This window comes from Mytilus californianus, unplaced genomic scaffold (assembly GCF_021869535.1).
Source record: "Mytilus californianus isolate M0D057914Y unplaced genomic scaffold, xbMytCali1.0.p SCAF_8, whole genome shotgun sequence".
Lineage (NCBI taxonomy): Eukaryota > Metazoa > Mollusca > Bivalvia > Mytilida > Mytilidae > Mytilus > Mytilus californianus.
In genome coordinates, this window is record NW_026262734.1 from 75,187,207 (window position 1) to 75,309,102 (window position 121,896).

At 32.1% G+C, this 121,896-nt stretch overlaps 1 protein-coding gene across 1 annotated transcript; it reads right to left on the reverse strand.

Annotated features, from left to right (window-relative positions):
- Positions 1-12,110: 12,110 nt before the first annotated feature.
- On the reverse strand, positions 12,111-120,690 carry LOC127712483 (uncharacterized). The gene is made up of 7 exons (XM_052218946.1): positions 120,506-120,690; positions 104,213-104,400; positions 82,869-83,052; positions 69,605-69,696; positions 60,173-60,293; positions 38,088-38,213; positions 12,111-22,106 (listed from the first exon to the last, which is right to left on the reverse strand). The coding sequence occupies exons 1-7, from the start codon at positions 120,561-120,563 to the stop codon at positions 22,072-22,074; spliced, it is 804 nt and encodes a 267-aa protein (XP_052074906.1). The 5' UTR covers positions 120,564-120,690; the 3' UTR covers positions 12,111-22,071.
- Positions 120,691-121,896: the final 1,206 nt, after the last annotated feature.

Sequence of the window (121,896 nt, forward strand, 5' to 3'; positions counted from 1 at the left end):
ACAATCCATGAACAATAGTCACTAAAATTAATATATCTGAACCAGCAAAATTCTTAGTAACATTTAAGAAATAAAATGACAGCTTCTCATTTGCACATCACCTCAAAGATAAGACATAAATTATAAGCTAAAACATTGTAAGGGAGATAACTCTAAATGTGAAAAAAAAACCAAACAATGAAATCGATCAAATATAAGCAATTAATCATAGCAAAAACCCCTACCATTCCTTTTTTGTTGAAATCAAACAAAGTTTAATTTTGGACCCTTTGGACCCTGATGTGAACCATTTTGAATCAAAGCACTGTAAGCGCTATAGGCAGTTAATCAAAAACATGATGAAAACTGTGGCAGTGTTGCTTAAATTGATTATCACAGCCTGTTATATCTCATGTTTCAGATTTTTTTTGGTCATGTGATGTACTGATTTCCACTATCCTACACACTTTTCTCTAACTGGCAATATACCATTTTTTTCAAACGTTTATTATTCATTTTTAAATTACTTTAAAATATGTATCCTTTCGATGATTGAATATTTGAGAAGATGTATGTACACTGTCCCAGGTAAGGGGAAGGTCGGGTGCCAGTAAACATGTTTAACCCTGCCAGATTACGTGTGTGTCTGTCCAAAGTCATTCAGTGGTTGTCATTTGTTGCTGTATATCATATTTATTTTTCATTATTGATTTGTACATAAATCAGGACGCTGGTTTTCTTATTGGAATTGTTTTATATTTTTCATTTCAAGGCCATTTACAGCTTTATACAATGCAGTATGTGTTTTGCACATTGTTATAGTCCGTATGTGACATACAGATGCTTACTTCTATCAATTTCTCAAAACACTGATGAATGAATTTTTCTTATGCAGGAATAATATCATCAGAATTAAGGTTTTCCACAGTGGTGTATAGTTTAATTCCACTATGTTCTAAGAGTTTTCATATGCCACATTAGCATTTTTAGTTAGATCAGCAGGTGTCACTGCGTACAAAAACTGATTTAATAATACTGGGAACAATCTGAGGTGTGGTAATTTTATTGTTTATCATGCATGGATCATATTACACAAAAAGATTATGTTGTTGGGCTAGAAATGCTTTTAATTTTCTTTTTTACATTATTGTACTTCTAAGTGTCCAATCTATTACATTTACATCAAATTTCATACATATATTTTGTCTGTCTTTTTTTCAATATGTTTATATTCTTCATTTCTTACCTACTTTATAAAACATATTTCATGTATCTGCACATTGTATCATCATTATGTATTCAAACTATCTTTATATAACTGATACCTGGGTTACTACTTGTATATGTATAGATAGTGTGCAATAATACGATGTACATGTATCTCCCACATTTTATAGTAACAGTTGCGCAGACATATCATAGTTCTGATATTATCATTAGACAGCCTCTAAAAATAGCTGGACCGTTACAGTAAACTCCATGACAAATTATATTCATATGTTTTAATCCCTGGCAATTTTGTAAAAATTCCTGTCAGAATTCTGAACCAAAATTTGTCTGACTAGTCGTCATATGATAAGACCTGGTAAAAATTTTCATATATACATGTACTTTGATCATATCTGTAGATATACATGTATAACTATATTCAAAACATCAAAAAGTTCTAAAGTTTCATAGCGGTCATTGAATTATTATGATGACTATTCAATGCAGCTACTAGATAGTATCATATATTGTACATGTATGTCTTGTCACTTCTAGGATATTAAAGCCAAGAATTGGAATCTAGCTGAAATAAAAAAAAAATACAAAAATTTATATTGTTTATTTAGACATACAATCATGATAAAATATATTTACACAAGTTTTGTCCATGAAATTGAAAAGAAATCATTATGGGATCATGGGATATTCTTTTTTTAAGGTCAGATCAAAGTTTGATTTTCGACAAATTAAAAAGATGAGCAGATTGAGAGTCAGAGAGATAAAATTATGTTAAATTTTATTTCTTTCATTCAATTTTATACATACAATGTACATGTCATTTAATATAGTATACTCTAGTCTGCCTCTGTTGTAAGTTGACTCATGGTCTCTGATAGGTCTATCAGACAGAATTATATTGTGAATACCAAAATTTAGTAGTTAATGTTTATTTGAGTTGACTTTTAGTGGTATCAATTGGTTGGCGTGGTACGACTTTGCAATAGTGTGAGTTGACTTGCTTCCCTGTGGAGAACACTGAGTTTGTTCAATTTAAGTTCTATGGTACGATGGCACAAATCAGATAATGCCTTACTATTACAGCAATTAAAGGTGATGTCTGATTGACCCGCCCCCTCCAAGTCCATGATGTTACTTGAGATCTATACCAAGATTGGAATAAATAAACGGTTGGTCAAACATTCTTGGACTTTACACTTATTGAAAGATATAACTTCTTTAAAATTAGCCATAAATGAAGATTTTCTTTAGGCCCAGAAATAAAAAAAGTTCTGGTTTAGAAAAAAATTTCATTAACATTGTAATGTCAAAGTCGGACCACAGGCACTTGTTTTTATGCATGGGAAGATCCACTATCAACGTATATTATGAGCTCCTAAATCTTCTCATGGATATAAACAAGTGCCTGAGAGTCGGATACTGGCTTCATGTCATGATCAAGATAATGTAGATCAAATTCTTCTATCCGCATATATTTCCCAATTCACATTTGCTCTTTATTGATTTTCGCTGATTTTATACATTTTTCAGACATCCGTACCTGTATAGTAATATATGAATGGGTTTTCTACATTTTCGTGTGACTTACTATGATCACACGATCTTTCTAGGTCTAATATCCATATCACATTCTACGGTCATTCTCTGCAAAATTGACATATTTACAAGGTATCACTAATGGAGGTTTGAATGCCCATATCAATGTTAGTGAGTCTGACTATATTACAAATGAAATTGATGACAGCCTAGATGATTTTCTCCCTATTAATTACATAGCAGATGCTGTGCTTAAATCAAGAAGTACTGAAATTTCACAAAACACCAACAGTTATGGTAAACAATTAATAGAGTTATGCATTTCTGCTCAATTAAGAATTTTAAATGGAAGAACTTTAGGAGATTCTAAGGGAAAAGTTACATTTTTTAATCATAATGGAATTTCTATTGATGACTACTGTATTTGCAGCTCTGGGTTCTTGCCAAGTATCATAAATTTTTCAGTTAATAAATTTGAGCCAACAGTATCAGATCATTGTCCAATAACAGTAAATATCATGTCTCAAATAAATAAGCAACCACCAGAAAACTTAAAAACTCCTTTAAAGTGCATAAAATGGAATAATGAATATGAAAATACATTTAAATTAAACTTATTAAAAACTGACTTCCAACCAATTATTTCTGAAATAGAAAGCTTAGCAGAAATCCCAGTTCAAAATAACTTGGTATCCAGTATGGAAGAAAAAATTAATGAAAATGTTTCTAATATGTCATCTTTATTGTATAATGCTGCTTTTCTTGGCCCAAAACGAACCACTTTCAGGGATAACAAAAGTAAATTCCGAAAAGTTAAAAAACCCTACTATAATAATGAATGTGAAGCCCAGTTTAGAGCTTTAAAACACCATACTAGGAAATTGTGTAAAGAACCATGGAACAAGCAACTAAGGTTAGAAGTTATATCCAAAAAAAAAGGTACTAAATAGATTGATAAGGATAAATTATAGACAATTTAGAAATAAAATGCTGACTAAAATCTTGGAATCAAATAATTCTTCAGATGAGTTTTGGAAAACTGTTAAAACTTTAAAGAAAAAAGAACTGAATGATCCTAGTTCAAACATTCAAGCTAAAGAATGGTTTGAATACTTCAAAAATCTTATGAATACTACCCATAACAAAAATTCTGATATCAAATCATGTACTGATGGTAATTTTTTGAATAATTGTAACAAAAATTTAAATGTTAGGATAACTGCAGAGGAAGTGCTGCTTGCTATGAAAGCCTTGAAAAATAAGAAATCATGTGGTTCTGATGGGTTAACAAATGAAATTTTGAAAATATCTTGCACTATGAACGTCAACATGTATGTAAAATTATTTAACTTAATTCTTTTTACTGGTATATATCCTTCTAAATGGAGAGAAAATTAAATTAAACCAGTTTTTAAAGGAGGGTGTTTTAATAACCCCTCAAACTACAGAGGTATAGCACTTTCTAGCTGCTTAGGAAAATTTTTCTCAAGAGTTTTATATAATCGTTTAAAAAAGTATTCTGAAACTAATAAAATTATTTGTCGTGAACAGATTGGATTCAAAAAAGGATGCAGAACTAGTGATCACATTCTAACTTTAAAAACTATTATTGATAAAGCTTTTAAATCAAACAAAAGAATATATGCATGTTTTATTGATTTTAAAAAAGCTTTTGACACTATAAATAGAGAGGCCCTGTTACACAAACTTGCTGAATATAACATAAATGGACCATTCCTCAATATTCTAAAAGATATGTACAAAGAAGTTTTATTTGCAGTTAAAGTCACTGAAGGCATTACTAAGATGTTTCCTTCCACAGTTGGAGTAAAACAAGGCTGCATTCTAAGCCCTACCTTATTTTCTTTTTATATAAATGATTTAACCTCCATATTTGATAACTCATGTGATCCTGTAACATTACATGACATAAAATTGTCTAGTCTTTTATATGCTGATGACTTAGTATTAATATCAGAATCTTCAGAAGGTTTACAAAATTGTCTAAACAAGTTAAACACTTATTGTGAAAAATGGAACTTGACTGTCAATCTTGACAAGACGAAAACAATGATATTTAATAAAAGTGGTAAAAAACTTACTAAAGACAAGCTTGTATTGAATAATGAAGTAATCGAATGCTGCACAGAATACAAATATTTAGGTATACTATTCAAGCCATCAGGAATTTTCACTAATGCTGTAAATCTCCTCTGTCAAAAAGCTTCAAAGGCATTGTTTTGTATTAAAAAAATCCTTTACTCAGATAAGATGGATGTTTTTTCCCATATGAAACTTTTCAATTCTTGTGTTAGTTCAATATTACTGTATTGTAGTGAGATATGGTCAGTAAATATTGTGAAGAACAACAAAACTCTTGAATCTCAATACTTATCAATGGAATCAGTAAAACTCCAGATCAAATTTGCGAAAAGTCTTCTTAATGTTAATTCAAAGGCAGTAAATACAGCTGTATTAGCTGAATTGGGAATGTACCCTATTGGTATACAGGCCCTTAAGTCTTCTGTAGGATTTTGGTTACATATTTTAAATTCAAATGAAAATGAGTCTTTATTATATAATGTTTATAAAGTTAACAAGCAGTTAAATGATGGATTTGCTTCAAAAATTAAAATGCTACTATCAAAATTGAATTTCACTCATGTTTGGGAAAATCAATGTACCTTTTCTAAAAAACGATTACTTTTAGCCCTCGTGAAGAAGCTCAATGAAAATTACATAATATTTTGGAAAAATTGTCTCTTTAATGATGATAATTCAATAAATGGAAATAAACTAAGAACCTACAGAAAATTTAAAGTAAAGTATGAACTAGAAAAGTACCTTTTATTGAATTTAGATAAAAATGTTACAAAATATTATGCCAAAATAAGAATAAGTAATAGTATGCTGGCTGTTGAACGCGGTAGATGCAACAAAACAGCCTTGGAAAATAGAATATGTCCTTTATGCCATAAAGAGGTGGAAGAGGAATACCATTTTATCATAACATGTACAGAAATTAATAAAACTAGGATCAAAATGTTTAATGAAATTTCTAGTATTGTCCCCAGTTTTAATTCAATGAGTAAAGAAAACAAATTTGATTTTATATTTTCTTGTGAAGAATGTGATATTTTACTTATCATTGTTAACAATATAAGTGAAATGAATAATGAGAGAAACAATTATAATGTCAATATATGAACTGTGTGTGATTGGTGGCTTAACTTATAATGTTATATATAATCATAATATTTGAATTGATAATTTTATAGAGGAGGCATGCTGTCAAAAATAGTATAATACTTAATATTAATAATCTTTATTTTTTTTCCCAATGCTACATGTTTGTATTGTTTAATGTCTATTGTTTTGTCATTAATATACCTGTCTGTCTGTCTGTCTGTTTGTTTGTTTTGTTTTGGTTTTGTATTGGTTTGTTTATTTAGTAACAATCCTATTGTTTGGATTTTAAACTAATAAAATTCTTATTATTCTAATTAGAGACAAGAAGCGACATGAAGCATCATGAAGTACGTAGGGCTACTAAATGCAACAGAATTTAAAACTTTACAAAACAGAAAAAAATCAACTGTAATTAATTGACTTTTCTTTAAATTTATTATTTTAATAGTATATAAACTTTCTTGTCTCTAAATTTATCCTCTTGTCGCAAATTCATTCTTCCTGTCAATTCTTCCTGTCACTAACTTTTTTCTACTTGTTGCTTATTGTCTCTGCAAGTGAAACCTTCTTGATTTCCGGTTTTATTTCATTCATAAATAACAAGTGTAAAGACCACCCGTTGGTGCATTAATACTTGACAAGGTCATTTATGTGAAAAACGAAATAATATAAAAGGAAGAAATTCAAATGTGAATACACAATTTATTAACACTCATCTCAAACAAAAAGAATAATTATCATGATTAACAATAATTACCTTTCTATCATCAGAATCCTCCAAATTTAAAAGGTACGTAAATTTCGTTTTCTAAATTTAAATTGCCGCCAACTTAGACTACTGTAATACGTATTGCCGACAAACAATATTCCTACGACTTTTGCCATTTGGGAAATGTAAACGACTTGTCTTTAGAGATTTTCGGCGATTAAATATTTCATACAATTATTCTTTGACATCTTAGCCAAAAGTACAGGGGAAAATAAACTTCATAAGGACTTCTATTGAGCACTACTTCCTATGTGCAACTTCAAAACTTTTGGGTTATTCGACGATCATTTAAGGTTTTTCTGGTCATATTTTTTGTATTCCAGAATTGATAGTATGAAAAAAGTGCCCAATTAGTTATTAATAACATATTAGCCAGCTAGACAATAACAACAGCATTTGTTTCACCATTTAGTGGGAAGAACACAAATCTAGGGTGGTAGCATAAGGCAGCTTAACTGCCTAAAAATGGGCCCAAAATCCAAAATCTAAATACACATATTTAGATTCAGCATATTGAAATCAATCAATGTTGAATTTTGCACCCTAATTTGGACACACATGAAAACACGGCCCAAAAATCTAAATTCTAAATACACAGTAAGATTATGCATATTAAAGAACTCCAATACATTGTATTTCAAGATTGTTTAAACCCCATTGAAATTGATCACGGCCGACACTCGGATAACCGAGAGATTGGTCGGTTAATCTATATTGAGTATGCGGCTGTATGGGCGGTTGGTCTGTTAATCGGGTCGGTTATACGTCTGTTAAGAGTAAAACGCACAATTTAAATGTTCAACTCTGTTAAATATACAGATTTTTGGCATATTATAAGAACCAAATAAAAAAATTCGTAAGGGTTCCGCGGAACCCAGTGTCTCGCCTACTTTTGCTGTTAATCGCAGGCTCAACAAAAATGAGATGAGGAATAAATTTAATAAAAATATTCCTCTCGATAAAATTTTTTTATTGTAAGAAGCTTCTGTCCAAGTTTGGTAAAAATCCAGGATAGTTTATGAATCTAATAAATGTTTTAAAAAATTTAACTGCAGACTGTATGTAATGTTAACTGGAAGAAAAACTAAGTCCATTTATAAGTAAAATATGGATAAACAAGTACAAAATTTTAATAAAAATTTCCTTCTAGATACTAGCTTTTGATCATAAACAAGCTTCTGTCCAAGTTTGGTACAAATCCAAGATAGTTTAAGAAAGTTATTAAAATTTCAAAAACTTCAACCACAGAGTGAATATTTGTGGACGCCGCCGACGACGCCGACGGAATGTAGGATCGCTATGTCTCGCTTTTTCGACTAAAGTCGAAGGCTCGACAAAAAAGAAAAGTGTCTGACAAAATGATATCTATCATAGAACATTTTCCACCTGTAAAAACATTTCATAGTCTGCGCAAACTTCAGTAAAACTAAAAGGCGTCGCGCAAGTATGTGGTATTTATGCTTATACGCATAGCAATTGTTTTAATAAAAGGCGAAACAAACAATTTTAGATATCATTTAAAGGACACAAAATAGTACTTTGGTTCTAAAACATAAATTGACATTAGTAAATATTTCATAATTGTAATATAACGTGAGTAATACCACGTTTTAGTGACTATTAGGGGAATAAAGTCTGTTAATGGGTTGGACAATTAAAATTGTGTCAGTTAAGAGTTATTTAGCCACGACAATAGTTTTGCTACCTTTATAATATCCCATTAAAAAAGTTAAGAATGAGATATACTTGAGTAAAAAAAAAATGACAATACGATGCAACAGTATCCTTGTAGTAAGAGCATTTTTATTTTGACTTTCTTTGCATTTTATTGAAAGGTGTATCACTGCAATATAGCGTGATATGGATTGGCCGCTGGAATATGCATGAATTTATTATTAACGTTTTCAATCAGCCTTGATTTTTGTGTCTGTTCAAAGAAGCACGTTCAAAAATCCGACTGAAAGTGTCTGTCTTGTACAACACCGGGTACATATAACGTGTTGTCGTTCTCATATGAACATGATATTTGCCACTGGACGTTAAACCCTAATTCGTCAGCATCATCCAATTGGTTCTTTTGTTCTATTACTTAATCATATGTTGTTTACAAAACATTCTAAAGAAGTAAATGGAAAGAAACGAATGCAGCTACATTTGATTATCTTAAGTTTTAATTCATTTTATTCCGTTTAGTTCCTTTCTACATAAGTGCAGAGGAGAACTCTAGCATTTGTCACCAATTTGAGTACATTGCAATCCGTTACTGTTTCAACCACCCCCTCCCCCTGAAATTTTGTTTTGTTTGCACTTTACAATATTTACTGAGCTATCAGATTCAGCGGTTGACAGGAGGCCAATGTTTATCGGACTCCAGTCTCAAATAACATAAAGTGATATACAGTAAAAAAATTGCAAAGCATCTATATAGATATCGTTGTCTATACTGTTAATTTAAAAATAAGGAGATGTGGAATAAATGCAAAAATTGTTTTAACAGTCATCTTGGAGGGTCTAAATAGTAAAAAGGGGTGTTTTATGTCTGTATTCTTAAACAATTGTTATTTTTCTCTCTTTTTTAGCAATGCATCACTCTCTACTGTCCTTATCTATTATTCTATATTCTGCGTCTCCATCCAGATTCTCGTGTATACCATGAGAGTCCGGATTGGGGTGTTGTTTATTTCTGTATTTTTTAAATTGTTATGTCACTGTTCTCTACATTTTATTTATTTTTCTCATTATTCTTTCTCTATTCTTTATATATATTTTAGCATCCCAATATATTTTACTTACTGATGTTTAGTTACATTTCGACGTTTATCTCTGATATAAAAAAGCAGATGTGGTATGATTGCCAATGAGACAACTCTCCACAAGAGACCAAAATGACACAGAAATTAACAACTATAGGTCACCGTACGGCCTTCAACAACGAGCAAAGCCCATACCACATAGTCAGCTATAAAAGGCCCCGAAATGACAATGTAAAAAATTCAAACGAGAAAACTAACGGACTTATTTATATATATAAAAAAATGAACGAAAAACAAATATGTAACACATAAACAAACGACAACCACTGATTTACAGGCTTCTCACTTGGGACAGGCACATACATACATAATGTGGCGGGGTTAATCATGTTAGCGGGATCCCAACCCTCCCCTAACCTGGGACAGTGGTATAACAGTACAACATAAGAACGAACTATAAAAATGATGTATATACTGGTTACCAATGTACATGTAGATGACAAATTGGTGTCATTCATAACAACGAAACAGAATTCACATGATATATGGGACCATTATTGAATGAAATTAATATTACTTTAATATTACACTTTTTGAAACCATTTTTATTAATTTTCAATTTCCATTGTCTAAATTTATGTTTCATTGTTCATGTGTTGTTTCCGTATATTTTAGCCACTCGTCTTGAGCCTACCCATTTGATCCGATAACTCCCCATAAGGCAATCAAATTATATTTTCATTGCCATTCATAACTCTTAACAGACCAAATAACAGACCGGGTTTTATACATCCGACCCATTAACAGACCAGGTTTTTAATAAAAATTGATTAATATCACCAAAATACAGATTTTCGTGTAGATTTTTCACACAATGATATTAATATGGTTAACAAACATAATGCCTGTCTTTTTTCGATGTTCAAAATATTGCATGCAAGTAAATTCAGCCAAGTTGTCATTTTGTGTACATTTTGTGTGTGTAAAATGTGTATAAATTTATTAATGAGTAACCCGCCTTTTCATTTTATTGATTGTTTATCGAAACTAGAAAAGAAAATAATTACACCACTGGATTCAGTACATTGAATTGTTTTGTCAGACATGAATAATTTTTATGATAAAAAATATATTTAAAAAGTTATACAATGAAACATACTGAACTTGCAAGTATTTTCTCGATAACACCTGATTAACAGACTTTAGCCAACCCAATTAACAGACCAACCGCCGATATAGCCGCATACTCAATATAGATTAACCGACCAATCTCTCGGTTAGCCGAGTGACGGCCGTGTTGATCAGAAATAAGCAATACAGTTTTAAAAATTGATTGTTTTTTCTCTCCTTTTTGGCCCCTAATTCCTAAGCGGATAAGGCCATAACACCAAAAATCAATCCAACCTTCCTTTTGCGGTATGGAACCTTGTGGAACGATTTCATACAAATCAATACACCTATACTCAAGTTATTTTCAGGAAACTAGAAAGATGTAAACGATTTAACTCAATATTCTTCTTGTGGTAAAATTTCATAGAGATCCATACACTTGTACTTAAGTTCTTGTCTGGAAACCAAATGTCTTCAGGCGACGACGACATCGCCATTGGCATACCATTATACGGCTGCAAATTTTTGCGGTCATTTAAAAATTATTGAACACAACAACTTTAAAAAGGGTGCTAACGGACCAGGATTTGGAAAGACCCTTGCTCTAAATGTCATGATAAATGCATTTCCATGGACAAATCATCACTTAAAACGCAGATTATTATTATGTTCCTATGTAAATGATATTATTTACACCTATATTTCATTGAATTGGATATCCTGGTTTTCTATAATAAAATAAATTGCTTCGCCGAGCGCAGCTGGATACGACCGCAGAGGTCCAACCCTGAACAGGGTAAAAATCAAACGGACAGCTCATTTAGCCATTACTTAAACCTCATTAAAATTGGTCAAAAATAAGCAATTCAAGCAAAGTTATAAAAATTGCGTTTTTTTCCCCCTTTATGGCCCCTTATTTAGTTTGTACTTCCAGTTGATCGATTGTACTATCTTGTTACTTTGTCATTCTGTGTTGTGGCATACAAATAAAAGCATGTACAAGGTAAAAATCAAACGGACTGCTCTCTAGATTCCTTCTTGAAATATTTCAACTTTGTTAAAAATTACAAAACTTAAATCTGCAGAAAAAACAAATGCAGAATTTTGCCCCGATATCGCAAAAATGTTGTTCTGAAAAGATTCTTAACTGTCAACCAACTCATGATGGTATCTTCAACATTTTCATAGGAACGGCTCCAACTTTACTACTTGGAAACCTTGGTTTAATATGGTCCTTGTAAGCAGCAACCCTCTATTTAGGAGATCATGAGAGGAATCAAGTGAATATCGTTTAAACTAGGAGATATATACTCAATATGCGGGTGCTGCTGGAATATTGCGTTTGGAAATGGAATGTTCAGTCAGCAATGTTGAAATCTTGAAAAAAGTTTCAAGTGTATTTTGAAGTCTCCTCAGAGACAAAACATATAAAGATAGATGATGTTCAAATATCAAGTCATGTATATTCAAATTGATATTTTTTTAACGACATCCAAATCAGTTTTTCTTATTACCAAATACAATGCCATTCAACTTTTAACAACAGGTATTATGTGATTTTTATTCTTAAAGCAGACAAAAAACATAAGCATAAAGAGTAAAAGAGAGAATTTACACAGTATCCTCCACTCTTCAAAAATTATCCAATCAAATAGTCTACTTCTTAATACAAACATGAAAAATATTCTTTTCTTGTAAAATGCAATTCCTAGTTTTATATTATTTTTCTTTGTTTAACATTAATTCAAACATCTTGCAATAATTTTATAATTGAGCAACATTTCTTTTGTAATAACAAGAGTGCACAATCTAAAATGTCTCGCCTGCTTAACATATGAATTTATGTTGATAGTCTGTAATATGAAGGTTTTACTACAAGTATTGTATAAACTTATTATTATCAATGTTCTTTGAAAATGAGGTCACAGTCAGATGAATAATGCCAGACAGACATGTACACCTGACAATCATTCCATACACCAAATATATAGGTCATATCGCTTATAGTACCCGAGAAACGGTTTAAACCACAAAATCTTAACATTGACCAATGAACCATGAAAATGAGCAAAGGTAATATGAACCCTGACAGACAGACATGTACACCTAACAATCATGCCATACACCAAATATAGTTTAAGTATTGCTGGTAGTATCTGATTAACTGACAAATTCACGAAAACTTATCACTGACCAATTAACCCTGAATAAAGACAATGTCATATGACACCTGCCATACAGACATGTACACCTTTCAATCATTCCAGACACCAAATATAGTTGACCATGTAACTTTAACAGTAATCACTGATCCATGAAATGATGTCGATGTCAGGTGAACCCTTACTGACTGATATGAAGCCATTGCAAGGAACCCATATATAAAAATATTTATCCTATTACTCACAATAAGTTAGTATTTCACTCGACAAATAAAAACTGTAATTTTTGTTCCAGCATTCACTAAATCATGAAAATAAGGTAAAGGACAATGGATATATGACAGAAGGAAACTTTTTTAGATAAATGTATCTGCACACAAAGTATGAATCATCCAGGTCTTCTACTTTCTGAAAAGTAAAGCTTTATACAAATATTTTATGCCATCACCATCGCTGGATTGTAATCCCTGTGTCTTGCATTTTGTGACTTTTGTAGTAGACAAGACAATAGAAAAATCCAATTTTTAAATTTTGATATCATTATTTGCATATACTGTATAGCATTTCCGAATATGGTGATAATAAATCTAGTTTTTTTCCAGTTTTCAACAATCACATTAATAAATTCACACAAAAATGTTTGACAATACTGGTTTTGTAGACTGTTGTTTGTCTTTTAGTATTTTTTTGACATTGAATTGTCAGTTTTTCTGTGACTTATGAATGTCACTTTGGTATCTACCATCTGATTTAAATAGTACTTTAATTAAACAATTCCTGCACATAAATTCCAAATTAAAGGTTATTTATACAAAAACCTTCCAAGAAATTTTCTTAACATGATTTTTACCTGTTTGATTGTTTGTTGGGTACTTTTAAATAATAGATTGATCAATATTATATCTAAGTCATGACTGATTTGTGTTAAGATTCTTAACAGTGATTCATAATGAATCACTGAAATACATATAATAGTAAAAAAATAACTTAAAGGGGCATTAGCTGTCAAAATCATGTTTACCGATTTGACTCAAATTCTTATATTTGATTTATAACATACTTAAATGTATTCAAAATTTAAAAAAGTCCAAACACAAACAGTTAACAATGCATGGCCTCAATATGTGTATCAACATTTTGTGTGTATTTTTGTATAGACGTCATCTAATTAACCGTCAAGATGATCGAGATGTCCTCCGAAGACTGCTGACGGTCATATAACCCAATATAAACATAAAAATAAATAGATAGTGACCACATGCAATTCTATGTTTCTAAGTCTGTTTGATTCAATATTGTAGGTTTAAAAGTATGTTTATCATTGTTTTTACCTGTATAAGAATGATTTTTTGTGGATCGAATCAGTCAACCATGTGATTCATCCTTGTTTCACTTTCAATGTTGACATTCTTTTCCTTTTCATAGCTAAATACATGCGTAACCCATGTCCAGCTAAGGGGTTAAATTGAAGGTCACATGAATATGTATTCAATGAGGTCAAATTATTAACTTGCAAGTGAATAATTCATCAGCGATGTTTCTTTGCATATTTGACAAATTTGCACAAAATTGCCTGCTAAAAGCGAATTAATATTTCACTATTTCACTTTCATTAATGAATGAAAAAAAATTTCATATTTTAATTTTTTTTATATCTCGTAGCTAATGCCCCTTTTATAGACTCCATAATAACAATTCATGTGAAACACTATGCTTTACTTAATTATTTGAATATCTGTCTAAAGAAAATAAATCATCTGCAAATTCAAATAAAAGGTGTTTAATTAAAAATTTTACATTAATATATTTTTTAATATTATATCTGATAAAACTAGTCTAAAAACAACATTGCATTTATATGCTAAGCACTGGTTTATAATAACATGTTTTATACATCTATGAGTACCAAAAAATGATTACTGAATATAAACAGGTATAATCTAAAAAACACCTGTAACGATTTAAAAAGTAAAATAACAAAAATACCGAAATTCCAAGGAAAATTCAAAACAGAAAGTCTTTTATAAAATGGCAAAATCAAAAGCTTAATGACTGATAAAAATCTTCCTGATTAAGGTAATGTCCTTGTTTCTTTGAAATAATTAATAGCTAAATATTTGGTAATGATACGATCCCAAAATATCTTACATATGTTAGTACTTTCAAAAAGGAAGTGTTGTAGATGACTAGAGTAATCTAGAGTAATAGTGATGTATTTCAATAACTAAATACCAGAAGGTCAGGTCCAGGGATTTTACTATAATTTGGATTGAATATTAAGGGGGAATATGGAGAAAAAAAATGTAAAATCTAAATACTTGTGCAATTATACAAAGAATACATATAGTTCAATCAAAACTATTCATTCTCACAGAACCTTAATTTTGATCTCTATGAAAAGTACACTCATTGCTTTTGCCATTTTGACTATCCTAAAAAATTACCAATGTATGCAAGAACTTCCAAAAAAAGTTATATGTTATTATTTTAACACTGACTTTTTAACCAAATCTTAGGTTTTAAATTGATGTAAGTATAATGTGTACGTATAAAACTACCTAATTGTTACATGGATTAAATATTTTTTCTAAAAAAATTTACATCTAATATTATGACATTTTATTTACATATTCTATTTCATTTCTTATTAACTATATTCCTGATCATAAAATGTTAATTCAGAACTTTTTTCATGCATTTATTTTGTTTATTGTAGTAAATCATTGAAGATTATCCAAAATACAGTATTTATTACATTTGAAAATGATTTAGAATAATGTTATCATACAAAATCAAATTTAACAAGTTACTAATCCTTTTTTTTTGCTTGATGAAAAACATTGCAATACAAAATCCTCTTAAAGTATAGATATCCAATCTGATATACTGATACACTTGAATCATAAAACTGTTAACAAAAACTTCAAAAATCAAATCCATAAAAATATTAAATTCTTTAAAACTATGAAATGAAATATATGACCGATGTATAAAATGAATGGTAAATGGTAAAATTTATTTACATTTGTTATGGCTGCTTTACAAAAATAAGGTGAAGACTAGGAGTGATCAACAGAAACTTCAAAACAATGAATTTGCCAATTTTATTGGTGTAGAACTAAAAACATGGATAATGAACAAATTTAAACATAACTGAATCTGTATTACAAATGTTTTGTAAATTAAATTACTATAAACACAAGAAAACAGCAAACAATTCCTTTAATAAATACAGAAGTGGCAAAATTTTGGTATTGATTTAATGTCAAATTTCAAAAAATGTATTCAAATAAACTTTTTTATAATTCAATATCATTCTGACCAAGTCAATTAATTTTTTTTAGAATTTAAAATGCTAAGAGAAGTTACTTATCTGTGTGATCAGCACAGATAATCCCAGATGATTTATTGGTAAAAAATGTTCCCATAGTACAAATATAGATAGTTTCCAAGCAGAGATATTTTCTAGCTTTTCAATTTCTTACTCAATTTTAGATAAAGTAAATAAAATATAATAAAAGATGGATACCCCTCATCCATATTGCTGCTAAGCGTTTGCCTTTAACTCACAATCTTTTAAACTCCAAAAAAAATCTACAAACTTGAACATAGAGTCAAGTCCATATCTTCATTATATACTCATACATTCTAAAAAAGTTTGAATAATCTGAGTTAAATTGATAACACAAAAAAGATATATTTTCCATGAACATCCAACTTTCACAATACTTTAAGAAAGATTTTTATTTCAGGCAAACCCCTTCCCAAAATTATTCTTTCAGTATGTAATAAAAATTTATTAAAGTAGATAGGGGGTCTATATGAAAAATAATAGAATTTTTTAATACTTTGCCAAAATATAATTTATATCATGCTTTTTTTCAAAACTATAATAAAAGGTATGAGTCATAGAACTTTTTTCAACTTACAGGTTGTGCAAAATTGTCAGATGTGTTTAGATTATTCATGGAAAATTCAATTTTGTGTAAATAGAAGGAAAACTGAATGATAGAATTTCAAAATAAAATATGATAAGTAAGCTCTTATAAGGAAATAAAAAAAAATTGTGTAACAGAATTCTTTTTCTTGCTTCAAAACAAAATAGGTAAATTAACTATACATTCCTTTATAAAAATAAGTTATCTCCCCTTATATGGCTGAGTTGAAAAAATTTAATCAAACAAGAACAAAATCGAAAATAGAATTGAAAGTTCTTATAATAAGATAAACATTAGAATATTCTGAAATATAACTATTAAAAAAATACTGATAAAAATTTACAGGTATTGAAAAAAATACAAAATATCCTTACCATTTTACATTTTATAAAAAAACATCATCCAATTGCTTAAATTTCGAGATTCGTGGGTGTTTTGACCACTGTTTCTAATTTTTAACTTCAGATAAATAGAAATTACAATCCTCTCATTGTCAAATACTTTTTTCTGTTATTGTGGATGATGGCTAGATGAATGGCTGTAACATCCAGTGGCAAATGAATTGTATATTCAGGACAAGAATATGATAATGTGATATGAATCTTGCTTTGTACTATCCTATGTCATAGGATAACATTTAATGTGCATGGCCTTTATTTTCTTATAAAAAAAGACTATCATTTCTTAAAAGGTTGACGATTTAAGGTAGATTGGGGGTCTAAATTAATATCCATAGAATTTTTTAATAATTTGTCAAGTAGTTTATAACATGCTTTTTTTCAAAAATATAAAAAGTATGGTCACCAGACTTTTTTCACGCAACAGGTTGTGCAAATTTGTCAGATTTTGTATAGATTATGCATGGAAAACCCAATTTTGTGTGATTAAAATGAAAACTACACCATAGAATTTAAAGATAAACTATGAGAAGATAGCTCTAATAATATGCTTTCAGATAAGAAAAAGAAACTAAAGAGCCTGTGTCGCACACCTTGGTTTATGTGGCACACACAGTGCATATTTAATAAAGGACACTCTCCAATATTGTAGACAAGAATAGAATTCATGACAAAAATCTCTGTTTTGTTGATCTTGTTTTACTGATCATTTAGTCTGTTTAATTTCTCTCTATCTTTTTTAGTTTTTGCTCAAAACACACAAGAGGGTAAAAAAGAATCCTCATTTAAGGGCAATCAATCCTATAAAGAGTGACAGTCTACTAACTATATCAGCAAAATTTGATTTTATAGTAGATCTTGCCTTGCTGTTTATTTTTGTAATTTAAAGTGTCTATTTATCTATTATATTTTTTATCATAGATGGCAAAACGCAAAAAAAATGGTAAAAATCGTCATTAAAGGGCAATAACTCCAATAAGGAGCCGTCAGACCATTTACTCCATATTGTCAATATTGTAGATCGAGTCTTGCTTATTGAAGATTCTATCTATCTATTATAATTTTCAAGATATAAGGCAAAAACGCAGAAAATTGGTAAATATCGTCATTAAAGGGCAATAACTTTAGTAAGGAGTCGACTGACAATTTCGATTATGAGACTTATTTGTAGAACTTGTCTTCCTGATCATTTTTGCAATCAAAGTTTCTCTCTATCTATCATAATTTTCAAGATAATAGGCAAAAATGAAAAAAAAAAAAGGTTAAATTTATCATTTAAGGGCAATAACTCATATAAGAAGTCGTATGAACAATTGGTAGAGCTTAACATTCTGAACATTTTTGCCCTGTCAGATTTTCTCTATTTATAACGGTTTTCAAAATAATAGACAGAACTAGCATTTTACCCCTATGTTCTATTTTAAGCCATGTCTGCCATCTTGGTTGGCAAGCGGGATCATCGGACACATTTTTTTAACTAGATACCCAAATAATGATTGTGGCCAAGTTTTGTTAAATTTGGCCCAGTAGTTTCAGAGGAGAAGATTTTGGACGACGACGAAAATAGACAACAGACGCCAAGTGATGAGAAAAGCTCACTTGGCCCATTGGGTTCCCAGACTCATTTTCTTCCTACATAATAAGATAGGTAAATTCACATCACATTTTATTATAAAAGTTACTTTACCTGAGTTATCTCCACTTATGTGGCAAAGTTGAAAAAAAAGAATCAAATAAAAATATTTCTTTTTTTAAATACAGCCGTAACATATGAATCAACACATATTTTACTATATTAACATGAAAGGTATTCCACATGAATTACACACTACTCGTGAAATTTGCACATTTCATTACAGATCTAGACTGATTGTTATCTGCTATTTCAAAATCCAAGATGGAAGAAGACACCCCAGCTACCTTAATGTGGAGATTTACTTGTTTCTTGTAAGGCAGTGCTTTATGAAATTATGTACAGTTCATGATATACGTTTATTTAGCCCTAGATATCTAAATAATGAACTTATAAACATAATGTTTAATATATAAAAACAAAAATAAATTGGCACATCAAGTATTTGTCAAAGCCATACAAAAATAATACTAATCATAATGAACTGAAGGTGAAAAAACACAGTAAAGGCCTACTTATATTTTTGTTCTCTTCTTTCTCTACTTTCACTTGTATAAAAACTATTACACACTTGACAGGGTACCATTAATAAACACGGAAGGCCAGAAGAAAAAAAAAATCAGACAGTTCACATCTTTTATTCCGGCTGAACAAATACATTATTCTGAAATATAAATAAATATATCTGGGTAGTAGCATTTTCCTGGAATTAAATGGCCCTTTAGGCTAGGTGAGCTTAAAAATGAATTAAGAGAGAATTTCATTTCCTATTTCTAATCTCCCCAAATTTTGATCAAACATGAAAAGCATAAGTTTAAATACATATTGTTTCAGTTTCTTTTTATAAATATCTGAAGAATGTCAAAAGAATAAACAATTTATGACCTAGAAAATGTTGTAAGTGAACAAAAATAACCAGAGGAAGATTGATTGGTGATTGCTTTATGGTGCATCAGCACAGAAAAGGGCTATATTGCTGTGATACCAGAGGAAGAAGAAATCATACTAAAACAATATGTCTTCCTTTCTTAAAGGGGAGAAAAGGCTATTTTTTGTCCCCTTGTAAAATAAAAACAATAGACATAAATTTTCAGAGAAAGTCAGACATTTTGTGTAAATTATTTGGGCCCTTTCAAACTTATTTCTGTGAATGCATCATCAATCTATTGTCAAACAACTGCTTTTGTATGAGGCTAGTAACATTGTATCAAAATTGTTTCATCATTGCTTAACAAGTCAAACGCTGAACATCAATGATGTCTACCCATTCAAACATATATTCTAAAATATCAATTAATTAAAATAATAGTGTCACAGTTAGATATAAAACCCTGTCAGCAAGTATAAAGTCTTATTCACTTAATCTATGCTAACTTTTTACATTATTATGCTCTCTTAAATTATAAAACAGCATATCTTTAAATCACACACACACATTTATGTAAACATTGTTAATATTACTACACTATAAAAACAACAACAAACACCTTATATGAACATTTGAAATTTAAACAGTTTCATGTTTAAGGCCACAAGATCAACTACAATTGCACATCAAATATGCCAAGCACTTTAAAAGCAAGTTTTTTTTCACACTTAATAGATAGCCTGGTTAACACAATTTACAAAATTGCTCTCCCTACACAAGAATAACTGCAGCATGTATATATCTTCTTCAAACTTTAAAATCTTTGTAGGGAAAAATAATATTGAATCTTCCATTTTTAAAACCAGGAATATTTTTTTTTTCTGGATTAAAATTGTTCCAATTAATGTTTTACATTCTAATAATCATAAAACTTGAAAATTTGAATTTATTTAGAAGTGTTTAAAACTTGGCCGTGTATATTCCAAATAGTTCATTTAGTAAATAAAATTGAAGGAAACCTGAATGTTACAAAGTTACTGAGAGATTATAATGTTGTATAAGGCTTTACAACTGTCTTTCTTGAAGAAGCCTACAAACAGATACTTTTTGATCATCTCAGTTAAATTTATTAACCAATTTATTTTTAGATTTTGGTAATTAAGAACTTAATATTTTTACTTGTCTATTATTTTAGACCATATACCTCTACATGACTTTTGCTTTTTTCTGTCATGAGGTTGATGTCTCTTTTAATCATATAAAAGATGCAGTATAACTTTCCCACTCTTGTCTTTTTTAAGACGGAAGCTGCAATTGTACCCTTTCTAAAACAGTCTCAATTTCATCTTTCTACAAACATAACAAATTAAACTAAAAAGGCCAAATATAAGATACTATATCTTACACTGTTACAGTTCTGTACAGAATAACTACTCATAACTATTGAGCTGCGGATCAAATATGAAGTCATTATGTTTAGTAGTATTGGAGAAACGTTTCCCAACTTTTTTAAATTCATTCAATATATAGAAATATTTTGAGTATTTGCAAACAGGTAGTAGGTATCTTAAATCCTTCTTTACAACTCATCACGGTTAAGCTTCTAAACAGTTATGGAAACATTCTGTATAGTAGTTTTAAGTGCGATGAAAAGATTTGATGGACAAACAGACTGATTGCAATATAGCCCCCACTACTATAGTGGTGGTATAATAAAATGAAGAACAATTAATTTACAAGTTTTCATAACAATGATCTGGCCAATACATTTAATTGTAAATGTTCTCAGTGTTCTCCCAAGAAATTGCAAATAGAATCCAGACATAGTGCCAAATAACAAAATAGTAATTTTTGCAGTAAACATCAGGGTAAGCCAAATTTTAAAATAAATCTAAGATAAAAATGTTTCTCAAAGAATCTTTAAAAATGCTCTTTGGAGAACACTGATACGACACATATTTCACCTTTGTTTCTTGGGTATCATTAACATCTAGTTCAAATGTCTAACTATAGATCATATAGATAATATTACTGAGATTATTTTTTAGGCAATTTATTTTAGCACATTAATTGTAAAATTAAGACAGAATGGGATGTAGAATATTTCAAATAATACCAAATATACCGTAACACCTCTAATTTGTTATTTTACAACTTTCAAAATCTGTTTTCGATACTTTAGGAGAATTTTGATAATTATATTAAAAAAGCTGGGCTATAATAAATATAAAGTTGTCTATCTGTTGTGAATGCAGTCAATGTCCATATCATCATTTCAGGTCCGATATTTTCAATATTTTCTTTACTTCTGCCTCTTCAACATATTTATCATATAATCCATACCCAAATAGGCATGGGTCTATTTAGTTTTACATTATATCCCAGCTTCTTTGTTTCATTGTGAAGATATATCATCTTTTATTTCTAAATACACCATAGATGGAACTAGAAGTATGACTGCCTCTTGTAAAGATGTTTTCCGAAAACTTGTTCTTTCATTTCTAGGTTTTTAATTTGTTGCTGTTGCAGAGTACCCTTTTTTACCTGAAAATAGCAAATAATATTTTATGCATACAAGTACAGATGTATTCACATGTGTTTAAAATCATTAATGTTTCCTACTTACATTTAATTCATGCATACTGGATATACAAACTTTTCAAGGATACCAGGCTTATAATTTGTTACGGCAGACACACAAGGATACCAGGCATATAGTTTGTTACGGCAGACACACATTTCTTCTTTATTAGACTATGTAGTAATCAATGACATTAAATTCTAACAATTAAAAGTTAGTATGTTGGATATTTGAAATAGTTTTTGTTGTAATCCAATTGGCAGTAACTGTTGTAACCAGGTCAGATTTTCTATGTCAATTTCCTAAATAAACAACACTTTATGAGCAATGAATGATGACATAACTTTACAATCCTAGATGATTCTCTACAGCATTCTTTCAGCATCAGAATTGTTCTGGAATACTTTTCAGGGTGTGTTCATTCTTTGAATTTCGTTCACCTTAAGATTTGTATTGAATTATTTTTTTTAATATTTACAGCGAACTTGGGACACTATGAATATTTAAAATAAATATCATATTACGGTCATTTATTTTGTTTACTCTGGATATTGAATAAGCAATCATAATTTTGTTTTATCATGCACCTTGCAAGACTTTTACTGTCATTGATTTACTGCCCATTTCCTGCTTAAATAAGTTTTATCCCCACAAAATGTCTTTAATATACACAATGTCGCCAAAGGAGTATGGCCACGAAGTGCCGATATTGGCCCTGTGAGGTGACAAAAAATAAAAGAGAAATAAGGTGGATCCTTTATAGCTAAAACATATCTACGTATATCGTTATTTGTTATTATAGTAAAAAATCATATTTTTGTGACGTCATTAATGTGACGTAATACCCGGAAACAAACCGGAACGCTCAAAATGTCCAAATTCTTAAAGAATTTCACACTTCCTGGTTAAATTTCGCATTGGCCACAGGCCTCGACCAAAGTAATTTTACTCTTATTTTGATTGTTTGACACCTTGACTCAGTTTGCAACAATATTTAGCGTGGTCGAGGCCTGTGGCCACATCGAAAATTTAACTTTTGCCGACGAGCAAATCCTGATTCAATGCCGCCATTTCCGAGGTACACTGGATTCTGTGACAAAATAACTGTACCAAGAACTTGTACAGTTGCTATAAATAGAATAAATTCTATAATTTATTATTTCTTATTTAAAAAAAAAACGAAAAAAAAAGCAAATGGAATAACACGTCTTTGTTTTTAGCGAAGCTTCGTCAACCGCCGATCCGGCGAGGTTTTTAAACACGGATAGATACGTCCTCATAACTGTTTTTATTAGAAAACAAGACAAATTGGTGGAAATAAAAATTATGAATTTGCAAATTATTTTAACGTTCATTTCCACGTTATTTTGTAATTATTAGCCCAGTCTGTGCCGCTATGCAAACAAAAATATGACAGTTATAAATTAGAGCCGTAGTTTTTTTTTCTCGTAAAATTCTAGATCCAGCAGATCGATATGGGTGTCAACATAAAAATTTAATACAAATTTCCTTTTAGATACACGTATTTTGTTTTTTAAAGACGAAATCGTCGAAATGTAACCTCCGCAAAATGTAATCTCATGTTGACGCTTTGATGAAGTGCTTTCTTTCACGTTCGCATTTTCTATCATGTATGGCATGCCAAGTTAAATTTTTTTAAAATAATTACTACGGATGGTGTAAATAAATTACAGAACTATGAACAATAATATACATAGAAAATTGTAGGACATAAGAATAAACCACGTGAGAATTTTGATATCATATTGCACAGTGGTTAAATAAGCTTTTCAATATTTCTTTAATTAAAATAAAAATTCCGACGCCATGAGAGGGCATGGTGTATACTGTCCGTGACATTCAACCAGAACAAATATTTGTTTTCAATGAAAACTGAAATAAAGATGAAACAAAACTATCCGACACAATCATAAAGCTTGGGTAACTTCAAATAAATATCTGATATTCACGCGGGAAAGCATGCATAATTGCTCAGAATGCATAAAATGAGCAATTGTTTATTTGGTCCCTTTGTGGTGGTCCCTTTTAAATTTGAGTGAGACTATGTTACAAGCGACCAACAAAAATGGCTGCTTACTATGAATAAATTATCTATGAGATAGAATCATGTGCAAAACAGTGTAGCCGAGACCATTGATTGGCGCGCTAAAATATCCCATTGACTGGGTCAGATTAGGTGAACGCCCACAACTCACGACGTATTTATTATAGACATTTAAACTGTGGGGTCACCAAAGGGTCTCAACGCCTAAATAAAATAATTCGAAATACTAATCAGGAATAACCTTTGTGTTTTGATTTATATTGAATACTTAAACGTTCTTTACTTGTGTTTTTGTTATGTTTTGATAATGAATTTTTATGATATCGGACGTTCTTTCAGCAAAAAGGATTTAACTGGCTTTAAAAGTTACAATGGATGTGTTGATTATTATCTTTTTTTCGGACGTCAAAGCGATTTAACAATTGCGGTTGTCCAATTGTGTCATCTTTTAACTTTTATCTGGTCAAAATTTTATTTTAGAACGAATGCATGATCAACTTTAAAAAGTGTGCAAACACAAAACATATAGACAAAATATACTTCTTTCCTGTCTTTTTCGTACTTGCAAGTTATTAGACAGTAAAAAGGCTATTTGGATCAAGCCTTGTGAAATTTGCATTTACGTTTTTGAATAGGTACAGTCAAGTTTAGCGATTGATAATTCATTGATAACATTCTGGCGTATCACAACCAAACAACTTGTAACGTCTCATTTCATTGGCCGAAAGATTTAAAAACAACAACAATTGTAGTGTGCACGTGAATTGACACAGGTGACCGACAATGGAATGTACTACGTTACTACGAACGTAAAAAACAATGATTTTTGGTCGAAATAATTAAATAAGTATTTTGTGAATTTCAAATAGTGGGGTCGAAATATTATACTAATAATTTGTGTTAAGTAATATTCTTTATGCATGCAGCACTTGTACCGCACTATGAAAAATATAAGGATAAAATAAAATACATGTGCCGCTTTTATACGGATGAATGTATGAACCACTTTAATTTCTTTCATATTGACGCTAGGATATTATTCTGACAATGTCGTAGTTACTTATAATAAGGATCTCATAATACTGATCCATTTCAAATTGATGATGGGTTGCACATTCCTCTTTTATTGTTTCATGCTATAAAACGAAAATAAAGTAGCTAAGCGTTTGGTCATTCAGAAATGACGTGTCATAAACGAGCAAATTGTCCCCGAAAGATCGTATCATGTGTGCACGTGAATATAGATGTACTATGCAATGTACTATCATGGTCACCACGAAATTCAAATGAATTCAGTGAAGGCATGTTGGTGTAAAAAGGTTTGAAATGTTTCATCGGCGAAGATTTTATTTTTGCATGTGTGGAACTAAAAAAAAATAAATACTTGTAAGAAATGTCGTAGTTTATAAGGAACTATATAAATGTACTGTTTTCGATTTTAATTGGTTGAAAATTTATCCTTTAATTCCATACCGTAAGAATAGAGCTTTGCATAACATTGTTGAACTATCCGCCAAAGTAACGTGTGGCATGCGTGCGTATTAAAATGAAATACAAAATCATACATGTATGATAAACTTATAAACGAAATATTAAGAAATTAAGGATGACTACTGTAAAAGTATGTACAAAAATGGAGTCACCTTTTATCAATACATTTAGTGAATAACCACACTGTCTAAAACTGATTGTTTTCTATGCAACTATTTAAATATTTACAATATATAATTTTCAACCGAGGATAGCAAAACAGTTAATTATAAATTAAGAAAGTATATCGCTGGAGTTTATAAAGTACATTTCCTTCCACTGTGCCATGGTTTGCCATCTCCATTTTTTCTCTAAACAAAGCATGGCTGGTTACATCTTCTGAATTTACTTAGAATTTCGGGATTTTTTTTTCAAAATCAAGTTAACTAAATCAGAAAAAAAATCACACTATCCTAAAACTTATGAAAGAATATGAATAATGAACATAACAGTTTATAACACAAACCCATTTACTATAAAAATCGAGCAATATCTTTAGTATGTAATTTGGTTATTTTTGTAGTTAAGTACGGTTTCACTTCAAGTACAACGTTAATTCATCAAGTCCATTGAATAAAAGATAAGGCAGGGTGAGCAACTTGACAAAAAAAAAGGCAGGATGACGATTTATGTAAAAAAATCAGGATAAACTAATAAATATAGTCAGGACCTAACAGACTGAAAAATAGAAAGACAGGACAGAGATAACAACTAAAAAAATCAGGACAAAATGTTTCATCCAAGTCCCCCACCCCCAATCAAAATAAAATGGTAGCTCCCTTAATCCAGAACCAATTGAGAGGAGACAGTTGAATTAAATATTTCGACGTGACTGTTAAGATTAAAGTTTAAAATTTTACATGCACATGTATAAAAGCTAGAATTGCCATGGGATAATCAAGAACACAATCATGTACGTGAATACGACGATGGAAGTTTTTAACGACCTTGACCTGCTACGTGAATACTGATCAGTCCATTCAGCTTTATAGTTCGCGTGTTCTATTTTCACAGGTGTGAGGTCGAAGGTTTGAATTGACAAATGAAAATGATCGTTCCTTAACGAGTTAATCTAATAAAGTTTGTTTGACTGATTATGTTGCACGACCTTTCGCTAAGCTTGACCGCAGTTCAGTATACAATGTATAGTTTGATGATCTTTTCTGCTTACTACTATACTTGTGAAAAACCCTTGGCAACAGAAACATATTCAGCTTTTTTTTTAATCGACCCAATTTACATAGTAATGGACGACTTCGTACATTTTATGATCGCAAATAAAATATGTATATAATATACCGTGCACTGTAGTTCGTATATATATACTGAGACCCTTTGGCAACCCCACAGTTTAAATGTTTATAATAAATACGTCGTGAGTTGTGGGCGTTACAGACGAACGTTCACCTAATCTGACCCAGTCAATGGGATATTTTAGCGCGCCAATCAATGGTCTCGGCTACACTGTTTTGCACATGATTCTATCTTTATATTTCTGATTTTTTTCGTTTCTTGTGGTGGCCCGAGGTTCGTGTTCAATCTGTAGTTACCTGTTTTTATATTTTTTTACTGCTGATTTTTTTTTTTCGCCTCTAAATATTCATGGTGTTGTATGATTTTATTGGTCTTATGATTCTTTATTGCCTCCCCACCCCCCTTTGGATAATCTTCTGAGAAGATGTTTACGCGTCTATTGATTTTAAAATCTTTTGAGAAGATATTTACGCGTCTATTATTTCAATTTTTTGGAAAAAAGAAAAAAAAAAGAATATTGAATATCAAAGAAACACACCATTTTACTACATGAGTTGTTTGTCTCGTGATGATGGATGACTGTATAACGTCCAGCGGCAAGTTAGATGCATATTCCGGACGAGAACATGTTAAATTGCGCACATTGCCACTAGACTCTGATATCTAGGGTATACGAGACATAATCTGGGCATCACACATGGAGTCCAGAATTAAGGAGCATCTCTTGAAGATACAGCATTTATCCCACATGCCATGGACGAAAGTGACAGTGATCAGAGTGTAGTTGAAGAATAGAAATATTAATCTTATCATTGTTAGGTAGCTGTCACATTGATGTTTATCTCAGTATTCCTTTTGTTTATCTTTTTGAAACCTATTTGTTTATATCGTACTTTTTGCAACTAAGCAAACTTTTTGAAAACTCTTAAAACATTTTTACGGGTTAATATAACATATCCATGAGAAATAGTTCACATTTCATTTCACTTTAAAGAAAACAAACATTCAGGAGAGTTGTCTCATTGGCAATTATGCCACATCTCCTTTTTATATATAGACGATAATAATTGATCTTGTATGTTAATTATAGTTATAATACATTACTTGAATGGACGCAGCTTACATGCACTTATATCGTTACAATCATACGGATTGAGGCATGAATCTGTTTAATTTGACCTAATGATAATAATAATAATAACAATGTACACTCGAACTTTTTTCGAGATAAGAATGATAGTTGTATGTGGAATACCGGAACACTTTAACCACGAGTAAGACTAGTTAAGATTACAAGATAAAAGCTAATTAAGAATAAATTGACAATTTTGAAAACCTTAAAACAGAATTTCAGTTTAAAACTTAAAGGGGCATTAGCTGTCAAATTGATGTTCACCGATTTGACTCAAATTCTCATATTCGACTTATAACATACTAAAACGTATATCCAAATTAAAAAAAAGTATAAAATAAACAATTTACCATGCATAGACTCGATAGTATGTATCAGCATTTCGTGTGTATTTTAGTCTAGACGCCATCTAATTAACCATCGAGGCGACCTTCTGAAGACTGCCGACGGTCATCTTACCCGATATAAACATAAACAAAGATATAAATAGATAGTAAACTCGTGTAATTGGATTTTTCTAGGTCTGTTTGATTAGATATTGTAGGTTAAATCAATATGTTAATATTCGTTTTCACCTGTATAAGAATGAGTTTTTGTAGATCGAATCAGTCAACCAAATGGTTTACCCTTGTTTCACTTCCAATGTTGACATTCTTTTTCTTTTAATACCTGAACACGCCTAGTTCATGCGTAACTCATCTCCAGCTAAGGGGTCCAACTGAACTTCACATGAATACAGATTTAATGAGGTCGAATTATTCACTTGCAAGTGAATAATTCATTAGCAATGTTTCTTTGCTTATTTTGACAAAACTGAACCAAACTGGCTGCTAAAAGCTAATTATCATTTCACTATTTCACTTTCATTAATGATTGAACAAAAAAAAAAAAATTTTTCTATATCTCGTAGCTAATGCTCCTTTAACGAGAACACGAATCATAAAATAATAAAAGTATTTGTTCTTTTAAAACGTAATTGATAGAAACATGCAAAAGTTGGATAGATTTAATTGAAGATAACTAAATCGCTTAATGAAATCGTCCACAATGGACAACTGAGAATGAGTAGTCTGTCAAATTTTTGAGTTTTTTAAACTAGGCAGTGGCTATTTTGCCGACGCCGGCAAAATAAAAAATATGCTATTGTGTCGTCTTTGATTAAAATATCTTAATTAAAACAAGCAAAATAGCATATTTCGACAGCAATGACTATTTTGTTGGCGCTGGCAATATAGTGAATTTGTTATTTTGCTGGTTCTTTGTAAAGAATGAATTTTAATATTTACTTGTGAAAAATACTACGAAAATGTGCATTGTCAACATAAAAGAATCAAATTATTATTTGACATATAGTTGAATAAGATAAATGTCACAATATTTGAGATACATATAATCGTTTAAAAACATGTATGAGTCCAAGTGAATATAAGAATTCGGAAAAAGGAAAAAAAATATAAACTATTGAGCATCCATTTGTAGCAATGAAATCATATCAAAACATGTAGTTGAAATTACTTCTAAAATCAGTCTAATGCTACATGTATGCATAAGAATAAAATCTCAGATTTTTAAACTATGCTGTAAAAAAAATGAAAGACAAAAATCTCATAGCATATCGATTTGATAAAAACGTTAAACAGTCTAAAAAAATCAATCACATAGCTTCAAAATCAAAAATGTTTAAATTAAATTTAGTTTTGAAATAATAGTCAGTTTTGAATGGCATATCTGTAAACAAAATTTTTTTACTGGCATGCTGACTTCCGCTAACCGAGAGTTGGCAAAATAGCATATTTTTAATTTTGGCGGCGCCGGCAAAATAGCCACTGCCTTTAAACTATTACTTTGTCTAGTAAAAAAGTTCTGGGAAAATTTAAAAAGGATTCATTAAACCATTTGAAAGAATTATATTTCAATTTTTATAGATGACTACATATTTCATGCGCTTTAGGTACAGTTAGAGATAGCAGTACTATGTAGTATGGTCAGTGACGTATGAATGGCAGTATTATATGAAACTATTGTTCATTCAACTTCAAGTGTTTAATTCTGAATGTTGCTTTGAGAGTAAGCATGTAATCCTCCGGAATGAGAATGATGTGTATGAGTGCACGTGTGGTTCTGGTGTCTGATGACTTTTGTACAATTATAATGTGGTCTATGATCATTGAAGTACATGCAATGGTATGTACTGTCTATACACAATGTTTATCTTTATCTGTGTTTTCATCTTTTACTTTCTTTACTAGAAAATAAACTTGTCTGTGTTTAAATAAATCACGGTTTTCTTTCCATATACAAATAAGATGATGTGGTGTGATCAACTATCCTCATACTTTTTGACGAATGTACTTCGCTGTACTTCGCTCGCCAAGATATTTTACAGCTTTCAATCTAAATTCCTTCTACCCAGTAGAAAACATTCATTGCATATGTTTTAAAATCCTTTATGACTTTTAATTTAATCTATGCTATAGAATTATGTTTGTTTACAAAGTCTCTGCAATTTCTATTTCGTGAATATCAATACAGAAAACGAGTATTTGGGTTACTTATACAAAATTTAATCGAAGCGCTTATGTGCGGCTTAAACCTTAATATTAGTAAGTTTCTGTTAATAGAGTAAAAAAAACCAAGATATATGTACGAGATTCAAGAAATATTTTGTAAAAACATTCTTGTGGTAAAATGATTATAAAGTTACTAGAACGTAAAGAAAACAATTTTAACGTTACGCCCAAATGGCTAAAATACCATTGTACTTTGGTCTTTTCTGACGCCCTGGAAAATTATACAAACACAGTTACAAGTCTAATGGTTATCGTTTTATGAACTACACTAGTTAGTGATCCTTCTGCAGTAATTTCGTCAATTTCTGAGACAGGGCCGTTTTTAACCCTTCGTGGCCCTACTCCTTTGTCAAAATTATTACTGTGACTCGACTGTCAGTGTTCCTCTCCACCTATTACAATTCATCAAAAGTTCTGAAGCCAATGAAATGTGTTCCTTATCGGAATTTGTAAACAAGAAATTTGTTCCATCAATTCAAAGTGTACAACTGGTCAGGAATTTTACCTAATTATTCTAAGCCACAGCCAAGTCATCAATAAAAGTAATTTCACTTCGCCTTAAAGCTTTACTAAAATCGATCTACAGCTGAAAATTTCTATATATATATTAACTGTAAAGTCATGTGAAAGGTAAGGTAGTCATTTTTGAATACCTATGAAACTGTCAGATTTAAATTTTAGATTATCCCTTCTCAAATGACCATTTTCTGTACAAGTAACTTAATTATCTTAAAATTGAAATGTTAAATGCCCTACCCGATATATAATTTTTTTTGGTCAAAATTATAATACTTCATGAAGTTTCAAACATTTTCAATCTCAATTTCATATACCATAAAAGTGGAGTGTGTCATGGGACACACATGCCCAGCTTGCAAATATGAAAGAGTCAATGAACTAATTCAAACCTATTGGCATCATTAGAGATTGCTTGTGGGGTTGAGTGCTTTCACCTTTCAATAACAAACAATAATGGGGTTACTAATGAGTGGTGAAAGTAACGCCACCCGAAATCAAGCTTGATCTGTGTTTGCTGCTTCTAAGCATTGTGTATTTCATAACATTTGGTTGAGGCAAAGTAAAGTTAGATAGCAGAAACTGCAAATTCACGAATTTTTTCACTAATAAAAAGACATTAATCAAGAATGGTGTATGTGACGAAATCCAAATTCGAACTTGATCTCTGTGTGGTGGTTATAAGCATTGTGTATAAGTTTCATTACATTTGGTTGAGGCAAAGTAATGTTAGAGTGTGGTATTGTCAATTTTTCTATTTATATACGGTAGGAACATAACCCAAGAATGGGGAAAGTGACGCCACCCAAATTCGAACTTATGATCTGTGTTTTGTGGTAGTAAGCATTGTGTATAATTTACACAATATTCGGTGGAAGCCAATTAAAGTTAGAGAATGGAAACAAATTTCAGGACGTATCAGATATCCAAAGATAAACCTGAATGCCCCCTAAGCGTAGTGTAAAAAGATCTGTTTTTTTTCCCTTGGAAACTTATTAACAACAAAACATATACTGTATATCAGGCTTTTTTCCCGTGTGTTTAATTTTCGCTTTGTTCGCGGCACCTAAAGAAACGCGAAAATTTGACCCAGCATAAATTTCCCTGCATAATCCAAGTTTTATTGTTGTTTGAAAGAAGTCAATTATCGAGTCTGTTGTGTTGTTCGACAGATCACAAGAATATGCATACTCAATTAAGATCCCTGTTTTCCTAATAATTAATTGGCTAATCATACATGTCACACCTTTTGACAAAACAGCAATCAGTTTAAAAACTGTTAATTAGCAACATTCTATTGATTGGTGTTATAACCCCAACATTTTGCATGTAATGTAAAAATAAAATAAATCACATTTACACGGATATTTGTATACCTGTAATGATCAAAACCTTTAACTTTTAACATATTCCAATGTAAATATTTTACGTTCCTTGAAAGTGTATTTTAGTTTGTAGTACTCATATCTATTTGATATTATTTAACTGTTAGTTAATTAACTTTATGTTGTTTGTAACTTTAACAATAAGATACAGTTATTTTATCGCGTGAATTCTCCCATTCAGCGAAAATTTTACACAGTGAAAATTTAATCCGCCCATTTTGTCATCAAATCACAAAAAAAGCCGACGCATAAAAAAACCCTGATATACGGTATTTAACATATATTTCAAAAAATATTGAAGGTTTTAATTCAAATTAAATTATGTTTCTTATAAAGTTAGACAACATTTTAAAAGAATTGGAATGATTGACTGATAGATTGATTGGTGTTTAACGCCACTTTCAACACTATTGTGCTATTTCGTCGCAGTCAGATTTTATTGGTGGAGGAAGCCAGAGTGCCTGGAGAGAACCACCAACTTTCGGTAGGAAAACTGACAATCCTAGTCAATTAAAATTGAAGTCAAGTGCACCTGCCCCGTGCGGGATTCGAACTCACATTGGAATGAAAACAAAATTTTACAGTCATATAACAATTAAAAAAAGACTATCGTTACCTTTTGTACAACTTTACAATTGATATTGAAATTCAGCTGTACAATTAGATAAAGGTGAAGTGGAATTTAAATCTATTAAGATTGTAACTATACTTTATTTCACTTGAACCTACTAACATTAATGACATGGCTGTAGCTCTCCTAAAAAGGTTTGGAAATTTTCTGCCAAATAAACCATAACAAGAGTGCACACGCTGAAATGTCTCTCCTGCTTTACTGATTTTTTGTTGAAAGTCTTATAGATAAAGGTTTTACTAAAAGCATTACAGATACTTACTTAACATTTTTAAAGATCTATGACAATGAAGTCAAGGTCAGATAAATTGTGTCAGACAGACATATACACCTTACAGTTATTATATACACTAAATATAATTGACCTATTGGGTATGCTAATTGAAAAACAGACCAAAACACAAAAACTTAACATTGACCAATGAACCATGAAAATGAGGTCAAGGTCAGATTATACCTGCCAGACAGACATGTGCACCTAACAATTATTCCATACACAAAATATAGCTGACCTATTGCTATAAGTATTTGAAAAACAGACCATAACACAAAAACTTAACAATGACCATTGAACCATAAAAATAAGGCCAAGGTCAGATGATACCTTCCAGACAGACATGTACATCTTACAATCATTCCATACACTTAATATAGTTGACCTATTGCTTATAGTACTTGAAAAACAGACCAAAACACAAAAAAATTAACATTGACCAATGAACCATGAAAATGAGGTCAAGGTCAGATGTAACCTGCCAGACAGACATGTATACCGTACAATCATTCCATACACCAAATATAGTTGACCTATTGCTTATAGTACATGTGTACTTGACAAACAGACAAAAACACAAAAACTTAACACTGACCAATGACCCATGAAAATGAGGTCAATGTCAGATGATACCTGCCATACAGACTTGTATACCTTACAATCATTCCATACCCAAATATAGTTGACCTATTGCATATAGTACTTGAAAAACAGACCAACACACAAAAAACTTAACATTGACCAATGAACCATGAAAATGAGGTCAAGGTCAGATGGAACATGCCAGACAGAAATGTACACCGTACAATCATTCCATACACCACATATAGTTGACCTATTGCTTATAGTACTTGAAAAACAGACAAAAACACAAAAACTTAACATTGACCAATGAACCATGAAAATGAGGTCAAGGTCAGATGAAACCTGCCAGACTGACATGCACTTATTACAATCATTCCATACACCAAATATAGTTGATCTACTGCTTATAGTATTTGAGAAATGGACCTAATCACGTAACTTTAACCTTGATCACTGATCCATGAAATGAGGTCGAGGTCAGGTGAACTCTGTCTGACGGACATGTAGACATTGCAAGGAACCCATATACCAAATATAGTTATCCTGTTACTCATAATAAGTTGACGGAAACTTCGTAACATAAGGTATCTGCATACAAGATATGAAGCATCCAGGTCTTCTACCTTCTGAAATATTGTTTATACAAATAGTTTACGCTGCTGCTGCCGGATAGTAATACCTATGTCTCGCATACTGCGACTTTCGTCACAGGTGAGAAAAAAATGTAAGGTTAGATGAGGCATGCCAAACAGACATGTATACCATGCAATCATTCCATACACCAAATATAGTTGACCTATTGCTTATAGTATCTGAGAAACAGACACAACCATAAAAACTTAAACATTAACTAATGAACCATGAAAAAAAGTTGAAGTCAGATGAAACCTGCCAAACAGACATGTACACCTTATAATCATTCCTGAAACCAAATACAGCTGCTATATTGTTGACAGTATCAAAGAAACAGACCAAACCACAAAAACTTTTCACTGACCAATGAACCATGAACATGGGGGAAAAGATGAAACCTGCCAGGCTCACATGTACACCTTACAATCATTCCACACACCAAATATAGTTGACCTATTGCTTATAATATCTCAGATAAGGGCTTGACCACAAGATGAACCCTGTCTGACGCACATATAGGCCTTGCAAGGATACCATATACCAAATATATTTATTCTATTGCTCATAAGTGATTATTTTATATGACAAAATAAGTCTTTAAATTTTTTTCACACAGTTGCTCAACCATGAAAATGACATCAAGGACAATGGTCATATGACAGACTGCTACTACCTCTGATATCTAAAGCTTTGTACAAATAGTTTACCCTAAAGTTGTCAGACTGTAATCCCTGTCTCGTATTCTGTAACTTATGTTGCAGGTGAGACAAAACTGAAATTGTGTCACATTTTATTGAAGTAAAATCAATTTTTATTTTGCCATGGTGTTGTTAGTTTGCCTTCAACAATGAGCTTGAATATCCCTTTGGTATCTACTGTCTATATAATTCCAAAAATATAAGTAATGATAAGTAATGATAAGAGACCAGAATCCTATACAATGCATGTATTATTCTTTTTATGAACAAAACCAAAGGTGTGTCATTGGTATATATTTTTTCAGATAGAACTTTCTTATACTTTGCCAGAATGTAGATTTTTCCATGCTTTTTTCAAAAATATAATAAAAAGTATTGGTCACTGCTATTTTTCAAGCTTCAAGTCGTGCAAAATTGCCCAAATTCGCATTTATCATGTATATTGTTCATGAAAAAACATTTTTTTGTAAATGAAAAGAAATCTGTGAGATAGAATTTTGAAATAAAATAAGATCTAAAACACTGTTAGATTGGGCATATCAAAGAACACCAACAATTCAATTTTTGATAAAATCAAACAAATTTTAATTTTGGACCCCAATTTGGACCAACTTGAATACTGTGCCCAAAATCAAAAATCTAAATACACTCTTAGATTCAGCATATTAAAGAACCGCATGAATTCATTTTTTTATTAAATCAAACAAAGTTTAATTTTGGACCCTTTGGACCTTAATGTGGAACAATTTGAAGACAGGCCCCGAAATTAAAAATCTAAATACACGGTTATATTCAGCATATCACAGAACATCAATAAACAATTTTTAATGAAATCAAACAAAGTTTAATTTTGGACCCTTTAGACCTAAATATGGACCAATTCATAAACAGGGCCCAAAATCCAAATTCTTGATACTAGTGCTATTTTTCAAGCTTCAAGTCATGCAAAATTGCCCAAGTTTGCATATATTGTTCATGAAAAAACACTTTTTTGTAAATAAAATGAAATCTATGAGATAGAATTTTGAAATAAAATATCAGGGGTTCAAATTAACATTTGGTACTGGAAGGTCCAGGACCTTTGACACTCCAAACTGAAAGGTCCACAACCTAAATCCCAGGTCCTACTTTTTCATGAAATATTTCATAACTCAATAAGATACAAAATTAATGTGCTTTTGGAGTAAGGTTAGTTTGTTTCATCATATTTGAACTGCATGTGATGTTTCGTTTTTCATATAATGGGCTATCCAGCGAATAAACAGTTTACAACCTTCAATATTTAAGTACTCCTAACACATCAACACCATTTTTGCACTGGATTTCAAGAATAAATTCATAGTCACTGAAGGGTTTCCCTTTTTTACAATGCTGTATGCAGTGTTGAAAAGAACCTTGTATCTATTTAACTGATCAGGTTTACATCCCGGCTTACATTGCTGCTTGAGAATACATTGTCCAAGTTTAGTGTCTGACAATTAATCTTTAGACTTAAAATTTGGGTCACTTTCATGGATCCACTGCTTAAAACAAGATAAATGCTGGGGTGTCACTTCGTATATTTTTATTGGGTCTATTTTAAGATTTTGTGTTCCCCTTACAAGTGCACTTTCTTTTTCTGAATGGGTGGGAAACTTCTGGCAGTATGTGCATGACATTAGACCAGTTGATTCATCAAAATATAGCCACGGTTCGATCAATTTTCCAGTGGGGCTTAAATGTCCGTTCCCGTTTTTCACGATCGCATTTTTTGGTCTTTAGTGAGATCTTCATTTAATTTCTTTTGAAAACGTTGAAGACACAGGCACTTGTTTCTATCCATGGGAAGGTTGAATATCCTTCTATATTTATGGATAGTCGACCTTCCCATGGATAGAAACAAGTGCCTGTGGTTGAAGACCGTTCATAATCTTCAGGCTTTCTCTTGGAAGACGCGACACCAAAGTGAAACGCACTCATTTTGTTAGAAAATGTCTAAATGATTAAATGATTTGTCACGTGACTTCTCGCAAGTATTTATAACCTTGTGTTTCCAAAAAATACAAGGTTAAAAATAACTTTTATCACTCGTCGGCAAGGTCAGGGATGAAACATTTTTTTATCTCAATTTCAATAATAATATGGCTTAAAATGACGATACAGATGGTTAAAAAGGCCAGCAAAGATCATTTTTATTTCCTTTAATATCGAAGGTCCATCGGGCGTAGCTAGTAACCAAAACGAAAGTCTGATTGCAACAGTGGAAGGTCACGGACCTCGGACCACCGCTAATTTGAATTCCAGAATATGAGAAGATAGGTTTTAAAGTATGCTTTAAGATGATAAAAAGAAAAAATGGTGTTACCGACCTTGTTTTCCTGCTACAAGTAAAATTTGAAAATTTGTCTATCATTCCTTTATAAAAAATTTTACTATATGAGTTCTCTCTCCTTAAATGGCCAAGTTGACAATTTGATTCGAACAAACACAAAATTTTGGTATTTGATAAATCAGTCTGAATAATACAATAAATAACTTGTTTTTCTTTATTCCAATAAACAGTCTAACCCATTAATTGCCAATCTGTCTCAAAATTTGCAGATTTAAGATAAGAACTAGACCTATTGTGAACTGCTAATTTACAATCCAAGATGGCGGTATACAGTTAATCTACCTTAACTATAAAATTTACCTTTTCTCTTGTGTCTTAGAACAAGAACAATAACTATTGTTATTATCACAAATACTAATATTGCAACTACAACTCCAACAATAGTTCCAGTAGGTATTCCTCCATCATTCTCACCATTGTCTTTAGCTAAAAATAAAACATACCAATGTTGGATTATAATGTTTTCAAGTTGAAATAGAAATAAAATGAGAAGTCCAGTAGTACTTTTTTCTTATACATGTTATATATATATATATAAACAAGTCTAAATTGAAAACAACGTTCAAACCTAGGATTGCGTTGGATAAAAACAGCAATTTTTATATGTGTGCATGCAAAACAAATTTCTTGTTAGAGGGGTCCAAATACAGCACAAACAACATTTTTCCAAAAGACCAAAAAAGTGAAAAAGTATATTTTAACAAAACGCATTTGACTAACAGGTCGAACAACAAATGTTCTTAAACCCTGCCGACCGCCATTGGCGATTGCCAAATAAACGGATCACCAGGTGTAATAAATTAATACCAAACAGAAAACAATAAACTTGCGGCAAAGATGGTATACCGCAAACAAAAGGTGCAAGATTTTTGTACACCATATCCGGATTTCGACAATTAGTGTCTCTTCAGTGATGTTAGGAATCGAAACGGTATTTGGAAGGCCATATAATTTACCTCAATTTAGGATAGACTCTTGAATTTTGAGGAGTCAAAATAGGATGAACGGATCATATCAACCTGAAGGCAAATATAATACAAGCCCAAACGAAAAAATATAAACAAGTCTAAATTGAAAACAACGTTCAAACCTATGATTGCGTTGGATAAAAACCGCAATTTTATACGTATGCATGCAAAACAAATTTCTTGTTAGAGGGGTCTAAATACAGCACAAACAACATTTTCCAAAAGACCAAAAAAGTGAAAAAGTATATTTTAACAAAACGCATTTGACTAACAGGTCGAACAACAAATGTTCTTAAACCCTGCCGACCGCCATTGGCGATTGCCAAATAAACGGATCACCAGGTGTAATAAATGGATCCTATTTATAAATTAATACCAAACAGAAAACAATAAACTTGCTGCAAAGATGGTATACCGCAAACAAAAGGTGCAAAGATTTTTGTACACCATATCCGGATTTCAACAATTAATGTCTCTTCAGTGATGTTAGCAATCAAAACGGTATTTGGAAGGCCATATAATTTACCTCAATTTAGGATAGACTCTTGAATTTTGAGGAGTCAAAATAGGATGAACTGATCATATCAACCCGAAGGCAAATATAATACAAGCCCAAACGAAAAAATATAAACAAGTCTAAATTGAAAACAACGTTCAAACCTATGATTGCGTTGGATAAAAACCGCAATTTTTATACGTGTGCATGCAAAACAAATTTCTTGTTAGAGGGGTCTAAATACAGCACAAACAACATTTTTCCAAAAGACCAAAAAAGTGAAAAAAGTATATTTTAACAAAATGCATTTGACTAACAGGTCGAACAGCAAATGTTCTTAAACCCTGCCGACTGCCATTGGCGATTGCCAAATAAACGGATCACCAGGTGTAATAAATGGATCTTATTTATAAATTAATACCAAACAGAAAACAATAAACTTGCGACAAAGATGGTATACCGCAAACAAAAGGTGCAAAGATTTTTGTACACCATATCCGGATTTCGACAATTAATGTCTCTTCAGTGATGTTAGGAATCGAAACAGTATTTGGAAGGCCATATAATTTACCTCAAAGAGTCTGGTACCCCAAAGGTTAAAGACGGCCATTGCTTCCATTGAAATAAGTATTCTTTCCCAAATTAATAATAATTTTGATGATTCAATAAAAATGTAATTTTGTAATCACAATAAAATGATCCGCAGGGTGCAGTTTGATGTGACAGCAGAGGTCTAACCCTGAACAGTTTGGGCAAGTATGGACACTACATTCAAGCTTGATACAGCTTTGAATTTGGATTGTCATTAAATATTTGACACATCATAGGTTTCTGACACAGAATGAATGTGGTCTAAGTACTTAAATAATTCAAAATTAGACTTTTCCAATCATGGTCCAATATCCAAATTCTTAATACATGGTTGGAATCAGCATATCAAAGACAGTTACCCCAAGAATTAAATTTCAGAAGAAATCAAACGAAGTTTAATTTTGGACCCCAATTTGGACCAACTTGAAAACTGTGCCCAAAATCAAAAATCTAAATACATGCTTAAATTAGGCATATCAAAGAACTGCATGAATTCATTTTTTATTAAATCAAACAAAGTTTAATTTTGGACCCCTTTGGACCTTAATGTGGACCAATTTGAAGACAGGCCCCGAAATTACAAATCTAAATACACGGTTATATTCAGCATATCAAAGAACATTAATAATGAAATCAAAAAGTTTAATTTTGGACCCTTTAGACCTTAATATGGACCAATTAAAAAACAGGGCCGAAAAAATCCAAATTCTAGATTCTAGCAATTTATACATACAAAGTATTACAAAAGTATTGCTTTTGGCCCCTTTTTCCTAAAACAGTTACGGTCATAACCCCCAAAATCAATCCCAAACTTTCTTGTATGGTATAAATCCTTGTGGCACAATTAAATAACAATCCATAGACTTATACTCAAGTTATTGTCCAGAAACCAGAAAATCCTAGTTTGGCCCCTTTTCCGCCCCTGATTCCTAAACGATTTGGGCCATGACCACCAAAATCAAACGGAACCTTCCTTTTGAAGTATGTAAGCTTGTGGTAAAATTACTTAGAGATCCATACATTTTTACTCAAGTTATTGTCAGCTCACCAGAAAAATGCTTGTTTTTGGCCCCTTTTTGGCCTTTTATTACTAAACAGCTAAGACAATAACCCCAAAATCAATCCCAACCTTCCTATTGTGATATGGAACCTTGCCCTAAAATTTCATAGAGATCCATATACTCATACTCAAGTTATTGTCTGCAAACCAAAATGTCTTTTCGGGCAACAAGAAAAATGCTTGTTTTTAGCACCTTTGTGGCCCTTAATTACTACACAGCTACGACAATAACCCCCAAAATCAATCCCATCCTTCCTACTGTAATATGGAACCTTATGCTAAAATTTCATAGAGATCCATTCACTTATACTCAAGCTATTGTCTGAGACCCAAAATGTCTTCGGAAGACGACGCAGACATTGCCATAACATAGTATGAACGCAAAAATTTTGTGGTCGTATAAAAAGCTGTTCTATCCCTGCACCTGCCTTTTTGTAATTGCAACATTTTATAATATTCTAATATGATGTATGAAGATCTTCTTTTACTTTGCAAGCAAAGCAATGTTCTAATTCCAATAAAACATGGAGTACATATGCATAATGTCAAAATCAAAATTGCAAGGTAAGTTGTACTTTCAAAATGCATTTCTCAAACAGAAATTAAATAAAATCATTCTAAAAGGAAGTCTCATCACTGTCTTCGTATTTATTTGTACTCTTTTAAATCATGAAACTATGGGTTTTCTATATCATTTTTGCGTCATCAAATCAAAATGGCTGCCTTTCAAATGTATCTTTGAAGTACAATTCTGAATTTTTCCTATTAGAATCAAAATTATTCCTCCATATAATGCTCTATGCTCCTTTTAACATGGGTAGGCATTAAATTTATCAACATAACACTCTGTGTAAAGATATAATATAATGCATACCCACGTTAAAATGAGCAAAGTGCATGACATGAAAGAATTATTACTTAATTTTGGAATTGATTCCATTTGGTAGAGTGTGTATAAACATGTGAACTATATAATTCATATTGTTTACATAGTTGCTTTGCATTAAATAATTTCTTGCAAATTTAAATGCAATTATTTTACCAGAATGCCTCATTGATCCTACATACTCACACTAACCAGCTGTTTTTTACATCGCGATGACCTTGAGGTCATCCCGATGTATTGCTATCGCCTAGATTTCCATTATGTAAATTAGTTTTGGGTTTGTAACCGATCTATAAACATGATAAATACGCGCACATAAACGAGTGCAAAATAACATTCCTTATCGTTTGATATAAATACATCTCTTCAATGAATACTGATAAAAATATTTTTGTTTACAACATAAATTAATAATATGAAAATGTTTTTTAGTTAGATATATATATATAAGTAAAAAATCATTGATAATATCAATGCACACGTACCGAAAAATTGTGTTAAAGCATGCGGAAGAATATCTCAAAGAACGTTTTGTGAAAATACCGTCAAGGACCGGTAACTCTGTAATTTATTTTGCGGGAAAATATGAATGCCTACTCGTATCCAATCTTAGAAAAATCGAATTTTTACAGAAAAGTGTCCACCATGCACTTGCATTGCATCATTTTTAGAATAGTAGAATAGAATGATATACAAATGGATTCAAATCATATATATATGTAACTGTAATTTTAATATAATATAAACAACAACTCAGTGTATACTGATTTGTATCACTACAATATAATAGTTATTACGGTGAAGTTGAATTTCCTGTCATTTATTCATCATCCACGCACGAACTTGTCTTAGAAAAAAATATATCTCTGTACATTAACCTCAGTTTTAGGTAAAGAGATATGTTGTTTTTTTCTGAGACAAGTGCTTTTGACCATCCTCAAGAACTTGTGGTCATCCGATGTTCAGTACTTCAGTACTTTGATTTAATTTAAGGATCATATGGTTTTAAAACTGATTCTTATATTTTATACAAATCAAAACAAGAAATGATTGTAACAGAAGAGGGGCGAAAGATACCAGAGGGACAGTCAAACTCATAGATCGAAAATAAACTGACAATGCCATGGCTAAAAAATAAAAAGACAAACAGACAAATAATAGTACACAAGACACAACGTAGAAAACTAAAAACTAAGCAACATGAACCCAACCAAAAACTGGATGCATCCTGTTACAAAGTCTCCCAAACAAATTCCCATAATTAAAAACCCCTTTAGGAGTCTCTCTATTGAATAAATTGAAAAAAAAAGATCAAGGTCATATTTGACCATTGACCTTTCAGTAGGCCATATGTTCCCATAGTTATTACTCAAGACCCTATGTGTCTATCACTAATTGTTCTAAAGTTATAATCATTTGGAAATAAAATAAACTGCTTCGCTGAGCGCAGCTGGATACAACCCCAGAGGTCCAACCCTGAACAGTTGGGGCAAAAATGGACAATATTCAAGCTTGATATAGGTATGAATTTGGATTGTAATTAAATATTTGACAGGTTTCTGACACAGAATAACTGTAGTCAAAGAACTTAGAAATGGTTATATGATTTGAATATATATTCAATTTTTTGCTTTTGTAGCGAATTCCTACACTGTTAGGACTATAACCCCCAAAATCAATCCCAACCTTCCTTTTGTGGTTATATAAACCTTGTGTTTAAATTTCATAGACAGCAAACCCTTCCCTTCTCTTTGCCCCCAAAGTACCCCATTATATCCTCTCATAGGCTTTGCTCATTGTTGAAGGCCGTACGGTGACCTATAGTTGTTAATTTCTGTGTCATTTGGTCTGTTGTGGAGAGTTGTCTCATTGGCAATCATACCACATCTTATTTTTATACTCAATGCACAAACAAAACCCTGATTGCACCACTAGACATGTTAGTCTAACATATTGTGGAACCTTAAGTAAATCTGACAAGCGGTTTTTGAGAACTGCTGCAGACAAGTTCATTTAAAAAAAGCACTTGTAGCCTTATCTTCATGGTAACAGCAGCAGTCTTAAAAATTCCAACAGCAATCATTTCTGCAGTTCATACTCTCATTTAGGGGGTCTAGGTTTGGGGGTTGTATCTGTAACGGTTGATTAACTATGAATTGATTAAGGATTAATTTTTTTTTTCACATTTGGACTGTTTCCATGGCAAAGGTGGCCATTTTGAAAGTTCTAAAGATGGATGGCACCCCTTTGAATGATTAGTTATATTTCATAACAGTTTCATTAAATTTGGAACACTTTCAGAAAATTCACATTTTTGCCGTTTCCATGGTAACTGTGGCCATCTTGAAAATTCCAAACCCTAAATCCACATCTGCACATGGGGATTGTCGTTATGGTGCAGTTTTATCAATGTTTGTCAAGTTATCTCCGAGAACAAAGCTGGACAAAAAAGTGTGGAATGTAAAATCATAGAATAACAAGAAATGATTGTAACAGGATGCTGTTACGAAGTCTCCCAAACGAAGCTCCCATAATTCGTAATTCCCAGTGTCGCCTGACATTGGATAAAGTCCAGTGAAAATTGGTTTGGTCCAGTAAAGTTAATGCATTAGTGATGCCTGGGGACTAACCCTGTATATCATTCAAATCATCTTGGCATGACAACCCAGAATATATATGGTTTAGGGGTGGAGATCTCGACCATTTACAAGATACTAGAACATTGGGGGTGGGGGGAACCCCTGGGGACTGACCCTATACATCATTCAAATGTTCGAGAAACGACGAACAGGAATATATATGGTCTAGGGGTGGGGATCTCAACCATTTACAAGATGTTAGAACATTGGTGGTGGGGGGAACCCAGTGGGGACTGACCGTATACGTCATTCAAATGTTTGAGAAATGATGAACAGGAATATATATGGTTTAGGGGTGGGGATCTCAACCATTTACAAGATATTAGAACTTTCTCAAATGGCAGGAGGTCGGGATGACCCCTGGGGACTAACCCTGTATATCATTCAAACCATCTTGGTATGACAAACCAGAATATATATGGTTTAGGGGTGGGGATCTTGACCACTTACAAGATATTAGAACTTTCTTAAATAGCAGGGGGTGGGGGTGACCCCTGGGGACTAACCCTGTATATCATTCAAACCATCTTGGTATGACAAACCAGAATATATATGGTTTAGGGGTGGGGATCTTGACCACTTACAAGATATTAGAACTTTCTTAAATAGAAGGGGCTGGGGGTGACCCCTGGGGACTAACCCTGTATATCATTCAAACCATCTTCGCATGACAAACCAGAATATATATGGTTTAGGGGTAGGGATCTTGACCACTTACAAGATATTAGAACTTTCTTAAATAGAAGGGGCTGGGGGTGACCCCTGGGGACTAACCCTGTATTTCATTTGATGTGCTTTATCATGACAAACCAGAATATATATGGTTTAGGGGTGGGGATCTCGACCATTTACTAGATATTAGAACTTTCTCAAATGGCAGGAGGTCGGGATGACCCCTGGGGACTAACCCTGTATATCATTCAAACCATCTTGGTATGACAAACCAGAATATATATGGTTTAGGGGTGGGGATCTTGACCACTTACAAGATATTAGAACTTTCTTAAATAGCAGGGGGTGGGGTGACCCCTGGGGACTAACCCTGTATATCATTCAAACCATCTTGGTATGACAAACCAGAATATATATGGTTTAGGGGTGGGGATCTTGACCACTTACAAGATATTAGAACTTTCTTAAATAGAAGGGGCTGGGGGTGACCCCTGGGGACTAACCCTGTTTATCATTCAAACCATCTTAGCATGACAAACCAGAATATATATGGTTTAGGGGTGGGGATCTTGACCACTTACAAGATATTAGAACTTTCTTAAATGGCATGGGGTGGGGGTGACCCCTGGGGACTAACCCTGTATTTCATTTGATGTGCTTTATCATGACAAACCAGAATATATATGGTTTAGGGGTGGGGATCTCGACCATTTACAAGATATCAGAACTTTCTCAAATGGCAGGGGGTCGGGATGACCCCTGGGGACTAACCCTGTATATCATTCAAACCATCTAAGCATGACAAACCAGAATATATACGGTTTAGGGGTGGGGATCTCGACAATTTTCAAGATATTAGAACTTTCTCAAATGGCAGGGGGTCGGGATGACCCCTGGGGACTAACCCTGTATATCATTCAAACCATCTTAGCATGACAAACCAGAATATATATGGTTTAGGGGTGGGGATCTTGACCACTTACAAGGTATTAGAACTTTCATTAATGGCAGGGGGTGGGGATGACCCCTGGGGACTAACCCTGTATTTCATTTAATGGGTTTTATCATTTAGAACATTTTCAATTAAAAAGATTGTGTCTATCACAAACGGTTTTCAATTTATAATCATTTGAAAATTTAAAAAAATAAAATCCCATAGGGTTCTATAGTAAAACCCTCTTTTCTTTTTGCCCCTCAAAGTACCCCTTTATAAACCCCATTGCACAAACAAAACCCTGATTGCACCACTAGACATGTTAGTCTAACATATTGTGAAACCCTAACCCTGACAAGCGGTTTTGGAGAACGGGTGCGGACAAGTTCAAATTTAAAAGCGGCGGAAGAGGAAGAGGAAGAGGAAGAAGAATAATAATAATAATAAGAACTGAGCAAAAACAATAAGTCTTCCCAAACTTCGTTTGGGAGACTTAACAAGCATTCTGAGAGTATTGCATGGCAATACATAGTCCCCTACCAGGTAAAAATTCATTATACTGGAACAAAATGCTAACTTGTTCTATAACTTGTCATGGTTGAAACAAAAAGTAAATATCATGTCAATATCTTCAAGCATGACAGTGTGGAAAACTGATTATATTAGTAAATTTTTCAAGTCCAAGGACCATAACTCTGCACAAAATTATTAGACCGAAACAAAACTTTGAACTTTGATCTGTAACTTGTCATGATAAAACTATATACCAATTGTCAATTAATATCTTATAAGCATGATGAAAAAAGCATTAGATATGATTAATAGTTCTCTAAAATTAGATATGATGTAATACAGTGTGTATCTATTTTCAAATTATAATCAAATATAATTAATAGTTCCAAATATTTTTTCTTTCATTTGTCACAAACTAATATAGATTTGTAACTTATCTATAAAATGTCAACAACTTTTATCTACACAATGTAATGTATTGAAATATATACATTAATAAAAATAGATTATCTAATTAAAGGATTTCTCTTCATATTTTTTTTTATATATATATAGCATTCAGAAAATTAGTTTATATTAAACATTGCTAAATAACAAACAAACCTGCCAAAAAATTCTTTAAATAATTTAACAAAGAATGTCTTTTAAAAAATGAATTATCTCCCTTTGTACAGAAATATGGTTTAACATAGTACTCTAACATTAGATATGGTCCAGAGTTATGGTCCATAACTCTGGACTAAATCATCAGACCGGAACAAAATTCGAACTTGATCTATAACTTGTCATGATAAAACTATATACCAAATATCAAATCAATATCTTCAAGAACGAAGAAAAAAAGTGTGGAAAGCTGATTTGCCGGACTGACAGATGGACAGATGGACGGACGGACAGACGGACAGAGTGCAAACCTAAAGTCCCCTTCGACTTCATCAGTAGGGGACTAATAAATAAAATTGAGAATGGAAATGGGGAATGAGTCAAAGAGACAACAACCCGACCATAGAGCAGACAACAATACGTCCTCCTTTTACCCAAGGGTTGACATAATAATAATAACTGAGCAAAAACAACAAGTCTCCAAACTTTGTTTGGGAGACTAGATAAAAGTTATGTGACCTCCTTAGTATACCCTGTATTTTAATGGTTGCTGTCAGAGGGCCAGCAAATCTACTGTTTTGATGCAGATTGAGTTAAATGTTTGGTAGCTGTTAACCATGCCCACAAAGGAAGACCACAGAAACTGCAGTGCACATTTAGATAGCAAAAGATATTTTCAAATGTGTATATTTCAGATATCGAGCCCAATCAGACAAATATGGAACACTTGAGTGAAAGTCAAAGAAATACAGTTTACAGCTTTTAACATAAATGTCCACTTGACATTGCAATAGTTCAATAACACAAGAATTGAAGAACATGATGACTGCTGTTTATAATTAACACATCAATGGCTCAAAATCATTTAATGGAAAAGAAAAAAACAGTTGCCTTCATCAATATAATAAAATGCTTCGCAGAGCGCAGCCTAATACGACCGCAGATGTCAAACCTTGAACAGTTGGGGCAAGTTTGGACACAATATTCAAGCTTGATACTGTCTGAATTTGGATTTTATTAAAATTTTGACATAATGTAGGTTTCTGACACAAAATAAATGTGGTCAAAGAGCTTAAAAATTTGAAATGGGACATTCATTTTACCTAGAATGGTCTGATATCCAAAATCTAACAACATGGTTAGATTCAGCATATAAAATAACACCAAAAATTAAATTTTAGTTGAAATCAATCAAAAGTTTAATTTTGGACCCTTCAAACCTTAATATGGACTAATTTGAAAACAGGGTCCAAAACAAAAAAATCTAAATGCACAATAAGATTCAGCATATCATACAGCCGCAATAATTCAGTTTTTGATGAAATCAAACAAAGTTTAATTTTGGACCCTTTTGACCTCAATGTAGACCAATTTAAAAATGGGGCCCAATATCCAAAAAAGTAATACAAGGTAAGAACCCCCAAAAATTAAAGACTTTAAATTAATCCCATTGAAATTGGTTAAAAGATTTGTATTTATTTTCAATTGAAAATTTCTTGCTATTCCACAATACTGTGCAATTGAAGATTTCTTGCTATTGCGCAATACTGTGCAATTAAAGATTTCTTGCTATTGCGCAATACTGTGCAATTGAAGATTTCTTGCTATTGCCCAATATTGTGCTATTGTACAATACTGTGCAATTGAAGATTTCTTGCTATTGCGCAATACTGTGTAATTGAAGCTTTCTTGCTATTGCCCAATATTGTGCTGTTGCGCAATACTGTGTTGTTGCGCAATACTGTGCAATTAAAGATTTCTTGCTATTGCACAATACTGTGTAATTGAAGCTTTCTTGCTATTGCCCAATATTGTGCTATTGCGCAATACTGTGTTGTTGCGCAATACTGTGCTATTGCGCAATACTGTGCAATTAAAGATTTCTTGCTATTGCGCAATACTGTGCAATTAAAGATTTCTTGCTATTGCCCAATATTGTGCTATTGTACAATACCGTGAAATTGCGCAATACTGTGCAATTGAAGATTTCTTGCTATTGCACAATACTGTGCTATTGCGAAATACTGTGCAATTGAAGATTACAAAAACTTTGAAGAAAAAAAATATGAAGCCCAAAAAATTGGAAAAAAAAATCCCCCCCCAACTTTTCACATCCCCCCCCCCCCTTTGGAGTAATTACCCCCAAACTCAATCCCAGCCTTCCCTTTGTGGTATGGAACCTTGTAGTACAATTTTAGAGAGATCCATACACTTACACACAAGTTATTGTCTGGAAACTAGAAAAATGCAATGAAGTTTATTAAACTAAAGTTATTGGCAAATTTCCAATGGAATTTATTAATTATAAATTTTTTGGCAAATTTTCAATATACATAATTTAAAAGCAGTTTAGGTGAGATAAACAAAAAAGCTTCATCAGCAACATTTTATATTGGCAAATTTCCAATGAAGTTCATTAAACTAAAGTTATTGGCAAATTTCCAATGGAATTTATTAATAATAAAGTTTTTGGCAAATTTCCAATATACACAATTTAAAAGCAGTTTAGGTGAGATAAACAAAATAGCTTCATCAGCAACATTTCATATTGGCAAATTTCCAATGAAGTTCATTAAACTAAAGTTATTGGCAAATTTCCAATGGAATTTATTAATAATAAAGTTTTTGGCAAATTTCCAAAATACATAATTTAAAAGCAGTTTAGGTGAGATATTCAAATGAGTTTCAATTACCAAGCTTACACTGCCTTTTAAATTATGTTTTGTACTTAAGTAATTGTCCATTAACCTGGAAACCCTTTTCCCCCCTTTTTAGCACCTTATTCCTTAACGGTTTGAGCCATAACTCCCAAAGACATTTCTTACCATCCCTTTGTGGTATTCCAATATCCAAAATCTAAAAACATGGTTAGATTCAGCATATCAAAGAACCCCATGAATTCAATTTTTGATGAAATCAAATAAAGTTTAATTTTGGACCCTTTAAACCTCAATGTGGACCAATTTGATAACCGGGCCCAAATATCAAAAATCTAAATACATGGTTAGATTCAGCATATCGAAGAACCCCATATATTCAATTTTTGTTGAAATCAAACAAAGTTTAATTTTGGACCCCGATTTGGACCAACTTGAAAACTGGGCCCATAATAAAAAAAACTAAGTACATGTTTAGATTCAGCATATCAAAGAACCCCAAGAATTCAATTTTTGTTAAAATCAAACTAAGTGTAATTTTGGACCCTTTGGACCTTAATTCCTAATGTAACCTTATTTGAAAACTGGACCAAAAATTAAGAATCTAAATACACGGTTAGATTCAGCATATCAAAGAACCCCAATAGTTCAATTTTTGATGAAATCAAACGAAGTTTTAATTTTGGACCCTTTTGGCCCCTAATTCCTAAACTGTTGGGACCAAAACTCCCAAAATCAATCCCAACCTTCTTTTTGTGGTCATAAACCTTGTGTTTAAATTTCATAGATTTCTATTAACTTATACTAAAGTTATTGTGCAAAAACTAAGAAAAATGCTTATTTGGGCCCTTTTTTAGCCCCTAATTCCTAAACTGTTGGGACCAAAACTCCCAAAATCAATCCCAACCTTCCTTTTGTGGTCATAAACCTTGTGTTAAAATTTCATAGATTTCTATTTACTTATACTAGAGTTATAGTGTGAAAACCAAATGTCTTTGGACGACGACGCCAACGTCATACCAATATACTACCGCAAAAATTTTGCGGTCGTATAAAAAGTGTCTGAGTTGTATTTTGTTTGGAATAAATGAATATTGTTGGTGAAATAAATTACAGGCTATCATCATACCTGTCAACTGACCCGTATCCTGCGGGTGTGACCTACAGGGACTTTAAAATTACCCAGGATTTGGAAAATGACCCGTTTTCACACGGATTCTTGATTTCCTTTGAAATACTGTCAAATTCGTAATTCTTCCTGGACAGGAAGTTCAACTAGCTGTGTTAACTGTCAAATTATGTGACCCATTAAGTGCATAGCTTCACTTAACAGTTTTGGTGTCATACACACTGTTAATTAACACCAATTACCTTAGCTTAAGGTCATAAATAATTTGTGTATTTCAAAGTTGTTTGAGCAAAACATTTGAGTTACTCACCCTTTTTGCCATCTTTCACAATATACTCCTTAAATTTATGGGTTTTTTTTTTTTATAAAAAGATTAAATCTAAGGCAAATTGAATGCAAATACATATCAGAATATTACTTTCTATTATTTTTCTACCTTAGAACAATTAAATAATTAATACTTTGAAATTTTTTTTTTTCATCTCTACTTCCTTTAAATGCTTAAAAATTTTAAATTTTATATTCTAATGTCAACCAATTGAATTCCAATTGGAATAATAAGTAAAGCTGTAAATTGATACAATATAGCCTTAATATATTGTGCAACAAGTGGCTTGTGCATAGAATTGAAGCAAGGAATGAAACAAGAAGAGGGGGTATGGCTTGGCTTGAATTGATATAGTATAATACATTAATATATCGATGGTTTATAAATGCAATGAAACAATAAAATTAAAGTTTTAAATTATTTTCAATTAATACTTAACCATGTGAACATGTTTTGGAAACTGTTCGATTAATTATATAAAATAAATGGGGAATGTGTCCATGGGACACAGATGATGCCCCTGCTTGCATATAACATTATAAATGGACATAACTCAAGAACGGTAAAAGTGACGCTACCCAAATTCGTACTTGATCTGAGTTTTGTGGTAATAAGCATTGTGTATAAGATTCGTAATATTTGGTTGAGGCAAACTTAAGTTAGAGAACGGAAACGAAAAATTCAGCAATTTTTCCATTTGTAAAGGGGCATAACTCTAGAAAGGTAAAAGTGACGCCACCCAAATTCAAACTTGATCTGTGTTATGTAGTAATAAGCATTGTGTATAAGTATACTAACATTTGGTTAAGGCAAACTAAAGTGAGAGAACGGAAACCAATTTTGGGACATACAGATGGACAGACAAGGGTAAAACTTAATGCCCCCTCCGCTACGGCAGGGGCATAAAAATGTTCCCTAAATACTTAAATCAGCTGAAAAAAAGTTTGTACGTGTTATGACATGAGATTTTCTTCTTCAATGCCGGTCATGACCATGCAGCATTTTCATTTTCATAGGTTGACAGATATGCAGCATAGTTTTTACAACTTATTTTAGTACTTCATAATTCAAAACAAATTTCTGAAGCTCTTATTTGTAGAACTTCCCTAGAAAATACAAAGAAAATTTCATACATGGCCACAATGTTTAGAATATATAAGCATTTAGTACACAGGAAGTTGATGAGGAATAAATCATAACCATATCACAAAAGCATGCTGATAGGAAGCCATTTCATATTTCAGGAAGCTCTGATTTGTAGTTCCTGAGAAGTATGCAACAGAAATTTCATTGGAAGGACAGAAAGACTGAATGCAGTCAAACAGTATACTCTCCTTCTTAGGAGTGGGGGCACATGGTGTTTAAATTAATAAGAATAACATAATGCATTTAACATGTTTAAAGGAAAACTTCAAAATTCCAATTCCCCTCAAATATCCAATGATAGTAAAGTTTAAGCCTGAAATTGACAGATTACCCGGAAATACCTCAAGCTGAAAATAATGTTGAAACTTGAAAGTCTATTTATATCAGTTTCCATTTGATATCAAATATACATCACAAATAAGAACAATTATACAATCAATAATTATATCACTGAAACTTGTGATAAAGCCAGAGGGAAGAAAATTTGTTTATATTTACAAAGCCGTACAGTTACTGATAAGACAAGGCAAATGATTGAGACCTTTTCACCTACTTTTGTTATCCATAGTTTGATTTTTGTTATCCATAGTTTGATTTTTGTTATCCATAGTTTGAAACTCTCCTGTAAGAAAAATAATTATTGATTTTCAGCAAGTTGATGGGGATAAGTGATGCTCACTTAGGCCTTATCACCTATTTTTTACCTATTCCGTATTTGGAAGGAACTTATACTTGATTTTTAGTTGTTTTACTGTTTTCAAATGACATCAGGTAAATGAGCACGATGTGAGACTACTGAGATTTTCTGCCAATTAATTTTTAGTCCTCAAATACAATTTCTATTAATTCTGCAATACAGTTCTGAATTTTGATTTTGATTAAATATTTGATGTAGCATAGTTTCTGACACAGAATGAATGTGGTCCTAGAGCTTAATAAAAATGATCCACTGGGCTCAGCTTGATACGACCGCAGAGGTCGAACCCTGAACTGTTGGGGCAAGTATGGACACAACATTCAAGCTTGATACAGCACTGAATTTGGATTGTGATTAAATATTTGACACAGCATAGGTTTCTGACACAGAATGAATGTGGTCTAAGAACTTAAAATTTTTTTAAATTTACCTATTCAAACTTTATCATTATTATTTGCTTTTATATATAAATCAGAAATAACCAATTTAAAATGGAAAATTTTAAAGAAAAAAAAGGAAAAAAAAAATCCCCCCTCAAACTTTTTGAAACCCTTATGATTCATCACCCCCAAAACTCAATCCCAGCCTTCCCTTTGTGTTACAATGTATGGTACCTTGCAGTACAATTTCAGAGAGATCCGTACACTTGAACACAAGTTATTGTCTGGAAACTAGAAAAATGCTTGTTTTTTTGCCCCTTTAAGGCCCCAAATTCCTAAACATTTAGGGCAATTACCCCAAAACTCAATCCCAGCTTTCCCTTTGTGATATGGAACCTTGTAGAACAATTTCATAAAGATCCATACACTTACACACAAGTTATTGTCCTAAAACTAGAAAAATGCTTGTTTTTTGCCCCTTTTTGGCCCCTAATTCCTAAAATTTTGAGGCAATTACTCCAAAAATCAATTCCAACATTTCCTTTGTGGTATGGTACCTTGCAGTACAATTTCAGAGAGATCCATACACTTGAACACAAGTTATTGTCTGGAAACTAGAAAAATGTGTTTTTTGGCCCCCTTTTGACCCCTTATTCTTAAACGTTTTGGGCAATTACCCCCAAACTCAAACCCAGCTTTCCCTTTGTGATATGGAACCTTGTTGTACAATTTCATAAAGATCCATACACTTACACACAAGTTATTGTCCTAAAACTAGAAAAAATGCTTGTTTTTTTGCCCCTTTTTTGCCCCTAATTCCTAAAATTTTGAGGCAATTACCCCAAAAATCAATCCCAGCCTTCCCTTAGTGGTATGGTACCTTGCAGTACAATTTCAGAGAGATCCATACACTTGAACACAAGTTATTGTCTGGAAACTTAGAAAAATGCTTATTTTTGGCCCCCTTTTGGCCCCTTATTTCTAAAGGTTTTGGGCAATTACCCCCAAACTCAATTCCAGCTTTCCCTTTGTGATATGGAACCTTGTAGTACAATTTCAGAAAGATCCATACACTTACACACAAGTTATTGTCATGAAACTAGAAAAATGCTTGTTTTTTGCCCCTTTTTTGGCCCCTAATTCCTAAAATTTTGAGGCAATTACCCCCAAAATCAATCCCAGCATTCTTTTTGTGATATGGAACCTTGTGGTACAATGTCAGAGAGATCCATACACTAACACAAAAGTTATGTCTGGAAGTTACAAAAATGCTTATTTTTGGCCCCTTTTTGGCCCCTAATTCCTTAACTGTTGGTACCATAACCCCCAAAATCAATCCCAACCTTCCTTTTGTGGTATTGAACCTTGTGGTAAAATTTCATAGAGATCCATTCACTTAAACTAAATTTAGAGTGCGAAAACCAATGTGTCTGCGGACGACGATGCCAATGTCATACCAATATACGACCACAAAAATTTTTTTGCGGTTGTATAAAATTTGAAATTGGACATTTACCTTTTATGGTTCAATATCCAAAATATAAATACATGGTTTGAATCAGCATATCAAAGAACCCTAAGAATTTAATTTATGATGATATCAAACATAGTTTATCTTTGGACCCTTTGGACCTCAATGTGGACCAATTTGATAACGGGCCCAAAATAAAAAATCTAAATCCAGTGAAACTTCTCAAAACCGACTGCCTGTCGGACCTCTGAAAATGGCATGTTTGCGGGGTGGCAGGCTTGTTGAGAATTGAAATCACCAAGAGTAACTTCCCTTCAATATGTGTGTTTGAGTATATTTAAAAATCTATTTTACCGGTATCAAAATATACGTTTTCCTGTGTCAATTTTAGTTTTGTATATAAGATCAAGTTTTGCTGATCACTTTTGCTTATTTAAGTTTCTATCTATCTATAATAGTTTTTCAGATACTAGGCAAATACACAAAAAAATTGATAAAAATGATCGTTTAAGGGCAATACATCCAATAAGGAGTCATCTGATGATTATAGCTTTTCAGATATTAGGCAAACATGAAAAAAATCGGTAAAATTCATCATTTAAGGGCAATAACTTATATGAGAAGTCGTCTGGCAGTTTTGAAGTCAATAAACAATATGTAGATCTCATCATTCTGAACATTTCTGCCTCTGTAAGATTTTCTCTATTCATAGCAGTTTTCAAGATAATAGACAAAACTTGCATTTTTCCCCTTTGTTCTATTTTTAGCCATGTCTGCCATGTTGGTTGGCACGTTTGGTCATTGAACACATTTTTTAAACTAGATACCCTAATGATGACTGTGGCAAAGTTTGGTTTAATTTGGCCCAGTAGTTTCAGAGAAGATTTTTGCAAAAGTTAACGACGGATATAATTCATTAACTTTTCATACCCAGGAACATTCAGACAACTTGATTCAAATCTGCTCAGTTAATTCTGAGGAAAAGATTTAAAAAAATTTAAAAGGAAAATGGCAATGGCAATGACTAAAATGGAACAAGATTGTACACACTGTCCTGTTATTAGCATACCCCACTCTTAATTCACAGTATTTGAAAACAGGAAGGGTCAGGTCTGATAGATACAAACAGTGCTGACATACACTATAACTTGACACTGACAAGCTGCTGACCATATCTGAAGTCAGTTTTCAGTAACTATATACTACCTGAGAAAAGTGTGACAGAAATAGTCAAGGAACAATGAACTGACAAGGTGAATGCAATATAGCCCCAACTGTCATGACTGTTAGAGTGGGGGTATAAAAGTATAGAACACATACTTAATTATATTATCCCTTGCAGAATATTAACTGTACTGACAAGCTTGTACCCAGGCCACTACAATAACTTTTTTTCAACTTGTCCAGTAGGACAAGTACATACCAAAACTTACTTGTCCGAATGAAATTGTAACTTGTCCAAAACAATTCTTAATAATAACCTTTTTTGCGCATTTTAAGTTGATTCAAGGAACGAAATGAATTATAAACAATAGAACAGAATTTGATTTATATCTTTTGAAATACTTTTCAAAAATATGAGCCGAGAACAACTGAATCTAGTCATGTCACAGGACTTAGGTCCTAGCTTTCTTCAATGCTAAAGTCTCATCAGACTCTGCACATGAGGCACCGTCTGATAGGCCTGTCAATGTACACTCATTGGATTTGTATCTTGGTTTTTTAGTTGAAAAAAGTTTTTTCAAATGCAATCAATAAAAAAAAGAAGATGAGGTATGATTGCCAATGAGACAACTCTCTGCAAGAGACCAAATGACACAGAAATTAACAACTATAGATCACCGAATTGCAAGTATTGTTTTTTTCTACATATGATCAAATATGATTTTGTGAATTTTATGGTAAATAATTTCTTCATTTTTATTTAAAAAATATTTTTTGTTAAAAAAATTACAGGTATGGCATTTATTATAAAGCAACAGAATAAGGTCGGAAAAGGAGGTACTGATTTGTCTTGGTCCCATAAGGTCTCCTGCGTTGCCAAACTGTCTATTAATCATGTCTATTAAATATTTCTCCTACGGTGCCAAACTGTCTATCAAATTTGGAGCCGAATCGTTTCTGATGACGAACTGTCTTGAAAAGTTACCTTATCTACAAAGCGCATCACTGATTCGATGGTTTCCGAGAAAAGTATGCCTTTTACCTCTAAAAAAGTACCTGACAAAGAACCAGTTTTAAATATCCATTGCAAGTAAACATGTCAAATTAATACTTGTTTTTATCTTCTTTTCTTGTTTTTTGTTTATAATTACTTTGTTCATCAAAGTTAGATTAAATTTATTTTCTGCAGAATAATTTTACTTGTCCCGTCGGACAAGCTTGATATAGCTTTTACTTGTCCGACCTTTTTTTCCTCTGGTACCGGACAATCGGACAAGCGTAATTGTCGAGGCCTGTTGTACCATTATCTAAAAGGTACAACATTAATCAATGTAATGGCAATAATCCTATATGACATCATAGTAAGATGTAGTGAGTAATGCTGGGCAATGTTAGTTGCACTTTAAAAGAGTCAAACACGAAGTCTGAAGCATGACTTTTTTCTACGATAAGAAACAAAACTTATACAATTGTTACACTTACTTCTCAACAACATGCTCAATACCTACAGGGTAATTATTTCTATACAGTCACAGAAATACACCAGGAAAATATATATACTGTTTTGCTTAGGCTAGATAATTTACAAGTAATGTAAAAATAGCCATAGTTACTATGTACACAACTCAAAAGTAGGTAAACATCTTGGCTTTAATATAATAAATGCAAAATCAAATGCATACAGAGATAAAAGTGAAGTTTGAAACAATGATTTTTTAAAGATTTCATCAAATACTGTAAATTCAGAAATTATTGCATGCATTTATTATTGGGATTTTGAAGAAAGGACAAAAATGTGAGATTAATTATTGTGATTTCAGGAAAATAGGCATACAGTTATATGTATCTGATATCAGAATGCGAGTTCTTATTATTGCGATACCAACCCAGTCGCATTATTCACAATAATTTCTGAATTTACAGTATTCATTATCAAAGTTTTTGGTTTCAATAGTTTATTAATCTATGTTATCCACTTTAAATGGAGGTTGAGGTCACCTCCAAATGATCCAATGATTTTTTAAATGTATCATGCAATTATTATTTCCTACAATTTTGAAAGCAACTGGTTTTTTAATTGATCTATTTCATTGAATTTCTTGTCCAATTTTTGTATTCACAGTGACAAGGAGCCATGTTCAAATGATGTTTGTTATGTGTTGAATTTGACATTCATTCTTTTTATTCATGGTCATGATTGATGGATGTAAGAATCACCTGTAAATAATCTGAAATGGTCCCATTGGTAATAAATTAATAATTTAGCCAAAATTTTAACACCAATTGGCCCTTAAGAGACTTTTTGCTGAATTTTTACTTTCAAAATTTGATAGTCATTGGCTCTGCACAGGATTTCTCAGCAATTTTTACAAAACTTTTCACTTAATTGTCATTTTTGGTCAGGTTGGCCTGGTGATGGCGGAACGGCAGGTGAGTGGGGAAAAGTGGGTACCTAATTTGTGTAATGAACTCCTCATACAGTCTTCTACCTTGACAGGAATTTTGCACATATGTTGAAGTTGCACACCTGCTATTATGAAAATTTTTAAGAAATATTTTCTCATTTTTCCAGACTTGGGAACATAGTCTTTTTTTCAGCAAAATTTAGCAAAGAGGCTAAATATCTTTTGTGTAATACACTCCTGCTACAGTTTTCAACCCAGATCCCTGAAACTTCACAAGAAGATTACTCATATGTTAAAGTTGTGACTTGTAGTCCAGTGGCTAAGTCCAATATTTTGGTACAATTGATCACTTTATGGTAAAAGCATAAAATTGTGCACAGCATTAGTTATGAGTGTTTGTGGAATTTTTTTCTCATCCTTCCAGACTTAGAAACTTTGTTTTTTCTGAAAAATTTATGAAAGAGGTTACACTTATTGCAACCTGGTTTTTATGATGGCCATTCTTGATAACAATTAGGACATTAAACATGATTCTTAAAGGTGGTTATTAATGTAACTTTCCAAAAGGTATGTTAGTAACTGATCCATTTTTATCTCATATTTCTTTTTAGTCAATTTTTCTATTTTCAAAATGTTCAATAGCTGATATTGTTTTTAACTATAATTTAACCAAGGGGATCATTAATGTATTAATTGAACAAACTTTGTCAAATACTTACTTTTCTTTTACCATGCATGTTTACAGGCAATTCAATCAACTTTTTTAAAGATCCTAACATTTCTTTTTTTATTTTCTTCAGTCATGATGGTTGATTTGTTAGAAATCAGATACAATCTCTGAACTAAGATAACTGAAGAAGGAACATTTGAAATCCAAGGACGAATTAAAAACTTAGAACTTTTAATGAAGGGCAACATATTTAAATTTAAAGCAATAGCTCACATCAGCCTACTACCATTAATTTCTAGATGCTCATTTGAAATGGTTTGCTCACCTTGCAAGTTTATCCACTAATTCCTCAAAAGAAGATATGTTCTACAATTCAATTATATGTCAGATGATTTTGTATTCATCAATCTTATAAACCTTAAAAACATCTTTCATTTTAGTTTGAGAAGATTATGAATGCCTTCACCTAATTTGAACGTACATGAGCAACACGATGGTTGCCATATGTGGAGCAGGATCTGATTACCCTTCTGTGATCACTCCGTGTTTTGTTTTGTCTTTTTATTTTGGAAGGATGGGGTCGTGGAAGGTATGTGTTGCTTTAGTTTTCTAAGTTGTGTTATGAATGTCTATTGGTGATTTTTTTGGTTTTTAGCCATGGCACTGTCACTTTGTCATCAGCCTATGACTTTGAATACCTCTTGTGTATCTCCTACCTCTCTTCTTCAATACATCATTCCTGTTAAGTTAGGTTAAAATTGACATGGGGATTTCAGAAAAAAATTATCAAATTGTCTGATAACAGACTATTGCTCATGTCAAAACTCATAATACTGACAACATTGAGACAATACTACAAACGATTAATCCCAGAGTGTACATGATGCCAATAAAGGCAATGCCTTTAACACGTTTATAATCTAATCCTTTGTCTAAAAGCAATAAACCAAGATACAATGTGTCAGAAAGGAGTTACCTGCTTCTGCTGTGAAGGATGTACATTTGGTCTTCTGGGCATCAACACAACAACTATAGTTCATTTCCTCCTTTGGACAAACTTCAATGCTACTGACTGTCTTTCCTTCAGCATCTTGACCCTAAAATATATGTGGCATATAAATTTTAACATTCAACATTGTTATAGGACTGCCTCATCATATTTGGGGTAATTCCAAGAAAAATTTGTAAGGGGTTTCCGCAGAACCCATTGTCTTGCCTGCAATTGCTGCTATCAGTGTAAAAGAGTAATGTCGACTTAAAAAGTGAGTCCATTTAACAGTAAAATACAGAATTCAAAAAAATTTCAAACTTTTTCTTTCGATGCTATTTCATCATGTTCATGGTCTTGAAGAATAGCTTCTGTTCAAATTTCATAACAATCCATGAAGGTTTAAATATTTAATATCTCAAAAAAGTTTTATCTCAGACTGTCTGTAAATGTTTTAAACTGTAAAAAACTAAGTCAATCTATCAAAAAAATACTAAAAATGAAAAAAAAAAAAAATTTTAAATTTGCCTCTGACATTATCTCTTAATCATAAAAATGCTTGTGCCAAAGTTTCATAAAATTCTATGAAGATTTGATAAAGTAATTGATGTGTAACAATCTTGAACTCCAGACTATATCTATTTGTTAACTGTAAAAAAAACTAAGTCCATTTATCAGTTAAATACAGAAAAATGAAAATAAATATTATCAAAGTTTTGCTCTGAATACTGTATCTTGGTCATAACTATTAGCTTCTGTCCAAATCTCCTAAAATTCCATGAAGGTTTGACAAAGTTATTGATGACTGAAAATTTTAACCTCAGACTGTATCTACTTGTAAACTGTAAAACAACAGTGCACACGCTGAAATGTCTCACCTGTTTTACTGACCATTGATTTTATGTTGAAAGTCATAAAAATAAAGGTTTTACTACAAGTATCACATAAACTTAACATTTAAAAGATCCATGACAATGAGGTCAAGGTCAGATAAAAACTGTGACACAGACATGTACACCTTACAATTATTCCATACACCAAATAAAGTTGACCCATTGCTTATGGTAATTGAAAAATTGACCAAAACACAAACACTTAATGTTAACCAATGAACCATTAAAATGAGGTCAAGGTCAGATGACACAAGCTAGACAGACATGTACACCTAACCATGGAAATTAGTTCAAGTACTTCTTACAATCATTCCATACACCAATTATAGTTGACCTATAGCTATTGGTATTTGAAAAACAGACCAAAACACATAAAACTTAACATTGACTAATAAACCATGAAAATGAGGTCAAGGTCAGATGACTTCGGCTATACAGACATGTACACCTACAATCATTCCATAAACCAAATATAGTTGACCTATTGCTTAAAGTACTTGAAAAACAGACCAAAACACAAAAACTTAACATTGACCAATGAACCATTAAAATGAGGTCAAGGTCAGATGACACAAGCTAGACAGACATGTACACCTTACAATCATTCCATACACCAATTATAGTTGACCTGCTGCTTGTAGTATCTGAGAAATGGACCTAATCACTGATCCATGAATTGAGATCGAGGTCTGGTTAACCCTGTCTGACGGACATGTAGACGTTGTAAGGAACCCATATACCAAATATAGTTATCCTATTACTCATAATAAGTGAGAAATTCATATGACAAAAAAAACTGTAATTTTTTTTCAAGCAGTCAGGCCAGACTTAAAAATATTTCTGTTTGCCCAAACCCTACCCACCAGTCTCAGGTGTGGGTAGGTAGGTAGGGAAATTTTTTTTTTTTTTATACTTTTAGAGAAAAATAGGGGGGAAATTATTTTACCTTGTAAACAACTTTTAAAATGAAAGACTATAATAGAGGTTTGTATAAATTATCAGACACATATATGCCAGGATCTATATGTACTATAAAGATCTTTTCTATTAACCGTTTTTTTTCAGCATTCCACCTCAATGTTCACACTTTTTTCTGAATGTTTACATTGTAAATACAGACAAACATTTTAAATGAGTTTATACTCAGTACTACGAGAGAAAAATATTTCCCTGAAATAAGAAAAGAGATCACTGATAAAATCACATCAACAAAATGGAACTGCACCTTCATGAAAAAAACTGCGATAGTACAATTGCTTATAGACTGTTCAAAATATAAGGAGCTGTTTGATAACTATGAAAAATTCCAGGAAAATATTGAAAACAAAACCAGAAATATGTTATTCCAAATGCATATAGAAAGATTGAAAATTATGACAGATAGCAAGACATATATTGCATATCCATTGTACGTAAATGTATTGAAAATTAAGGATAACAAATAGCAAGACATATATTGCATATATATATATATATATACGTAAATGTATTGAAAATTATGGACAACAAATAGCAAGACATATATGCTGGCATGTCAGTAACTGCTAGTAGTCCTTTGTTCATTTATGTATCATTGTCATTTAGCTTAGTTTCTTTTGTTACCTTAGTCCTATTCTGACATCGGACTCGGACTTCTTTTAAACTGAGTTTTACTGTACGTATTGCTATGTGTTTCTTTATTCTACATTGGCTAGAGGTATAGGGGGAGGGTTGAGATCTCACAAAACATGTTTAACCCCGCTGCATTTTTGCGCCTGTCCCAAGTCAGGAGCCTCTGGCCTTTGTTAGTCTAGTATGTTTTTTAATTTTAGTTCATTTATATGTTTTGGAGTTTAGTGTGACGTCTATTTTCACCGAACTAGCACACAATTTTATTTAGGTGCCAGCTGATGACCACCTCCGGGTGCAGGATTTTCTCGCTGCATTGAAGACCCATTGGTGGCCTTCGGCTGTTGTCTGCTCTTTGGTCGGGTTGTTGTCTCTTTGACATATTCCTCATTTCCGTTCTCAATTTTATATATTGCATAAACGTATATATATATATACATATATCTCAAAATGGAGGAAATGACAAACAAATGAAAATAGTGATTATCATAAGTGACATATATATACCAACACAGAGTCTGTCATATAACAATTGTAATAAATGTAAAGAAGCTATGGACAGATATTAAAAGCTATGAAAATGAAATTAGATAAATAATAAAAAGGTCCCTGTAAATATGCCATGCATATTACTTTTATTGTTTTATATTTATATGTGCTATACATATGTTGGAAAAAACGTTTTTTTTGTTTTTTTTTTATTTTATTTAAAGTTAAGGAAAAACTCCATATACATTTGGAGGTTCTCCTAATTAAAGGAGGCTCATACTAAGAAGAAGAAGTTTATTTGAATACAAAATCAAAATACAAAACACTTGAACAAAACACTGTTGACAGAAATTCTGTCAGAATAATATCATTTTAATCAAATTTTAATGCAGAATCAAATTCCTGAACAACTTGGATTGGTTCCTCAAAATCGGACTCAAACCAGTGTCCCGATCGGTCAGAGGCAGTCACACAAATTTCATCAGTTTTCCGTAGCATGAAATCATCATCACACACTTTATCAAAGACCTCTTTCCATGTTTTTGCGTTTTCAAAACGATAGAATTTGTTGGAAACTACAGGTTTTGATTTTAATCCAACCTTTATTTGTACTAACACGGTAACATGTTGTTTTTCATCCGTATCAGTTGGAGGCTTTAATACATAACACAAATTGTCCTGTGATAAAGCGCGGTCAGATCGGATCAGGTTATTCTATGCAAAAAACTCAAGACGGATACGGATACAACGAAACTCCGCAAAAAAAAAAAAACATCGCGAATTTTGAATAAAATAAAATGCTCCGCAGGGCGCAGCTTGATACGACCGCAGAGGTCGAACCCTGAACAGTTGGGGCAAGTATGGACACAACATTCAAGCTTGATACAGCTCTGAATTTGGATTGTGATTAAATATTTGACACAGCATAGGTTACTGACACAGAATGAATGTGGTCTAAGAACTTAATTTTTTTTTATTAAATTGGACATTCACCTATTATGGTCCAATATCCAAAATCTAAATACATGGTTAGATTCAGCATATCAAAGAACCCCAAGAATTCGATTTTTGATGAAATCAAACAAAGTTTAATTTAGGACCCTTTTGACCTCAATGTGGACAAAGTTGATAACGGGGCCCAAAAATCAAAAATCTAAATACATGGTTAGATTCAGCATATCAAAGAACCCCATATATTCAATTTTTGTTGAACTCAAACAAAGTTTAATTTTGGACCCCGATTTGGACCAACTTGAAAACTGAGCCCATAATCAAAAATCTAAATACATGTTTAGATTCCGCATATCAAAGAACCCTAAGAATTCAATTTTTGTTAAAATCAAACTAAGTTTAATTTTGAACCCTTTGGACCTTAATGTAGACCAATTTGAAAACGGAACCAAAAATTAAGAATCTAACTACACGGTTAGATTCAGCATATCAAAGAACCCCAAGAATTCAATTTTTGATGAAATCAAACAAAGTTTAATTTAGGACCCTTTTGACCTCAATGTGGACAAAGTTGATAACGGGGCCCAAAAATCAAAAATCTAAATACATGGTTAGATTCAGCATATCAAAGAACCCCATATATTCAATTTTTGTTGAATCAAACAAAGTTTAATTTTGGACCCCGATTTGGACCAACTTGAAAACTGGGCCCATAATCAAAAATCTAAATACATGTTTAGATTCAGCATATCAAAGAACCCTAAGAATTCAATTTTTGTTAAAATCAAACTAAGTTTAATTTTGAACCCTTTGGACCTTAATGTAGACCAATTTGAAAACAGAACCAAAAATTAAGAATCAAAATACACGGTTAGATTCGGCATATCAAAGAACCCCAATAATTCAATTTTTGATGAAATCAAACAAAGTTTAATTTTGGACCCTTTGGACCTCAATGTGGACCAATTTAAAATCGGGGCCCAAAATCAAAAAACTTAATACACGGTTAGATTCAGCATATTAAAGAACCCCAAGAATTCAAGAATAAAACCCCATTGAAATTGGTCAAGAAATAAGCAATTAATACTGTGCAATTGAATATTTCTTGCTATTGCGCAATACTGTACAATTGACAATTTCTTGCTATTGCTCAATATTGTGCTATTGGATATTTCTTGCTATTGCGCAATACTGTGCAATTGAAGATTTCTTGCTATTGCGCAATACTGTGCAATGAAAGATTTCTTGCTATTGCGCAATACTGTGCAATGAAAGATTTCTTGCTATTGTGCAATACTGTGCAATTGAAAATTTCTTGCTATTGCACAATACTTATTATATAATAATTTACACATCCTGTTTGGTGTGTATCTCCTACCATATCATTATTATTTGCTTTTAAATATAAATCAGAAATAACCAACTTAAAATGGAAAATTTTAAAAGAAAAAAAAATGAAAAAAAGAAAAAAAAGGAAAAAAAAAAAAATCCCCCCCCCCCCAATTTTTTGAAACCCCTTATGATTCATCACCCCCAAACTCAATCCCAGCCTTCCCTTTGTGGTATGGTACCTTGCAGTACAATTTCAGAGAGATCCATACACTTGAACACAAGTTTTTGTCCTGAAACTAGAAAAATGCTTGTTTTTTTCCCCTTTTTGGCCCCTTATTCCTAAAATTTTGAGGGAATTACACCCAAAATCAATCCCAGCCTTCCCTTTGTGGTATGGTACCTTGCAGTACAATTTCAGAGAGATCCATACACTTGAACACAAGTAATTGTCTAGAAACTATAAAAATGCTACTTTTTGGCCCCTTTTTGGCCCCTTATTCCTAAATGTTTTGGGCAATTACCCCCAAACTCAATTCCAGCTTTCCCTTTGTGATATGGAACCTTTTAGTTCAATTTCAGAAAGATCCATACACTTACACACAAGTTAATATCATGAAACTAGAAAAATGCTTGTTTTTTGCCCCTTTTTTGGCCCCTAATTCCTAAAATTTTGAGGCAATTACCCCCAAAACCAATCCCAGCATTCCCTTTGTGATATGGAACCTTGTGGTACAATGTCAGAGAGATCCATACACTTACACACAAGTTATGTCTGGAAGTTACAAAAATGCTTATTTTTGGCCCCTTTTTCCTTAACTGTTGGTACCATAACCCCCAAAATCAATCCCAACCTTCCTTTTGTGGTATTGAACCTTATGGTAAAATTTCACGGAGATCCATTCACTTAAACTAAAGTTAGAGTGCGAAAACCAATGTGTCTTCGGACGACGCCAGACGACGACGACGCCGGACGACGACGACGCCAACGTCATACCAATATACGACCACAAAAATTTTTTTGCGGTCGTATAAAAAGATTTTGACTCGGTTGCTTTTTTATGGGTCGGTCGGGTTAGGACAAACCAACCTATTCTTTTTTATGGCCTCACTGAACCATGAAAATGAGGTCAAGGACAATGGGCATATACCAGACAGAAACTTCGTAACATAAGGTATCTGCATCCAGGTCTTCTACCTTCTGAAATATAAAGCTTTATACAAATAGTTTATGCTGCCGCCGGATAGTTATACCTATGTCTCGCATACTGCGACTTTCGGCACAGGCGAGACAAAAAACTAAGTCCATTTATCAGTAAAATATGGAAAAATGAAAACAATAATTTCAAAATTTTGCCCTGGATACTGTCTTTTGGTCATAAATAAGCTTCTATCCAAATTTCATAAAATTCCATGTAGGTTTGACAAAGTTATTGATGTCTAAAAAAACTTTAGCCACAGACTGAACCTAAATGTTGATGCTGTTGAGGTCGACTATGGAATCTAGGATTGCTATGTCTCTTTTTCGCGAAATAAATTTCACAGGCTCGACAAAAATGTTGAATTTTTGCATTAGTGGGGATTCTTTTAATTTATTATAGATAGCAGTGGTTAATATTTCCTTTCAAAGTTGTTTCATAAATATATGACTGAGAAACTTCAGGCTTCAAGAAGCCAGAATCACTGACCTTTAAAATACCTGTAGTTATAAAACACTCTGGGTATTTTCATAGTCTGAATATGTTTTTCTTAAAAATTATAAAAATATAAAAAACATTTTTGTTTATGTATATGGATTCAACTGTCAGAGTTCTGTGTCTAAAACTCCTAAATATTGATTTATTTAACTGCATAATTAAGATAAAATAACACAGAAAACTTAGTTTTATGACTTCTCTTCCACTGAAACTTTTCCTGGAATGGAGGTCACAACTTTTTTTGAAGACTTGAAATTAAAGGTTGACAGCTTTGACCACCATTGGCAAATTTTTACACTGAATGACCTAAGGTTATGTTCAGGTTAAAGTGTCGTATGACCGTATTACGTATCATTGTCATTTCATAGTATGCTTGCAAAAATTTAATGGCGAAACACCATACTGACATGCATGAATCTTATCGTGGTTATCACGGTCTCTCCATGATATTTGTGTTTTGAATAAGTTATTTTGGGTCAGATGTTTTGGTCATCTAGGTTGAATTTTATAATGACAGATCAAGACAGTGTAATTTGAAACTTCTGTAACAAAGGGGTTGATTGCTCCCTTGTTACAGGTTCATGATTTTATTTGTATATTCATTAGAAAATCATTTTCAGTCTTAAAAGACACCAATGATAGTAACAAGTTGTCGCAGTTAACAAATATCCAATACATTCACATGTTATCATTTAATCCAAGCCAAAGAATCACACAATGGGCAATGTAAGCATTACATAATGATACCTACTGCCATGACTGTATCTTAAAAATTTTATCAGGACTCAATTCAACAAAGTTTACAACCAATATGGTGTATAAATGATTGTCAGTTGTACATGTCAAACTATCAGGGTTCATCTGACCTTGACCACTTTTTCATGGTTTATGGGTCAATATTAGCTTTTGCCATCGCTTTGCATTAGTGGTCTGTCTGTCCGTTGTCGGTCTCTGTAAACTTTTCTTTAAAAATCTTGAACCAGTGTTTGCCCCAGAATTTTTAGATAGCAACAGGGTAAACAAGGAGACAAATCAGATATATGCGTCGCATCACAACACATAATACTCTATCCTTATCATAAGTTCTCATAGAGTTCCTTCTCTTTTTTATACCTTTTATCTATTTCCGTTTTTCTTTTCTCTTTTTTGTGTCTTAGGTTCACTAAATAATTTTTTCAATGTGTATTATGACAGTACTAGGTCCTTGAATAAAATAGTTCTATTCTCTATTTACTGTACAGTAATGTAGTGGAAGAGAATGTATTCTACTATCAGTCATTCCAGGGGTAGAAATAATATTTATATATATATATACAGGGATTGAAGTTAAAATTTTGGCATGGTAGCCCACAGCTTTAATTTTGTAGCCCACATATATAGTCCTATACAAGAAAAGCAGAAATTTAAGTAGCCCACACCAAATTTTAGGGGCCATTGGAGAGTGGGCCCCTGCTAATTTCAAACCCTGTATTATATATATATAATACCGATTAAGCATTAGAATTTTAAAATAGCAAAAAATAGAGGGAGTAACTCTTTATGAATTTTTATGAATTTTTTTTTCTGGTTTGCAATATGCTCATTATCAGTTTGGGTGAATGACAGAACCTTTTCAACAGTACCCAGGCTGTGACTGTCAATAGAAGTCACATTAGAGTCCAAATTTATTTTGGCTGATGTATAAATCTCATTTAATTAACTGCAAACTGGACGAAAACCAGTGGTCAAAAACGTTAATTTTGTTGTTGTTAGAGACATGCTATGTTGACCAGCTTGGAAAAGTTGCTTCATACAGAATAAAAATATACATAATTGTCAATTATTATTATTTAATGGACCAACAGCATTGTTTGTGTCCAAATCAAAATTTCTGATTACATCACTGGTCAGCACTTCAGTGATGAGTGAAGTCATAAAATTGTTGTCAGAAGTCATAAGTTATCTCCATACCAATCAATACACATAAGAATCAAGTTAATTAATTAAATCCAATTAGCAACAGGTAAACCTTATCAGGTAAATCTCTCAAGTGCTTGTTAAATTTTGCCTGGAATTGTATACCACATGGATAAGATTATACAAGTCTGATACAATTTAACCTATAAACCTGTAAATTTTGACTGTAAATTATAGCACCACGGAACAGGAATACAGGACCCTGCAAAGACTGATAGGACCAGGCTCCGAAATTAAAGGAACAACAGTAAAAATGGTTAGTACAACAATTTCCATCTGAAAATGTTGGAAAAAGCTGTCCACCTGTTTTGAAGTTATAGCCCCTGAAATGTTGATTTTTAATTTCAGGCATTTCCTTGCCATTGTTTCATAAAACTATAGAAGCTAAATTAAAATTGTAAAAAGCAAAAATGATCAGTATTTTAATCGTAAGATTTATTTGTCTGCTGTCCAGTATATAAAATTTAACAAGATAATACTCAAATTACAAAACTTACAGTCCATGAATAAACTGGGTTGTCCTCCATTGTTGAACAAGTCAACATTGTACAGCCACCCTCATTGTTCACTTTGGCCATTACACATGGATCTATAAAAATAATTCTGATCTAAATGACTTGACGATTTGATGGAAAACTCATGGGAAAAAAAACTATGCAAGATGTAATACCCTAATTAGTTACCCTCAAAAATCACTTTAGATTAGACTAAATAAAGGCATGCTGACAAAAATATTACAGAATGAGTAGTAATACTTAGTAGAGTAGGTGTCCTGATTTGGGTAAAGGTATCAAATATAACAACATCAGGAAGTAAGAAGTCTCTTTTAAATTGTTTTACAGCCTTTAATAGCTTACTATGGGTTTTGCTCATCATTGAAGGCCATACTGTGACCTATTGTTGTTAACATCCTTGTTGTTTGTTCATTGGTGTATAGTTGTTTCATAGGCAATCACAGGGTTTCCCCTGGGTCAATTTTCTTTTTCGCCACCTCTTTCACCAAAACAATATATTTTTCGCCACTTTCAAATTTTTTTGCCAACTAACATAAACATATTTTTAGTTTAAAATTTTCCTTCTTTCTAACAAATATAAATCAGTTTGTAACATTGTAATATAAAAATAAGAAGATGTTGTATGATTGCAAATGAGACAAATCTTCACAAGAGACCAAATGACATAAGTTACCAACTACAGGTCACCGTACAGCCTTCAAAAATGAGCAAAACCCATATACCGAATTTTGAAGTCCGCTATAAAAGCACAGGCACTTGTCTCTGAAAAAAAAAATCCTATATACCTTAATATAATATATCTGTTATATGAGGGTATATAGGATTTATTTTTTCAGAGACAAGTGCCTGTGTATAAAAGGCCCCAAAATGACAAATGTAAAACAATTCAACTGAGAAAACTAACTATATATTATAATTCTTAATATCTATTTTTTAATCTACATTGTAATGAATAAACACTCTAAAATAACAAACATTTAGTTTTTAAAAGATACTGCAAAATTGCAATATAGATCATGAAATCATAATTTTTTACTTCTGTCGGGGAACAGAGGATTCATCTATAATAGTTTATAAGATACTTCCGGACTAGTTGAAGGATAAAGACTTAAGTCAGAGATTTTTCTTACTTTGAATATATTTCTTCTTAACAATAGTTTTTTTTTCCGGACCATCATTATAAGAAAAGTTTGGACGTAAAACTATGCCTCAAACGCGTGCGTCGCTAAAACGATTGTAAATTACCCACTTCAAAACAATTACTTCTATCAAAAGTTATAGGTTAAATTGATTTTTCTTACTTTTGAACATTTTTTGTCATAACTACGTTTTTTTTCCAGACCATCGTTAAAAGAAAAAGAGGAGACGTAAAATATGTCAAACACGTGCGTTGTGAAGTACCTACTTCAAAACATTTATTTCAATCAAAGTTGTAAAAAAATCCTTTAAGTGACATGTGAGACCATTTAACCACACCATTTCATGAAACAATACAATCAACACCTTTATTAATTATAATCCTTTGTTGCCGATAGCTATAAAATGCAATCAGCTGATTATTGAATTTCTATTAAAATTGTAACAAGTTCAAGGTGAATTCCCAGTATTGTCTTATCAGGGCAAAAGTCAGCGTTACCCGAAAAAAGTAAACAATGGAGGAAGTCGAACCGTTATATTTCTTTCGCCAATAACGAATTTTAATCACCACAATTTTTATTTTTCGCTAAATGCGAAAATGGCGACTGCCAGCAGAAACCCTGCAATCATTCTACATCTCCTAGGTATTTTTATATTTTCTATGATCATTTCATTTTCTCTTATTTTCTGTACAGATGGTAAGGATATTTGGTGTCAAAAACTCATATACCTTGCTGCTCTTGGCATTTGCTTTATTTAGAGGGGAATAATAACATATAGCATTATCATGATTATTGGGTAATTCTATTTTTTTCTTATTTGTTTTCAATATTGCTATCTATTTAGTTTTTCTGTGAATTCAATATCCTCCTTTCAGAGAATATGTCAAAGTCTGAAGAATTTCTTCTCACATTAATAATAAAATTTGATCTTAATATTGATAATTCTTTGTTCAACATTTTAGTTAATAGTTTTTAATAAACAGCAGTGCCAGGAACTCATGATATGCCCTTATTGTGCATACTGAAATTGTCGCAAGAATACCATCATGAACATGGAATATTTAGAAGGCATTTAATCAGAAGCAAATAAAATGGCTCTGTAGAAATCTTGCTTGAGGATACCCTTAGGTGTATTATTATTGTGTCAACTATTACTGTTAAGAGTCCAATTCTCAAAATCAAAAGTGGTTCAACTTTCACCAATCCTAACATCAGTATTAAGTTTGTCATAATTTGATCTTAGCATACTTGTGCTAGTGCATGTTATTTAAAAAATGCCTTTTATTCATATGATGGTCAAATTCCCATAACTCTGGAATGACATATCAGAACTTTTTTTTTAAATTGAACAGTTAGTTGTGTTCACCAATTCCTAAACGATGTAAAGTTTCCAGTAAATCAATTGAAGCAAACTCAAGTTATAGTGCAATTAATATATATATAATGTAGGAATTTACTTAAATCTATCAATTTTACAGTCTTTTTGAATTGTTTCATATTTTTCCTGTCGGGGCCTTTTAAAGCCAACTATATGGTATGGGTTTTTCTCATTGTTGAAGGCTGTACAGTTCGTAACTTTGGAATTGATACGATTTCACACACAAAAAAAAATCGAAAGGGAGCTTTCTTCCTTCAATGCCAATGTTGTGTTGAAGTTATATGAAAATTGGTTCAAGCAAATTAAAGTTATCATACAAAGTGTTACCGGACGGACAGACGGATAGACAGACCATTGGTATATCTTAATGTCCTGTCTTCAACAGCTGTATAATAATTACTAGGTGCCAATTTTTGGTACAAGTAGTGTTTTTACCTTAATCTATTGTCATGATTGTGGACCTAATTTAATAAAATATGCATTAGATATTCATCCAGTAGCATAATATAGAATCAATTTTAGTTGTATCATAGCCAGGATACACACAAAGATACATTTCCATTATTTAATTGAAAAACGGCTCACCTCAAGGTCAGTTGACACAATAATATGCATCTCTATATCACACCTTGGGTAAACTGATTATTGCACTAAACTCAACTATATTCCTGCATACATTTCCCTATCATTTGGTAGTTTAAAATGCTGTAGATTTTTCAAACACCTGTGTAGTTTGAAAACTGTGCAAGGATACAGTTTCCACTTCTCCTAAGCACTGTCAAATACCTGATTTAGTGCCACTATAGACATGAAATTATGTAACATTATCAAAACAAGAATGTGTCCATAGTACACGGATGCCCCACTCGCACTATGATTTTCTATGTTCAGTGAACCGTGAAATTGGGGTCAAAACTCTAATTTGGCATTAAAATTAGAAAGATCATATCATAGGGAACATGTGTACTAAGTTTCAAGTTGATTGGACTTCAACTTCATCAAAAACTTTAACCTGAAGCTGGACAGACGGAAGGACGGACGGACCAACGAACGAAACGCAAAGACCAGAAAACATAATGCCCCTACTACTATCGTAGGTGGGGCATAATAATGCAAAACCAATACTGTATAACATGTATAATGCTCTCATACAAGGATCTATGTGATATAAAACATTTTAATAATCATATATATGTACTGCCATTGAATTATTGTCTTCCTATACTCCAATTCGCTATGGTGCAGTGACCTTAACTACAAGACCTCTCGTTTGAACTTCAGTCAAGAGCAAGGGAAATACATTGATGAAAGAATGTCAACAAACGTGCACTGGAAGGTAATATATAGAATGCCACAGTTTACACTCCATCTATTAAGGAGACAGAGTTCAACACTTCTTTTAAAAGTTTGTTTTATATTCTTATCAAATGATAAAGACAGGTATAACAATATTTCAGTGCTTTGTGGTGCATTGTTTAGCATAAACTGTTATTCATATGCAACAACGTTTTTTTTTCAATTATCAGGAAAATATGTTAAAGACTGAAAAAAAAAATTCACATAAGAAAGAATACACTGCTTCGCTGAGCGCAGCTGGATACGCCCGCAGAGGTCCAACCCTGAACAGTTGGGGCAAAAATGGACACAATATTCAAGCTTGATACAGGTCTGAATTTGGATTGAAATTGAATATTTGACATATTATAGGTTTCTGAATAAATGTAGTCAAAGAACTTGAAATTGGTTATATTAATTAAACCATATTCAATTAAAGATTTCTTGCTGTTGTGCAATACACTGTGCTGTTGCGCAATACTTAGTAAATCTGTTGTCAGACTATAAACAAATAAAGTTCAATTTCTTCTCAATGTCATATTTGAAATTTATGAAAATCAATAGGGAGATTACATCAATAGCTTTAAATAATTCACCAAAGTTTCATGCAAACTGCTAAAAGCATTTTTGAGTTATTGTCCAAAAACTGGAAAATCCCCCCTTTTTTAATGAATAAAACCCCATAGCTCAGAAATGTAAAATCTAAAATTTATAAAATTCTAAAGGGAGCTTACATCAACAGATATAAACAATTCAACAAAGTTTCATTAGAACTGCTGAAAGCATTTTTTAGTTATTGTCCCAAAACTGGAAAATCCCCCTTTTATGAATAAAACCCTGTAACTCATAAACATAAAATCTAAAATTTATAAAAATCAAATGGGAGCTCATGTCAATAGATATAAATAATTCACCAAAATTTTTTGCAAGTTGGTGAAAGCGGTAAATCTGAAATTTATAAAAAACGAAAGGGAGCTCACGTCAATAGATATAAACAATTCACAAAAGTTTCATGCATATTATTTAAAGTGTTTTTGAGTTAATGTCCGACATGTTGACAACGGACGGACAGACGGACAACGGTATACCATAATACGTCCCGTAAACAGGCGTGTAATAAAATGCTTCGCTGGGCGCAGCTTGATACGACCGCAGAGGTCGAACCCTGAACAGTTGGGGCAAGTATGGACACAACATTCAAGCTTGATACAGCTCTGAATTTGGATTGTGATTAAATATTTGACACAGCATAGGTTTCTGACACAGAAAGAATGTGGTCTAAGAACTTCAATTTTTTTAATTTACCTATTATGGTCCAATGTCCAAAATCAAAATACATGGTTAGATTCAGCATATCAAAGAACCCCATATATTCAATTTTTGTTGAAATCAAACAAAGTTTAATTTTGGACCCCAACTTGGACAAACTTGAAAACTGGGCCCATTATCAAAAATCTAAACACATGTTTAGATTCAGCATATCAAAGTACCCCAAGAATTCAATTTTTGTTAAAATCAAACTAAGTTTAATTTTGGACCCTTTGGACCTTAATGTAGACCAATTTAAAAAACGGGACCCAAAATTAAAAATCTAAAAACACGGTTAGATTTGGCATATCAAAGAACCCCAATAATTCAATTTTTGATGAAATCAAACAATGTTTAATTTTGGACCCTTTTGACCTCAATATGAACCAATTTGATAGCAGGCCCACAAAATAAAAAATCTAAATACATGGTAAGATTCAGCATATCAAAGAACCCCATATATTCAATTTTTGTTGAAATCAAACAAAGTTTAATTTTGGACCCCAATTTGGACCAACTTGAAAACTGGGCCAAAAATCTAAAATCTAAATACATGTTTAGATTCAGCATATCAAAGAACCCCATATATTCAATTTTTGTTGAAATCAAACAAAGTTTAATTTTGGACCCCAACTTGGACAAACTTTAAAACTGGTCCCATAATCAAAAATCTAAACACATGTTTAGATTCAGCATATCAAAGAACCCAAAAAATTCAATTTTTGTTAAAATCAAACTAAGTTTAATTTTGGACCCTTTGGACCTTAATGTAGACCAATTTAAAAAACGGGACCCAAAATTAAAAATCTAAATACACGGTTAGATTTGGCATAGCAAAGAACCCCAATAATTAAATTTTTGATGAAATCAAACAATGTTTAATTTTGGACCCTTTTGACCTCAATATGAACCAATTTGATAGCGGGCCCACAAATAAAAAATCTAAATACATGGTAAGATTCAGCATATCAAAGAACCCCATATATTCAATTTTTGTTGAAATCAAACAAAGTTTAATTTTGGACCCCAATTTGGACCAACTTGAAAACTGGGCCAAAAATCTAAAATCTAAATACATGTTTAGATTCAGCATATATATCAAAGAACCCCATATATTCAATTTTTGTTGAAATCAAACAAAGTTTAATTTTGGACCCCAACTTGGACCAACTTGAAAACTGGACCCATAATCAAAAATCTAAACACATGATTAGATTCAGCATATCAAAGAACCCCAAGAATTCAATTTTTGTTAAAATCAAACTAAGTTTAATTTTGGACCCTTTGGACCTTAATGTAGACCAATTTAAAAACGGGACCCAAAATTAAAAATCTAAATACACGGTTAGATTTGGCATATCAAAGAACCCCAATAATTCAATTTTTGATGAAATCAAACAAAGTTTAATTTTGGACCCTTTTGACCTCAATATGAACCAATTTGATAGCGGGCCCACAAATAAAAAATCTAAATACATGGTTAGATTCAGCATATCAAAGAACCCCAAGAATTCAATTTTTGATGAAATCAAACAAAGTTTAATTTTGGACCCTTTTGACCTCAATGTGGACAAAGTTGATAACGGGGCCCAAAAATCAAAAATCTAAATACATGGTTAGATTCAGCATATCAAAGAACCCCATATATTCAATTTTTGTTGAAATCAAACAAAATTTAATTTTGACCCCGATTTGGACCAACTTGAAAACTGGGCCCATAATCAAAAATCTAAATACATGTTTAGATTCAGCATATCAAAGTACCCTAAAAATTCAATTTTTGTTAAAATCAAACTAAGTTTAATTTTGGACCCTTTTGACCTTAATGTAGACCAATTTGAAAACGGAACCAAAAATTAAGAATCTAAATACACGGTTAGATTCGGCATATCAAAGAACCCCAATAATTCAATTTTTGATGAAATCAAACAAAGTTAAATTTTGGACCCTTTGGACCTCAATGTGGACCAATTTAAAAACGGGGCCCAAAATCCAAAAACTTAATACACGGTTAGATTCAGCATATTAAAGAACCCCAAGAATTCAAGAATAAAACCCCATTGAAATTGATCAAGAAATAAGCAATTTATACGAAGTATCTTCTTTTGCACAATACTGTGCAATTGAATATTTCTTGCTATTGTGCAATACTGTACAATTGACAATTTCTTGCTATTGCGCAATATTGTGCTATTGGATATTTCTTGCTATTGCGCAATACTGTGCAATTGAAGATTTCTTGCTATTGCGCAATACTGTGCAATTGAAGATTTCTTGCAATTGTGCAATACTGTGCAATTGAAAATTTCTTGCTATTGCACAATACTTATTATATAATAATTTACACATCCTGTTTGGTGTGTATCTCCTACCATATCATTATTATTTGCTTTTAAATATTAATCAGAAATAACCCACTTAAAATGGAAAATTTTAAAAGAAAAAAAAAAGGAAAAAAAGAAAAAAAAAGAAAATAAAAAATCCCCCCCCCAAATTTTTTGAACCCCCTTATGATTCATCACCCCCAAACTCAATCCCAGCCTTCCCTTTGTGGTATGGTACCTTGCAGTACAATTTCAGAGAGATCCATACACTTGAACACAAGTTATTGTCTGGAAACTAGAAACATGCTTATTTTTGGCCCCTTTTTGGCCCCCAATTCCTAAACGTTTCGGGCAATTACCCCCAAACTCAATTCCAGCTTTCCCTTTGTGATATGGAACCTTGTAGTACAATTTCAGAAATATCCAAACACTTACACACAAGTTATTGTCATGAAACTAGAAAAATGCTTGTTTTTTGCCCCTTTTTTGGCCCCTAATTCCTAAAATTTTGAGGCAATTACCCCCAAAATCAATTACAGCCTTCCCTTTGTGATATGGAACCTTGTGGTACAATGTCAGAGAGATCCATACACTTACACACAAGTTATTGTCTGGAAGTTACAAAAATGCTTATTTTTGGCCCCTTTTTGGCCCCTAATTCCTTAACTGTTGGTACCATAACCCCCAAAATCAATCCCAACCTTCCTTTCGTGGTATTGAACCTTATGGTAAAATTTCATGGAGATCCATTCACTTAAACTAAAGTTAGAGTGCGAAAACCAATGTGTCTTCGGACGACGCCGGACGACGCCAGACGACGACGACGACGCCAACGTCATACCAATATACGACCAAAAAATTTTCAATTTTTGCGGTCGTATAAAAACTAAACATTGTCCAATGAACCATGAAAATAAGATCAAGGTCAGACGGACATGGACACCTGACAATCATTCCATACACCAAATATAGTGACCCTATTGCTTATAGTATCTGAGAAATAGACCAAATCACAAAAACTTAGTGCTTATAGTAACTGAGATACGGACTTTACCAGGTAACTTTAACCTTGATCAACAATCCTAGGAAAAAGGTCGAGGTCAGATGAACCCCACCTGACGGACATGTAGACGTTGCAAGGAACCCATATACCAATTATAGTTATCCTATTAATCATAATAGGTGAGTATTTCACTTTTCCAAATAACTGTATTTTTTTTTATTTGCAAGCAGTCACTGAACCATGAAAATGTGGTCAAGGACAATGGACATATGAAAGACCGAAACTTCGTAACATTAGGTATCTGCACCCAAGGTATGAAGAATCTAGGTCTTCCATCTTCCAAAATATAAAGCTTTTAACAAATAGTTTACACCGTCATCGCCGGATTGAAATACCTATACTGCGAATTTCGTCGTAGGCAAGACAAAAAGTAGAGTCTGCAAAGTTGGTCTACATTGATAACGGATAAAGTTGACTGTCATTAAAACAAGCATTCTGAGAGTATTGCATGGCAATACATAGTCCCTAACCGAGTAAAAATTCATTATACTGGAACAAAAAGCTAACTTGTTCAATAACTTGTCATTGTGTAAACAAAAAGAAAATATCAAGTCAATATCTTCAAACATGACTAAAAACAGTGTGGAAAACTGATTAAATGAGTGAATTTTTCAAGTCCAAGGACCATAACTCTGCACAAAATTATCAGACCGAAACAAAATTTCGAACTTGATCTGTATAACTTGTCATGATAAAACTATATACTAATTATCAATCAATATCTTCAAGCATGATGGAAAAAAGTGTGGAAAACACTTTAACATAAGTTATGACTAATAGTTCTCTAAAATTAGATATGATGTAATACAGTGTATATCTATTTTCAAATTATAATCAAATATAATTAATAGTTCCAAATATTTTTTCTTTTATTTGTCACAAACTAATATAGATTAGTAACTTATCTATAAAATGTCAACAATTTTTATCTACACAATGTAATGTAATATATACATTATTAAAAAATAGATTATTATCTAATTAGAGGATTACACTTCATAATTTTTATATATATATATAGCATTCAGAAAATTAGTTTATACAAAATAACAAACAAACCTGCCAAAAAATTCTTCATATAATTTACCAAAGAATGTCTTTTAAAAAATGAGTTATCTCCCTTTGTACAGAAATATGGTTTAACATAGTACTCTTAACATTAGATATGGTCCAGAGTTATGGTCCATAACTCTGGACTAAATCATCAGACCGGAACAAAATTCAAACTTGATCTATAAATTGTCATGGCAAAACTATATACCAAATATCAAATCAATATCTTCAAGAACGAAGAAAAAAAGTGTGGAAAACTGATTTGCCGGACTGACAGATGGACAGACGGACAGAATGCAAACATATATTCCACTTCGACTTCGTCAGTAGGGGACTAAAAAATTGTTAAATATCTTGGATATGGTAAGAAATTTTGATTGCAACAGGCCACCTACGAACCCCTCTTAAAACTTGTTGTGTTGAGACCGTGGTTATCTCCTTACATGAGCCATCACATTAAGCATACTTATTACGACTGGAAGTGTTTGTGTATTTATACATCCCACAAATCCAAACCGTCGCCCTCTTAAATAGCATGGGTTTTAATGTCCAATGGGAGGTAAACACCTTTTATTCTCCAGCCAACCTTTAGTTAGTTGTACAGGAGAGATTACACATGTTTGAAGACAGGAAGCAACATATCTGTTACATGATCATTAGATGATCTGACATTTGTTTTTCTTGAAAATTAAACGTTATTTTTTTGAAAATTGGAAATTCCCATTGTTAATCATATATGTCATAATGAATATTCTGTTTCTGTTAAACAATGCATCATGCATCAGGAAGCATTGGATTTTTTGTTGATCAATCTATTTTTAAATAAAACAAGTGAATCTGTGAGCTACTGCTCACTAATGATACCCCTGCCCCGCTAAAAGTATAAGGTAAACAGGAAGTTGTTGAGTGATGAATCTGAAAACGCATCATACGGTATAGCTGACTCATATAAACCCTGAAACCAAATTTCAAAAATCCTTGTAATGTAGTTCCTGAGAAAGATGCGACGAAAAATATTCATGGGACGGACGGACTGACGGATGGACTGACGTATACCCCACCTTTTTTAAAGCTGGGGAATAAATATAGTTCTAAGTAAAATCTAACCAACTGACAAAGTGGTGAAACTCTCCTTTTTAATAGGTGGAGTATAAACTGTAGCGTTCTATGATTATTAAGATTTTTATTTCACATAGATAGTTGTATGAGACCAATATAACATGTTATATCACATAGATAGTTTTATGAGACCATTATAACATGTTATATCACATAGATAGTTGTATGAGACCAATATAACATGTTATATCACATAGATAGTTGTATGAGACCAATATAACATGTTATATCACATAGATAGTTTTATGAGACCATTATAACATGTTATATCACATAGATCCTTGTACGAGACCATTATAACATGTTATATCACATAGTTCCTAGTATGAGACTAATATAACATGTTATATCACATAGATAGTTTTATGAGACCATTATAACATGTTATATCACATAGATAGTTTTATGAGACCATTATAACATGTTATATCACATAGATCCTTGTATGAGACCATTATAACATGTTATATCACATAGATCCTTGTATGAGACCAATATAACATGTTATATCACATAGATATTTTTATGAGACCATTATAACATGTTATATCACATAGATCCTTGTATGAGACCATTATAACATGTTATATCACATAGATAGTTTTATGAGACCATTATAACATGTTATATCACATAGATAGTTTTATGAGACCATTATAACATGTTATATCACATAGATAGTTTTATGAGACCATTATAACATGTTTCTTTGGTTACATCTTCTGACATCAGAATCGGACTTCTCTTGAACTGAATTTTAATGTGCGTATTGTTATGCGTTTACTTTTCTACATTGGCTAGAGGTATAGGGGGAGGGTTGAGATCTCATAAACATGTTTAACCCCGCCGCATTTTTGCGCCTGTCCCAAGTCAGGAGCCTCTAGCCTTTGTTAGTCTTGTATTATTTTTAATTTTAGTTTCTTGTGTACAATTTGGAGTTTAGTATGGCGTTCATTATCACTGAACTAGTATATATATTTGTTTAGGGGCCAGCTGAAGGACGCCTCCGGGTGCGGGAATTTCTCGCTGCATTGAAGACCTGTTGGTGACCTTCTGCTGTTGTCTGTTCTATGGTCGGGTTGTTGTCTCTTTGACACATTCCCCATTTCCATTCTCAATTTTATATCACATAGATCCTTGTATGAGACCATTATAACATGTTATATCACATAGATCCTTGTATGAGACTATTATAACATGTAATATCACATAGATCCTTGTATGAGACCATTATAACATGTTATATCACATAGATCCTTGTATGAGACCATTATAACATGTTATATCACATAGATAGTTTTATGAGACCATTATAACATGTTATATCACATAGATAGTTTTATGAGACCATTATAACATGTTATATCACATAGATAGTTTTATGAGACCATTATAACATGTTTCTTTGGTTACATCTTCTGACATCAGAATCGGACTTCTCTTGAACTGAATTTTAATGTGCGTATTGTTATGCGTTTACTTTTCTACATTGGCTAGAGGTATAGGGGGAGGGTTGAGATCTCATAAACATGTTTAACCCCGCCGCATTTTTGCGCCTGTCCCAAGTCAGGAGCCTCTAGCCTTTGTTAGTCTTGTATTATTTTTAATTTTAGTTTCTTGTGTACAATTTGGAGTTTAGTATGGCGTTCATTATCACTGAACTAGTATATATATTTGTTTAGGGGCCAGCTGAAGGACGCCTCCGGGTGCGGGAATTTCTCGCTGCATTGAAGACCTGTTGGTGACCTTCTGCTGTTGTCTGTTCTATGGTCGGGTTGTTGTCTCTTTGACACATTCCCCATTTCCATTCTCAATTTTATATCACATAGATCATTGTATGAGACCATTATAACATGTTATATCACATAGATCCTTGTATGAGACTATTATAACATGTTATATCACATAGATCCTTGTATGAGACCATTTTAACATGTTATATCACATAGATCCTTGTATGAGACCATTATAACATGTTATATCACATAGATAGTTGTATGAGACCATTATAACATGTCATACCACATAGATAGTTTTATGAGGCCATTATAAAATGTTATATCACACAGATCGTTGTATGAGACCATTATAACATGTTATACAGTATTGGTTTTGTATGATTTGATATTGTTACAACAATTTCATGTCTGCAGTGGCTCTAATGCAGGAAATATAGATATTTGAAGGTGTTTGCGTGAAGTGGAAACAATATCCTTGCACATTTTTTAAAACGTGCAGAGGCGTTAGCAAAAATGACTGCCTTGAAATTACCAAATGATAGAGAAAAGTTAGCAGGTGTAAAGCGGTGTACAGGTGCACTAAAAAGTTTTCTCAAGGAATTATATTAGTTGCATCAAATTGTGTCAACTAACCTGGCCTTGAGAGGTGAGATGTCTTTCAATAAAATAATAGAAAAGCTTGTGACAATCAAAGTATCCTGGCCGTACAGTTATTTTGAAAAGAGTTCTAGGATCGGATAGGATATATGAAGATTTTAAAAATATATCAATAATGGACTGGAACTAACCATTGACAGTCAGCTGGAAAGTTCCATTTTTATCTTTACTTTCAGCCTTCCCTGCTTCAAAAATAGTTATAGAAACATCGAAAAATCCTGTATCATCTGTTGTTAGATTACTGAACTTCAGATTTATTGTATTAGGAATCCATGTTACTTTGTTTTTGAATTGGTTTCCTTCTGGAACACGCACCTAAAAAATATCAAATTGTTGCAATTATACAAATAAAATTCACTGTTTTTATCTGAATAAACATGTACTGTAATCAGCCTTGTAAAGTCTGAACTGGTACATTGTCTTCACCCCCTTTTCGACACAGGAAACATGGGAGAGGAGTAGGGCCACGAATGGTCAAAATTGCCCTGTCTCAGAAATTGACGAAATTACTGCAGAATGATCACTAACCAGTGCAGTTCATAAAATGATAACCATTAGGCTTGTAACTTTGTTTGTATAATTTTCCAGAGGCAGAGCTTCAGAAAAGACCATGGTAAAATCGTATTTTGGCCATTTGCACGTCAAAATTGTTTTCCTTAACGTTCTTGTGATTCTATAATCATTTTACCACAAGAATTATTTTACAAAATATTTCTTCAATCTTGTCCATATCTCTTGGTTTTTTCAAAACTCTATTAACAGAAACTTATTAACATTCAGTTTAAGTTTGCAAACAAGCGCTTCAATTACATTTAATTTGTACAAGTGCTCCAAAAACTTGTCGAAGTCATAAATGATTTTCAAACAAAGGCAATGAATGTCTTCTATTGGGAAGAAGGAATTTTTATTGAAAGCTGTAAAATATCTTGGCGAGCGAAGAAAATTTGATGAAAATCGTAAAAAAATATATGATGATAGTTGTCTCATTGGCAATCATACCACGTCATCTTATATTTATATGGAAAGAAAACCCATGATTCACTTAAACACAGAAAAGGAGTGAAAGATGAAAACAATTTGTATAGAAAATACATATCATTATACATGTATTTCAAAAATCATATAACACATGATATACAAAAGTAATCAGACACCATAACCACACGTGCACTCATAAACATCACTCTCTATCTGGAGGATCACACGCTTACTCTCAAATCAGTATTAAGAATTAAATATTTGTATGAAAACCTAAAAAGTAAAAAATTTGAGGTAAAGAGAGGTATAAATGGACCATAAGGGACCTCATAATAAAGACAAAGAGGTACATTAGTGGTTTTCATCATCTTATAGTCTTCTTTTGTATCATATTCAACTGTTTTTATGCAGATGAAATGAATATTTAATCATTTATTGATGGTATTATTGATCCACACTATATTCTATCATGATGCTTGCGTGATTTGGATTTTATGAAGAAATTTTGATCAAATCGCTGTAGATGTCATGTTACTTTATGTTAAATTTCTCTCAAACTATGGAACTGATTAAAACAAAACTAGACAGTAACGCTTGAAATAACCTAGATTTCACAAAGAAATGAACTATATAATCTGCACTTCTGACTGACCACTTTAATTTTGGAGTAAAAGAACGTGAACAATACACGACTGGCTGAATTCTGTACAGTCAAGTCTGGTTTAACCTTGCATACCAGACTCCTGTGATGTATTTCTTATTATTATAATTTTCCTTCATAGATGTTGATGATGTATCGGTGTCTGACATCTAATGGCAAATATATATAATGCATAGCAGGAAGAGAACATGTTATAAAACTTAATGAGATACGAATATGAACTGCAACTGGAGGTTCTTTAGAGCCTGTGTCGCTCACCTAGGTCTATGTTCATCTTCACAAGTTGACTTATTTGTAGAACTTGTCTTGTTGATCATTTTTTCTATTTACAGTGAATTTCTATCTTTTATAATTTGCAAAATAATAGGCCAAAAATTGGTAAAAATTGTAATTTAAGAGCAAGAACTCAAATAAGTAGTCAATTGACGATTTCCACCATGTCAACTTAGAACAAGTAGTGTTTATCTTGCTGATAGTTTTTGCTATTTGAAGTGTCTATCTATCTTTTATATTTCTAAATGATATGCATAAACAAAGAAAATAGGTAGAAATCGTCATTAAAGAGCAATAACTCCAAAAATTCGTAAGGGTTCCGCGGAACCCAGTGTCTCGCCTACTTTTTGCTGTTAATCACAGGCTCAACAAAAATGAGGAAAAAAATTAATAAAAATATTCCTCTCTATACTATCTTTTGATTGTAAGTTGCTTCTGTCCAAGTTTGGTAAAAATCCAGGAAAGTTTATGAATCTAATAAATGTTTTAAAAACTTAAACTGCAGACTGTATGTAATGTTAACTGGAAGAAAAACTAAGTCCATTTATAAGTAAAATACGGAAAAAATGGAACAAAATTTCCTTCTAGATACTAGCTTTTAATCATAAACAAGCTTCTGTCCAAGTTTGGTACAAATCCAGGACAGTTTAAGAAAGTTATTAAAATTTCAAAAACTTTAACCACAGAGTGAATGTAATGTTTCCTGACAGAAAAACTAAGTCCATTTATAAGTAAAATACGGAAAAAAATGGATTTTTTTTTTTAACAAAATTTACTTTTGAATATTATCTCATGATCATAAACAAGCTTCTGTCCAAGTTTGGTACAAATCCAGGATAGTTTAAGAAAGTTATTAAAATTTCAAAAACTTTAACCACAGAGTGAATGTAATGTTTCCTGGCAGAAAAACTAAGTCCATTTATAACTAAAATACTGAAAAAATGGAATTTTTTTTTTACAAAATTTACTTTTGAATATTATCTTATGATCATAAACAAGCTTCTGTCCAAGTTTGGTAGAAATCCAGGATAGAATAAGAAAGTTATTAAAATTTCAAAAACTTTAACCACAGAGTGAATATTTGTGGACGCCGCAGACGCCGACGGAATGTAGGATCGCTATGTCTTGCTTTTTCGACAAAAGTCGAAGGCTCGACAAAAAGGAGTCGACTGATGATTTCCGCTGAATTATTTGTAGATCTTGTCTTGCTGATTATATTTCCCTTTTTAATAGTTTTTATCTATCTACTCAAGTTTTTAAAAGATATTAAGTAATAAATGGAGAATGTGTCCATGGGACACAAATGATGCTCCCGCTTGCAAATAGTGTTATAAAGGGACATAACTCAAGAATGGTAAAAGTGACACCACCAAAATTTGAATTTGATCTGAGTTTTGTGGTAATAAGCATTGTGTATAAGTTCCATAACATTTGGCATTCAGCTGGGGTACTACTTGTACAAGTAATTTTTATTTTCTTGAAGAAGTAAATAATAATATACTTATATAAGTAAGTTTTGTTATGTTCATTATTCTTATAATGTTTGAATAATCTCCCCTTAATTTTCTCAAAAAATTTACTTGTATTATAAGTAATTTTTTTTTACAATCCCTTAAATTCTCTAGTTTTTAGATGTAAAAACATGCCTTTAATGATTTTTCTCTGGTTAGTTTATAATTTTTTATTAGAGTTCAATGTTTCACCTCATTGATTCAACAAAGAAACTAATAGTGCAAGGCCTTTAAAAATTGCCCCTTGGGGGCTTGTAAATGAGCAGTGTTCTGAAGATAACAGACAAATGAGATTTTCATTGTCCATGAAATTACACTTACATGATAAGTAAAGATATCTGCAAAGGACAGACAATTAAAAGTTCTATTAGTGCAAAAAAGTCCTGAGAAATTCAAGAAAAGAAGATAGTATGACTTATTTACTTGTATAAGTAAAAAAATCTGAATGTCTAAAGGGACATAACTAAGCCAATAAAAAACTTTACCTAAACAAGTAAATAAAATACACTTATACAAGTATCTTACAAATTTACTTATATAAGTATATTAATATTTATTTCTTCAAATAAATAAAAATACTTGTACAGGGTAAAACTTTGTGCTCCCTCTGCAAAGGCATAAAAACGCAAAAAATTGTCACTTAAGGGCAATGACTCAAATAAAAAGTCACATAAAGATTTTAGACATTAGAATGTTTTGTACATCTCTTGTATTGCTGATTTATATTTAAGCTTATTTAAGTTTTTATCTATACATTATAGTTTTCAAGATAATAGGCAAAAACACTAAAAAAAGGGGTAAAACTTGTCATTAAAAAGCAATAACTCCAATAAGGAGTAGTCATATGATTTTGATTATCTTGACTTATTGGTAGATCTTGTCTTGTTGATCATTTTGGCTTATTTAAATTTGTATCTATCTATAATAGTTTTCAAGATAATAGGCAACAACACTAATAAAATGCTTCGCGGAGTGCAGCTGGATACGACCACAGAGGTCCAACCCTGAACAGTTGGGATAAAAATGGACTTGATACAGGTCTGAATTTGGATTGTAAATAAATATTTGACACATAATAGGTTTCTGACACCAAATCACTGTAGTCAAATAACTTAGAATTGGTTATATGATTTGAATTTATATTCAATTTTTTGCTTTTGTGCAATTCACTATGCTGTTGCGAAATTGAACCCCCCCTTTTTTTTGCTTTTGTGAAATACACTATTATATTATGTTGTTGCGTATTGACCCCCCCCCCCCCCCAAAAAAAAAAAAAATCCCCCCCCCCCCTTTTCTTTGCAAAAAGAAAAATAATATTTGAAGAAATTTTCTTATTAATTTCTGTAATCTGAAATGAAAAAAAAAATTGTCCCCACAATTTCATTTTTACCCCCCTCCCCCCCTAATTTTTTTTCACCCCCCCCCCCCAATAATTACCATAATTATCAATTTAAATACATCATAAAAGTCTTAAAATAGAAAAAAAAAATCCCCCCACCCAATTTTTGAACTCCCTTATGATTCATCACCCCCAAACTCAATCCCAGCCTTCCCTTTGAGGTATGGTACCTTGCAGTACAATTTCAGAGAGATCCATACACTTGAACACAAGTTATTGTCTGGAAACTAGAAAAATGCTTGTTTTTGGCCCCTTTTTGGCCCCAAATTCCTAAATGTTTAGGGCAATTACCCCCAAACTCAAACCCAGCTTTCCCTTTGTGATATGGAACCTTGTAGTACAATTTCAGAAAGATCCATAGACTTACACACAAGTTATTGTCATGAAACTAGAAAAATGCTTGTTTTTTGCCCCTTTTTTGGCCCCTAATTCCTAAAATTTTGAGGCAATTACCCCCAAAATCAATCCCAGCATTCCCTTTGTGATATGGAACCTTGTGATACAATGTCAGAGAGATCCATACACTAACACACAAGTTATGTCTGGAAGTTACAAAAATGCTTATTTTTGGCCCCTTTTTTGGCCCTTAATTTCTTAACTGTTGGTACCATAACCCCCAAAATCAATCCCAACCTTCCTTTTGTGGTATTGAACCTTATGGTAAAATTTCATAGAGATCCATTCACTTAAACTTAAGTTAGAGTGCGAAAACCAATGTGTCTTCGGACGACAATGACGACGCCGACGTCATACCAATATACGACCACAAAATTTTTTTGCGGTCGTATAAAAATGGGTAAAAATTGTCATTAAAGAGGAATAACTCCAATAAGACTTCATCAAACAATTTTGACTACGTTGACTTATTTGTTGATCTTTTCTTGCTGATCATTTTTGCATATTAAAGATTCTGACTATCTATTCATGCTATTATTATTATTAAGATATTAAGATATTAAGATATACTGGTAAGACAAAAACGCAAAAGATGGGTAAATATCGTCATTAAAGGGCAATAAATCCAATAAGGAGTTGTCGGACCATTTCAGCCATGGTGAACTTATTTGTAGATCATTTTTGCATTTCAAAGTTTCTTTCTATCTATCATACTTTTTAAGATAATAGGCAAAATAGAAATAAACTGTTGACACAAGACATTTGTCTCGCCTGTCTGCAGAAAATTAAAACAATAGGCTCTCAAGAGCCTGAATCATTCACCTGTAATTTTATGCTTAAATCTTTCATCAATGATTATTTTTGCTTTCAATATATATATTAATGAGTGGCTTAAAAATGCCATTTAAATGTTCTTTGTATCTGTCATATTTTCTTCAAAAGCAAAAAAATGCATTTTACCCCTATGTTCCATTTTAGCAATAGTGGCTATGTTTCTTAGCGTACAAGGAAATAAAATACAAAATTTATACTAGATACTCTGAAACTCATTCAGCCCAAGTTTGGCTGAAATTGATTCAGCAGTTTCAAAGGAGAAGATTTCTTAAATAAGCACACTAGATGAACAAATTGTGAAAAATTGTCTTTAAAGGGCAATAACTCCTTAAGGGTCAATTGACAACTTTGGTCATATAAACTTATTTGTAGATCTTACTTTGCTGAACATTTTTTCTGTTTACAGTTTATCTTTATCTATAATAATATTCAAGATAATAACCAAAATTGCAAAATTTCCTTAAAATCATCAATTCAGGTGCAATAACCTAAAAATAAGATATCCGATTTGGCTGATAATTTCAAAGCAGGTAGACCTTGACCTAATAAATACTTTAACTTCTTGTATGCTTTCCTCTAAATGCTTTAGTTTTTGAGATATGTCAAAAATTGCATTTTACCCTATGTTCTGTTTTAGCCATGGCAACCATGTTTTCTGAGGAAATAGAAAATAAAACACAAATTTTATTCTAGATAACCTAAGAATCATTCAGCTTAAGTTTGGTTTAATTGACAATTTAGGTCATTAAACTTATTTGTAGATCTTACTTTGCTGAACATTTTTGCTGTTTACAGTTTATCTATAATAATATTCAAGATAATAACCAAAAACTGCAAAATTTCCTTAAAATTACCAATTTAGTGGCAGCAACCCAACAATGGGCTGTTAGACTCATCTGAAAATTTCAGGGCTGATAGAACTTGACCTTATGAACATTTTTAACCCATGCCAGAGTTGCTCTAAATGCTTTAGTTTTTGAGATATAAGCCAAAAACTGCATTTAACCCCTATGTTCTATTTTTAGCCATGGATTGTAATTACAAATTTGACACATAAAAGGTTTCTGACACAGAAATTGACAGAACAACTGTAGTCAAAGAACTTAGAATTGGTTATATGATTTGAATTTATATTCAATTTTTTGTGCAATACACTTTGCTGTTGCGAATTGACCCCCGCTCCCCCCACAACAAAAAATAAAAAATTTACCCCCCCCTTTTTTTTTGCTTTTGTGCAATACACTATGCTGTTGCATATTAACCCCTCCCCCCCCCCCCCCACACACACACATTTTGCAAAAAAAATAATATTTGAAGAATTTTTCTTTTTAATTTCTGAAATCTGAAATGAGAAAAAATTGACCCCACACAATTTCTTTTTACCCTCCCCCACCTTTTTCCCCCAAAAAATTCTTTCCCTCAAGATATGGTCATAATCTCAATTCAAATGTCCAATGGAATATGCAACCATAATTACCCATTTAAATTTACCATAGTGCTAACTTAATCTATTTTATAATAGAATTTAAAATATGATTTCAAATCTTTCATATGGAATTTTTTTGTAAAAAAAAAAGATGCAACATTTGCAGATATTTTTACTGGTCTTCCTTTATAAATATGCATTTCTTTAAACATAATTTAACAGCAGTGTAAGGGAGGTAATCAAAACATTTGGATTACCTCCCTTACACTGCTTTTAAATTGTCTTAAGGGGGCTCGCGGGTTAAAATTTTCGCGCCAACTGCGCAGGAAGTTGCGCATCGATATCGCAAGTCATCCTATTGTCGTAATTGTCAATAATAATTAATTTTGATTATTATAAATAATCTATTTGATTTAGATATATAACAAAACAATGTTGTTATCGAAAACTGTAATTCTAGAATTTTACAAACAAATTTATTGCTATTTTCATTGATGCAAATGCACTTCCGTTTTGTGGTAATGGCATGTTCTTCCCGGCGTGAGAAGATAAACACAAGATAAATCACAATAATCGAACACGTGGGCTGCTTTTCATGAATACTGAAACAAAGATCGAAAATATTAGAACACGATCTTCATTTTAGTAGCTTATGAAGCAGTTTCACACTTGCTTTACACTAGAAAAGGACCCGGAAATATGCGTAAAATGTATGTAATATTTTGTAAACAAACAAGGAATATAAATGTAAGGGACTTGTCATTTTTTACCTGGGAGGGGGGGCTGGTCATTTTGAATTCAAAAATACAAAATTTCTTGATCCCCCCATAATATTTCACTATTTTTATTTGATCCCCCCTGTGAAAACATTTAAAAAAATGTGATCCCCCTCTATTAAACATGCCAAAATTTTAACATGCAAAACACTTATCATTTTACAAATGTATGTCACGAATATGTTGAAAATGAAATATTCTCAGTGGATTGAGTCCAAAAACATATTTGAGGGAAAATTGCCTTGAAATAGGGCTCTTCCTGTGGCCACTATGGGTATAATGGGTCTTCAACACAGCGAGAAAATCCAGCCCCTGGAGGCTGGGTCCAGCTAGCCCCTAAATAATAATGTATTGTCCAGGGAAATTGGACGTCACACTGAACACCAAAACATATAAATGAACCAAAAATTAAAATACATACAAGACTAAAAAAGACTAGAATTTCACGACTTAGGACAGGGTAAGGCGCAAACAATATTTTAGGTTAAACATGTTTTGCCAGATGTTAACCCTCCACTGTCTGTAACCAATGTGGAATAAGCAAAAACACAGCAATACCCACACTAAAATGAGTGATGCTCATTGTACAATGTACTTGTGGTAAATGTTATGACACATTTTTTACAGACCTCTTAGGGTCCAGGAGTCGTTTTCACATTAACATGGTTAATCTTACAACTAAGATCGATAGTACAATGTAATTCATGGTGTGTTGACTAAATCACCATTTAGTTGCAACTTGGGAATTGTGTTATATATAAAAAAAGAAGATGTGGTATGATTGCCAATGAGACAACTCTCCACAAGACCAAATGACACAGAAATAAACAACTATAGGTCACCGTACGACCTTCAACAATGAGCAAAGCCCATACCGCATATATAAAGTCAGCTATAAAAGGCCCCGGAATGACAAATGTAAAACAATTCAAACGAGAAAACTAACGGCCTAATTTATGTACAAAAAATTAACCAATAACAAAAATGTGACACATCAACAAACGACAACCACTGAATTACAGGCTCCTGACTTGGGACAGGCACATACATACAGAATGTTGTCTACATCAGACACCATAAGTAAATTAATACAAATGACTATTTGACTTTTCGGGGGAAAAGGCAGGAGTTTCTTTTGCAAACAGAATTTTCATTTACTCTGTTGTTAGTTTAGATTATTAGTCCCCTACCGACGAAGTCGAATGGGACTTTTGGTTTGCACTCTGTCAGTCTGTCTGTCTGTCCATCAATCAGGAACCCCACCACCCTCTTTTTCTAAAATTCTGGGTCCCTCTTGTAGATTATTCATGTAAAACTTGGCACATATCATACTGTGTTGATTATTTAATGATAACATGGATAAGGTGAGGTGCATATTGAACTATATATTTCAAACAATTTACTGTTGTATTAAAATTTTGTTCTCTTTGTTAAATTTTATGTCAAATGTCTTAATCAATAAAGTTATATCAGTATGTGTTTTGCTAGAACAGTGCACTTTTCATGGACAGAATTAAAAAGTTAGATTAATTCAAATCGGGCTATGCTTATAAATTAGTTGGAATTGAAAAAGGGGGGTACATGTAATAGTTCTTATAATTATTTTCAAAGTGGCAAAATGTAAAAGGTTATTCAGGTTATTTCATTGATTCGTTACTTTTATAATTTCTTTATAACATACAAATGAATGTACATTTTTTGTATTTTTTAACATATGGGAAGTGAACGGCCATACTTTGAGTTAGAGCTGGTAGATATTCTATGATTTTAATATATATTTTTGCCTAAAAGTAGAACATTATATAAAAAAAAAGATGTGGTATGATATCCAATAAAACAAAAAAACAAATGACACAGAAATTAACAACAATAGGTCACTGTACCGCATTCGACAATGAGCAAAGCCCATACCACATAGTCAGCTTTAAAAGGCCTGTAAAAATTTAATTGAGAAGGTGCAAGTCTAGTGTGTTTTTTTATATTTTCATTTACCAGGTATTGTCTGAAAGAAATGCAGGTAACAAAATGTTACAAATATGTTTCTAGGATTTCGAAAAAAGGAGCAAACGCCTTCCCAAACTAGGCAACGGTTGAAGCGGGACATGTAAAAAGGCTATGAATTAACCATATATGTACATCCCCTAAATCCACCTCTTTAAAATAATGAAATAATTTTATTTTCAAACTGAATAGACATTTTTTATAGACTTTGCATGACCTTAGACATGTTAGAGTAGGGAATTATAAAAGAGTTGACAAAGTAAATATACAATCTTTATTAAAGACAATACTGATATATCCATTTTAATCATGTAGCTTAGGTAGTTTATTTTTTACATTAATTTATTTAACAATGTTAAATGCCCTAATATATTATGTAGCATGTATGTAAAGCAATTGAAGAATAATTCAGTGTATCAAGGATTCAAGATTTATTACAATTATTCAAAATTTAGATTAATGTGTGTCTGAAAAATAAAAGATTATCCAAAGAAGGTGGCTTTACATGCATGATGCATGACATAAAATTGTTTTTTTTTCTACCAATTTAAAATTTTTAAGGTTTTTTAATTCTTCCACATGAGTATAAAACGTGCTTGGCCATGTATAATTGAATAGAAAAAAAAACGACAGTGCAAGGGCTGTATAGCCAGTCAAGGTCTTAAAACTCCCATCATCATCATGATTGAAAAAAGTTATTTGGTCAATTTAGGCAATAACGCATATTTACACATAAAAATTAATACAGAAGCTATAGGAAATAGATTGTTTTTGCATAAGTTAAGAAGTACAATGTACGCTAATGCAATATATTTTTCAATTTTTAGTGGAAAATTTGCATGTAATTTTAGTCCCAATTGTTATACACATGTTAATTGTATTTGGTGAACTTACTATCCTACCAAAGAAAATAAAGGTAGTATATGAAATGAAACAGGTACACTTATCAAAATAATTTACTGTTGAGAACTTTATAAAGTGCATTTGAATTAATTGTAAGAGGGAGGAAAAGGGGGGGGGGGGGGGGTAGACAGGTATTTGCATAACTGATTATACAGAACAGGATTTTTAAAAATTGGCACACTTTGAAAAGAAAATCATAAGGTTATATGAATAGAATAAACCTGTGAAGTTGGCCTGCTACTAATCAAACCATGCAATTCAACACTTTTAAATAAGTTATTTTTTTGGGGGAATTTATTGAATGTAAATAAGTAATTTATGGGAACTGAAATTTGATCATAAATGAGTACTTTTGTCACAATACTGCATGTTGTTATTTATATTTATTTGAAAAAGTTACCAAGATTGGAATTTATTATGCCCTGCCACAAATGTGGATGGATTATATAGATTGATACTAGTATACCTTTGTCAGTCCATAAGTATGTACATCCCTTTCCAGTAAAGTTTTGCATTTATCTCTATTTCTCAGTATTTAATGGTAATATATCACTGATATTTTTTCTCCACAGACATCTTGTATACTAGTAATGCTAGTAGTACTATACATTACTTGAGTCACTTTGACCTACATTTATTGCTTTTGTGTCTTTGGTTAAGTCTTGTGTTTAGGTTCATTTCACAGAAACCTATTGTGATATATCATCACTACAGTATTCTTTAATGATACCACACAGGTCATCAACAATTTGATTACTGTGACCTACATTTAATGGCAGGACATCCTGTGTCTTATAGACACATTTTCTATTTAATACAAATCTAATAACACACTATTTAACCTGAAATTGTTTATGTATGTAATTTCAAAAGCATAAAACGGATAAATTGACAGATATAACAAAAGGATTATATGGCGGGTGTATCAGGTTCAACTATCTCATGTGTTAATTTTTATACATAAACAAGTACTAGGAAATGAAAGAAGAATTTGTCTATGTCAAACTTAGATATGCTCCTGTAATAATTCCATTATACAACAAACATAGAAGCTGTCCTGTGTGCTATATTTGTCAGCATTGTGTTTAAAATTTCAAATATATATAAAAAGGTGGGATATACGGGGCATGATTGCCACTGAGAAAACTTGCCACCAGAGACCAAAAGAGATAGAAGTTAAGAGATATATGGCCTTCAACAATGAGCCAATTCCATACCGTTTGGCAAGCTATAAAACCAAATGACAAATGTAAGGCAATTCAAACATGTTAAAACAGCCTGATTTATGTACAAAACACCAATAAAATAAAAATACCTTGCAAAGTTTCATCAAAATTGGAATACTAATGTTAGAGGTCCCTGAGGTGGGATATTTATTGCAGATGAGGGATTCCTCTTGTAAACTGAAAAATCAGTTTAAGTCAGGTGTCTGAGTGAGCAAGTTTTATTACAATCAAGCAAGAGATACTAAAATTATCAACTGAAACCAGTGGTATTAAACAAGTGAACGAGCAGACAAACTAAGAACTATTTGCCTCAGGGATTCCATAGTCCATATAAATATGCAGGTTCTAAAAACAAACACACCCCTATTGTAATAGATACTGCCTGATCATTTTTCAAATAGTTTGGTATTGAATTTGAACTGAAAATTTAAAAAAATCCCAAAAATTAGTGATTTTCCATTTTGACTGCTGGTTGCCATGGCAACCGATATGCAAATCAACTGTTTGGAAATGTTATATATATTATATATGGTCTTACATGTATAGAGGGTATAACAAGTTTTTATAACCAGGTCTCTCTATATCTGGTCTCAAAATTAGAAAAATGTGTAAAAGACAGAGTTATCTCCCTTTTTGAAAAAATGCTCATTATTTTTAATGATGTACATTTTTTGTCTTAACTAGACGGTGACTTGTTGATTTTATTTTTTATTATTTAAAAAGACTATTTCAGCAACAGAAAAAACACAAACATTAAAAAATCCTATATTAGGTTTCATGAGAAATTCTTCAAAAAAGATGGCTATGCATTCATTTCCCTATCATTTCTATAGTAATCTTGAATGAAAACCAATAAACTTGAACCCTTCAAAAAAATTTAACTAGACGGTGAACCCATTTTTTTATTTTTATTTTCCACTTAATATATGATAAAGTTCATTTATAAAAAGTATTAGCCAAATCCTATATTAGATATTTATACCACCCAGCCACCTTAATTGTTCATTAACCTTTACTTTATACATAATTTAAAAGCAGTGTAAGGGAGATAATTCAAATGATGTATTTGAATTACCTCCCTTACACTGCTTTAAATTATGTTTTGTACTACAGTACTTGTCCATTAACCAGGACACCCTTGTTTTTCCCCCTTTTTTTAGCGGTCGTATAAAAACTTCAAAATTTCCTTAATACTAACAATTAAGTGGCAGCAACCCAACAATGGGTTATCAGATTCATCTAAATGCTTTAGTTTTTGAGATATAAGCCAAAAACTGCATTTTACCCCTATGTTCTATTTTTAGCCATTGCGGCCATGTTTTTTGAAGAAACAAAAAATAAAACACAACTTTATTCTAGATACCCTAAGGATCATTCAGCTTAAGTTTGATTGGAATTGGTTCAGTAGTTTCAGTGGAGAAGATGTTTGAAATAGTTTACACCGGACGGGTGACGACGATGACGGATGCCAGGTGATGACAAAAGCTCACATTTCCTTCCGAAAGGTGAGCTAAAAAAGACAATCTGATGGACAACAACACTGCAATAACTCAAAGTCATTGGACCATGACCTAGGGGGCAGGGCCTTGAAATAGTCATCAAACTAATTTGTACTGATAGTAATACATTGTTATAGAAAATATCATTGACCTTTCACAAGTAGTTCCTATAAAACTAACTAGGCAGAAAAGTTAAAATTGAAAATTGCTTACGAATTCAAAGTCACTGGACCATGACCAACGGGGCAGGACCTTGAAATAGTCAGCACATTGATATGAACTGATAGTAATGCAACTTCATAGAAACTTTCGTTGATCTGTCACACGTAGTTCCTATCAAACTGATTTAAGCAGAGAAGTTAACATAGAAAATTGATAATTAATTCAAAGTCACTGAACCATGACCAAGGTCGAAATAGCTGTCAAACTGATATGTACTGATAGTAATGCATTTTTATAGAAAACATCATTGATCTAATACATGTAGTTCCCATCAAACTAACTTAAACAGAAAAACTTAACATTTAATATTGCTTTTTAATTGAAAGTCACTGGACCTTGACTAGTAGGCAGGGCCTTGAAATGTAATGATAGTAATGAAACTTTAAACAAAATATTGTTGATTTATCACACGTAGTTCCTATCAAACTAATTTAAACTTAACATGCTTAACAATTGTTGATGCATCCTCCTCACTGCCGTCACAGCCGGAAAACTAATACCAATGTCTCGCCTAAAATTTGTCATGTAAGGGCAATAACTCCTATAAAAGGTCATCTGACAGTTTTGATGTTAATACACAATACGTACTGATCATTCTGAACATTTATGCCCATGTCAGACATTCTCTATTCATAGTTACATGAGCTGTTTTCAAGATATGAGACAAAAATTGAATTTTGCCCCTATGTTCTATTTTAGCCATGTCAGCTATGTTGGTTGACAGGTGGGGTAATCTGACACATGTTTTTAACCAGATAATTATGGCACCCCAATGATAATTGTGTCTTAGTTTGGTTAAATTTGGCCCAATAGTTTTAGAGGAGAAGATTTTTGTAAAAGTCAACGAAATACTGATGTGGACCATGTGAGCTAAAAAATCAGTTGGGCTTGACTCAACAAATCGGCAAGAAGAACAATTTATCAAAACATGAAAGTGCTGGAAAAGGCATTTGCTGTATATTAAGCAATAAACATGCTTGCAAGTGTAACCCTTTTTAAGCTGTAACAAGATTCCATCCTTTATCACAAGTCACAAAATAATTTCATACAAAATATCTTGGGTTTATAACCATCATGACCATGATACATAACACTGAAATTTTGAAATGTAACATTCCACAAATCACAAGAATGGGCATACTTAATTAAGATCTCTGTTTTCATAATAATTAAATTGGCGAATCATACATGTCACACTTTTTGACAACACAGCAATCAGTGACATTTGTTAATCAGCTATGATCTATGGATTGGTGTCATAACCCGATTATGTATAAAATGTAAAATTTTGCATAAAATTACGTGAATATTTGTATATCTGTAATGATCAAAACCTTCAATTTTTAGCATTTACGTTCCTTGAATTTTTTTTCAATACGATAGTTATAGTCCGTTTGACTTCTATAAATCCTCAGAAAATAATTCTTAAAAATTCATTTTTACAAATAAACATTTTTTTTCTTGATGTATGTTAATGTATGAAATATACGAACTCTGACTATATCATAATTTTAGGCCAATAATAAAAAAAGTTACCCATTAGGTCTCTTTGTTACTTCTATTTTTTTTATATAAAATACTTGATGGAGAAAGTATGAATAGTGTAACAGCTTTCCATTCAAAACAAAAACATAAGACATGTGCTTTAAACCTGTTTCATTATACCATGTGACTTTTCTCATTTAAATAACGCTGACTAGCAAACAAACTTGGACTTCATTTAAGTTTTATGTTATGTGATTACTGAACTTATTGTATACATGATTTTGTATTTTCATTGTTCAATTTCTATGAGTAACCTTAGTAATATTTTCTACTGGACATTACTAGTATAACATTTCTAATAAAATGCTTCGCTGGGCGCAGCTTGATACGACCGCAGAGGTCGAACCCTGAACAGTTGGGGCAAGTATGGACACAACATTCAAGCTTGATACAGCTCTGAATTTGGATTGTGATTAAATATTTGACACAGCATAGGTTTCTGACACAGAAAGAATGTGGTCTAAGAACTTCAATTTTTTTAATTTACCTATTATGGTCCAATGTCCAAAATCAAAATACATGGTTAGATTCAGCATATCAAAGAACCCCATATATTCAATTTTTGTTGAAATCAAACAAAGTTTAATTTTGGACCCCAACTTGGACAAACTTGAAAACTGGTCCCATAATAAAAAATCTAAACACATGTTTAGATTCAGCATATCAAAGAACCCAAAGAATTCAATTTTTGTTAAAATCAAACTAAGTTTAATTTTGGACCCTTTGGACCTTAATGTAGACAAATTTAAAAAACGGGACCCAAAATTAAAAATCTAAAAACACAGTTAGATTTGGCATATCAAAGAACCCCAATAATTCAATTTTTGATGAAATCAAACAAAGTTTAATTGTGGACCCTTTTGGCCTCAATATGAACCAATTTGATAGCGGGCCCACAAATAAAAAATCTAAATACATGGTAAGATTCAGCATATCAAAGAACCCCATATATTCATTTTTTGTTGAAATCAAACAAAGTTTAATTTTGGACCCCAATTTGGACCAACTTGAAAACTGGGCCAAAAATCTAAAATCTAAATACATGTTTAGATTCAGCATATCAAAGAACCCCATATATTCAATTTTTGTTGAAATCAAACAAAGTTTAATTTTGGACCCCAACTTGGACCAACTTGAAAACTGGGCCCTTAATCAAAAATCTAAACACATGTTTAGATTCAGCATATCAAAGAACCCTAAGAATTCAATTTTTGTTAAAATCAAACTAAGTTTAATTTTGGACCCTTTGGACCTTAATGTAGACCAATTTAAAAAACGGGACCCAAAATTAAAAATCTAAATACACGGTTAGATTCGGCATATCAAAGAACCCCAATAATTCAATTTTTGATGAAATCAAACAAAGTTAAATTTTGGACCCTTTGGACCTCAATGTGGACCAATTTAAAAACGGGGCCCAAAATCCAAAAACTTAATACACGGTTAGATTCAGCATATTAAAGAACCCCAAGAATTCAAGAATAAAACCCCATTGAAATTGATCAAGAAATAAGCAATTTATACGAAGTATCTTCTTTTGCACAATACTGTGCAATTGAATATTTCTTGCTATTGCGCAATACTGTACAATTGACAATTTCTTGCTATTGCGCAATATTGTGCTATTGGATATTTCTTGCTATTGCGCAATACTGTTAAATTGAAGATTTCTTGCTATTGCGCAATACTGTGCAATTGAAAATTTCTTGCTATTGCACAATACTTATTATATAATAATTTACACATCCTATTTGGTGTGTATCTCCTACCATATCATTATTATTTGCTTTTAAATATAAATCAGAAATAACCAACTTAAAATGGAAAATTTTAAAAGAAAAAAAAAAGGAATAAAAAGAAAAAAAAAAAAAAAAAAAAATCCCCCCCCCCCCCCAATTTTTTGAACCCCCTTATGATTCATCACCCCCAAACTCAATCCCAGCCTTCCCTTTGTGGTATGGTACCTTGCAGTACAATTTCAGAGAGATCCATACACTTGAACACAAGTTATTGTCTGGAAACTAGAAAAATGCTTATTTTTGGCCCCTTTTTGGCCCCCAATTCCTAAACGTTTCGGGCAATTACCCCCAAACTCAATTCCAGCTTTCCCTTTGTGATATGGAACCTTGTAGTACAATTTCAGAAATATCCAAACACTTACACACAAGTTATTGTCATGAAACTAGAAAAATGCTTGTTTTTTGCCCCTTTTTTGGCCCCTAATTCCTAAAATTTTGAGGCAATTACCCCCAAAATCAATTACAGCCTTCCCTTTGTGATATGGAACCTTGTGGTACAATGTCAGAGAGATCCATACACTTACACACAAGTTATTGTCTGAAAGTTACAAAAATGCTTATTTTTGGCCCCTTTTTGGCCCCTAATTCCTTAACTGTTGGTACCATAACCCCCAAAATCAATCCCAACCTTCCTTTCGTGGTATTGAACCTTATGGTGAAATTTCATGGAGATCCATTCACTTAAACTAAAGTTAGAGTGCGAAAACCAATGTGTCTTCGGACGATGCCGGACGACGATGACGATGACGACGACGACGACGACGCCAACGCCATACCAATATACGACCAAAAAATTTTTAATTTTTGCGGTCGTATAAAAACTACAAAGTAGTTTTATGCAAAATTCAGTTTAGAAATTTTATTAAAAAGTTCCCCTTTTCATCAGTAAAGGTCTTTATGGTTATATTTTATCTAATTTTATTTTCATATTTTGAAAGTCATAAGCTGTGTTTTTTCAAGAAAAAAGTAAATATTAAATGTATTCCGTAAATACTTATTGGTGAAACTTTTTAGAGGCTCTCCATTTTGTTAATACTGTCATCATGCTTTAAGCATGAACAGCTTGCTTATATTCTTTTATAAGATATATATAAATATATAATCAAATTAAGGTAACAAAAGTTAAGATTTGGTAAGGAATAAAAACAAAATAAAACGTCTGATAATAATATTTTTTCCCACAAATAACATTTTTGTAGATACATGCAAGTTCATTTAATTTATAAAATCATATAAAACCAGTTATAAAAAAACTTAGATGATGGTCATTTTTCATGACATGTATAATGTCCTATGATATTTAAATGAGTTAAGTCACATGGTACAATGGAACAGGTTTAAAACACATGTCTAATGTTTTTGTTTTGAATGGAAGGCTGTTACACTATTCATACTTACTCCATCAAATATTTTATATAGAAAACAATAGAAGTAACATAGAGACCTAAATGGGTAACTTTTTTGATTATTGGCCTAAAATTATGATATTCATAGTCAGAGTTTGTATATATCATACATTAACATACATCAAGAAAAAAAATGTTTATTTGCAAAAATGAATTTTTAAGAATTATTTTCTGAAGATTTATAGAAGTCAAACGGATTATATTTCTTCTTGTGTATTTTCCCATTCAGCGAAAATTTAACCTGCCCATTTTGTCATCAAATCTCTCAAAAAAACCCGATATATGGTATATATATATAATTCATCTCAAATTTAGCCCAACAATGTTAGATCTGTAAATTCTCCCAAATATATATATATATACATTGTATATTACGTAGTAGAGAATTGATAAGAAGTAGTGGATTCGTAAACGATAATCAACGAGCGACTTTAGTCGCAAGTTGATTATCGTTTCCGAATCCACTACTTCTTATCAATTCTCTAGCTTAACCCATTTCTAGTAAAACGACTGTCTGTTTTACGTTTTGACAATGAATCAACGATATCTCATAAAAATAGTTTCGTATTTTGTCTTTTTTATTCTATAATAGCTGGAAATGATTAAATCCACACGGTTCGCATCTATATTTAGACATTTGACAAGTTAACATAAGTTTAAAATAACTTAAATGGGGTGTTAGCTCCCCTTTTTAACACCAGATTTTATTTTTGTATATAATACATATTTCATATAATGTTTAATCATTACAAATTATTTAAATTGAATAGATTTTGGTATATTTAATTTTTTTTAAAAAGATGTATATTAATATACAGAATTTATTTATCTTGTTTTGAAAAGTTAAAAAATTTTAATTACCAAAATTTAGAACCTTCAAAATGTATTTATATAATATTTAGCAACTTGAATTGGTATATTGGAGATTAATCACTGTGAAGCCGTTCTTAGTCAGATAAATATTACTAGCGTTGATGCCATAAACCTGCCATTTCATGATAATGCTCAAATTCATGTTGCTTTCCATAAGTATTTAAAGTATGTGCTAACGATTTAAATTGAACAATTATATTTAAATTTTGTTTAAACTGTTTCCGTTTCATTAAGTTAAGATTATTTTAACGTTATTACATTTGGCATATATCGTTCACCGGTCAATAAACTAGTTTTATCTGTGGTACGCATTCTGAATCCCCATCAGAATTGCTCTTGCTACGGACTTACAATGAATAAGTATGTGGATTTCATTCATTTACCATCAAGCTGTTCATAGCCGTGATCGTCTAGTCGTTGGTAACGAATGTCATAACAGTGATATTAGCAGTGCAAAGTTCGAACCTAGTATCCGGAATGAAATTTTTTCATTGTAATTTTTTTCTGCACCAAAATATTGTTTTAATCCTAGAACATGTAAAAGTATTATATATATTTCATTTTCATATAATGGCGATGATTTTGTTTCTGTTTTTACTGTCAAAGAAGTAGTTTTAACCCATTTCTTAAAAAAAAAACATAACACACAAAATAAAAAAAAAATCAATAAACATGAACAAACCAAGATATATATATATTTCATTAGATTACAAAAGTGAATTATCAATGAGACAGAAATACAGTTAAATGACATGTATTGACAATTAAGCGCTTTAAGAGTACTATTCATATAATGATTGATGTCAGCCATCGTGGTGTAGTGGTATCATGCATAGACTGAAGAGTATTGATTATAAAGAAAATACGCGCGGGTTCGAATTCTACACATGCCACTCGTTTTTGAGAGGATAAAAGATCGTAAGTTAAAAGGTTAAAGTTATAATTTAAGTTCTCTTAAGTTAATACTATGGTCAGTGGATTCTTGAAAAATAATCTACAGTAAGAACAATAGACTGACGTCAGAGAAATGGGTTAACAGTTGGTAAGCCATCCACCAAAACCAATAACTGTAACCTTAATCATATGTGCATATGTACACATAAATGAGAATAGTGGGAACTACATTTCAGTGTGTATAGATTAAGTAGCTAATCTGGATACTTTCAGTTTTGGAGAGTTCTAATCTTTTCAAAAAAATATATAAGATATATATAAATAGGAATAGGAGGTATTCATGGTATTGTTAATATAATGCAAATCTATTAAATGTTTTACAATTTGTTATCTATGGAAGATCTGTTGATTGTGTCTATTAAATTTAACTAAAAATTTACTTGACTCAGTAGGATTTACAGCTTGACATTCTGTTACATGTAAGTCACCTTTTCATTGTAGAAGACTGTATGTATGTTGGCCCCTGATCACTATGTATGATTTACAGCTTCGACATTCTGTTACATGTAAGTCACCTTTTCATTGTAGAAGACTGTATGTATGTTGGCCCCTCACTATGTATGATTTACAGCTTCGACATTCTGTTACATGTAAGTCACCTTTCCATTGCAGAAGACAGTATGATGGCCCTATATCATGTATATGTCTTTTGGTTATTTTGTTGTGAATTTGCCATCTCATTCACATATATCCCATATCTTCATTTATTGATATAAATTTTACCTTGAGTTTGATATAACAAGAATTTCTAATACAAATATGTCTAGGAGATCTAACTTAACTGTTAACCTACCTTGAACTTTGTCTGTTTATTATAGTAGCTGAAGATTACTGTGCTTTCTTGTTTGGTCTTTCTAAATGTCCAATTTATTGCTGTCAAGTTATTAAATTCTACTTTAGAATCACCATATTCAAATTTGGTTGAAACTTCTTTACCTGCACAAAGACTCACTGGTTCTTGGTAAACATAATTTGGATCACCTGTTAAGTAAAGACAATAATAACTAACAGATGCATTATGAGTGTATAATATACAAGTCTGTCTAATTTTGATTATTGCTTTCACTGCAGCAATTCAACAAATTCAAACAATTTATTACCATGATATAAACAAACAAAATGAGCTTGTATATATATGTTTTACATGTTTCTATAGAAATAAACATTACAAAAAAGTTCTGAATCATTTGTTGTTAAAAATCTAAGACATTATGAGACATGATTGTATAGCCACATTTTTTATGATATAAATTCCAGAACTTTTAAACATTAACTATAAAAATCTTAACTTCATTCGAGCCAATATATTGTATAAGTTTAATTAAAATCCTTTGAATCACAAACTTAAAATATTGTTAAACATTCTTGTAATAATTAAAATCTTGCTTTTAAATGAACAAAATCATAGTTAAAAGGACTTTGGCCTATCATTAAAGTTTAACATTATTTTATTGTCTAGAAACCAGCTAAATGTTTGCTTTTGGCTTGTTTTTGGCCCAAAATTCTTAAACAGTTAAGGCCATAAACCCCCAAAATCAATCCAAACCTTCCTTTTGTGGTATGGAACCTTGTGGTACAATTTCATAGACATGATAGAGGTCCATATGTACACTTATACTGTCTGCAAACCAAGTGTCTTTGGACGACGACGATTATGACCATTATACATGTTTTACTGCCTCAAATGTTTGCGGTCTTATAAACACTTATTTGAAATTGAAATAGAAGGGCAAACATGCCTGTTCTCAGATTAGAAGTACCTGTTATTGTACTTCCTTACTTCAGGGAACAAGTGCTCCCTTACATTGTATGTGAATTAAAGATTTATGTATGTTGAATATTTCAGCACAAGCCAGACTAAGTAATTGTTTGACATGAAATGACTGTCACTTTATCTAAACTAGAGACAACATGGCTATAAATGCCTGAATTTGGTTAAACTAGCATAGAAAGCATTGAAGCCATGTATAAGTGGTTTGATACCTTCATAATCAACTGTACATAATATCATATATACATGTATACATATATATATATATATATATATAAGTCTAGAGATTTGCACAACGATACTAATATAAGATGGTATTATACGAAGATGTTGTTAATAAATCGTGTTGACAAATATTTCGGCTTAACAAATAGCCTTCTTCGGTGTCAATTATTTTAACAATACTGATAATATGTATAAAAATAGCTCAATAATACAGGTAAGTTTTGGTCTATTGATTTAATCCAAAATCCTGAACATCATAATATAAAACAAAACTCAATACTCAAATATACATGACTGTGTATATTTACAACCCAAAATGAGTGAAAAATAAAACTTAGTATTTTTTATTGATGCCGTTTGGATGATGCACATTTAGTTCCTTTATCCAAAAGCTTTCCCGAACCTGTCGCTGGGCATCACTCCAGTGAATGTTCTGTTCAATCACTAGGATCTTCATGCGGTTAAAGTCATCAAGTGTGTGACCAGACTGTCTGAAATGCTGAGAAACTGGGAGAAGTGGCTTCTTAGAGATATCACTCCTATGGCCATTGAGGCGTTTGTGGAAAGGCTGCTTTGACTCACCAACATATTGGAGGCCACAAACCGAACATTCTAGAATGTAAATAACATTCATACTTTTGCAGTTAACATTGCAAAATATCTTATAGTTATTTTCGGTTGCCTTACTGTGAAAAGTTGATGAGTGATGCATCTGCAAATATTTCGGCTTAACAAATAGCCTTCTTCGGTGTCAATTATTTTAACAATACTGATAATATGTATAAAAATAGCTCAATAATACAGGTAAGTTTTGTTGCCTAAAAGCTATCATGGGAGGCTCGGGAAAAATCTTGGATAGTTTGGAATTCTTTTCAACTGTTTTCCAATGCTCACGAACGACACCGAAGATTTTCTTCCAAGATTTTTCCCGAGCCTCCCATGATAGCTTTAAGGCAACCCAATAGTCTGCGTAACCTGCTGGTGCGGGCTGAAGTGTCTGATAATAGAAGTACTTCTGGAGAATGTCGTTCGTGTGATGAAAAACGCTGCAAATGCTGCCTACAGATGCATCACTCATCAACTTTTCACAGTAAGGCAACCGAAAATAACTATAAGATATTTTGCAATGTTAACTGCAAAAGTATGAATGTTATTTACATTCTAGAATGTTCGGTTTGTGGCCTCCAATATGTTGGTGAGTCAAAGCAGCCTTTCCACAAACGCCTCAATGGCCATAGGAGTGATATCTCTAAGAAGCCACTTCTCCCAGTTTCTCAGCATTTCAGACAGTCTGGTCACACACTTGATGACTTTAACCGCATGAAGATCCTAGTGATTGAACAGAACATTCACTGGAGTGGTGCCCAGCGACAGGTTCGGGAAAGCTTTTGGATAAAGGAACTAAATGTGCATCATCCAAACGGCATCAATAAAAAATACTAAGTTTTATTTTTCACTCATTTTGGGTTGTAAATATACACAGTCACGTATATTTGAGTATTGAGTTTTGTTTTATATTATGATGTTCAGGATTTTGGATTAAATCAATAGACCAAAACTTACCTGTATTATTGAGCTATTTTTATACATATTATCAGTATTGTTAAAATAATTGACACCGAAGAAGGCTATTTGTTAAGCCGAAATATTTGTCAACACGATTTATTAACAACATCTTCGTATAATACCATCTTATATTAGTATCGTTGTGCAAATCTCTAGACTTATATAATTTTTTTCCTTATCTGCACAGTATCGTCTATTCTAGACGATCCGGTACATAGTAAATTTGCTGGTTGGTCCTTTTTATAGACTTCTATATATATATATATATATATATATATATATCAATATATGACACAATTACTTTTGTATTTTTAATTCATTTGCATTATGAAGTGTACACAAATTTGCAAAAAACAACAAATGAGATTTAAAATTTGCCAAAAATAAATATATAATAAAATAAATGTGGATAGTGTCCACATGTGGACACAGATGATACCTCCACTTGCATATCATTTAGTTATAAAGGGACATAACTGAAGAACCGTAAAAGTGACGCTACCCAAATTTGAACTTGATCTGAGTTTTGTGGTAATAAGCATTGTATGTAAGTCTCATAACATTTGGTTGAGGCTAACTTAAGTAGAGAACAGAAATTTAAAATTCAGCAATTTTTCTATTTGTAAACACGCATAACTCTAGAACAGTTGTGTATAAGTTTTATAACATTTGGTAGAGACAAACTAAAGTTAGAGAACGAAAACAAAAAATTCAGCAATTTTTATGTTTATAAAGGGACATAACTCAAGAATGGTAAAAGTGTCGCCACCAAATTATGTACTTTATCTGTATTATGTAGTAATGAGCATTGTGTATAAGTTTCATAACATTTGGTTGAGGCAAACTAAAGTTAGAAAACGGAAACAAAAAATTTGTACTTGATCTTAGTTTTGTGGTAATGAATATTGTGTATAGGTTTCATAATGTTTGGTTGGGGCAAACTTAAGTTACAGAATGGAAACTAAAAATTTTGCAATCTTTCGATTTATAAAGGGGCATAACTCAATAATGGTTAAAGTATCACTACCAAAATTCAACTTGATCTGTGTTTTATCAGTGGAAGTCAAAATTAAACATTGCATTGTATAAAGCATTGATTGTAGTTGATTCAACTTTAATCATGGACAAAGGAAGATAACTCCGATTTTAAAAATTACTTGATATTTAGAAAAAAATAAAAATTTAGCAATTTTTCCATTTATAAAGGGGCACAGCTCTAGAACGTTTAAAGTGACACCACCAAAATTCAAACTTGATCTGTGTTTTGTGGTAATAAGCATTGTGTATAAGTTTCATAACATTTGGTTGAGGCAAACTTAAGTTAGAGAACGGAAACTAAAAATTTTGCAATTTTTCCGTTTATAAAGGGGCATAACTCTAGAACAGTTAAAGTGACACCACCAAAATTCAAACTTGATCTGTGTTTTGTAGTAATAAGCATTGTGTATAATTTTCATAACATTTGGTTGAGGCAAACTCAAGTTAGAGAACGGAAACCAATTTTGGGATGTATGTATGTACGTACAGAGGGACAAGGGTAAAACTTAATGCCCCCACTGCTACGGCGGAGGCATAAAAACTTGTAAGGGGTTTCCTGGAACCATGTGTCTTGTCTGCAATTACTGCTGTCAGTGTAAAAGTGTAATGTTGACTTAAAATGTGAGTCCATTTATCAGTCAAATACAGATTTTCAATTGATAAAGGGGCATAACTCAATAATGGTTAAAGTGACACTACCGATATTCAACTTGATCTGCGTTTTATCAGTGTAAGTCAAAATTAAACATTGCATTATATAAAGCATTCATTGTAGTTGATTCAACTTTAATCATGGACAAAGGAAGATAACTCCAATTTTAAAATAACTTGATATTTAGAAGAAAATAAAAATTTTGTAATTTTTCCATTTAGAAAGGGCATAACTCTAGAACGGTTAAAGTGACGCCACCAAAATTCAAACTTGATCTGTGTTTTGTGGTAATAAGCATTGTGTATAAGTTTCATAACATTTGGTTGAGGCAAACTTAAGTTAGAGAATGGAAACTAAAAATTTAGCAATTTTTCCATTTATAAAGGGGCATAACTCTAGAACGGTTAAAGTGACGCCACCAAAATTCAAACTTGATCTGTGTTTTGTGGTAATAAGCATTGTGTATAAGTTTCATAACATTTGGTTGAGGCAAACTCAAGTTAGAGAATGGAAACCTATTTTGGGACGTACGTACAGACGGACAAGGGTAAAACTTAATGCTCCCACAGCTACGACGGGGGCATAAAAAAACTAAGTCCATTTAACAGAAAATATGGAAAAATGAAACTTAATATTTTCAATTTCTCTCCGGATTCTCTCTTTCATTTCAACTTTTCATTGATTACTCCTAGGGATATGGATCCCTCTAGAGTTTCTAATGCGGATACCTGGTGTGTTATTGCTACCCACATCTGTGTCTAGATAAATGTTGACATTTATTCTAGTTTCATATGATTTCTTCTTCTTCCAAAGATTGACTATATTGATGAGATTCTTCCAGAGGCAATAACAGTACATTAAGTAGTTACTAAAAAAATACAATTCTTAAAATGTTGGTGAGTCCTACCATTGTGAAATTCTCATGAAAGGAAATTCTTGTCAACTAAGATGCGTGATGAACAAGTATTTTTTTGAACTCACAACCTCAAAGTGTACATGTTACTGATCAATATAGATGAACTTCTTAAACCACTCTGCCACAAAGGCCCTTATGACAGTACTCATGGTAATCATAGTATGAATACAATATTAAAACTTGTCAATCTAATTTTCCAATCTATTCATTTATTTCATAAATCCTTAAATTTGTTTATCGTTTTTCTATCTTTTTCGTTTACTTATTGACATGATTGATAAGATATTTGATATCATCAGAGATATATTAAATGTCCTTTAACATGTTAAGTAAAACATATTACAAATAGTACAAATTATGTTTCTGACATATAAACTTCCTTCCTCATTAAGCATAGTAACGTTATTTCTTATCGTTTCAAGTGAAATTCACTTCACCTATTTCAGGGGTCATTTCCTTCAAACATGAATGTCAAAAACTACATGATCTTTGAAAATTGTTTTTATGCCTTTCACAGATATATATGTACAGTGTATCTCGTTGCTTATTGTCCAAAGATTCCTTTTGCCAGGTCTTGACCAGTGGTATTTGGTACTCAATTGTATCAAACTAGAAACTCTACTATAAACATGAGAAATAAAGTGAATGTTATAACGAGCTGCACCCATACTATTCTACTAGATTTATACGTATTTATCAAGCTGTGTTTATCTTTTAAGCTGTATTTTCATCTATACCCTTCCTGGAGTACACTTGAAGTGTCTTCCTCCTTAAAATTTACTTGATCATATCTTTTTAATATTTATAAAAATAAAAAAGTTTCCTTACACTAAAATGTTCATAAAAACTTTGTACAATTTTTCTTATACAGTAGCAAGACTTTTTTATGAAAATGGATCAGACTCCAACTGACGTATTTATCAAGCTGTGTTTATCTTTTAAGCTGTATTTTCATCTATACCCTTCCTAGAGTACACTTGAAGTGTCTTCCTCCTTAAAATTTACTTGATCATATCTTTTTAATATTTATAAAAATAAAAAAGTTTCCTTACACTAAAATGTTCATAAAAACTTTGTACAATTTTTCTTATACAGTAGCAAGACTTTTTTATGAAAATGGATCAGACTCCAACTGACTGGTTGCAAAGAATATTTCTTAAACAATGTAGAATATATGGTTTACCTATTATGTCTGTTTGTTTTGCTCAAACATTGTTGTCAATATAATGGAATTCTATGCGACGGTATTACAAGTGAGAGGATTAGATAGCTATAAAATCAGGTGTAATCCACCATTTTCTACATACGAAAATGCCTGTACCAAGTATGGAATATGACAGTTGTTTTCCATTCGTTTGATGTGTTTAAACTTTTGATTTTGCCATTTTATAAAGGAATTTCCATTTTGAATTTCCTTTAGAGTCCGGTATTTTTGTTATTTTGCTTTTTACACTGAACATTTAAATATGTGGAAATATAGATTGTGGGGGAAAAGATCAATAGGTGTGCAACTTCAATATAAAATCTACCCATGAAAAAGCAAGGCTCTAGGACTAAAACTGTGGGACAAGGAGGACTCAGTTGTTATAACAAAATTGGTACCATTTATCTAAACATTATGCTGAATAAGTTACCAAGTACCCAAGTCTGGACTGTTTAAACATAAAAAAATCATCATACAATTACATTGCATAATAGCAGGTGCATAAGTCAAACTAGTGTACAATCTTTCTGTGAAGTTTCAAGGATCTGGGTTAATTACTGCAGAGTTTGTCTTTTTTCTAATGTTTCAACTGGAGGATCGCTCACCAGAGTATATGTGCATCTTCAACAAAGCCCATTCTCCAATATCATAGACTAAAATATAATTCATGACTAAAATTCTCTTTTTTGCTGATCATTTTTGTTGTTTACAGTTTCTCTCTACCATAGTGACTAGTTTTAGCCAAAAATGCAAAACTGGTGAAAAATCAAAGCATCGTCGATGTTGTGATCCAGCCATATTAAATGCTAGTCTGATATTCATTCTGACCATACTTTTTTCAATATTTTTTTCTCTTTTCATTTCCAATCTTACTGTAAAATTTCTATGTTATTGTCCAAAGGGAGGGAATTTCGCAATATTGATGCAAATATTGATAGATACATTGTATATTGATAGATATTTTAGACTGTCAGATTTTTTTTTATAAATATTTGCAATCTAATGGTATTGACAGGAATAGAAAAGGAAATCTTCAAACAAGTCATATTTATTTTTAATTTGCCATTTATAGGAACTGGCTTAATAATTTCCAGAAAGAGGCCTTGAAAATGCACTTTCTCAACAACAATAAAATGCTCCGCTGGGGCGCAGCTTGATACGACCGCAGAGGTCAAACCCTGAACAGTTGGGGCAAGTATGGACACAACATTCAAGCTTGATACAGCACTGAATTTGGATTGTAATTAAATGTGGTCTAAGAACTTAAAATTTTTTTAATTTAACTATTCAAACCATATCATTATTATTTGCTTTTATATATAAATCAGAAATAACCAATTTAAAATGGGCAATTTTAAAGAAAAAAAAGGAAAATAAAATCCCCCCCCCCCCAAATTTTTTAAAACCCCCTTATGATTCATCACCCCAAAACTCAATCCCAGCCTTCCCTTTGTGGTATGGTACCTTGCAGTACAATTTCAGAGATATCCATACACTTGAACACAAGTTATTGTCTGGAAACTAGAAAAATGCTTGTTTTTTTGCCCCTTTTTGGCCCCAAATTGCTAAACGTTTAGGGCAATTACCCCCAAACTCAAACCCAGCTTTCCCTTTGTGATATGGAACCTTGTAGTACAATTTCATAAAGATCCATACACTTACACACAAGTTATTGTCCTGAAACTAGAAAAATGCTTGTTTTTTGCCCCTTTTTGGCCCATAATTCCTAAAATTTTGAGGCAATTACCCCCAAAATCAATCCCAGCCTTCCCTTAGTGGTATGGTACCTTGCAGTACAATGTCAGAGAGATCCATACACTAACACACAAGTTATGTCTGGAAGTTACAATAAAATGCTCTGCAGGGCGCAGCTTGATACGACCGCAGAGGTCAAACCCTGAACAGTTGGGGCAAGTATGGACACAACATTCAAGCTTGATACAGCTCTGAATTTGGATTGTGATTAAATATTTGACACAGCATAGGTTTCTGACACAGAATGAATGTGGTCTAAGAACTTAAAAATTTTAAATTGGACATTCACCTATTATGGTCCAATATCCAAAATCTAAATACATGGTTAGATTCAGCATATCAAAGAACCCCAAGAATTCAATTTTTGATGAAATCAAACAAAGTTTCATTTTGGACCCTTTTGACCTCAATGTGGACCAAGTTGATAACGGGGCCCAAAAATCAAAAATCTAAATACATGGTTAGATTCAGCATATCAAAGAACCCCATATATTCAATTTTTGTTGAAATCAAACAAAGCAATTACCCCCAAACTCAATTCCAGCTTTCCCTTTGTGATATGGAACCTTGTAGTACAATTTCAGAAATATCCAAACACTTACATACAAGTTATTGTCATGAAACTAGAAAAATGCTTGTTTTTGGCCTCTTTTTTTGGCCCCTAATTCCTAAAATTTTGAGGCAATTACCCCCAAAATCAATCCCAGCATTCCCTGTGTGATATGGAACCTTGTGGTACAATGTCAGAGAGATCCATACACTTGAACACAAGTTATTGTCTGGAAGCTAGAAAAATGCTTATTTTTGGACCCTTTTTGGACCCTTATTCCTAAACGTTTCAGGCAATAACCCCCAAACTGAATTCCAGCTTTCCCTTTGTGATATGGAACCTTGTAGTACAATTTCAAAAAGATCCATACACTTTCACACAAGTTATATATTGTCATGAAACTAGAAAAATGCTTGTTTTTTGCCCCTTTTTTGGCCCCTAATTCCTAATATTTTGAGGCAATTACCCACAAAATCAATCCCAGCATTCCCTTTGTGATATGGAACCTTGTGGTACAATGTCAGAGAGATCCATACACTAACACACAAGTTATGTCTGGAAGTTACAGAAATGCTTATTTTTGGCCCCTTTTTGGCCCCTAGTTCCTTAACTGTTGGTACCATAACCCCCAAAATCAATCCCAACCTTCCTTTTGTGGTATTGAACCTTATGGTAAAATTTCATAGAGATCCATTCACTTAAACTAAAGTTAGAGTGCAAAAACCAATGTGTCTTCGGACGAGGACCAAGACAACGACGCCAAAGTCATACCAATATACGACCGCAAACGTATAAAAATTACTTGATTTTTAGAAGAAAATAAAAATTTTGCAATTTTTCCATTTATAAAGGGCCATAACTCTAGAACAATTAAATTGACGCCACCAAAATTCAAACTTGATCTGTGTTTTGTGGTAATCAGCATTGTGTATAAGTTTCATAACATTTGGTTGAGGCAAACTTAAGTTAGAGAACGGAAACCAATTTTGGGACGTACAGACGTACGGACGGACGTACGTACAGACAAGGGTAAAACTTAATGCCCCCTCCGCTATGGCGGGGGCATAAAGAGAGATTTTCTAAATTTTACTTTTATGAATATATTCTTATAACGTTACAGTGACATAAACTCTCAATAAAAAAACGAATGTATCTTCCAATTTGTTTTTTCTCATCTGATTGTAAAAACAAATAAATGTCTCCTCCTTTAACAAAAAAGGAAAACCATGGCGACGACTATTATAACCAAACTTGCAGTGTGGCCGAAACGTCTTGCATCTAGACTAACTTGGGACCTGTGTGTAAGAAAAAGAAGGAAGAGCTCTAACAGGTTGGCACTTGGGAGAAGGTCCTCAAAAATAGGTATTATCCCAATTAATGGATAATATACCCCTAAAGGTGTAACAATTAAGAGTGATAAAAAATTGAACTTTGTATTAAGTGAAAATGCTGTCATGCACAAATATTGAAGTAAAAGGCAACATTTTGAACACCAACACCACAACTGAAATATCATCTATTCTGGATGAAAGTAAATTGCCATCAAAAATTTATTTTTAGAGGCCATTAACTATTGTTCAATTCTAACTAGAACAATAGTCTCAAAGTAACAAGAGTGCACACGCTGAAATGTCTCGCCTACTTTACTGACCATTGATTATGTGTTGAGTCCTAAAAAGTCCTTTACTACAAGCAGTCAAGGGTGCTACTTAAACAAGTGATTTCATCATCACTTATTTCAGTGATTTGATAAATTCAGTTATCACCTATTTAAGTGATTTTAGTGTTTTCTTTGATCTTCAAATGCTAATTTCATTGATTTTCCATATTTTCACAATCTTTTCTATAATTTTCCTACATAAATCAATTATCCCTTTTTCTTTGTATATTAATTTCACCAGTGCGCTTAGTGCACTAAAGCTTTTAAAAGTACCCTTGGGAATTTTTCAGTAATCAAAAATTCATTAACTACTCTTACTATCAGACAAAGATCAACAATATTAGGTAACCTGATTGGTTTTCTTAAGAGTTAGAATGATCTACTTCAATGTTATGACCTAATCTACAAACTATTCCAGTTTTTGCATATTTTAAAAAAATTGTAAAAGTGCCAGGCTTATCAAGCAAAAGACATTTTCTGCATATACATAGTTGTTTTTTCAATGAAATTGTTGTCTTTTTACCAATAAAAAAATCAAGCTTGTGGGAAAAATATCAAGAAAATGTTATAAACACTTATTAAAGTGATTACATTTTAACTTCTAAAATTACTTGTTTCAGTGATTTTAAAAAGTCTGTGTGAAAATTTTTAATATTTCACAGCCAAAATCACTTGAGGGAGTGATTCTGAAATCACTTGTTTAAGTAGTACCCCTGACTGACAAGTATCACATAAACTTAACATGATCCAAGAAAATGAGGTCAAGGTCAGATAAACCAAACCGGAAATACATGTACGCCTTACAATCATTCCATACACCAAATAAAGTTGACCTATTGCTTATAGTTTCTAAGAAACAAACTTAACCATGAAAACTTAACATTGACCAATGAACCATGAAAATGAGGTCAAGGTCAGATGAACCATACCAGACAGACATGTTCACCTTACAATCAATCTATGCATTAAATATAGTTGACATATTGCTTATAGTATCTAAGAAACAAACTTAATAATGAAAACTTAACATTGACTAATGTACCATGAACATGAGGTTAAGGTCAGATGATACCTGCCAGACAGACATATTCACCTTACAATCATTCCATACACCAAATATAGTTGAACTATTGCTTAATAGTTTAAGAAAAACAGCCCAAAACATAAAAACTTAACAAGTAGTGACTGAGCAATGAACCATGAAAATGAGGTCAAGGTCAGATGACAGACTGACATGTACATCATAAAATATTTCCATACACCAAATATAGTTGACCTATTGCATATATCTATACTATTAAATGAGAAGACTTCATTTTGTGTGTCGCTCCTCTTCCTTCCACAATAAATTAATCATCATGCCTCTGTGTCCTATAAGTACCATGCATAGTCGCATTTGTCATCCTCGCTTATGATTATTCTGTTTGTGTTATTTTGGGAGGAAAACGAAAATAAAGGCGTCCAGATATTATTTCCGTCTTCGGACGGACTTTTAAGTCATAGACAAAACTTCCGTTTAGGACTGTTTTAAAATTACATAATTTTCATAAGTACTTGGGGACAGGACAATTATTTTCGCTTTTTTCTGTATACTATGATCATTAATATACTATAAATAAAGTGCATTTGATATAGAGAGTCTCTATATAATATATCAGTGACCGCCGTGGATATTCAACTTGGAATTGATAGTAAATAGCAAATACACTTTAGTTATAAAAACGTCAAAATAATTGAAATTAATAGAAAACAAAAAATAGCGGACTTTGGAAAAAAGGGGGAGGGCTAAAAAAAATTGTCCTTTCCCCAAGTACCTATGACTTTTGATACCTTTCCTGAAGTTCTCGAGTCATAAAATCTTTTACAAAAATATATCCTACTACAGTTTACATACTTTCAACCACGCTCTAAATGCCCGCAATTTCACAAGTGTGTTCTAGCATCTATAATACTAAAATAACGAGGTCTAATTTGTTAGCTGTCATGGGGTAAAAACGACGAATCAAAGAATTCAACTTTATATATAACTAATATAGGACAATGGTGTTGATTAAAAATTACACCATTCCAGGCCCTTTTGTTTTCCACTTAATTAATATGACCAATAATTAACAAGTTCCGGGTCGAATCCGATACCAATACCAATAGTATATGTCACCTGATACCTATTACATAATCTGTATGTTCCGCCTCTGTCAGGCGCACCACCAAACGGTGTATTTGGAATTTGCACATGTAGTTTCCGTTTATATTATTTTAATCAGCATGACTTTATAAGATGATAATACGTATACTAAAAATCCAGACTAAAAAAATATACAGCGAAGGTAGTTTCCAATTTGTTAGCCAGCATGACGTAAAAACGGTGAATCAAAGAATCAAACTTTATATATAAATAATATAGGACAATGGCGTTGATTAAAAATTACACCATTCCAGGCCCTTTTGTTTTCCAAATAATTAATATTACCAATAATTAACAAGTTCCAGATCAACGGGTTCAAACAGAAAGATTTTGAGAGCAGAGAAAACTGTGCATCTTATAATCAGCATGACTTTATTAGATGACAATACAAATACTAAAAATCCAGGAAAAATAAGGCTTATATATAATTAGAAACTTTGATTCAGTCACGGACCCGCGGATGTCGTGGGTGTGTTCTAGTAGTATTAAAGAATAAAAGACCAAAACACAAAAACTTAACTTTAACCACTGAACCATGAAAATGAGATCAAGGTCAGATGACACCTGCCAGTTGAACAGGTGTTTACAATCATTCCATACACCAAATATACATGTAGTAGACCTATTGCTTACAATGTATAGTATCTGAGATATGGACTTGACCACGAAAACTTAACCTTGTTCACTGATATATGAAATGAGGTTGAGGTCAGATGAAAACTGTCTGACAGGCACTAGGACCTTGCAAGGTACGCACATACTAAATATTGTTATCCTATTACTCATAAAAAGAGAGAAATTAACATTAAAAAAAATCTTAACTTTTTTTCAAGTAGTCACTGAACCATGAAAATGAGGTCAAGGGCAATGGGCATATGACTGATGGAAACTTCATAACATAAGGCATCTATATATATAAAGTATGAAGCATCCAGGTCTTCCACCAATTTTTGCGGTCGTATAAAAACACAAAATTTATCCGAGATTCATGCCTGTTTCATCACCTGTAAAGTCATATTTAAGTTATTTATATGAAAAAGTTTCTATATTTTAATATGATATATAAAAGCTCTTATAAATTATCTCAATCACTGGTTTAAATTAATGGAATGCTGATTTTCTTACAATGAGGCCAATGAATTGGTAAAGATTTCCTGTCCGTCTTATAATCATGTAATTATAATTATATTTGTACAATTCATTGTTAACCAAACTTTAAAAGTAATCTCACGCAATCAAGCCTAATTATTCTACCACATTGAATATGTATGAAGCCATTAGACATCATGATACATCAAGTCGAATTATGTTATGAACTTTACGGCAATGGAATCATCCCGAATGGGAATGGTGATTCTGGCGACCGGAATCACTTGTGATTTATCTCTTTCGATATGATAGCTTCCATCAGACAGCATGTCAATCAATGAATAAACTCATCTTAAAACCAGAATAAAAATTGAATTTAGATTTCGTCTGATCAATAAAAGAATCGTTCATGTTTTAAACTTTTGTAAGTTTTGAAAGTTTGATACATGTATGTTGATTCTACTTGTCCGACGCCTATGTCTACTTGTCCCGGACAATCGGACAAATAATAATGTCAAGCCCTGTATGATCATCCAATTGATAAAAAACACAGTAATTGATTTGTTGACATGTGAAGAAATCAACTATAACCGTGAATAGACGATATTCCAATAGATTATGCAGACATTTGTAGGCTTCAAATATGTCCCCATAAATTACAGTATCTGAAGTCCATCAAATTTGGGCTACTACGAATCAGGGACTTTATATACATGTAAAATCCCTGTACGAATGCAACATAATTTGATCTAATAAATGGGAAAAAATAACTCATATCCTTAAAAAAAATATTTTTTATTGTTGAATATTTCACAAACAAATCCCCAAACATGTTGGAGAGGTTTTGGAATTGTACATTACTTGATTCCAGCCCATTAAGATATTTAACTGACACTAGTGCACTTTGGTAAACGGATAGAAAGTCACAGGACAGAAAGTCACAAATTTGATAGTCCTGACAAAAAGTCACAAATAATTTGTTTAGAATTGTTTGAATATATAAGAGAAAGTTCTTGAAATAATTTCTTATATTTCATATACTCATTTAACAGTTGAGGAAATCGTTCATAAGCCTTGATAAATGAAGATTTATCAAATTTTAAACATTCAAAGGATATATTTCTTGACACCATGACGCCATTTAAGTACCAAGTCACTTTGACAAATTGTTTTCTTAACAATTATATGATCATTATTGGGTTTTCAGACCTGCCAACTTCTGAAAATCCCCATGGGGGATTTAGTGTGCGACCAGATTTTTAAGGGTTAACATTTTTGCGGCGTTTCTTTGTGCACTGTTATATACTCTTGAAATAGTCGCATATCTCTTCTTTTTTTTCTTTTGGTATACTGATGAGCTAACAAGCCTTGATTTCTTTTATTTGCATGATTCTTGTACTTGTTAATTGGCAAAATAACTGAAGAATAGAGAAAAATGGCCTAATAAAATAAAGGATACAAATAGAAGACCTCCCTTTTCCCCCTCCAAAGACCTTTTTATCTTTCCACCATGCCTCAAAAGACCTAAACCTAAATGTCCTAAAGTTAGAAGGATGGAAACAAGATCTTGAGTTAGTTATCAGTATTGAGAAAATGGATAAAATTTGAGTTATCTTTCTCTGTATTGAAAGGTGCTCGGCGGAGGCTTATACACAGTAGAAGTGAATACAATATGGCGTTGATTTTAAAACAGAACTGGACAGAAACACGTCTGATTACAAAAATTTTCACGGATTTCAAGATAAACGATGTTCATAATGAGTTCATTACAGTTTTTGTCTTTCAGTTAATTACATTTTTGTCATGATACTACGGTAAACGTTGCAAATTGTGATCGTATGCTAAATTGATTTAAATTGAAATGCCGACTGATCGATTCTTTTTACAAATTAATTAATTTTTAGGATCTTTATGACCCATCGGATAAGCAGATTACCTGTGACAATAGATTATGACACCTATTGTGACGGTTGATTAACTTGGGGTCATAAACTTGTCATAAATATTTCGCCAGGTAAAATTATAGATTTACAGAAATTGATCAGAAAAACTTCAAAATCTGTAACCATTACAATTATTGCGGGTAGATTTTGTGAAAATTGGGATTTTGACTTGTTTTACGATCCCCGTATGGGAATTCGGGTTAAGTCATGAAAATCGGGATGATATCGCCAAAATCGGGATAGTTGGCAGTTCTGGGTTTTTTCAGAATAAATTGTGTTTACAAAGTTGCTTTATATATAATAATTCAATAAAAATACAATTCATGTTTTTCAAAATTAGTGTTTTCTTATTCAAAGAAAAATAATCTCAAAACTGAATTGTGACTTTTTGTCCTGTGACTTTTTTCTAGGACTTTTTGTCCTGTTACTTTCTGTCCTACATTCGAAGATGTCATTACTCATATTCATAACTTTATCGAGCGCTAAAATGGCGATACCATGCATTTGTCAGCTTGTTTTGTATGTTTCATACCTATGGCTGAAAACGCTAAACATAAGAACTGCACTACAAAAATGATTGGTTCCCGCATTTTGTTAATCCAGAACACCCTTTTGCTTCACTGCTTTTGGAATTTCTTTAAATTACTACTTTCGCTATTATTAAAGGGAATGACAGCATAGACTGGTTTCCTGTCCTTTATCTGTTTGGCTCTGAGATACCCGTATGTTGCAAGGGAGAGGACCAGCCTCTCTCATTCGAACCTCTCCGTTTTTATCTATAACTTTCTGGGAAATATCAGAGAGTTTCGAACAAGTTGCTTTTAAAAAAAAAAAGACAATAGTGAACCGTAGAACTTTTTTATTCTAAGTATTAATTCAACTGAATAAGAAATTATATATCAGTATTTGCATGGTCATGTGTGTGGAAGATAATATTTTCTTTTTATTGTAAACCATTACAATTTTGGCATGTTGAGAGAAGTGTTAAAAGTAAAGCAATGAGGAAAAAAATAGATTCCCAGACGTATAATTTCTTAAAGAATGATAATGATTCAAAACATGGGGGACACATGTACCTTCTTCCAAAAATTCATAAAATTAATCTAGAAGTAAGTAATGAGGCATTGCGAACTGGTCAGCTAGCAGGACACATTAATGTTCGTTACCGACCAATCATCAATAAATGCAACTCTCCCGCGAGAGATACTTTACTTGATCCATAGAATTAATCTATGCTTGATCTAATTATAAAACCATTATTGAAGAGGCATAACTTTTACATTCAACTGAGATAAAAAGATTCCATCAATAAAATAGAGTCACACGAGGTAAAAAAAGAATGCATTCTTATTGCCTATAGATGATGTACGTCAAGGTACACAAATATGATCATTGATAATTAAGAAGAAATTGAACGCATTAGAATTAATTGACACACAGGAGAATATACTTTAAAGATTCTCAACAAAATAGATTTAACTGCATTTGTTAAATTAATTCTTAGAAACAATGAATTTGAGTTGAATGGACTGTTATACAAACACATTATAGGAGCGCCCATGGGTGGTATATTTTCACCAACATGCACAGATCTGCATCTGTCTGTCCTATTCATTAAAATCTTAGATAAGTTCCAATGGAGAGAAAACATCAAATTACACTGTCAATAGAGATGACGGTTTTATGGTCTTCACAGGCAAATTAGAGCAAGTTGAAGATTTCTTTAACCTAGCAAACGAAATTGACCATCTACTTTAGTTCTAATATGAGGTGTCGACATCTAGTATGACCTATTTAGAGGGTGGTAAAGGGTTATTTTCGTGCAACGTTTTCGGCCTTTTTATTTCACGTAATTTCGTGTTTCGACGTTTTATTTCTCGTTTTCTCTTGTTTGGTTCGACGTGCGTGCTTCGTGTTTTCCCT

What these genes read in the sequence shown, in the direction of transcription:
- LOC127712483 (XM_052218946.1), bottom strand. Translation starts at nt 120,563, where the DNA reads ATGCGGGAACCAATCATTTTTGTAGTGCAGTTCTTATGTTTAGCGTTT. An exon ending in TTTCCAGCTGACTGTCAATG is followed by an intron (nt 69,697 to 82,868) that starts GTTAGTTCCAGT and finishes TTATTTTTATAG; the next exon opens with ATCCATGTGTAATGGCCAAA. An exon ending in ACCCAGTTTATTCATGGACT is followed by an intron (nt 60,294 to 69,604) that starts GTAAGTTTTGTA and finishes CATATATTTTAG; the next exon opens with GGTCAAGATGCTGAAGGAAA.